Source organism: Zingiber officinale, chromosome 5B (genome assembly GCF_018446385.1).
Source record: "Zingiber officinale cultivar Zhangliang chromosome 5B, Zo_v1.1, whole genome shotgun sequence".
In the NCBI taxonomy this organism is placed as follows: domain Eukaryota; kingdom Viridiplantae; phylum Streptophyta; class Magnoliopsida; order Zingiberales; family Zingiberaceae; genus Zingiber; species Zingiber officinale.
The window spans coordinates 57,129,715-57,273,893 of NC_055995.1; the positions used below are offsets into that span (position 1 = coordinate 57,129,715).

The window sequence follows — 144,179 nt, forward strand, 5'->3', positions numbered from 1 at the left end:
GCTATTAAAATGCCCATTGTGGCATATAACTGTACTAGTCATTTTATCGAGTACTTGGTGTGCTCTAATTCTGCATATGACTGAACTAAGAATGTAGAAACATACGATTAGCTACTTATACTGCAGGTGAGGGGTTACTTACATCCTGCGCTAAGTTTTCTTACAATCCGATCGCTAGGTTTCCGGAGAAGAAGATCTCTTCGGTGATCCTCTTACGTCTAAGCGTTCTTCTCGCGGAGAGGAGCGTCCTCATATTGGAGACGTCGTCGGAAGGTGCTCCTACGACCCTAGGGATGGAACCCTAAGTCCCTTGGGGCTTGTGCGTCGAGAAGGTGAGGAGGAGAGAGGGCGACGTGTGAGGGTGAAAGTGAGGGAAAGTTGTCGATCAACATACTAAATCCCCACTTAAATTCCCTATTTATATTAAGTGATTAATTCGACCCAACTAAATCATAAATATAATTCCTCTCTTCTTCTTTCAGCACACCCCTGCTGGGGCTCCTTGGTTACTAGAGTCACCCTATAAGTCATAGAGTCGATAGGTTGCGGGTTCAATTCCCGCTTAGGCTGTTTTACGTTTGTATTTAATTTTGCTACTTCTGCTACTCCAAAAATTCTATAAAAATATTCTAAAATTTTAAAAAAAATAATAGAATATTTCTAAAATTTATTTTGAGAATTTTCAAGTGTTACAATCCCCCATACCTTATAAAAAGTTCATCCTCGAACTTAGAATAACTCTGGGTACTTCTGTCTAATACTAGCTTCTGTCTCCCAAGTTGCCTCTTCTGTTGTGTGATTTTGCCAAATGACTTTTACTAATGGTATCCCCTTGTTCCGCAATTTCCTAACTGCTCGGTCTACTATCTGAATAGGCTGACTGTCATAGCTGAGGTCTTCGCGGACTTGTACCGACTGAGGCTCAATCACTTGGGTGGCATCTGGGATATGCTTCTTCAGCATAGAGACATGAAATACGTTATGGATAACTGACATCTCCTGGCGTAGTTCTAGCTCATAAGCTACCTTGCCAACTCTTCTAGTGATAAGGTATGGTCCCACATATTTGGGACTTAATTTGCCCTTCTTCCCAAAACGCATTACTCCCTTCACGGGAGCCACTCGGAGATATACCGTATCCCCAACTAAAAATTCTAAGGGTCGGCGCCGTGTATCAGCATAGCTTTTCTGGTGGCTCTGAGCTGTCTCTATCCTCTGACGGATCTGCTGTATAGCTTTCGTGGTATCTGCTACTAGATCTGTCTGAAGTTCTAGTTCTTTCTGTTCACCACTTTCATACCAGCAGATTGGAGATCTACACTTCCGCCCGTAAAGAGCCTCGTAGGGTGTCATACCGATAGTGGCCTGATAGCTATTGTTGTATGTAAATTCTGCTAAGCACAGATATTTGCACCAACTTCCCTTGAAGTCTAGGGCACATGCTCGGAGCATATCCTCGAGTACCTAATTTACTCGCTCCATCTGACCATCTGTCTGAGGATGGAAAGCTGTGTTCAACTTTAACCTGGTGCCCAATGTTGACTGTACACACTCCCAGAAGTGTGTGACGTGAATCTACTGTCTCTGTTTGATATAATGGTCTGTGGGACTCTATGCAGTCTGACAATCTCCTTAAGATACAACTGAGCCAGCTGTTCCATGGAGTAGGATATCCTGATAGCTAAGAAGTGGGTTGATTTAGTCAATCTGTCGACTATTACCTAGATGGTATCAAAACCATTCGTGGTTCTGGGTAATCCCACTATGAAATCCATGAAAATATCTTTCCACTTCCATTCTGAAATCTGAATAGGCTGCAGAACTCCTCCTAGTCTCTGGTGTTCTACCTTGACCCTCTGACAGGTCAGACAGATACTGACATATCTAGCGATGTCCCTTTTCATCCCAGGCCACCAAAAACGTCTCTTTAGGTCTTGGTACATCTTGGTGGAACCAGGATGCATCGCATAAGGAGTCCTGTGGGCCTCGTCTAGGATCTTCCTCCGTAATTCCTCCTGATCTGGAACGCATAGTCTGTCACCAAAATACAATACCCCACTAGCGGATACTTTGAATTCTCTACTTTCTGATTCTGCTAACCCTTGCTTGATTTTCTGAATTTCAGGGTCCTGACCCTGAGCTGTCTGGATGTCACCAAGCAGGGTAGATGTTAAAGTCATAGTAGAGAGCTGCCCAACTATAACTTCGAGATCGAAATTTGTAATCTCCTTTTGTAGGGGCGGTGACATGGCTGCTATGGATAGTAAGGTGGCACTGGACTTCCTGCTAAGTGCGTCTGCCACCTTGTTGGCTTTTCCTAGGTGGTAACGATGTCTATATCATAGTCTTTGACCAGCTCGAGCCACCTGCGCTGTCGCATATTCAGATCCTTCTAGGTGAAGAAGTACTTCAGACTCTGATGATCTGTATATGCTCTACAATGAGCTCCATACAAGTAGTGTCTCCAAATTTTGAGGGTGAAGACAACTGTTGCAAGCTCAAGGTCATGAGTAGGGTAGTTCCTCTCATAGTACTTGAGTTATCTGGAGGCGTAGGCGATTACCTTGCCATTTTGCATCAGTACTGCTCCTAGTTCCAATTTAGAGGCATCGCTGTAAATATCAAAGCTGTCTATGTTTTCTGATAGAGTCAGAATGGGAGCACTAATCAATCTTCTTTTTAGCTCGATGAAACTGTTCTCACAGGCCTCTGTCCATTGAAATTTTCTGTTCTTCCTGGTGAGAGCTGTCAGTGGGGAGGATATCCTGGAGAAATCCTCTACAAATTTTCTGTAGTAGCTTGCTAGTCCCAGAAAACTTCTGATTTCACTGGCGTTCTTAGATCTTTTCCAGTTACTCACAGCCTCTATCTTACTGGGGTCTACCATAACACCATCCTTGGAGATGATGTGACCTAGAAAGGATACCTGATCAAGCCAGAATTCACATTTCGTGAACTTGGCGTACAGCTGGTTCTGCTGAAGGGTCTGCAGTACTATCTTCAGGTGTTCTACGTGTTCTTCCTGAGTTCTGGAATAGATAAGAATGTCGTCGATGAACATGATAACAAACTTATCTAAGTATTCTATGAATATTCTGTTCATGAGGTCCATGAAAGTAGCTGGAGCATTCGTCATGCCAAAGGGCATGACTACGAATTCATAATGTCCGTATCTGGTCCTGAAAGCCGTCTTGGGTATGTCACCTTATTTAACTTTCACCTGGTGATATCCCGATCTGAGGTCTATTTTAGAGAACACTGCTGTTCCCTTTAGCTGATCAAACAGGTCATCTATCCTGGGAAGAGGATACATGTTCTTAATCGTGACTTGGTTTAGTGTCCGGTAGTCTATACACAAGCGCATGCTCCCATCATTTTTCTTTACGAACAATACAGGAGCTCCCCATGGTGAGTGACTAGGGTGTACGAAACCCTTGTCAAGCAGCTCCTATAGTTTCTCCTGAAGTTCCTTCAGTTCTGCTGGAGCCATGCGGTAGGGTGCTTTGGAGATGGGATTCGTACCGGGGATGAGTTCTATCTCAAATTCAATCTCTCTGTCTGGTGTTAGGCCCGGTAACTCCTCAGGGAAGACTGCTAGGTAGTCACATACAACTCAGACCTCTTCTAGCTTTTGGTCCTTGTTCTGACTGGTACTGACTACATGGGCTAAGAATCATGTACATTCTGAATCCAGTAGTTTCTGTGCTTTCAGAGCTGAGAAAAACTTCTTGGCATTTCTCTTTGGTTCTCCGATGTACCCAAATTGCACTCCTACTTCGGGTTGGAATACAACTTTCTGTTTACGGCACTCTATGGAGGCACCGTACTTGATCAGAAAGTCCATTCCTAAGATGACATCGTAGTCAGTCATATCTAGCACTATCAGATCACCAAAAAGCTCTCTTTCTGCTATAATGACTGGCACTGCTCGGAGCCAGTGCGTGGATGCCATAATTTCTCCTGAAGGTAGTGTTGTCAAAAACTGACCACTGAGTACCTCTGGAGATATTGCTAACTTTTTGGCGAATGTCCTGGATATATAAGAATGGGTTGCCCCAGTATCGAATAAGACAGTTGCACTTTGCTGTCAAATACTGATATGACCTATAACAACTGTCGAGGCATTCACAACTTCCTCTCTGGTGAGTGAGTAGATCCTCGCATTCATTGTGGCTGAGGGGGCTTCTAGTCTGCCTTGGCTGATGTGTGGATCATCTAAAGCAGCCTGCATCTGGTGCAACTGGGTTGGTTTGTCTCCGTACTGAATCAGCTGCGGTGGGGGAAAACTGGTCTTGTTCGGGCACTGCTTAGCCATATGCCCTTCCTGGTCACATTCGAAGCAACCTCGTGTGCCCTTGCGACACACTCCGGGGTGGAATTTCCCACAAGTAGAACACTTGGGATAGCTAGGTTGTTTACTAGCTGGTCCTCCTTTTGGGTAACTCCCTGATTTACGTTTGTTGCTGGAGTTCCCTTTCCAGTTAGAGTTGTGGCCCTGGTGTTTCTGAGTACCTGAGCCTCCTTGGCCTTTGGACTCTGAGAAGGCTTGCTTCTGCTGCTTGATGTTGTTTTGGTAATGCTCGGTGATCAGAGCACTACTTATCAGTTCTTCTGTGGTTTGCTGCCTACGGATGCTGCTGGCCACATTCAGTGCTATTTCCGGCCTTAGCATTTTGAGCATCAACCGGACTCGTTCTCTTTCAGTGCTGACTAGTTCAGGGCATAGACGAGCCAGTCTGTTGAATTTCTTCACGGCCTCCTCAACTGAAAGGTTGCCCTGACGAAATTACGTGAACTCGTCATAGTGGCGGTTTGTGACCCGCATGTGAAAGAACTCCTCAAAGAATTCTCTCTCGAAGTCGGCCCATGTCATCTGGTTCACTGGGCGCTTCACCTTAATCCTCTCCCATCACATACGTGTGTCTCCTGCCAGGTAGAAGGAGGCGCATTTCACCTTTTTATACTCTGGCCAGTCCAGAAGCTCCATCGTACTCTCCAGTGTTTTGAACCATGCTTGGGCATCCCATGGTTCACTGGTGCCTGAGAAGTTCTCTGGTTTGATTTTCTACCACTGGATCAGATAGGCTTCTCTCCTTGCCCCTGCTGCTGGGGCTACAGGTGCTATAGGTTGGACTGGTGGAACCTCTATAACTACTGGGGTTGCCTTGTTAGATTCCGGGGTGGCAATGGGAGCGTTATGTTGATTAGCCCTTAAGGTGGTTATCTCCTGTTGCTGTTCAGCTAGTTGCTTCTGTAATTGAGTCACTACCTCTGTAAGGTCTGGGGGAGGCACTGAGCTGTCTGCCTCATGCTGGGGCTCAGTAGCTGGTGCTCTTCTAGCTGGGCGTCCTCGTGCCATTTTCTAGGGAAAAAGAGGGCATACATAACTAATACAATTATGTTTACATAACTACTATTATCTTGTTAGATGCTATCATATATAAACATGCTTTAGTTATCTATAAACATAAAAGCAAGAAACATAAATAAAGTGAGAGATATTCTTACTTGGAAGTTGCAGGTTCAATGCTGATGTGTGTGTGGAGGAAAGTATGGAACTCGCTCTGATACCACTCTGTAACGGCCCGCCTTCTACTGACTAGGCTGTAAGGTCGGGGGTTACATTACACTAAACTATTCGTGGGCTATCACTGAATAGTAAGGTGCGGAAAAGCAGAACTAATTAAAACTCCCTGCTATTTGCTATAAAATCTGGATTTTATATTCATAATACACTTCTGAAGTTGTACATATGCTAAAGAAGGAAACCTAAACTTTCTATTTGATCAAAAAGCTGAAATCAGACACTTCTAGCTGAAATCAGACTTTCCAATCGATCGGTTGATCGATTGGAGTTGTTTGATCGATCCACTGATCGATTCAACGTGCTACTGTGCACGGAGGTAAATTCGGAATCAATCATCTGATCGATCCAGTCTGGTCAATCGATCCAATAATCGATTCGGCAGCTCTCTGTACGCGGAAGTCGCATTTCAATCGATCGGTTGATCGATCGAGGATTTCTCAATCGATTAGCTGATCGACTCAGCTACTCTCTGTTCGCGGGGAATTACCTCCCAATCGATCAGCTGATCGATTGGGTTTCTGATTTCACTGAAATCCCTCACGAATTCATTCAGAACCTCTAGAATTCAACTAAAGCATGAACAATTTTACTAGTCATGTTATTACTCATACCTTACTAACTAATATCAAGACAATTAGCAGTCTAAGCATGGCATAATACATAGTTTCACAAATCATGATACTTAGCATCCTAAAAGTGCAGAAAAGCAACAACATAAGGAAGTACTAAGTTTTTAAATTTGCTAGCTTCCCAAAAATCTTTATTCCAGGTTCCTTCTCACACACATCTTGTCGCATTGCCCTCCAGCCTCCGCTAATCCATCTTCCCTTTACCTTTATCTACAGTATAAGGAAAATGAAACTATAAGCTTGGGAACTTAGTAAGAACCATCTACCTCACAAAAATATGCATTCAAAGAAATCATGCTTTCAAGGATGTTATTTGAAGTACATGCTGATGATCATGCTGAAAATGCTAAAACATGGCATATTGACATACAAGTCATGGCAATCAAGGACTGAACAGAAAGCTATTTGTTATATCAATAAGAAAACTAAACTGAAGCTGAGCTGTATCCACATATCTGTTTTGTGAAGTTTGAAAACTATTTTCATAATAGGTCAAAATAATAATCATGCTGCTGATGGACCCGGCAACTGTACTTGTTATGCGCGCATCCCTAACTAGACCCGAGGTAGCTAGTTCCAGGTTATCTAAACCTAGGGACGACTATGGGAGTCCAACTCAAGGACAACTAAGAGTCCAGTACAGTGCCATTGATAAAGTAAAATACTGATTCATAAGTTAATTTATCTTATCTTGCTCTTACTATGTTATCTGAACATAGAGCTAGGTTATCTGAACCTAGAGACGACTATGGGAGCCCACCCATTGGACCGTAGTCCCATACAAACTGAAGCAAGACTAAGTATGCTATTTAAAATGCTTCTATGGCATTTAACTGAGCTATTAAAATGCCCATTGTGGCATATAACTGTACTAGTCATTTTATCGAGCACTTGGTGTGCTCTAATTCTGCATATGGCTGAACTAAGAATGTAGAAACATACGATTAGCTACTTATACTGCAGGTGAGGGGTTACTTACATCCTGCACTAAGTTTTCTTACAATCCGATCGCTAGGTTTCCGGAGAAGAAGATCTCCTCGGCGATCCTCTTACGTCTAAGAGTTCTTCTCGCGGAGAGGAGCGTCCTCGTATTGGAGACGTCGCCGGAAGGTGCTCCTACGACCCTAGGGATGGAACCCTAAGTCCCTTGGGGCTTGTGCGTCGAGAAGGTGAGGAGGAGAGAGGGCGGCATGTGAGGGTGAAGGTGAGGGAAAGTTGTCGATCAACATACTAAATCCCCACTTAAATTCCCTATTTATATTAAGTGATTAATTTGACCCAACTCAATCATAAATATAATTCCTCTCCTCTTCTTTCAGCACACCCCTGCTAGGGCCCCTTGGTTACTAGAGTCACCCTATAAGTCATAGAGTACATAGATTGCGGGTTCAATTCCCGCTTAGGTTGTTTTACGTTTATATTTAATTTTGCTACTTCTGCTACTCCAAAAATTCTATAAAAATATTCTAAAATTCCAGAAAAATAATAGAATAATCCTTTAAAGAGCTCAATTTTTCAAAAGGCAATTATTTTCAAAAGCTTAACTAACTAGTACTGTATAAATTTTAACTAAGTATCTTTTCAAAAATTGCTTTTCAAAAATTTAACTAAGTGTTTTGATATCACAAAATTAGCTAAGTTATTTTTCAAAGTCAAAATAATTTTATCTTAGATGAAAGTATATCTCAAACTTAGATTTTAAAAGAAAAAGTTATGTTTCCAAATATATGACGAATTTTCTTCTCTAACTTAGCTAAAGGTTTACAAGAAAGTTAATTTTAAAAGCTAAGTGTTTACTTCTATACTCATTTTTCTCTCTTATTTATTTTGATATATGGCAAAGGAGGAGAGTACAAAGAAATTCAAAAGAAATTTTTTTAAGGGAGAGCTTCTATTAAGAGGGAGTTTTAATGTGCTTATGTTTTATTTATGCTTGTGCTCATTTATGTTTATCTTTATTGCATTTTTTACTTAACTTTGAATTTCGGTTGTCATAATCAAAAAGGGGGAGATTGTTGGTGCGGGAAGCATCCGACGATCGAACTCAAGTTTTGATAATGGCAAAGAGATTCAAAGTTAAGTTTAATTGTTACCTATGTGTATGATTGAGTGTTTCAGGAAAGTCCTAGCTGCGGTTAGGCAAGTGGAAAACCCTAGGGGGTGGTAACCCTAGGTCATAGGGGGTGGTAACCCTAGGTCATAGGGGGGTGTTAACCCTATGCGGAAAGTCTTGGCGGGTCGAAGCTTCGGGCAAAAATCCTAGGGGGCGGTAACCCTAGGTTGAAATCCTGGTGTCGCGAACCGGGTAGAAGTTTAGACGGGTCGTGGACCGGACGTCTAGCATGAAGACCGAAAGCATCGGACGCTGAGCAAAAGTCTAGTCGATCTAGAGGATCATATTAGCAACAGGTAACTCTCCTGAGAGGAGTAGGTGAGGACGCGTTCCCCGAAAGAGGGAACAGTAGGCGTCGGTTCGACCTAGAGTTTCCGGTTGGAAATTCGAAATCAGAACCGGACAGTCCGACGACAGCCAAATATTTGTAATTATGTATTTATATGTGTACTAACTTTGTCTTGCAGGGTATGTGTGTATTTTGTAGACTAACACATTTTGCAAGGACAAAAGAGTGCACTTGGCCTCGGATGAACAGTGTCTGAGGCGCCTCCATGGAGCTTGAAGGCGCCTTGGGTGCAAGCCAGAAGGAGTCTGTGAAGCAGACTTGGAGGCGCCTCAGACAGAGCTGGAGGCGCCTTGGACCAAGGCTTAGAGGCGCCTTGGACAGGCATGGAGGCGCCTCCAAGTGGATCAGAGAAGAATTCTTCAGCGCCAATCCACGCATCTAACTCGGGGTATTGGAGGCGCCTTGGATAGTGTTGGAGGCGCCTCCAGCACTGTATAAAAGAGGGATTCGAGCAGCAGCCAAGAACAATTCTAAAGCGAACCATCTCCAACATGCTGCTAACGAAAGCTTCTGATCAAGCTGCGACAAGTTCCCGACAACCCGACGCTCCGTTTTTTATAATTTAGTTGTCGGTATTACTTTAAAGTTCTTGTGTACTCATTCTATACTTGTACTGAATTTTACGAGATTATAGTTGTTGCCCAACGTAAACACTCAACGAGTGTGGGCCTTGAGTAGGAGTCGCCACAGGCTCCGAACCAAGTAAATCACTTGTGTTCGCTTGTTGATTGTTTTATTTCCACTGCGTTTATTGCTCGAGTTTTGCGATTTCGAAACAAGTGAAAGTCACGAGCGCTATTCACCCCCCCCCCCCTAGCATTTTCAATCCAACATATAAAACCTAGAGGGTCGCACGCATAGCACGTAGACATGAACAATGGTATCGGAAGCTAGTCGAGATCAAGATCAAATATGGATTTATTTGATACAAAGAAGATAGAATTCGAATAGTCATAATCATGATGATTAATGGAGAATTCGAAGAGTCAGCATAATGATAATTAATGAAGAATTTGAAGAGTCATCATAATGAAGGTTATAAATGAAGAATTTATGGAGCCTATAACTCTTCATCTTCCTAATTAATGAAGATAATAAATGATGAATTAATTGAGACTTTAACTCTTCGTATTCCTTGGAGGCTATAAGTAGTCATCCTCAGAAAGATTCAAGGGTAGAATTTGTGCTCTCCATTTCTACTTCGTCAACTTCTTCTTCGTCCGGAAGAGATCGGTAAAAAAGTTATTATATATTCTTCTAATTTTCTATCTCACCTATTCTAAGTTATCAAGCTTGTTTAGCTTATGAGTGAGCGTGAGACGGAGTCAACTTTATTTTAATTTTATCAATATTTAAAAATATTGAAATTAAAATTTAAAATATAAATTTGAATTCTCAATGAGTTTTTTTTTTGTTTTGAAAATTTAAGTTTGCGATTGTAGTATGATTTGAAAATTATAAATAATTAAGATTTTAGAAATCTAAGGATTGATAATTTAAAATCAAATAATTAAGATTTTTTATTTTTTTTCTATTATTAACATTTTGAAAATGAATTAAAAATTAAGTGAGATTTTGAAATTAATTATGATTTTAATTATAAAATTAATTAAGTGTGATTTTGAAAATAAATTAAAATTAATTATAAAATTAAGTGAGATTTTAAAATTAATTATGATTTTAAAATTAATTTTGTAAATAATGATTCATTAACATTTTGAAATTAAGATTAAATTATCTTAATTAAATTGATTAAGTATTTTAATCCTAGGTCCATCTCATCCTTTTCTATATTATTAATCAGGGAAGCTTAATAAGTTTGTGAAATGGTTAATTTTAATTGAATTAGACTCAGGTTTTAAAATAAGTTAATTAAATATTTATTTCGAAGATCTGTTTCCAAGATATGGCAAGGCACTAGACCTTCTTGAGTATAAGATCATCCATCACTTCTAGATAAAGTCTTTCAAAGAAATTGAATATTTAATTTCTTTATTTTAACTCCTAAGTCTAACTAGTCAAGTGTAAATCACACCTAGGTCCTTAATTATTCTAGTCTAAGCATGCATAGTTAAAAAGCAGTAAATCAAACATCAGACAATTCTATCTATTGATACAAATGGTTTTTCTATTTGCTCCCCCTGGATCATAACCTCGATAAAGTCTATCAAGGTAATGAACCTGATCCTTGGGGACCCAATATAGTCCAAGTCCAACTTGATTAACCAAATTTGACTTAGGGACCCATGCTTGGACTATGTTTCTATTTGATCTATTAACAAGTGATAAATATGACTTATATTTTCTTTTAACCTTGAATCCAAGTCTGGAACGGTTGTAAATGGCTCTTTGTTTTTCAAAAATCAGATTAAGATTCTTGGAACCCAACGTGAACCGTTCCAACGTGTCCTTAAGTTTTTTAACTTGAGTTTTCAAATTGAAATTTTCTTCCTCAAGTTGTTGGACTTGGGTTGAATTCCAAATTGAACTGTCTCAGTCAAAGGACTCGAGTTAGTCATTTTCTTAAGGGTTGTTACCTCCTTTTGAAGTGACTTGACCCGAACGTTGGATTTGGCCAATTTCTTTTGTAAATAAGAAACTAAATTTTCTAAATTATCTACATTAGTGCCAGAAAATAAAGAGCTTACAGTGGGGCTAGACCCTTCGAAAACGGATACAGATCCATGACTTTGCTCGGACTCGATTTCTGATTCGCTCTCGGTTTCTGAATCAGACTCGATTTTTGAATCGAACTCGGTTTCTAAATCGGACTCGATTTCGGCAACATGTGCTTATACTGGTAGAGCAAGGAAGTTTGTGTTGGAACCCCAAGGTGTTTTGATGTGATCAAACAAGTTAAGTTAGGTCATGTTTTGTTAACCGTTGTGTCTAAGTGTACAGGAGCTTAGGAACATAGGAAGTCGAACGGAAGACGCGGCTAGCGAGAAGGACGGCACGGGGAGAGAGCTGACGGGCTCGGTGCGTCCGAGGGACGAGGTGACCGCGGAAGAGTACACCGGTGGACGAGAAGAACGTGCGCGGCGTTCGAGGGACGAGAAACCGGGAAGGAAGACTGCTCGAGGAGAAGGCCGGAACTTGGGTTCGGGTGAGCCCTATTCCGGATGGCCGAGATCACCCAAGCTAGCGGAGCCGGAGCGAACAAGACCCGGACCGAGACGAGCTGAACCGGAGACGAAAAAGTCAACTTCTGTTGACTTTAAGGATCGGGGCGCCCGGAACCATTCCGGGCGCCCGGAGCAGCCCGGGGCGCTCGGAACCCTTCCGAGCGCCCGGAATGAAGATGTTAACCAGATCGATTCTAACGCGATCTGAACGTTGGGGGATAAAGTTTTATCCCCCAAGGCGCCCGGAACCCTTCGAGGCGCCCCCGACCAGTGCTATCAATATAGCACTGGTTTGCATAGATCTTTCAACCAACTTGTAATTCATTTTCTTTGTGCTTTCTATTCTTTTGTACTGTCAACGCTGTAAGAGGGTACTCCGCCCAGAGGAGAATCAGATAGTGCGTCATCTTTGCCTTGGATTAGCAATCCTCTGATTGCAAACCAAGTAAACCCTCTGTGTCTGAGTTTATTTCTAATTAGACTCTTTTGTTTATTATTACAAGTTATTTTAAATTAGTTGAATATCCGAAAAAAGTTTGTGGTTTATTTTTGTAGGGTAATTCACCCCTCTCCTCTTGTCGGCCTCCAAAGGGACCAACAGTTTGCTTGGTCTTCTTCATCAGATTCGGATTCGTCTGATGACTCAGACCATGTTGCCTTCAACACCTTCATTCTTCGTTGCTTCTGGTTTGGACAATCCGGCTTGTAGTGCCCCTTCCGATTACAGCCGTAGCAGGTAACTCCAGTCTTGACCTTCGAATTTGATTGAGTCGCCTTCTTCTTTTTGCACATTTTTCGTGCGAGTTTTACTAGTTTGGCAGTAATCTCATCGTCATCTTATGAGTCTGATTCGTCTTTGAACTCGGGTTTAATCTGATGTTTTTTTCTCACCTCCTTTCACTTGCTTGTACCTGCAACCAACGCAATATCTTTCTCGGTTTAATTAAAGACAAATTCTTAGAAACTTTGTAGACATCTACCATTGATGCCAACAATGTATTCCTTGGAAAAGCGTTGAGTGTGTACCTTATTACGTCTCGATTCTCCACTTTCTGTCCGATCGCGTGAAGTCCGTTTAGTAGATCTTGAATTCTCACGTGAAGTTGCCTAGCTGCCTCTCCTTCCTACATTTTGATATTATACAATTTATTAAAAAGTAAGACATGCTTACTTACCTTTATATCGGTCATGCCCTCGTGCAGCTCGATCAATTTCTCCCATAATTCTTTTGCGCTTGAGAATTTGACAACTCGGTTCAGCTCCTCCTTTGTAAGGTCACATTGAAGGATGCACGTTACTTTTGCGTTGGCTTCTACCTTCTTTATTATGCTAGGATCCCAGTCTTTCACATGATACGGATTTTCCTACACCGTCAAGTGGGAGCAAGATGCCGGTCTTGATGATCATCCATACCTCGAACTGAGTTTGGAAGTAGGACTCTATTCGGCCCTTCCAGTAGGTGAAGTCTTCCCCGGAGAAGAGCGGTGGTCGGGCTGTGTTATAGCCTTCTTGATGGGCCATTGAAATCTAGCACACAAAGAAAAACAAAAACTTGTTCCAAGACTTGGTCTTGGATTAGTTGTGTGGGATAAAAAAAATAAAACCCGAACTCGAGTGGTGTTGCACCAGCTTCGAGCAAAAACTTCGATTGCGAAAAAAACGGATCAGAAAGCGACAATTATACCGATTCTAATCGACTCCGAAAAATCAGAAAACTACCACGAAAAATATTGCTTGAATGGTGGTTGCACCAATTCAAAGCGACCAAGCTTTGATACCAATTGTTGGATCGAAAGCGCTAGAGAGGAGGGGGTGAATACCACTCGTGGCTTTCACTTTTCGTTTCAGAAAACTTAACGAGTAAATGCAGCGGATATAAGAACAAACAATGCAAACACCAAGATTTATTTGGTTCGGAGCTTTGGACGACTCCTACTCCAAGGTCCGCGATCGTTGATCGTTTTCGGTGGGCAATCACTATCAATTCGTAAATCTTTACAACTTTTGAAGTAAAATTCAAAGCAATAAAATATACCAACCACAAAAGAAAACAGTGAAGTTGAAGTGTTTAGTCGTCGGAGTTGAGTTGCGGGTTTGTCGGAACGTTCTTTAAGCAGCACACGGAAGATGGATTGTGTTTCAGATGATATCTTAAGCTGCTAGTCGAATCCTTCATATAAAGCTCATGGAGGGTGCCTCCAACACCATGGAGGGCACCCTCATCCTCACCAAATCCGCAACGTGGATGAGCTCTGACCACTTCGCAGCTTATCTGCCTGAGGGCGCCCTCAACCTCCATGTGGGCGCCCTCATGCCAAGGTCCAAGGTGCCCTCAAGCTCCATGAGGGGGCCCTCGTGCCAGTGTCTAGGGCACCCTCAAGCTCCATGAGGGTGCCCTCTGCTCAGCATCTTGGGCGCCCTCAAGCTCCATGAGGGCGCCCTCGCACTTTGTTGCGAGTGGATTTCTTCCTGCAAAATAGGTTAGTCCAGAATCCAAAAACATATCCTACAAAACAGAGTTAGCACAATTAAACATAATAAATATGATTATTTGATAGTACTGACTATCCGATTCTGACTTCTGATTCCCGACCGGAAACCCTAGGTCGAACTGACGCCTACTGTTCCCTCACCGGGGAATGCGTTCTCACTTACTCCACTCAGGAGAGTTTACCTGTTGCCAGTTGATCCTCCAGGCCAACTAAACTTTTGCTCAGCAGCCGAAGCTTCCGGTCTTCATGTTGGACGTCCGCTCCACGACCCGCCCAGACTTCCACCTGATTTGCGACATCAGGATTTCAACCTAGGGTTACCACCTCTTAAGATTTTATCCGAATCTCTCGACCTGCCAAGACTTTCTACCTAGAGTTACCATCTCCTAGAACCTAGGGTTACCGTCCCCTAAGGTTTTCCTTTCCCTAACCGCATTTAGGACTTTTCCTTACCTAGGGTTACCACCCCCTAGGGTTTTCCACATGTCTAACCACAACTAGGACTTTTGCCAAGTACACTTAGGACTTTCCTGCAAAACTCATTCAAACATATCAGATAACAAAACAACTTACTTTTGAACCCTTTGACATAATCAAAACACAAGTTCAATCGTCGGATGCTTCCCGCACCAACACTTATAACGCAAACTCTTGTATATTTATCATTATACCCAAGTTCTGAAGATGTAGTGGTCCTTACCGAAAGGTTACAATCGAACCTTGCAATATGTTCCTTTTAAAAAATAATATAGCATTAGCACAATAATTTAATAGATTTATTCATTAAATATTTGTTATAGTTTAATATTGACTGACAACATAACATAATCCTACTCTTTTATTCGGACTTCAGACGGACCATAATGACATAATTTATCATGGATAGAGTTCTTTATTTTATTTTTAATAACTAATTATAAAAAAAAATAAAGTGGATCAAAATTCATAATTTTTTAAATTGTTGAGTTTTCTAAATTAACAGTGATTTTTGAATAAAAATAATTAATAATTCTAAAGAAATTAGTTGACCAAATTATCTCGCTTATTCATTTTCCTGAGACTTACATATCCTACCATCTAAAAATCACTCAGTATGTGATTTAATTCTCTTCATCTCACTATGGAGTTAACGGCACTCAAGTGTGTGAAATCATCATTTTACTTCATTAATTCATTAAATTATCCATATTTTTATTTTTAATTTTAATTTTAAAACAAAGATAAAAAATATAAAAAAATTATAAATTATAAAAGAAGATTAATATAAGTAAAAAAATTATTTAAAAATTTATTATTATTATTATTATTTTATATTTTAAATAACTAATTACTAGAGAAAAAAAGGAAAAATAAAACTCAATTAATAAAAGGAATATATATATATATATATATATATAATAAAATATTAAAAAAAACACTTGGGAATTTTGATTAAAGCAAATCTAAAGGTTACAGAGAGGTTTAATCTAATAGGTTTTACCACTCCCCTAAGTCATGCACCAAAACACTTGACACATGACCTCTGTTAAAAACATTTAATTTTCTTTATTTTTGGTAAGTATCATCTAGAATTAAACATCTCTAACTTACCCTAGGATAATATCAATAGATTCCTAGCACTCTTTTATTTTGTCCATATTAAAATTTTAAAATTTTAAAAATATTTAAGTCATCAATAAATTTTGAAAACAACTTAATGTACCTAAATAATTAGATTCAATTCAAACTAAATCTAATAGATACCTATTGCTCATCTGACTCTCATCCTGCCTTCAAACTATTAGCTCAGGACCCTATTAGTCAGAATAAATAATAAATAAAAAAAATCAACCTTCTTTATTTTAATATAGATAGAATTATATCTAAACTTAGGCTTCTCTCATTCACTATAAGTTAATACTAATAGCTTCCTTGCACTCCCTTAGAACATCCAAATTATCATAATTAAAAAAATATATAACTATCCTATCTATTTTAAAAATTTTATATTTATAAATAATAATTCTCTAAATTTAGAAAATAAATTCCATTCTCTAAATAATATTATAGAAGAGATAAATATGATAGAAGAGAAAGGAAAAAAATTGATATATGATATAGTAAAAAATAAATATCTAAATTTAATAAAATAATTTTTTTATTCTAAATTATATATTTTAAATAAAAAAATTAATTTGAATACTCTTAATCCAAATTAGAGTTTTAAGATTCCAAAAGAACTTAAGTCATAAATGATTATTTTTTTTACTAAAACGCAATTAAAGCTAAACACGTTGATTTAATCTAAACCTAATTCAATAGGTTCCTTCCACTCTCGTCATGCCCAAAAATTTGACTGATAGGGTTATAAATTAAGAGTTTTGAGGCATGATTGAAACTCAAGACATCAACACTAGTTTGTTAAATTTTGTGGATTCGATTCACATGGTGGCCGAACCGAGGACTCAATCCACTTGTAGCCTATGCAGTGATTTAACGATGCATAACCTTGCTGCAGACTTGGTTTGCGCAGCTCTATATTTGACAAATCAACACCGATTAACATCACACATCATTTTGCTAACGAGCAAATGATTTTAGGGGACGCTGCGCAAACCAAGTAGATGAAAACAATACCAAGATTGAAAAGTAATAAACAAAAGTGGATGTAATTTTTTAAAAATTAACACTTTCTGAAGGTTATAAATCATACAGGACCAAGTATTCATTAATTCATGATCAAGAAACCAACATACTAAACATCATACCAATTTCTCTATTACTATATCTAAAATTTAAAATAAATACCTCACTTTATTAAATTTAAATAATCATTTTTCACTATATAATACATCAAATATCCTAAATTTCTACCATTCTTAATTTTTTATTATTTTTTCTCTTTTTTCTATATTTTATTATTATATTTATGGAATGAGTAGAAACAGAGAGATTAAATGAAAGAAGAAAGATTAAAAAAATATATTATTTTATTTTTAAGATAAAGATTTCAATCCTTAAATTTAAAAAATCACTATTCATCAAATCCAAATTTAAATAATGGATAGGATAACTAATGTAAAAGATTTTAAATTACCTTATCCAAAATTTAAAATAAAATTTTTAAATAGGATAACTAATATGGATGCTCTAATACACTTTGCAGTAATTAATGAGATATTGCTACACTAGAATTTCCCATTTTAATGGAAAAGCCAACGAAAATATGACTTACATACAAAGACCAACATCATTCCTCTAATTACGAAGTAAATGACCAGATCAATATCCCAACTAGTATTTACCGATATATAGATGCATGTCCTCACAAGCTGTTACAATTCAAATACCAAAGTGAAATCAGGTGCCCAAATATCCAGGCACAATTGTGACAGATAATAGACAATCAATGGGTACCCAAATATCCAAGCACAATTGTGACAGATAGATAATCATTTTCCCTCCAAATGATCAGCATGAAGAGCTACGTAAATGAGGATTAAATCAATAAGTGGGGGGACAGGACCATATTGATAATACCCCAGGAATTTAATCTCAAATGAACTCGGAAAACCGATGCTAGAGTACTAAAGTAACGTTTCAAGATGTGACGTTTAGCTTGGGGGTTGTACCTCCAACTCCCAAAGTGAGCTGAATATCATCAGGTCCAACATCATGAATCCTCTCTCCCTCCCATGGCTTTACCCATCTGTTTTCAAATTCAAACTCCATGCTTCGGCCCTTCTCTGGCACCCCTAATGATGTGCCTATTGCAGTCCCCTTTGCCGCAACAAAGGTCTTAACAAGGTTGAAAGTGGGCGACCCAGGGACCGCCATATGGGAACCAGCCCCCTCCTGGCCAGAGTCGACGGTTGAAGCATCAGACTCGTCACATTCAGGTATTGTCATGGGCTGCCCTTGTTGGTGGCCTCTGATAGGGCTAGAAGGAGCTGAAATAGCATAAAGAGAGTAGCAGAATGTGTTATCTAGATTCCTGAGCTTAGGTGGATGAGAAGCTGAAGGTGAAGATGGTGGCGGGGTCACTGGGGCACTATTAGAGATGCGAAGTGGAGGAAGGCTTGTAAGGTTCTGCAGAAAAGGAAGTAGAGAAGAGGGATTGACACTGGGGTTGTGGACGTTATCGTTGCGGCTAGGGCTTGGGAAAGATGATGTCAAGGGGCTTGTATGGTACGAAGGGACAGGACTAGGGAAAGATGACAAGATTGGGCTCAACAGCGGGGAGGAGCAAGGACTTATGCCTGAAGATGCACCGGCAAATTCTGGAGGCGGTGTTGGTGGCTTGCATCCCTGCTAATGTTGTAGCCCATCACGAATCAATATTATACATTGCAAGCTAAAAAGAAGTTAAGATTTGGTTAAAGAAATCGTTATTGTTCAGATGCTCTTCAATTCTCAATTAAAATCAAGTTTGATCTAGAGAAGTAATTACTATATCAACTATCGATTTGACTGTCCCTTCCATTTATTGCAGGCCTGTGCAAGGACTAAACCATATTCTTCTCTGTTTCTCTCGCTAAAATAAAAAGGACTCGTAGATCAGTGAATGCAAAACCCAAAATCAAGGGGAAAAAGACAACAGAAGTTCAGCAATGGATGTAGAGAAAGCAAACATTATAAGGGATGGCTAGCATCCAGATCCATATGAGATAAAATCTTTCAAAAAACAAAAAAACGACGACGACATATAACCTTAGTTAAGGATCGACAAGACGCACTAAAGTATCTGCTCAAACTCAAGAAGCGTATGATTAATTGGAATAAAAGATCATAGCTTGAAGAATAAGAAAACATCACATCCCAAGCAGTGAAAATAAGAGAGGGGGAAATTATTGGCTGAAACTAGCTAGGAATAATCCATGAAAACGAAGAAAATGATTAAAAGGGCTAGAAACACAGATCTACTTGATTGAGCTTGAGATCTGCTATAACAACAACATCTCGGTCAACAACCATCCAGTCGCAGCAAATATAGCAGCTATCCATATTTTATTAAACAATCAAGCGATACTATGAGAATAATACTAATAATGACAGAGAGAAGAACAAAGATGATACCTTCCGGTAGGTGGTGCCGTCCTCCTCGACGATCCACCCCGCCTCGCGGCACAAGGCCTTGAGTACCTCGTTGTTGTCGCAGTGCTTGGGAAGCTTGTAGTTCCCCATCGACCGCAACCCAGAGAAGATCTTGGCAGCCATCGCCCGCCGCCGCCGCTCCCGCCGCTTGTTGTTCTCCCTCTCCTTCAGGGTCGGCTGCCGCCCCTCTCCAGCCGTCATCCCTCCGGCTCCGGTGCTCAGATCCACCCAAGATAAGAGTCAGAAAAGGCAGATCAGGGAAGCCTCCCGCTCTACCTCATCTCATCGCCTAGTTTCATGTATGCAACTAATAAAAACAAAAATCATCTCGATCCAAACAAAATTAAAATATAATAATAATAATATTACGGTCAACGGTCAGGGGTAATAAGACTCCGCACGTGCTTGGGTCGCCGTCACGCGTGAGTAAATGGGATAAGGCGATAAGCATCCCTCGCATCACGTCGCCATCCGTCCGCTCTGGAATGCACGTGCGGTTGTTTCTCCGATGGGGTGCCTGGCAATGGCGCGGGCCCGCTTCCGCCCATCTCGTCGTACCCGATTCCTGGTCCAGCGTTGGTTCGAGTTGGTTTACTTCCGCCAACCCGAAAAGAAAAGTCGTTATCTGAGCATTAGTTTGGATAGCTGCCGTAACATCGTTGTTCTCAGCCCACCTCAGGGCCATTTACAGAGATGTAAACTTTACTATTAGATGTGTATAAAGTAAAATATATAATTTATTTTTATTTTATAGAAATTAAATTTTATATTTTTGGTTGATAATGTGATAAAAGGTGAAATCGTTCGTCCTCAGCATCCCCGTCGTACCCGACCCAAGGTCATCACGAGGGAGGTAAATCACAACATCCTGAGCGAGCATGTGGCAGGTGGGGTGAGTTGCACAGGGACCGAAGATTTACCCCCCGACTATCCTGAGTTTCGACTCCGCGACCTCATGTGGCAAGCATCCCACCACATACCAACTCGGATGACCTGTGGGGTCTATTTTTGGTTGATAATGCACTCATGGTCGATGTTGTGGTCGATGTTGTAAATCTTTAAAATTATCATGAACTATATTCACGAATTATTCGAAGTCGAGATAATAGTCACGTATCTCAAACTATCAATGTTATGTCACAATGCTTCAACCCTTAAGCTGATGATATGTGATGACACTCTTCTTTTGATCTTCTTAATAAGATAGAGACTATCACTCTCTACTTGCTTAGACTCTCCTTCTTTTCTTTTTTTCTCTCACTCACATACTTTACATAAAAAGTATGTATTTATAGGATAAGATAATAAATGGAGAGTTACTAACATTAGGGAGTTACTAACCTTCATAAATTAATGTCCCTTAGTGGGCATAGGTTACATGTAGTAATGCCCTTTAGTAGACATAGGTTATTTACATGTAGCAATGCCCCTTAATAGGCATAGGTTACATGTATTAATGCTCCTTAGTGGAAATATGTTACATGTATTAATATCCTTTAATAGACATAAGTTACTCACATCTCCCACTTGCACACAAGGGTATTAATTCATCACTAGATCACAACTCATGTGACCCATCATATCACCATATTAGGCTTCCATACAGGGTTGAACGTCGTGCGACTTGCGAGTACACCTGTATACAAAACTACTCATTACACCTGTTAGGATGATTGAGCAGTCATCATTGTATCATAAGATACAAAATCTTGTTGTACCCTAGATCCAAGACTTAATACATCCATCGAGCCACTTTCCTCATCGAAAGTAATTCCCAGATAACGCTCGATTTTATATTCACTAATATGTTTTAATCTCTACATAGATAAACATAAAAGACCAGTCGGTGAATATTATATGATGATGTATTGTCAATTGGTCTTTCTTTTCCCAAATTTGATTCTATCAATCTTAACTCAGCTGTTTTCCTAGACCTATCCCTCATACCTCAATTTATTTTCCGGATCATCGGTAAACAGACTAAAGTAGCAAACACTGAATCATGACATCAAGAAAAAAACTGAAAGTAATACAGGCACAAGAAATCCCACCTAGAGGATTTCGGATCTCACACAGTGGGGCTCGAGGATATAAAGTTATTATCTCTTATAATATGGCTCCTACTATCCCAATCATCATATCACACGTGGTATGAAACACATGCCACAATGTTAATCCCACATCTCTTTAAAGGGCATATGTCAGTTTTCTCTAACAATGTACAAGTATGAGACTCAGTCTACACATAAGACTCTACCTAGAGATCTCTGAAAGAGTACCTCAAAGACATCACAATTCGCATGTGATATCTAAAATCTCAAATTTGGCTTCTTACATGCAATATGGATGCGACTACACCCATATGAGTCATGTCACACATAACCTCATCTTGAACACATATCAAGGTGACTTAAGTTCTAGCAGGACTACTCTCAAAACTTCTTATAGATAGAAACCATCTTATCCCCACTTTTGGAGGTGGTCACTCGTGTGATAGAGTCGACCTAGCCTGCCTGACATATCCATTATATCATAGAACATATATATATAACAAGTGCATTACAAAGACATTATATATATAAGTGTGACCAATCAATGCACGAGAAGTTATATATACCATTAAGCATCATTATAGTCAAGTTAATATAAACTAAGACATGTTATAAAGAGCACAAACCCAATGACTCTCTATGTCCCATAAAAGAGTCTCTACTAATAGGTTTGGTTAAAGGATCGACAACCATGCTGTGTATTAAAATGTACTTGATAGTCAGTTCATTCTTCTCAATGATGTCTCTCACATAATGATATCTGGTATCTATGTGTTTGGTTCTACTATGAAACTTAAGATCTCATGTGTAAATGATAGCGGCCTGATTATCACAATAAATCATTACTGGCCTCTCACTCTCCGCTACAATCCCTAAGTCATCTAATAGTCTTCAAAGTCAAACACTCTCTTGAGCTGCTAATGAGCAAGTCACGAACTCAACCTTTATCATAGATAGAGCAACACATGTTTGCTTCTTACTACTCCAACAAATCGATCCGTCATTGAGCAAGAAAGCAAAACCTGATGTAGATTTGTGTTTATCCAAATCGCCTCCCTAATCGACGTCTGAGTATCCCATAAGTCGCAAATCACCTCCTTCATAACATAGAGAGTAGTTTGCAGTTCCTTTTAAATATCGAAAAATCCTTTTCACTGCTCTCCAGTGAGCCCTTCCAGGATTTATTTGATATCCACATACCAAACTGACTACATAAAATATATCCAGTCATGTGCATAACATTGCGTATAATAGACTTCCTACTGCACTAGAATAAGGTACTTTACTCATTTCCCTTATGTTTACTTGAGTTTTAGGACACATATCAAAGCTCAGACTTTCACCTTTAGCAATTGGAGTATCAATGGGATTACTATCACTCATTCCAAAGCGCTTGAGAATTTTCTTAATGTAGGTCTCTTGTGAAAGAGCCAACATTCTTCTCAAGCGATCCCTCTGGATCTTTACTCCAAGGATGAACTCAGCTTCACCCATGTCCTTCATGTCGAAGCTAGATGACAACCATGTTTTAATAGTTATAAAATACTCAATGTTGTTCCCAGCCAACATTATGTCATCCACATATAATGACAGAATCACAAAAGAGTTTTCTAACCTTTTTAAATAGACACAATGATCCTCCTCGACTATTGTAAAACCATAAGATCTTACCTCCTCGTGAAATCTTAGGTACCACCGCCTGGATGATTACTTGAGGTCATATATCGACTTTTGAAGTCGACCAAACCTTATCTTCTTGACTTACTAAAACGAACCCATAGGGTTGTTCCATGTAAATCTCCTCATCCAAACTTCCATTAAGGAAAACAGTCTTAACGCCCATTTGATGTAACTCTAGATCTAAACTAGCAACAATGGCTAAAAGTAAACGGATCGATGTAAACTTGACTACTGGGGATAAAGTCTTCTTGTAGTCAATGCCCTTTGTTTGTGTGTAACCCTTGGCTACTAGACGAGCTTTATATCTCTTGATCGATCCATCGACCTTCCTCTTGATTTTGAGAACTCATTTGTTCCCAATGACCTCACTACCCTCGGGTAAGTCAACTAAGTCCCAGACCTTATTGACTTTCATTAATTCTATTTCTTTTTACATAGCCATTAACCATTGGACTTTTTCAGAACCCTCGAGAGCCTCTCCAAAGGTCCTTGGTTTATCATCATCCTCTGGAGTCACAATGAGAATCTTATTTTCAATAGGGAAATGATGACGAGGTATATTTCCCCGACCACTCCTACAAGGAGAGAGAAGCTCCCCACCTTCAGATGGACCACTCCCACTAGAACCAAGATCCTTAACCAGGTCTTGAATCCCGCTACTAGGCTTGACTGTACCACTAGGCTCATCCATCTCATAGAAGGTGTAGTCTCGATCAATTTCTCCTCTCTTAGGAAAATCATTCTCAAGAAACATGGCATCACAAGATTCAATTTTAGTTATTGTGTCGTCCGTATGTTCTCCTAGAAACACATATCATTTGGAGTGTTCAGAGTATCTGATGAAGATACACTTCTTTCCTCGTGAGCTTATCTTGTCGTACTTGTGCGAGGAATCTCTAACATACGCAGCACAACCTCATGGCCTAAGATGGCTAAGGACAGGTCGCCTCCCTGTCCAAAGTTCGTATGGGGTGCTAACCACGGACTTTGTTGGAACACGATTAAGGACATAGACTGTAGTCAATGACGCATCCCCCTAATGAGAAATTGGTAAATTGACCTGTGCCATCATGGACCTCACCATTTTCAATAGAGTCATATTCCTTCTTTCGGCAACTTCATTCTACTGAGGAATAGCAGGAGTAGTCAACTATCTTGTAATGCCTTTTTCAAAAAAATAGAGCTCTCTAAACTGTTCAGACAGATACTCGCGCCCCCCATCAGTTCTGAGAGTTTTCACTCAGATACTCGCGCCCCCGATCAGTTCTCAAAAACGTCACACGCACCCTTCTCATCCGTCGGTGTACTCTTCCGCAGCTTTTCATCCCTCAGATGCATCAAGCCCATTGACTCACTTCTCGTGTCATCCTTCTCATTCGCTATATCTTCCGCTAGACTTTCTATGTTCTTAAGTCCCTACACACTTAGACACAATGTATCTGATAGGATCGAGTAGTGCGATAGAGGGGGGGTGAATATCGCTTCTTTTTAAAAACTATTCTTTTCTTATTTAAATCAAAGTCGTGCACAGCGGAAAGTAAATAGAGACACAAATGTTTTACTTCGTTCGGAGCCTAGCTCGACTCCTACTCGAAGGCCCGCGGTCCTTGATCGCACCGATGGGAAAAGCACTAAAACCCTTCTCTCCGAACTCCTCGGAGAGAAGCAGATCGTACAAGTACAATAGAATAAGATAGTAACAGATCTACTATCTTATTAGCAATTAAGTATAAAACAAAAAACAAGTATACCGACAAATGAATCGAAGATGTAGCGTAGGTCAGTTCTTCCAAATGACGTAGCTTTGCACTAAAGATGAGTCGCTTGTAGAGTAGTAACTTGTGATCAGGAAGTTGTCCTTTAGCCTCTGTCTTCGAGTCTGAATTTATAGGTGGACTGAGGTTCGGTCGACCGATCCCTCTGTTCGATCGACCGAACCAGCTCCGATCACCCACAGTTGGAGTCTGACGCTGGCTCGTAAATTCTGCATTAACTGGCCTTCAATTATTCGGTCGACCGAACCCTTCTATTGGTAGACCGAACAAGGTTTTTCCTTGTTCGCTAAAATCTACCGAGATCACCCTTTAATGCTGATTTAAATGCTGATTGGATCAGTCGACCGATGCCCAGGTTCGGTCGACCGATCAGCTTCTATTTCCTTTACTGCTAATCGGTGCTGATGATCTATCTTGTGCTGAGTCACTATGGTTCGGTCGACCGATCTTCTGGTTCGGTCGACCGATCAAGCTTTGACTGGACTCTGGCTCAGTTCTGATCTGGACTGACTTCTGTGCTGATCTTACTTGGTTCGGTCGACCGGTCCTTTGGTTCGGTCGACCGATCCACCTAGACCTGTAAAACAGTGTTAGAACAACAAAACACCCTGTAACACAGATGTTAGCATAACAGTATAATAATGCACGAGTAATAAAATAACAGTAGAACTGTTCTTGATCTCAACTTGGAAACCTTCCCGGTTTCTTCAGTTGGATCAGCGACCTAAGGTTGTTCCCTCCGGGAACCCGACCTCACTGTCGCTCCTCTAGTTTGCTTACCTCAACCTACCTGCCAAACTTTGATCCTCCAGATCTAGTTTGGACTTCTCACTCAGCCTTGATCAGCTCCCCAGGACTTTTCCTTTGATCTTCGGTCCTTCAGACCTCTCGATCACACTGCCAAGCTTCGTCTCCCCTTGACCTACTTGAACTTTCACCTGGGTTCCACGATCTGCTAAGACTTTTCTGCCTAGCCTCCAGCTAGGACTTTCCCGGTTGAGTAAACATCCTGCACACTTAGTCAACTTGTTAGATCATAACAAGACTTAACTTGAACCTTTGACAACATCAAAACTCAGGTTTGATTCTGGTGCAGTTTGCACCAATAATCTCCCCCTTTTTGATGTTTGGCAACCAAGGTTCAAAGTTAAGTTTAAAAATATGCAACAAGTAAATAAGCAAGCAATTTAAATTCTTATTTCTCCTCCTGAAATAAACCTCTCCCCCTGAATACATTATCTCTCCCCCTTTGACACACATCAAAAATAGGGGAAGACAAAACAAACAAAAATTTAGAAAACTAAATGTTAGAATAATTAAAAAAGAAAAACTCTTAGTAAAAATAACCATTCAAGAATTTACTAAGGTAAAATAATTTTACTAAGGTAAAAAATCTAAAAAAATTTACTAAGTTAGAAAGTTTGAAAAAGATTAAGTGAAAAATATTTTTTAAGGAAAAACAATTTTACTAAAGTGTTTTGTAAGTATATCTACTAAGTTAAATATATAATATATTTTTTTATAACAATTTTGAAATTACACTATATAAAAAAAAATGTTTTGAAATAAAATTTTGAAAAAGATGTTGAAGAAAACAATTTAGAAAATTAAATATACTAAATTGATAAATTTTGTAAAACAAACTAATAAAGTATAAAAATAATTTTTGTAAAGATAACTCCCCCTAAAAGTGATATTTATCCTAAAAGTCCAAGCATGGGTAATAAAACTAAGGAAAAGAGATCCTTATGATGAAATGTTCAACCTTTGTATAATGCTAACTACCATAGGATAGTAGCCATAGACTCAGGTTGGTCAATTTGAGCATTTATAACTAGCAAGGTTTTACTTACTAGTCAACTCAAATTGATCAATGTTTGTTATTTAAAGCCCAGATTTATAGCGATGCACTGACATAAGCATCTGAAATCTAGGGTTAGGACCTAAGCATCTCACCCATTCTAAGTTATCAAACAAGGGATCTTACTGTGCTTGTGAGATGCTAGCTCCTAGAACTATAGGATCAGGCAATTCTATGGTAAAACCTAGGCTATTCCATAAACTGAAAAATAGTTTCAAAGTATTTTTGAAACAAAAATTTGAAATGGGAATTTTTACAAAAATAATTTTGAAAAATAAACTACGTAGTAATTTTCAAAAACAAAGAACCTAATCTACAAAACATAACCCTAATTGTCTTCTTAGATTACTAAATTCTGCTTCAGGTAAAGGTTTAGTAAAAATGTCTGCCAAGTTAGATTTGGATTCAATATAATTAAGTTCAATATTCCCTTTAGACACATGATCTCTAATGAAGTGATGCTTAACCTCTATATGTTTAGTTCTAGAGTGATGTACTGGATTTTTAGTAAGATTTATAGAGCTAATATTATCAATGTAGGTTTTTACATTTTTATAATCTAGATTAAAATCTTTTAATGTATGAGACATCCACAACAATTGAGCTACACATTCACCCATTGCTATGTATTCGACTTCAGTGGTAGATAAGGCAACACATTGTTGCTTACGACTAAACCAACTAACCAAAGATGATCCTAACAACTGACAACCTCCACTTGTACTCTTTCTATCTAACTTACACCCAGCATAATCTGAATCCGAGTATCCGACTAAGTCAAAATGTGAGGTTCTTGGGTACCAAATTCCCACATTTATAGTGCTTTTTAAATATTTGATAATTCTTTTAACCAATGAAAGATGGGTTTCTTTTGCACAAGTTTGATATCGGGCACACATACTAACTGCAAATAAAATGTCAGGTCGGCTTGCAGTTAGATAAAGTAAACTTCCTATCATACTTCTGTAATATTTTAAATCAACAGGTATACCATTTTCATCATTATCAAGGGTTAGATTACTTGCCATTGGTGTTTTTATCCCTTTACAGTTTTCCATACCAAATTTTTTAAGAAGTTCTTTTGTATATTTAGTTTGATGTACATAATTACCATATTTAGTTTGTTTAATTTGGAGACCTAAAAAATAATTTAATTCACCAACTAAACTCATTTCAAATTCATTTTCCATTAAGGTGACAAATTCTTTTAAGAATTTTGAATTAGTTGAACCAAATACAATATCGTCTACATAAACCTGGGCTATAAAAATGCCTGAGTTAAAGGTTTTAATAAAAAGTGTAGGATCAATTTGGCCTTCTTTAAAACCCTTGGATTTTAGAAAACTAGATAAACGTTCATACCAAGCCCTAGGTGCTTGTTTTAATCTATATAAAGCTTTTTTAAGTCTAAAGACATAGGTTGGATTTTCTAGATCTTCAAAACCGGGTGGTTGACTAACGTAGACTTCCTCCTTAATAACGCCATTTAGAAAAGCGGATTTAACATCCATTTGGTACAACTTGAACCCCTTAAATACAGCATAGGCTAACAACATTCTAATTGATTCAAGTCTAGCTACCGGGACATAAGTCTCGTCGTAATCTAGTCCTTCGACTTGACTAAACCCTTTTGCTACTAAACGAGCTTTATTTCTTAAAATATTGCCTTGATCATCTAATTTGTTTCTAAACACCCATTTAGTATCAATGACCGTTTTATTTATTGGTGGAGGTACTAAGTCCCAAACCTGATTTCGTTCAAATTGGTTTAATTCTTCTTGCATTGCGATTACCCAGTCTGGTTCTATTAATGCATCATTTATATTTTTAGGTTCAATTTTAGATATCAATGTCATTTGGCTTAGATTTCTAAAAGCATATCTTGTTTGAACTCTTAATTCAGGGTTTCCTATGATTTGATTGATCGGATGGTGAGGGTTAGATTTTAATAATTTTGAATTTTCAGATTCTTTAAGGTTAGGTAATTCTTCATCATCTACTTGATTATCATTTGAATAAGGTTGAGTAGTAGAATCAGTATCAATTTCATTAAAAGTTACATTTGTTGTTTCCTCAATTTTTAAAGTAGATTTGTTATAAACCTTATATGCCCTACTTGTAGATGAATACCCTAGAAAAATTCCCAAGTTAGTTTTTGAAGTGAATTTGCCTAAGTGATCTTTAAAATTTAAAATATGAACATTACAACTAAAAACTTTAAAATATTTTATATTAGGAATTTTGTTGAAATAAATTTCATAGGATGTTTTATTTTTATCTTTATTAATTATGATCTGATTTTGAACATAACAAGCTGTGTTAACAGCCTCAGCCCAAAAGTATTTTGGTGTATTGTATTCATTTAACATGGTTCGGGCAGCTTCTTATAAGGTTCTATTCTTACGTTCTACTAAGCCATTTTGTTGTGGTGTTTTAGGGCATGAAAACTCATGGTGATAACCATTTTCTAAACAAAAATTATTAAAATTATGATTTCTGAATTCTCCTCCATTATCACTTCTTATCCTTTTTATTTTAATATTTCTATCATTTTCTACTTGTTTACAAAAATTCTTGAATGTTTCAAAGGTTTCATTTTTGTTAGATAAAAATTTTACCCAAGTATATCTAGAGTAGTCATCAATGATTACTAAACAATATAGATTTCCATTAAAAGATTTTATTCCATGAGAATCAAATAAATCCAAATGTATTAGTTCAAGTATTTTATTTGTTCTATTTTGATTTGTAAGTTTATGAGTTGATTTAATTTGTTTACCTTGTTGACAAGAATTACAAAATTTATTTAAAGGATTTCCTAATTTTGGCAAACCTTTAACTAAACCATTTTTGCTCAATTTTAATAAATTTCTAAGGTGAGTATGAGCTAATCTCCTATGCCATAACCAAGTTTCATCATTATTTGCTAGAAGACATTTAGATATTGTTTTAGGTAGATGAATGGAGTATATATTTTTGTCTCTAAAACCTTTTAGTAAAACATTAGTTGAGTCATTGTAACTTATTAAGCATTTAGAAGACAAAAATTGAACCTTAAAACCTGAATCACAAAGTTGACTTATACTAAGTAAATTATAATTAAAATGTTCAACAAGTAAAACCTTTTTAATTGAAATGTTTGACTGTAATTGAATTTCACCTGTACCGATTACCTTTAACTTGCCATTGTTTCCAAAAGCAACTGACCCTAAATTTTTGAATTCAATGTTGGTAAATTTGTGCTGATCCCCAGTCATGTGTCTGGAACACCCGCTATCCAAGATCCATTTATCCAGAGTTTTGGAATCCTACAAAATATAGGATGAGACCAAAGTGTGGTTAAAGGATTAAGTAAATAGTTTTGAAATCTAGTTTATTTATAATTTATTGTTTGAATCAAGTAAAGTGATTAAGTTTTAAATTTAAAGTAATTTTAAAAGTTTTAATTTTTTTAATTAAGTTTAAAATAATTTTAATTAAATTTACAATAATTTTAATTAAATTTAAAATAATTTAAATAAAATTTAAAATAATTTTAATTAAGTTTAAAATAGTTTTAATTAAGTTTAAAATAATTTAATTAATTTTAATTAAGTTTAAAATAATTTTTAATAAATTTAAAATAATTTAATTAAGTTTAAAATAATTTTTAATAAGTTTTTAAAAATAATTACGCTTTAAAATAATTTTAATTAAGTTTAAAATAATTTTAAAATAATTTTAAAATAATTTAAAATAAGTTTAAAATAATTTTAATTAAGTTTAAAATAATTTTAATTAAGATTAAAATAATTTTTAATAAGTTTAAAATAATTTAATTACGTTTAAAATAATTTTAATTACGTTTAAAATAATTTTAATTAAGTTTAAAATAATTTTAATTACGTTTAAAATAGTTTTAATTAAGTTTAAAATAATTTTTAATAAGTTTAAAATAATTTTTAATAAGTTTAATTAAGTTTAAAATAATTTTAATTAAGTTTAAAAATAATTTTAATTAAGTTTAAAATAATTTTTAATAAGTTTAAAATAATTTAATTAAGTTTAAAATAATTTAATTAAGTTTAAAATAATATTTAATAAGTTTAAAATAATTTTAATTAATAATTTAATTATGTTTAAAATAATTTTAATTAAGTTTTTAAAATAATTTAATTACGTTTAAAATAATTTTAATTAAGTTTTTAAAATAATTTAATTAAGTTTAAAATAATTTTTAATAAGTTTTTAAAATAATTTAATTAAGTTTAAAATAATTTTTAATAAGTTTTTAAAATAATTTAATTATGTTTAAGATAATTTTAATTAAGTTTTTAAAATAATTTAATTAAGTTTAAAATAATTTTTAATAAGTTTTTAAAATAATTTAATTAAGTTTAAAATAATTTTAATTAAGTTAAAAATAATTTTTAATAAGTTTAAAATAATTTTAATTAATAATTTAATTACGTTTAAAATAATTTTAATTAAGTTTTTAAAATAATTTAATTAAGTTTAAAATAATTTTTAATAAGTTTTTAAAATAATTTAATTAAGTTTAAAATAATTTTTAATAAATTTTTAAAATAATTTAATTACGTTTAAAATAATTTTAATTAAGTTTTTAAAATAATTTAATTAAGTTTAAAATAATTTTTAATTAAGTTTTTAAAATAATTTTTAATAGGTTTAAAATAATTTTAATTAATAATTTAATTACGTTTAAAATAATTTTAATTAAGTTTTTAAAATAATTTAATTAAGTTTAAAATAATTTTTTATAAGTTTGAATTAGATCAAAATTAATTTAGTTCAAATTAGAATTAATTTTATTGAAAGAGGTTATTGAACCCATGTTAGATTCAAACTTAGCTTTGGGTTAATCAAGCAGGCGTCCTAAGGATAAGTTTCAGTTCAGTGGCGAGGCATATGACCTACTTGAATATCATTAGACCACTTGCTGAAGACTTTCCAAACTGTTCCTGCCCAAAAAACTTAATACTAAATTTTGGTCTAACTAGCCCATGTTTGACTGAGGTAGCTTCGGTCAAATCCACTAAGTCTAGTGCACCAGGTAGAATTCCATATTCAACCTAGACATGTCTTTGACAGAGTTTCCTTGACGTACTATCATCCCCATCCATTCCGGTGCTATGTTATAGGGTTTGGTAAACCTTTTTCATCTAACCGTTCTAATAATCCTAATCCTAAGTGTTGAGTTTGGTTTAATTAAATTGGTTGGATTCTTTTTCTAGTTGCTCCCCCTGAGTCATAGCTTAGATAAGGTTTATCTAAGTAATGAATTTGACTCTTAGGGACCAAGTAGTGGTTTGGTTTGATTGGTTTGGTTAAGTGTTTTGTTTGAACCCATGCTTGGACTTGACTTCTAACATTTTGACTAATTAGAGACATGTAAGATTTGTTCGTTTTGTTCGGTTTATAGCCAAGCCCCGATTTGTTGTACACGACTCGTTGCGATCCAAGTACCATATTTAGACACTTGGATCCCATTTCGAACCTTTCAAAAGTTTTCTTGAGTCGCTCGACTTGACCTTTCAAATCGGAATTTTCTTCCTCGAGTTTTTCAACTTGAGTCGAAGTTCCGACTTGAACTTGATTAGTCGAGTCACTCAAGCTAACTTATTGCTTAAGGTGGTCTATTTCCTTAAGTAACAAGTTATTTTGTTTTTCCGAATTTGCTAATTTTTTAAACAAACATTTAACTACTTTAAGTAAATTTGACTTTGAATAAATCGTTACCATATTCGGATCTTTCAATCCGGGGCTTCTCTCGGAATCGAGGTCGATCTCGAACTCGTATTCTTCGTCTGACTCGGACTCGGAATCTTCATTCCTTGCCATAAATTCAAGGTGACTTGAGTGCTTCGCTTGTTCCGTGTCAGATTCGTCGGAAGAGGTTTCGTCCCAAGTCGCTTGAAGTGCCTTCTTCCGCCTTGTCGATTTGGGTCGTTCTTCTTTCCGATTTGGGCATTCGTTTTTGAAATGCCCCTTTTTGTTGCATCCATAACAAATCATTTCTGATTTGTTTTGGATCTGGTTCGGTGGAATCTTTTTGGTATTTCTTCTGAACTTTTTCTTAGTCAACAATCTTCGGACCATGTTGACTAGTTCTTCTTCGTTTGTTGAATCTGAGTCTGACTCGCTTTCAGACTCGATCTTCGTTTTTGATTTTGTCTCTTTGTTTGAACCTGCATACAAAGCAACTCCTTTCTCGACATGGCTCATGTTAGATTGCTCGTGTAATTCCAACTCGCAAAACAATTCGTCTAACTTAAGAATTGAAAGATCTTTGGAAACTTTGTATGCATCTACAATTGATGCCCACAAAGCATTCCTCGGAAAGGCGTTCAGAGTGTACCTTATCGTGTCGCGATTTTCGAGTTCGTGTCCGATCAAGTGAAGACCATTGAGGATGTCTTTTAGTCGGGCGTGTAGTTGCGAGGCTGTCTCTCCAGGAAACATTTTTATATTAAGTAAATTATTTAAAAGAAGATCTCGTTTGTTTACCTTTGAGTCGTCGGTTCCTTCGTGTAATTTGATTAGTGAGTCCCACAAATCTTTGGCGTTGTCGTAGGGACCAACTCGGTTCAATTCCTCCATTGTGAGTCCACACTGAATGGTGTTGATCGCCTTGTAATTTAGTTGTGCCTTTTTGACCATTTGTGGAGTCCATTCTTCCGGTTCTAGAGTTGTTCCGTCCTTCGTTGGAGGAGTATAACCTTTCAAGATTGTGAACCAGAGCTCGATGTCGGACTTCAGGAAACACTCCATCCTATTCTTCCAGTAGCTAAAGTTTTCTCCTTTGAATAGTGGAGGTCGGACTGTGCTATAGCCTTCTTGATATGAATTCGACATCCTTGCAAAGCACAGATTAAAAAAAATATTTCCAAGACTTTTGTCTTGGGATTAGTAGTGCTTGAAAAAGAAATAGAGATAATGAAAAGTATTAAAGAAATTTGAAGAAAAGAAAAGATTTTAAAGATGCTTAGAAAATCGGTTAAGAAATTTCAGAGCTAACCTTGCTCTGATACCAATTGATAGGATCGAGTAGCGCGATAGAGGGGGGGGGGGTGAATATTGCTTCTTTTTAAAAACTATTCTTTTCGTATTTAAATCAAAGTCGTGCACAGCGGAAAGTAAATAGAGACACAAATGTTTTACTTCGTTCGGAGCCTAGCTCGACTCCTACTCGAAGGCCCGCGGTCCTTGATCGCACCGATGGGCAAAGCACTAAAATCCTTCTCTCCAAACTCCTCGGAGAGAAGTAGATCGTACAAGTACAATAGAATAAGATAGTAACAGACCTACTATCTTATTAGCAATTAAGTATAAAACAAAAAACAAGTATACCAACAAATGAATCGAAGATGTAGCGTAGGTCGGTTCTTCCAAATGACGTAGCTTTGCACTGAAGATGAGTCGCTTGTAGAGTAGTAACTTGTGAGCAGGAAGTTGTCCTTTAGCCTCTGTCTTCGAGTCTGAATTTATAGGTGGACTGAGGTTCGGTCGACCGATCCCTCTGTTCGATCGACCGAACCAGCTCCGATCACCCACAGTTGGAGTCTGACGCTGGCTCGTAAATTCTGCATTAACTGGCCTTCAATTATTCGGTCGACCGAACCCTTTTATTGGTCGACCGAACAAGGTTTTTCCTTGTTCGCTGAAATCTGCCGAGATCACCCTTTAATGCTGATTTAAATGCTGATTGGATCGGTCGACCGATCCCCAGGTTCGGTCGACCGATCAACTTCTATTTCCTTTGCTGCTAATCGGTGCTGATGATCTGTCTTGTGCTGAGTCACTATGGTTCGGTCGACCGATCTTCTGGTTCGGTCGATCGATCAAGCTTTGACCAGACTCTGGCTCAGTTCTGATCTGGACTGACTTCTGTGCTGATCTTACTTGGTTCTGTCGACCGGTCCTCTGGTTCGGTCGACCGATCTGCCTAGACCTGCAAAACAGTGTTAGAACAACAAAACACCCTGCAACACAGATGTTAGCATAACAGTATAATAATGCACGAGTAATAAAAGAACAGTAGAACTGTTCTTGATCTCAACTTGGAAACCTTCCCGGTTTCTTCAGTTGGATCAGCGACCTAAGGTTGTTCCCTCCGGGAACCCGACCTCACTGTCGCTCCTCTAGTTTGCTTACCTCAACCTACCTGCCAAACTTTGATCCTCCAGATCTAGTTTGGACTTCTCACTTAGCCTTGATCGGTTCCCCAGGACTTTTCCTTTGATATTCGGTCCTTCAGACCTCTCGATCACACTGCCAAGCTTCGTCTCCCCTTGACCTACTTGGACTTTCACCTGGGTTCCACGATCTGCTAAGACTTTTCTGCCTAGCCTCCAGCTAGGACTTTCCCGGTTGAGTAAACATCCTGCACACTTAGTCAACTTGTTAGATCATAACAAGACTTAACTTGAACCTTTGACAACATTAAAACTCATGTTTGATTCTGGTGCAGTTTGCACCAACAGTATTAAATACGCAGAGCCTAACTTAACTTAGTTAATTACATCAAAACTAACTCGAAGTACTTACAGATTCTACCCAAGGATTGATATAAACTTATGTTTAGCAATATGAATGATTTGTAGAGATGGAGATGAATTTAGTTTTATTTTAAAAAATAAATTCACTTTGCATTTGCAAACTATGACTTAACCACCATACAGATCAAGGATAGTTGGTTATTGTTAAATGCAAGAAAATAGCCTATGCCTATTGAACCTCCAGCTCCAAGTAGCCATCTTCTTTCTAAGTTCAAATTTTCTAAATTTCACTCTATTTAGACACTCTTCATCATGACCATACTACACATAGAAATTTGTGAGAACAACATAGTACTATGTTAGATGAATAATTCTATTATTTGTGAAACCATTTTAAGAAGGAGGTGTTCGAGTGCATCACCAGCTTCATGGAAGTTCAAAAGAATGATTGGAAGGAAATGGAGGAATTTAGGGCAAATGTGGCAAATCCATTGGGACATCGACACTATGTATAAATACCACAGGCACTTAGATAGAACACATGATGTCATCATACCTAGATTTTCGGGCTTCTCTGATTATGACCCTCTACTGTCTTTTTGATTTCATTAAGGCAATGAAATATCAGGGGGAGTTGGATATAGGTACATACTTGTTTCTTGTTTTAGTTTAGTCTTAGTTTATTTTAGCTTGTTTGTATTTTATTTTAATTAGTTAGATTTGATCTAGCTTGTTTTCCAGTGTAGTTTAGTTTCATTTTATGGCATGTTAAGATCATTATCGATCATATTACTGTTGACTTGTTCTCAAGTAGAAATTCTATCATGCTTGTTTTTTTACTTATGTTGTTAATCTTTAGTGCTAGTATGTTTGATGAATGATTTTTCTCTATCTTTAGTAGCATGAAGTGAGAAATGTCTTTATTGAAAATATTTGAATGATGACCTAGTTTTAGGATCTCTTTTCACTTTACCTAGTTTGGATAGTAGATAACTTTATACAGTCATGATTCATTGAACTTGTTAGTACTTGTGTTCCCATGATGATCTCTCAAACTATATTTTGGTTACCGGATGAGGCTTAGATCAAGTCAACTCGCTTGGAAAAATCTTTATCCTGACACTTATATATGTATATATGCATTTGTGTTAATGCTACACTCTTAAAGCATAAAAAAATATTTGATTTGAATAAGGGATTAAAAAATAATTATCATGAGTGGAACATAGTAATTTACCCCTTTGAGACTGAGTTAGATCACTAGGAAAATAAATATTATGCTTCTCTTGAAGTCGAACACTCCTTTGAGACCTCGGGTAGTTTGAGAGGAATGAACTAAGAGTGTGACAGGTAAATGTCTATCACTATGAGTATGAGGAATTCTGTTAGATGACGATTTAACTAGGCATAAAGATTTAAACTTGAAGAACTTAAGTCACTCATCGCACTGATCATGGAGAACTTTTTCTTAGGCCACATTCAAATTACTTTGGTATCATGCTCACCAATAAAATCATTTGATAGAGTTAGATTGATTCACTAGAGATTATGATGCATTATACTGACACATAGGTTTAGATTGCAAGTTTTTGTTTGAGAACAAGGAAAGGTTCAAGTCTGGGGTGTGATGCGTGTAGATTATATATTATTTTATACATTGATTGAAGTATATTGACTTGCATTTCTTGATTATAGTTTACGTTATCATACTCCATTTTATCATTTTATAAGTATAATTATTCATTTTATTCGAAGATCTACTTTTGCCTTGTTTTTATTGATAGGATGTGATATGAAGTGAAAATGGATAAAGAATGCATGATGCAACCTCCTTCGGAAATCAGAATGGGCAGGTCGTGCCTCTCCCTACAACACTGCACACTGGTAGGTCATGCCTTGAGGCACGATCGTGTCCCTCCTTTTAGACCTCCACATGGTCGTGTCGTGCCCAGAAGCACGATCATGTCCCTTCAAGGCAGAGAGTCACACGACCTCGCTGTGCCTTAAGGCAAGGTCGTGCCGCATTTTTAAGCCACGGTCATGCCCTGAGGCACAATAGTGTTCGTGGATAGGTAGGGGGGCATGCCCCCTGCCAATAATAGGGGTCCTCCTCCTCTTTTCTTAGGGAGGGAGTTTCTGTTGGGACCTTGACATCGCTAAAGGGGGGGTGAATAGCGTCTCATCCAAATCGTCACTTCATATACTTGTTAGTACGCAATGGAAAACAAAATACAAACTAACAAGAAGAAAACTAAACCCTATAAACACTAAGGAAAGATAATAAACCAAAAACAAACCATAACACAAGGCATTTACGTGGTTCAGAGATTAGAGCTCCTACTCTACGGTTGTCCGTAAGGTGGACAATCCCAATCCGTCGGTGGATGACTCCCCAAAAACCTCGACTAGCTCAAACCTCCTTCTCGGTGGAGAAACCTCATCACAACCTTGATCTAAACACTCTTAGATCACAAGAAGAGATTGGAGGCTTTGGAAGACTACTAATAGGGGTTAACTACCTCTATTTCGTCAACCATGCCCAAGCACCCCGAGCTCTATTAAATAGAGCTTGAGAGAAAAACACTAAGCTATTTTCCCGCTACCAGTCGACTGGTGTATGCACTAGTCGACTGGTTCTTTAAGTAAAGCCGACCGTTACCCAACGGTCAGCCACCAGTCGACTGCTACAGTGTACCAGTCGACTACTATAGTATACCAGTCGACTGCTACAGTTCTGCTACAATATCACAACAGTACTGCTGTAGTGTTGCTACAGTACTGCTACAGTAGATTCTAAACACATAGGATTTTGCCCTGAGTATAATCACTCAGCACTTGTCCTCGCCTGACCAACCTAGACCTAGCCTTCTAGCCTCCTCCATCAGCTTCGCGTCCCTCAGATGTCTCCCCATCCTTCATGTCTTGTCTTCTGGAGCTTCATTCAGCCTTGTCCATATTGTCGGGTCTTCCTTTGCCAAGAGGCTCCTCACCTCCGGGACTTCATCCATTGCCAAGCCACACTTGGACTTACGTTGCCAAGACTACATACTTGGACTTACACCACCAAGACTCATCCTTGGACTTTCCTTCTTTGCCAAGATCATACTTGGACTTTCCTTGTTGTACCTATATCCTGCATACTCACAATGCATATCAAATACAACAATAAGCCTTTACCCAAACATCAAAGCCTAGGGTACTCAGATTGCTCCAACAATCTCCTCCTTTTTGATATTTGACAACCCGTTTAAATTAGGGAAGCAATATAGCAATACATATGCAAATAAATATGCAAATCAACTCATGCATAAATAATGGAACCTAAATCCCTAGGCTCCCCCTTCACCTAAGCTCCCCCTTGAGATAGGATTTCCCGCAAAGGTAAACTTCTCCCCCTTTGCCTAAACAATCGCTCCCCCTTCACCTAAGATCCCCTTAGGTAGGATTTCTTGCAAAGGTATGTAGGTTTTCCACTTAAAGCTAGATTTCTCCCCCTTTGCTATACATCAAAAAGAGCTCCAATAATATCCCAATTGTTGAAAATTTTTCACCTAAACTGACCCTAAACTCATGTATTTACCCCCCATGGATCTCATACGTTTAAACGAGTTGACACAGTCAAGAACAATGTTGAAAAAAACTTTCAGGCTGGTATCAGTCGATTGCACTAGGTACCAGTCGACTGCCCCCTTCGATTTCCACTCACAGAGTCCTCTGTGTTCGAAATACACTGTTACCAGTCGACTGGTATCGAAACCAGTTGACTACCCTCATCAAAATGAGTTTACAGAGATATTCTATGCTCAAAAATACTGTTACCAGTCGGCTGGTACCTTATTTCTGTAAAAAAATCAACCTTTTTGACCAACTTCAAAAATGCACCAGAAATTCCATAGACCTCCAAAAAATCCTAAATTTTATGGAGAGGTCTATTTTATCCATGTCTACTTGGAAAAAATATATATATAAATATATTTATTACAGATATCAAGATTGATATAAAATTCAAAACGATCTAAATGGTTCAATTGAATCTTGACCTAAAGTCCTAGTTTTGGCTTCCTCTTGATATATTTGCCCATACTAAACCACAATGTATCCCTAGCATTTGTTTATATGGCATATATACATCCAAAACTAATTTTCATGTAATATGAATCCTTTTTCATATTTTCATGCATGATACTCAATCCAATTGTGTTAATTTCTTAGATTTGAGACTCAAGTCTATCTCTAAACCACTTGACACATTTGATGATCCATTTTGAGTCCCAAGCATGATTCGCTTGAGATTCATTTACCATATATCCCAAAGATTCTTTGAACTCCCCCTAGAGCACTTAGTCTTAGCCACCTCTCTAGGTGACTCATCCACTATGGCTAGGGCACTTCGGTGCACCTCGGGTGACACTTGGCCTACAAAACTCACCTTCTTAACCTTAGTCACATTGTCTTTGGTAAATTTATTCTTGTCCTTAACCTTGGATACCTCATCCTTTCCATAATTATATGTCACCCTAGCATATTCCTTTTTATTGGCCTTGGATGACTTTCCTTTGTCCTTGGTCACTCCTCCCTTACCAATGTCATATGTCACCTTAGCACTTGACCTCCTTTTGGTTTTGAAGAGACCCAATTTGACATTTTTGGATCTTTGACCACCCAAATACATGTCAAGTCCTTTAGGTCCAATAATGAACCTCTCTAGGACTTTCTCCATTTCCTCAAGTTTTGCCTTCAAGACTTGATTTTTCAATTCTAGGGTTCTAACCCTAGAATCAACATGTTCATCATGGGCATTCCTAGGCCTACCCTTCTTAGGCACGTGTCTCCCTTTCTTGGGATTAATGCCTAGATTTTCAACCACCTTCTTCTTCTTAGGCAAGGTGGTTTGGATCTTATTAGGTCTACTCTTACTAGATTTAACATGAATAGGTCTCCTAGGATTATCTTCTATATTAACTCTATTCCTATCATTATATTTAAATCCATGATTATGCTTGGGTAAATAATGAAAATTATTTCTAGCATGCATGGAAGAATTTAAATTTGAACTTGAATTTAAATTAGGGTTTACTTATAATGCCCCGGCCAGGGCGAGCCCCACCCGGACCGAACCGGGAACGCCACCAGAATTGCCCATCGGGTTGACGACTAGCTCCACAGACCACCGGAGGTCCTTTCAGCGTGCTTTGTCCTCACTCACACGCACCCTAAAAAACTTCCCAGGAGGTCACCCATCCTCAAATTTCTCCAAGCCAAACACGCTTAACTTTGGAGTTATTAAGTTTGGGCTTCCCAAAAGAAAGATGCACCTTAGTGATATGGATAGTACTATCTAACATTTTAAGCCATACTTAACCAGAATCTCAGAACCGGGGTATTACAATCACTCCCACTTAAAGACACAATGTCCTCGTTGTGTAACCACGAATCACACCACAGACAAATCCCAGAATCTCCCTCGCTAGGTGGTGCCCTGGGTGCTCCTGCCACAGGTGCACTCACGCTCGCAAGGTCACTCTAATACCATCTGTATTGTCACGCCCTAGAGGAGTCCCTGCCAGACAAAAATCCGGCAGCATCTCCCCTGTACCGATGATAATTGGGACCAATATACATACACACAACATATAACATATTCAACAGCCCACACGACTGGATATAAACACAACCACGCAATTTATATAATACAACCTACTCAACTGGAACAAAACAACAACACCCATGCAGTTTAAAACACTAACAGCCTACACGACTGCACTGAAAACACAGTGGAATGATGGAAAGAAAACCCACAAACGCAAAGTCCACAAAACATCATAGATACAAAGTCCACAAGAAAAGTATCAAAACATAGTTAGTTCTCACAATACCAAATCCAACGAGTGAGAAATGCAAGTGAAGAGAAACAAAACCAAAAAGAAGACTATCCTCAAGTGTGACGTGGGACTGATAGCCGGGACTCTCCAAGCAATTTCTCAATCATCTACCTGTTACGTGACGAAAGAAAACCAGTTTGTGAGGTGGTGACTATTGGAACTCAGCGGGTAAAGGTAAGATAGTGCATGAACAAAATAAACAAATAGAGAATGTCAAAAGGAATACAGTCTCATAAAGGAAATAACATATACTAAAATAAAATCACAATAAATGTGCATACCTGAAACCATATCCTAGGCTAGTAATAGAAGGTCAGAAGCAATACTAATATGCTACCGTACTGCTCATAACTACAGAGGTAACATGTAAGGTATACAAACATTTCTAATAATTAAAACAAAGTATAAACACCTAATATGAGAACATATCTCAACATAAGGAAACATATCAGCATGAGTGAACCATAGTAAGTAAGCAATAATAGCATATGTAAACAGTAGCAGCTAAAGTAAGTATAATTACAGCGTATGCATGGATGGTCACTTCCGCCCACCTCTCTGCACCATGACCCCTGTATGGTCGAGAGGCTGGGTCAGTGACAGACTGTACACCACTCTAGCTGCCACTCTCTCGAGTGGCCGAGGGGACAGTTGCATAGTAAGTAACTAGCTACATCTGCGACGGGGGTCCCTGCTACTCGCAACTCTAGCTATCACTACCTATGAGTGACCGAGTGGAAGCATGACAGGACAAGCGGCATCAACTCCAGCTACCACTCTCTCGAGTGGCCGAGGATGCGGCCCTGGTCAACGACTCTCTCGACCGCAAGGGAGAATTTGTCGTTGACATGCATGCCATGATATGATGCGCCAAATGCAACAGTAATCATACAAATATAAGCAGAAATTAGGTATGCTACATGAAGCCAGCATACTCAATACGGTACATAAATAAACAACAGTCAACATACCAATATAAGCAAAAATTAGGTATGCTACATGAAGCCAGCATGCTCAATATAGTACATAATAAACAATAGTCAAAGCATACAACCATGGTATCTAGTATCTACTACCTATCATGAACAACAACGAGAGAATGTATAGATATGGAAACGAGTTTATCAAAGATTGAGTGGAAGTATCAAGCGCAGGAAAAATAAGAGTGGAGTCAAGGTAATCCAAAAATAGCTCATGCACCAAGTTCAAAGAACGAAAGAGACAAAGTAATAAGTACCCGCCTTTATACGTAGATCGTGCTAAATGTCCTCCAATCAAAGCTCTTGTCTCGGATCAGAATCCTGAAATAAGTACACAGTCAACACTTAGATCTAACATTGATCGGTTAACGCAAGCCAAGCCCTAATAAATCCAACCTAATTATCCCACAATTTCTTCCACAACCAATCTGATAATTAACCAAAATCATATCACCACTACATTGGATCTAAATAACACTAACCCTTTTATCATCATATAGGGTTAGGCTAAGCATGAACACATTCTAAAAACTCACCCGAGTCCGATGCCTCAAGCGTTGATCCAATACTGGAGAAAATCACTACTGGAATTGATGGTCGGACCTACAATAATTGTTCAAATAGCTAATCACATATCCTAAAACTGAACAAAATCAAACCTTTGCAAATCTAACACGCAGCATGTCTTATATCACAATACTTCATGAATCGATTAACCCCTTAATGATCACCACATCCACTAATCGCCTATTAAATCGAAGAACAAATCATCATTGAATTAGGTTTAACAAAAGAGGTTTGTTACCCGAATCAAACCTCTGGCTTCTTTCCCCTACTGCTGCAACTCACTATGGCCAGCAGGTCACCTATCCAGACTAGCTGCTGGTGAAGCTATGGTGGTCGGAGCAAAGCTAGTGCACTGCTCAGCCTATTGAAAAGGAAAGGGCAGCCCGAAGATCAACAGCGGCTGCATCTTAGGGCATCGACATCTCAAGATTGGTGGCTGGCTATTAGTGTTGGGGCTCGGTGATCAGCGACAACGAGCAATCGGAAGAGGGCGGCATCAGCTCGGGCAGTGGTGATCACTCTCCCAATCGACGACTAGTTTAGGGAAGGATGACACCGACTATGGGCTCATGGACGGTCGGCATGGCAGAGGCACCAGAGCGAAAATGCGAGGGAGAGGACTCAGGGAAGAGAGCAGGCGGTTGTGGCACTCGCGTGAGGGCGAGGGATCGACGGTTGTGCTTGCGGGAACTTGCGAGGAGAAGAGGGATCGCGAGGAGAAGAGGGATCGCAAGGCTCAGGATAGAGTTGGAGGAAAGGACGGAGAGACCGGCGGCTGTGGCTCGGGATAAAATAGAGGCCAACGGCGGATTTGGGGAGAAGAGTTTGGCGAAGGAGGGGCGGTGTCTATGGCTCGGAAGCGTGAGGGGGAGAGGTCGCGAGAGGGTGAGAGCTCAGGAAGAGAGGTCAGCGTGGGAAGGAAATTAGGGCACGATAATGTATTTTATAACTTAGGGATTTTAAAATTAAACCCTACATCCATTTCTCAATCAACTCCCACCTCCGGGTATTCCAGACATACTTTTCTCGAGCCCATAAGTGCATACCCTCTAAATACGTCATACGAACTCCGATTAATTCCAGAAAAATTTTAAAAATTCTAATAAGATTATTTTCTCAAATAACCTTATTATTTAATCATTATTTTGTTGTCGTATTTTACATTACCTCCCTTACCCTTGAAGCTCTCTTCTTCTCCCACTTCTTCAAGTGTGCCAATTTCTTGAACTCTCCTCTCCTTGGGAACTTTGTGTGGTAGTGCCCCCACTCACCACACGTGAACCACCTAATGTGCTTCTTCCCCTTCCTAAAACTCACATTAGTTAAATCAACCTTGTTGAGTTTAGGCTTTACCTCCCTTACCTTTTGGAGCATTGGACACCTACTCTTGTAGTGTCCCATCTTACCACACTCAAAACATTTGATGTAGTCCTTTGTGGTCTTCTTGGAAGTTGAGGTGGAGGATTGAGCTTCCAAGATCTCCTCTTCCTTGGATTGCTCTTCTTCCTCTTCACTTGAAGATGTGGACGGTTCCACTTCTTCCTCCCTTAATGATGTGGATGATATCTGTTAGAGTGTATACAAAAAATCTAGCTTTTTGTAAACATTTATTTTAAAATAAAGAATCACATTGGTCAAATGTCTACATTTATATGCTAAGTATAGTTGTTCAATTAATTTATATTGTAGATAACATGGTGTGTGGTGTCATACACAGGAGATCATGTTATCAATTCTTTATAAATTATAAACAGTAGCTCACGACCAAGATGGATAGGAACAAACCATTGGAATAGTCGTAGTGTAATTTGGTATTAGTTTATCTTGACTATAAAATTACACTAGTACACTCTGAGTGTATTGAGTAGGACCATTTAAGGTAAGTTCCTTTTATACTGACTGTATAAAAGAACAAGACCTTTGTTATTATGGAAGTGTGTGCTCTTAATCCTGATATAATAAAAAGCACATATATTTAGTATTTATTTATTTAATTTATCAAAGGGTGTGATTTAATTCGATAAATCAATAGGCCCGATAAGTTAAGAAATAATATTATTTATAGTGTGTGTTGTTGATTATAGAAGGAAAATGTGTCCTAGAATCTAAGTTGATGATGTCCCCAAGAGGAGCTCATAAGGATTGTCATGTAAACCCTGCAGGTGGACTTAGTCCGACATGACGATGAAGTTGAGTGGTACTACTCTTGGAGCAAGATATTAATTAAGTGAGTTGTCAGTAACTCATTTAATTAGTGGACATTCTATATCTTAAACACAGGAAGACTAACACACTCATGATAAGAAGGAGCTCATATAGTAATATGGGATTGGTGCGGTAGTTCAATAATAACTCTTTAGTGGTATGAGTTATTATTGATGAACTCGAGTTGGGTGTTTAGGGCGAACACGGGAAGCTCAAGTTTATCGGGAGACCAAAATCAATTCCTCCTCTCAGTCCCTGTCGTAGCCTCTTATTTATAAAGTCTTATACCCACCTATACCTACCTTCTTGCCCATCCTTAGGCGGCCGCCCAAGTCAAGCTTGGAGCCCAAGCAAGGGCCGACCAAGATAAGCCTTGGATGGACCAAGTGGTGGCCGACCCTAGCTTGGAGCCCAAGCTTAGGTGGTCGGCCACATAAAAAATAAAAGAAGTTTATTTTAAAATCTTTCCTTATGTGGAAGTCATGGTTTTAAAAGAGAGTTTAAAATTTAAATCTTTCCTTTTATAGCTTTCTATAAAAGATTAAGAGAAAGGTTTGATATCTTTCCTTATTTGTAGTTAAGAGGAAGATTTGAATTTTTATAAAACTTTCCTTTTTTGTAACCATCTTCATGGTTTTAAAAGAGAGTTTTAAAATTTAAATCTTTCCTTTTATAGCTTTCTACAAGAGATTAAGAGAAAGGTTTGATATCTTTCCTTTTTTGTAATTAAAAGGAAGATTTTAATTTTTGATAAAACTTTCCTTTTTTGTAACCATCCTCATGATTTTAAAAGAGAGTTTTAAAATTAAATTTTACCTTTTATAGTTTCTAAAAAGGATTAAGAGAAAGGTTTGATATCTTTCCTTATTTATAGATTAAAAGGAAGATTTTAATTTTGGAGAAAACTTTCCTTATTGTAATCATCCACATGTTTTAATAGAGAGATTTTAATTTATAAAAGTTTCCATTTATAACCAACCATGAAGGGAATTTTTAAAGGGAAATTTTTATTTTAAAAATTTCCGGAAACAAATTAAGAAGTTTTAATTTTGTGTTTAAAACCTTCCTTGTATGGAGGGGATGGTGGTGACCGACCATTAATAAGAAAAAAGGATTTTTTTTTTTATTTTCCTTTCAATGGCAAGGAAAATTAGGAAGTTTTTATTAAAACTTTCCTTATTTGCCAAGACCAAGGAATATAAAAAAGAGGATAGAGGTGTCTCACCTCACAACAACAATACATCTTCTATTATTCCTCTCTTCCTTGGTGGTGGCCGGCCCTCTCTTCCTCTTCCTCTCCTATTCTTCTTCCCTGTATGGCCGGCAACATCTTCATCTCAAGGAGCTTGGTGGTGGCCGGATCTTGTTAGAGAAAGAAGGAGAGATAGGAGGCTTTGTTTCTTAGCATCTCTTGGAGCTTGGTTGGTGGCCGAAAGTTCTTCATCTCTTGAAGATAGGTGGTGGCCGAAACTTGCTTGGAGAAGAAGGAAGCTTGGCCTGATTCTTGTCTCGGTAGATTATCATCCACACGACGTCCGAGATAAGAAGAGGAATACGATAGAAGATTGAGAGGTCTATAAGCTACAAAAGGTATAACTAGTTATTAGTTTCTGCATCATAACTAGTTTATCTTTTTGATTAGATCTTGAAATACCAAACACAAGAGGCTAACGTTTCTTGGTTTCGAATTTATGATTCGAGTTTATGTTTCTTTTATTTTTTCGATCTTGTGATTCGATTGCTCTTAATGGTTAAACCTAGGGTTACTATAAGGAGATTAAATATTGAATTTCGTTGAAAGGCTATGTCTAGGAAGTGGTGGATGCTCCCATAACCAAGAAGGTCTAATGCCTCGCCATCTTTAACCTAGAAGCCGATCTCTAAAATAAATATTTAATCAAATTTGTAACATAGGTGGATTTGGATTAATAATGTTAAGCATCGTTTGCAATCCAAGTATAAACCTCTAAGAATAGATAAGTTGAATTTGGAATTAATAATGTTAAGTTCTGTTTGCGATTCCAAATTTAATTTCTAAAGAACACAATAGCTTGTTAGGAATGGTTCAGGACTTATATAAAATTTTTGTACAAGGGAACCAGTACGATATTCTGAGTAGCAACCAACAATTGGTATCAGAGCTAGGGTTTGCCTCTGTGTGTTTGGTTTTCAGTTTAATTATGTACATGTCATACATATTTTAGGCAGGATAATAGTAGGATGTGCAAATAGATTTAACTCTGTGGTTGCAAGCATCCTAGATCTAACTATTATGGCCCTAATATGATTGTGTGTGATTGGACCCTCGAACATATCGAGGGCATTTTATGTGGGTACATGATTGTATGTATTAAATATAGCAGGAGCTTATAAGTTTTAGGATTTTACATTTTTGTTTCGATCTAGATTACATATACATTCCTTTGTGGAATATAGGATCGATATATGTAAAATTCTATTTTTGTCGCGGATCATATCCTTGCGAGGTGTGGTACTATTTGTGGACCAGAGGCGCAGCGGAAAAAGAAGCAAGATAGATGCGGCGACTAGACCCGAATGCGGTGGCTAAAGATGGTAACAGCTAGGGTTGGCAGCACACAGTGGATAGTGATGGAAAAGGCCATAATATTTAGAAAATTGTTTTTCCATATTTATTGCTTTATTTACTGTGATGTGTGTGTGCATGGTTAAAATTCCTCACCTTAAATAACTAAGTGGGAGAGGAATTAGTAAATAAATTTCATGGTCTCCATTACTGGTTTGTAAGTGATGCAACAAACTTGTGTGTTGGCTCTGAGTGCCTCCCTCCACACTGGATGAGTTTGTTTGCTGATCACTAGATCAAACTTATTTTATGGATGGTTATAAGAAATTATTTAGGAGCGTGTGATCTTCTCCAACTGAAGGGGCACAATCTTATTTAATGGACTAAGTATCAAGTAATGGTATATACTTAGGCACATTTAATAGTATCCTCCCCAACGGAGTCACTGCTATTATTTGTGTGACCAAAGGAATACCAACTATTAATTTTATTTATCATAAAGTTAGGATGACAAGATAATAAAATTAATGGGTAAGACCCTCCTCTTACAAATGTTTGATTTTGTATACGTCCACACTAACATGGCATGTAAAATTCACGGTGTTTTGAGGTGTTGGTGAATTTAAATAGTATTGTTTAAGGAATCAATATTATTCTAAATTTAGATTCTTGACCAAAAGTTTATTTTATGATTCTTAGGATGACTTTCAACCCACTGGCTATTATTCTGAAAGAGAACAAACTTACTAGTTCCAACTACATAGATTGGAAAAGAAACCTAGACATTGTCTTAACTGTTGAAAGCTATAAGTTTGTATTGTTAGAGGTCTGCCCTAATATGCCTAATAGTGATTCTAGTGAAGAGGAGATTGAGTATCATAAGAAATGGGTCAAGGCAGATGAGATGGCGCGGAGTTATATTTGGCTTTTATATCAAATGTGCTGCAACATCAGCATCAGACCATGCCTACTGGCTATGACATGATGTACAATCTCAAGGAACTCTTCGGACACTAGAATTGGGCTGACAGGCAAGACTGTATGATCTCTAGGTACTAGAATAAAAGCAGGAATGAAGAAGCTGAAAGGCAAGTGCTTCATTTACAAGCAGTCTGGACATTTGTAGGCGGACTGTCCTCGTAGGAAGAGAACAATATAGGTATATCTTATTCTCTAGTAGTTGGAACATGTTTAGTGGTGTTATCTACGGGTACCTGGTGTGTAGATATGATAGCCACTGATCATGTCTGCAAATCATTGCAGGGGTTCCAGGAAACTCGACAACTACACGAAGGAGAAATCACTGTTTACATGGACAATGCTACAGAAGTAGCAGCTGTTGCAGTGGGAGATGTATATAGGAATAAAATATTGGTTTTAAGAAATTGTCTTTACGTACCAAGTTTTAAAAAGAACTTGATTTTAGTTTCTAAACAATACAAGGATTGATATTCTGTTTATTTATGATAACAAAGGTGTTATCAAGATAAATTGGGAAGTTATCTATTCTGGTACGTTCGTTGGCAATTTATATACTCTAAATCCAATAACTCCCACGATGCAACATATGAAAATTAATAACACATCTTCTAAATGTAATAAGAGAAAGGAACCTTCGATAATGAACCAAACATATCTTTGGCATCTAAAGCTTGGTCATATTAACTTGAGTAGGATTCAAAAGGCTAATAGCCGATGCACTCTTGGGTTCATTAGTGTTGGAAAACTTTCCAACTTACGAATCTTGCTTGGAAGGTAAAATGACCAAGAGACCTTTTAAGGTCAAGGGGTATAGAGCCAAATATGTGTTAGAACTGTTCATTCTGATTTGTGTGGTCCTATGTCTATCCAGATGAGAGGTGGTTTCGAATACTTTATCTCTTTTATAGACAATTATTCGAGATATAGATACATTTACTTGATGCGCCGTAAGTCTAAATGTTTTGATAAGTTTAAAGAGTACAAGGCTGATGTGGAGAAACGTCATGGTAAAAGTATCAAGACACTACGGTCTGATCGTGGTGGTGAATACCTCTTTGGAGAGTTTAGGAATTACTTATCATAGGTCGGGATTCAATCCCAATTGTCTGCACCTGGTACACCCCAACAGAATAGTGTGGTAGAAAGAATGAATAGAACTCTTATGGAAATGGTTAGATCAATGATGAGTTATTCAGAATTACCAGATTCACACTACAACAAAATCGCTCATAGACATCGGTTTTCCACCGGTGTCTATTTGATTTTCGACCGATGTCTATGAAGCCGATGTTAAAAGTCTGCCATTTTAGACATCGGGTTAAAACCGGTGTAGTATCACTTAACGACACCGGTCTTCGAATCGGTTATTAACCGATGTAGTATCACTTAACGACACCGTTTCATCAACGGTGTAAAACCGATGTAATATTGTATGTTAATAACACCAGTTTTGGCAGCGGTAAATGACCGATGTAATATTACTTTATAACACCGGTTTTACATCGGTGGAAAATCGATGTAATATGTATATTTTTTAACAGCACAGATTTGATTTTAAAACCGACAATAACAAAAAAAAAAACACAAATATTCATAAATTGTACAAATATTCTTCATTCAATAATATCCATAAAATACACAAATATTCACAAATTATATAAATAATCTTCTTACAACAATATCCATAAAATACCCAAACATTCTTTTTACATCAAAAGCTAGCTAATAGATATCAAAATCAAAGTATAACATTCTGTTAACACATCAAGGTACAACTGTCTCAAATGTAATCTAGCATGCATTCAGCCCACTCGAACCGCACTTTATCAATTTCAACTCTGGAGTACTTGAGATTTGTAAACTGTAAAAATACATAAATAATATATTAGTAAATCAAGACCAAAAATCATAGTTGAAAAAGTAGTAAGAGCACCAGGTAACAAGATGACTAATTTGAATGCTTAAAAAGAGACCTATTCATCATTTATCTCAACCACATCAATGCTTACTTCAATGCTTGCAATAAGGATCTTCAGTGATTCACAAGGTATCAGAAAGTTGAATTTGCAGTTACAAATGAAGTAAAAGAATCATATTCAGCTGTCAAAAGATAACTAGGTCCATGCTCTTAGAGAGAACCATACAAAACAAAATGAAAGGTTTTGAACATAAAAAAAAAAATGTTAGTCATGCCAAGACTGAGATCACTCATCTATCTATCATTTCAACCTAATAAATTAGTTACTTTGGTTTTACAAAGTCTCCCAATTGTGTAGGAAGATCACAGAAGAATATTCCTGATAAAAGTTAACTTTCTTTAGTAGAAACAACCAATAGCGCTATAACAAATCCAGGAACAGCAACCAACCATTAGTCACTAATATATGAAGAGATTGCAAATGGAAGTGAACTTAAAGAAACAAAAAGAGCAAATAAAAATCAACTAGACAGCAATGGATCCAACATAAAAATTGTGCAAAAACTAATAAATAATAATAAGGGTTACAAATCACTCCTACACAATCAACACTACACTTGCTTCCAACTAAGAGAGCCTATAATTAAACAATCAAAAGTGTACCAATAATTCTCCTTTCTGATAAATAGCTGTAATAATAAATCAAAAGCATAGCATGTTGTGCTCATATAGCTAACAATAAAAGTGAAACAAAAAAATATAGCTCTTGGGAATTAACTGACACGTATGGTAAACATGACCACCAAATCAAAGATGAAGTGTGTGAAAAATACCTTTGGTTTCTCTTCCTCCTTTGGTTTCAGTAGCTCTTCCTTTGAAATAGCTTTCCCTGCAGAAAATAATTCAGTCACTCAGCAGTCAGAAACATGCAAATATAAAACTACAAAACCGGTAGAATCTGGGCTTCCAAATGTACATGAAAAAATTTCAAATTCAATGTTGTGTCAAAGAACTCAAACCTTTTGCATCACGATATACTGGTTCTGCACTTTTACCACTCAAACTAGGATCCAAGGATGCAAATCTGGGACAAAAAAACAAAGAATAGTGAACATATATATACCAGTCGTGAAGGCATACTCAGCCGATGTCGTATCCTTTTCCCAGTCCTTCCATCTGTGTATCTGCCCAAGAGAAGATTATTAATGCAAAGTGGATACTGCAACAGCTAAACTAAATCATCCTCAGGCAATGCTATGGAATTATTCAGAATGATACATAATGTAATCCACTACTCTGTCACTGCAGATTCACCTTTGCTCTTCCAAGGACCATTATAAGAGCACTATTTACCACATGAAACTCAGCCAAAAAGAAGATCAGAATGTGCAACTGGTGCAAGCCTGTGGCAGTAATCAGTTGCTCCTTTTCCTACAAGTGATCGCAACTGAACATTTTAGTGAAAGCTTCTTAGATTTTGTTTACAATAGATTATTTTCAACCAAACAATCAGAGAATTGGAAGTTGCTGTGCACTACTCACTGGGGGGCATTCAACCACTGAATCACCAGCAGCTAAAATCCTACGCTTCAGGTGTGACTCCGTCAGCACCAGCGTGAGCAGCCGCCTTTTATTTCTGCCAGTTGACTCTGCATCAGGGCGACATGGCAGCATAGAATCTGCAACTTCCTTTGGCACGCAGATTTTCACGATCTAGTCCTGACTAAATGTCAACAGCAAGGAGATGAAGCCGAGAATCATCAACTCTGCGAAAACCACAATGGATCACAGAGTTACAGTAATTCATCTATTCCGGATACCATGCACGTCGAAAGAGTGCTCCAATTTAGGTATGAACTTTCTGGTTTTACCGGCTTTCACCTTCTCAAGAACTTCAAAAAGAGTTCTCTTTTGCCTCTTGATAAACCACTAACAACGAAGTCAAAGCAGATGTAACTGTCAGCCATATGAGAAAATGATGCTAATGCAGGACAAGATGGAGTAGCATAATTCCAAGCTAGGAAAAAGATAAGCCATTCAAGGATCTGAAGTATGAAATTATCAGGACAATTTCTCACTTGCAGCCCCAGACATTCCAGAAACTGAAAAATGATTAATCTTTAAGATATAAACTGAGAATTTATAAAACCATGCTTCCTCGTGAAACATGACTGATAACTCGTAAAGAAACCGCTTTCGCTTCATTTAATTTCTTGATGTTACTGATAACTCCCAAAGAAACAACAAAGCAAAACAACTTTTTGTATTCGCAAACCAAGTTCATCCTGATCAAGATAGTTTAGATTTTTTTTTCCCAATACATACATACATAGATCAAGATTGAGACAAACGCCTCATAATTTTCCTTTAAAAATTATAGTAAAAAAAATAAATTCCTGAGCAACTTTCTTGTCAAGAAAAATACCCAAACACATATCAGACAAAGTGAAGCTCTGACTCACCTCCCGGACATGATGAAGTCCCTTCTCCAGCAACAGGGAGATGATGATGATGGCCAACTCAAAAATTGAGCAATCGACCTGCCTATCCGTGAGCTACGCCATAGGACTCAAAAATCGGCCCGGCGTCGAAGATAGAACCCTCAAACGCCATGCCTTTCTTAGGGTTAAATCGGCCGCCCATGTTCCTCGAGAGCAACAAGAAATGGAAATTCAAGCTAACATCTTTGCTTTTGGAGTAGTTTTACTGGAAATAATCAGTGGAAGACCTCCATATTGCAAGGAAAGAGGGTGTCTGATAAATTGGGTAAGATGCATATTTGAAAATATTTGATACTCAAAAACAACATCAGCTTCTTGTAACAGATACTGAGGGCATAAACCCAAATTTGTTCTTATTTCCTACAAACTTCCGATAATCATTTGTTCCATGTAGTTTAGAAGCTTAATTCTCAACAAGCCCTCTAATCAGTTCATACAATAGTCAGGGTAAGTTAAAGGTTGTATTACCTCTATTTAGCTACCTTATCACATCCCAACTGAGGAAACCATAGCCTCGCTGCAAATCACAAGTTTCTTTCAACATTATCTTCCCTTTGGAGATTCATTAGTTGGAAAAGACATAACATTGTTTGCCCTTTGGGTTCGCTAGTCTCAAGATATATCCTTCTTGATCCAACAGTTTGTGATTCATATTAGTAGATTCATGCTATATATCCACGGCTCATTGTTCTTCTATGTTATACAGGCCACAAAGTATCTTCAAAACCCAGAAGAGATAAGTAAACTAGTAGACCCTGAACTGAAAAACACAAAGTCAGAAGACCTCGCGGGTTACAGTTAGCCATGTGCATGAAGATGGGGGTCTAAAAGTGTATATCTGGTTAAGTAGGGTCATACTTGATGGTAGATGTACAAAAAAAAATTGGTTCTCAAAATTCAGAAAATACACTTAAACAATAAAAAAAACTTAGTTTAGAGTCACAAAATGAACCGGTTTGCTATGAAACAGGAGCCCAACATTTAAACAATCAAAATAAGGATTAGTATTGATTACCCATTTATCTTAATAGGTTAGGTTAAATTCGAGTATCAATCCTTTAATCCTAAGGTTACCATTTAAGATAGCTTATCCAGCCACTCTACCAACATTTAACAAAAGCATAGCATCCGGTTTGTATTAAAAAATCATAGCAAGCACGAGTTTGTAAATCACGAATAAGTATTGGCAACATAATAGGCAATGAATGAGCCATATTGGAATTCAAGCAGGACAAATTGAACTTGAGATTAAGTATTGCATAAAGAAAGAATTGGATTTACCATATCCTTCCATAGAGATAATTTGTAAATCACCACCAAAATAGCGAGCATAGAGACGACTAATTGGAAGCCCATAACCATAACCAGCCATAATTACTCCATCTGAGCTTCCTTCATCGTTTTCCTCGAGTGGATTTTTAGCAGTGCTATAGAGATATGTGAAAATCTTTGGAAGACCACTTCTTGGTATGCCACCCCCTTCATCTGATATCTGAAATAATTGATAGCATATCAAGATCAGTATTCCAAAGCTAGAAAAACTAGATGATTGATATGTAACAAGAAATTCCTCGAACCATGAGTATTAACAAACAGAGAAATGCCATAAGATATAATTTAATGATATTAAGAAGAAGATAAATTACAAAAATTAGAAAACTTTTGCATTTATCCGGGTGTTATACTTGTATCAACAGCAGATGCTGATATACATGTTGGCAGTAAAAGATTTTCAACAGGCTCTGATGTATTCTTGTATGCATATAGTCAGATATAGACAAAGTGGAAGACTCTTGGATTTCACATAATCATTGTCTGGTTTAAAAATAACCAGTAACAATGAGCCCCAAATTCATGAAATATTTGAGAATTTTCCAAACTTTCATTTGTAATAGTTTTCTGATAAATATGATTAACAACTTTAAAGAGTGAGGAGTTAGTCCAATTATGTTCTTCAATGTATAATTGTTCTCTGTCTTGCAAATCTACATCTGGTGGTTCTGCAGTATCAACACTTTTCAAGAAATAAAAAATGCCTGCAAGACATCAGTAACTATCAAGAATTCCCAAAGAAAATATAATTTAAATTCATATTTTTCATCTTCACTACATCTAGTTTCTATTTTCTAGAGTACCTAGTATTCTGTGTTAAATTCAAATTCTGCAACTTGCCAAGACAGCATGAATTTTTAACTAATCCTTTCTTATTCTTGAAGTATTGCAATCTTGCTTACCAAGCAGAATAACAGTAATTGAAGATTAAGTATTTATTGGTATCGTACCTTTATTGTAACATCTTCAATCCCATCAGCGACAATAATTCTGACAGGAGGGGCATTCTTATCAGAATTCATAAAACATTCTTGAACCGCACGCAGAGAGTTTTTTACCAACTCAAAGACCATAAGGTGCAAATGAGAAGGAACATACCTGGTCCACAGTAGCAAGTTGAAAGAAATAATCAGATAAGTCATAAATATACAATATCATCAAAAAATTATTTATACAGTAAGGATGTGAACCTCAAACAAAAAGAAAATTATAATCATATTACTCTGAAACGAGAGGATTGGTTATACTAATTCCTCCTCCTCGCGCTCTCCCCTGCCTTGTGTCTCTTGGGGAAGCACGAGTTTAGGATGAGGATCATGGCCTTCATGACCTTCTACGGGCTGAGGACGGGGGACCTGCGGCTGATCGCTAGGACTGTGCTGCCGAAAATTTTCTTGGAGAACCTCCATCTGCATGCATGCGAGGTGCTGAAAGGGAGGCGAGCTGTTGTGCTCACCACCTTGCCGAGGCTCATGGTGGAGGGATTCTTGAAGGAGTACTTAGAGGTGGGGGAGGTGGTGGGGGCGGAGCTGCAAGTGGTGAAGGGCTGCTACTTCACGGGGGTCATCTCTTGGCCTGACAAACAGAGAGCTCTCAGGGACATGGTCAAGGCCGGTGTAGCCATTGTGAACCTCTCCAACGTCCACCACCACCAACTCTCGGCTAAGGTTGGACCTGCATTTCTTTCGATTCCACGTTAGTCGATCAAAGATATGAGTTAAAAGTGATTGTTTTATTTTTCAGAAAATTTATGTCGTGAGAGAGGAGGAATCAAGGAGTGAGAGCAGCAAAATGCCGAGAAACAAGTACCTGAAGCCACTTGTGTTCCATGACGGAAGATTGGCTTTTCTCCTGATGCCATGCGAGATGATGGCGTTCTTCATGTGGATACCCGTGGCAATCCCTTTGGCCGTGTTCAGGATCGTGATGGGGATCGTTTTCCCTTATAAAATATCCATCTTCATCGCCGCCGTCACCGGAATCCGATTCCGGAGGGCCGGAGATGGGAAAGCGAACGGGGAGAAGAAGGGGGTGTTGTACGTGTGCACGCACCGGATGCTGTTGGACCCGGTGATGCTGTGCTCGGCGCTGGAGAGGACGGTGCCGGCCGTGACGTACAACCTGAGCCGGGTGTCGGAGGTGTTGGCGCCGATGCGGACTGTGCGGCTGACCCGGGACAGGGGACGAGACGCGGCGACGATGCGGCGGCTGCTGGCGGTGGAGGGGGGCCTGGCGGTGTGCCCGGAGGGGACGACGTGCCGGGAGCCGTACCTGCTGCGGTTCAGCCCGCTGTTCGCGGAGGTGGCGGAGGAGGTGGTGCCGGTGGCTCTGGACGCGCGGGTGGGAATGCTGTATGCTACCAAGGCCTCCTCTTCTCAACCAAATGGAGGAGTTGGAGGAGATGCGGTGTGGTTGGACGGAGAAGCAAGTTCGTCGTGTCTTGATCCTGATCGGGAGAGGATCTAGGAAGGGGGGAAGAGGGAGATGAGGTTGAGAGAGATGGTCGGAGGTTTAGGTTTAGGCTGAGAGAGATGGTCGGATGGTCGGATGGTCGGATGGTCGGATGGTCGGAGGTTTAGGTTATCGCGAGAGAGATGTCGCGCGGAGGAAGGGCGGGATAAAGATTTAGGTTTGGAGGGAATTCACAGTGTGCAGATTTTGGCTTGTGGGGAAAAATTAAAATATTATTTGGGTTCATTAACATCGGATTTTAAAAACTGATGTTAAAATCAGTGTCTATTAACCAAAAAAAGGGCGCTCATAGACATCGCCTAAAAAACCGATGTCTATGAGCTAAAATCTGCGCTCATAGACACCGGTTTTTAGAAAAACCGGTGTAAAATACTCAAAGACATCGGTTTTAGCCTAAAACCGTTGTTGTTCCACTGATGTCTATGAGCGATTTTGTTGTAGTGTCATTTTGGGGATATGCTCTGGAAACAGCAGTGTACATTCTGAATATGGTACCTTCTAAATCAGTACCCTCTACTCCCATGGAATTGTGGAATGGGCGTAAGCCTAGTCTGAGTCATATTCGGATATGGGGTAGTCCAACACATGTGCTAAAGGGAGATACTGACAAGTTAGAATCATGTACAGAAGTTTGTCTGTTTGTAGGATATCCTAAGGGAATGAAAGGTGGTTTGTTTTATATTTCTAAAAATCAGAAGATCATTGTTAGCACTAATGCTCGATTTTTTGAGGAAGATTATGTAATGAACCATAAGCCCATGAGTGAAATTGTTCTAGAAGAAATGAGAGAGGACACGTCTACTTTAGTACCAACAGTGCAAGATGAAATATCACAAGAAACTGCAACACATATCACAAATGATACACAACAACAGACAGTGCCTCGTCGTAGTAGGAGGGTTGTTAGGCAACCTGAAAGATTCATGTTTTTCGGAGAGTCGTCGGACTTAGTCCCAGATAAACATGAACCTGATTCCCGAACATATGACGAAGCACTCCAAGATATGGATGCAGCATCTTGGCAAAGAGCGATGAATTCTGAAATAGAATCTATGTATTCTAATAGGGTATGGGAGCTTGTAGAACCACCAAATGGTGTAAAATCCATTGGATGTAAATGGATCTACAAAAGGAAAAGAGGGGCAGATGGGAAGGTGGAAACCTTCAAAGCAAGGCTTGTTGCGAAGGGGTACACTCAGAAAGAGGGAATCGATTATGAGGAAACCTTTTCGCCCGTAGCTCTGATTAAATCTATCCAGATACTCTTATCTATTACCACTCATATGGATTATGAGGTTTGACAAATAGATGTCAAGACAGCTTTCCTTAACGGAAGTCTTGAAGAGAACATCCATATAAAGCAACCAGAGGGGTTCATAGCAAAGGGCAAAGAGCATCTAGTTTGTAAGCTCAATCAGTCGATTTATGGACTGAAGCAAGCTTCAAGATCTTGGAACATCCGGTTTAATGAAGTAATCCAGTCATATGGATTTATTCAATGTCCGGATGAGTCTTGTGCATACAAGAAGTGTGATGGAAATGTGGTGGTATTTCTTGTACTATACGTAGATGACATTTTTGATAGTTGGAAACAATATCAAAGTGTTGTCGGAAGTAAGGGTATGGTTGTCCAAGCAATTCAATATGAAGGATTTGGATGAATGCGCACATATTCTCGGGATCAAAGTAATAAAGGATCACAAGAAAAGAATGTTGCGCTTATCCCGAGCTTCATATATCGATACTATCCTAGCTCGTTTTAGCATGCAAGACTCAAAGAAAGGTTTTCTACCTTTTAGGCATGGAGTATCTTTATCTCAAGAGATGTCTCCGAAGACATCAAAAGAGATAGAAGAAATGAAGGCAGTTTCTTATGCTGTAGGAAGCCTAATGTATGCTATGCACGAGACCTGATATCTGTTTTGCCATGGGCATGGTTAGCATATATCAAAGTAACCCTAGACAAGGACATTGGACTATTGTAAAACATATATTGAAGTTGCTGAGAAGGACTAGAGATTATATGCTGGTTTACTAAGCAGATGATTTGCTCCCTGTGGGTTACATAGATTTTGACTTCCATTCAGATAGGGACAATAGTAAGTTGACCTCAAGGTTTTGTGTTTACTTTAGGAGGTAAAGCCATTACAATGGAGGAGTGATAAGCATAGATGCTTTTCGGACTCCACCATGGAAGCTGAGTATGTGGCAACCTTTGAGGCAGGCATAGAAATTGTATGGCTCAGAGACTTCATGATGGACTTAGATGTGATTCCTGGTTTGCCCAAAACTATTGCAATATATTGTAATAATAAGTGGTGTAGTAGCAAGGTTGAAGGAACCACGATCCCATAAGGCAAGTAAACACATAGAGCGCAAGTACCACCCAATACGAGACATCGTATAATGAGGAGAAGTTGTTGTCGCCTAGATTGCATCAGATGATAACCGGAAGATTCTTTCACTAAGCCCTTAAGGCAAGAGCTTTTGATGGGCATGATGAAGGAATGAGAATCAGATGTATGACAGCATTTATGGCAGCATAGTCTTTTAGTATAAGTGGGAGATTGTTAGAGTGTATACTAAAAATCTAGCTTTTTGTAAACATTTATTTTGAAATAAAGAATCACATTGGTCAAATGTCTACATTTATATGCTAAGTGTAGTTGTTCAATTAATTTATAGTGTAGATAACATGGTGTGTGGTGTCATACATAGAAGATCATGTTATCAATTCCTTATAAATTATAAACAGTAGCTCACGACTAAGATGGATAGGAACAAACAATTGGAATAGTCATAGTGTAATTTGGTATTAGTTTATCTTGACTATAAAATTACACTAGCATACTCTGAGTGTATTGAGCAAGACCATTTAAGGTAAGTTCTTTTTATACTGACTGCATAAAAGAACATGACCTTTGTTATTATGGAAGTGTGTGCTCATAATCATGATATAATAACAAGCACATATATTTAATATTTATTTCTTTAATTTATAAAAGGGTGCGATTTAGTTCGATAAATCAATAGGCCCGATAAGTTGGGACATAATATTATTCATAGTGTGTGCTGTTGATTATAGAAGGAAATTGTGTCCTAGGAATCTAGGTTGATGAAGTCCCCAAGAGGAGCTCATAAAGATTGTCATGTAAACCCTGCAGGTGGACTTAGTCCGACATGACGATGAAGTTGAGTGGTACTACTCTTGGAGCTAGATATTAATTAAGTGAGTTGTCAGTAACTCATTTAATTAGTGGACATTCTATATCTTAAACACAGGAAGACTAACACACTCATGATAAGAAGGAGCCCATATAGTAATATGGGATTGGTGCGGTAGTTCAATAATAACTCTTTAGTGGTATGAGTTATTATTGATGAACTCGAGTTAGGTGTTCAGGGCGAACACGGGAAGCTCAAGTTCATCAGAAGACCAAAACCAATTCCTCTTCACGGTCCCTGTCATAGCCTCTTATTTATAAAGTCTTATACCACCTATACCTACCTTCTTACCCATCCTTATGTGGTCGGCCAAGCCAAGTTTGGAGCCCAAGCAAGGGCCGACCAAGATAAGCCTTGGATGGACCAAGTGGTGGCCGACCCTAGCTTGGAGTCCAAGCTTAGGTGGTCGGCCACATAAAAAATAAAAGGAGTTTATTTTAAAATCTTTCCTTATGTGGAAGTTATGATTTTAAAAGAGAGTTTAAAATTTAAATCTTTCCTTTTATAACTTTCTACAAAAGATTAAGAGAAAGGTTTGATATCTTTCCTTATTTGTAGTTAAGAGGAAGATTTGAATTTTTGATAAAACTTTCCTTTTTTGTAACCATCCTCATGGTTTTAAAATAGAGTTTTAAAATTTAAATCTTTCCTTTTATAGTTTTGTACAAGAGATTAAGAGAAAGGTTTGATATCTTTCCTTATTTGTAGTTAAAAGGAAGATTTTAATTTTTGATAAAACTTTCCTTTTTTGTAACCATCCTCATGATTTTAAAAGAGAGTTTTAAAATTAAATTTTACCTTTTATAGTTTCTACAAAGGATTAAGAGAAAGGTTTGATATCTTTCCTTATTTGTAGATTGAAAGGAAGATTTTAATTTTGGAGAAAACTTTCCTTATTGTAATCATCCACATGTTTTAATAGAGAGATTTTAATTTATAAAAGTTTCCTTTTATAACTAACCATGAAGGGAATTTTTAAAGGGAAATTTTTATTTTAAAAATTTTCGGAAACAAATTAAGAAGTTTTAATTTTGTGTTTAAAACTTTCCTTGTGTGGAGGGGATGGTGGTGGCCGGCCATTAATAAGAGAAAAGGATTTCTTTTTTATTTTCCTTTCAATAGCAAGAAAAATAAGGAAGTTTTTATTAAAACTTTCATTATTTGCCAAGACTAAGGAATATAAAAGAAAGGGTAGAGGTGTCTCAACTCACAACAACAATACATCTTCTATTATTCCTCTTTTCCTTGGTGGTGGCCGGCCCTCTCTTCCTCTTCCACTTCCTCTCCTATTCTTCTTCCTTGTGTGGTCGGTGGCATCTTCATCTCAAGGAGCTTGGTGGTGGTCGAATCTTGTTAGAGGAAGAAGGAGAGATAGGAGGCTTTGTTTCTTAGCATCTCTTGGAGCTTGGTTGGTGGCCGAAAGTTCTTCATCTCTTGAAGATAGGTGGTGGCCGAAACTTGCTTGGAGAAGAAGGAAGCTTGGGTGGATTCTCGTCTCAGTAGATCGTCGCCCACACGACGTCCGAGATAAGAAGAGGAATACGACAGAAGATTGAGAGATCTATAAGCTACAAAAGGTATAACTAGTTATTAGTTTCCGCATCATAACTAGTTTATCTTTTTGTTTAGATCTTGAAATACCAAACACAAGAGGCTAACGTTTCTAGGTTTTGAATTTATGATTCGAGTTTGTGTTTCTTTTGTTTTTTCGATCTTGTGATTCAATTGTTCTTAATGGTTAAACCTAGGGTTACTATAAGGAGATTAAATATTGAATTTCATTGAAAGGCTTTGCCTACGAAGTGGTGGATGCTCCCATAACCAAGAAGGCCTAGTGCCTCACCATATTTAACCTGGAAGCCGATCTCTGAAATAAATATTTAATCAAATTTACAACATAGGTGGATTTGGATTAATAATGTTAAGCATCGTTTGTAATCCAAGTCTAAACCTCTAAGAACAGATAAGTTGAATTTGGAATCAATAATGTTAAGTTCTATTTGCGATTCCAAATTTAATTTCTAAAGAACATAATAGGTTGTTAGGAATGGTTCAGGACTTGTACAAAATTTTTGTACAGGGAAACCAGTACGATATTCTGAGTAGCAACCAACAATACCTCCTCATCTTCCTTCTCCTCCTCGGATGTTGAACCCGTGTCAACATCAGATTGATTCTTCTCTTCTTGGACCAATGGGCCCTTCTCCTTGGGCTCCTTGTCTTCTTGGATTTGTGTAGGACTATCATGAAGTGCAATTGTCTTTTTTCAAAGGTCACTTGCATTCTCATATTCACCTACATTCAATATCGCATTAGGAGGTAATAAATTAATTAAAATTCTACTTACCTCCTTGTCCGTCTCTGGTTGCTCCCTTTGCTCCTCGGTCTAATATCGACATCGGAGACGCTTTACCTTCTTGTCCGTTAGAGCTTTAAACGGTTCCTCTAACGCAATCCATTAGTTCCAATTCATTTGGAACCACATCTCCATGCGCTTCCTCCAATAGTCGAAGTCCTCGCGCTCGTATGGAGGTGGGCTTCGGATGCCCCATTTGAGAGGTCTCTCCGACTCCATCTTCTTCCTCTAGCTGCTCTCTTGGCGATTAGTCCAACAAGAGCTAACCTGACTCTGATACCACTTGTTGGAACCTTGACGCCGCTAGAGAGGGGTGAATAGTATCTCACCCAAATCATCACTTCCTACACTTGTTAGTACGCAACGGAAAACAAAATACAAACTAACAAGAAGAAAACTAAACCCTATAAACACTAAGGAAAGACAATAAACCAAAAACAAACCGTAACACAAAGTGTTTACGTGGTTCGGAGATTAGGGCTCCTACTCCACGGCTGCCCGTAAGGTGGACGATCCAAATTCATCGATGGATGACTCCCTAGAAACCTCCGGCTAGCTCAAACCTCCTTCTCGGTGGAGAAACCTCACCACAACCTTGATCTAAACACTCTTAGATCACAAGAAGAGCTTGGAGGCTTTGGAAGACTACTAATAGGGGTTAACCACCTCTATTTCGTCAACCAAGCCCAAACACCTCGAGCTCTATTAAATAGAGCTCTAGAGGAAAATACTATGCTATTTTCCCGCGAGCAGTCGACTGGTATATGCACCAGTTGACTGGTCCTTTAAGTGAAAGCCGACCATTACCCAAAGATCGGCCACCAGTCGACTGCTACAGTGTACCAGTCGATTGCTACAGTAACCAGTCAACTGCCACAGTGTCACAATAGTACTGCTGCAGTGTTGCTACAATACTGCTACAGTAGATCTTAAACACATAGGATTTTGCCCTGAGTACAATCACTCAGCACTCGTCCTCGCCCGACCAACCTAGACCTAGCCTTCTAGCCTCCTCTATCAGCCTCGCATCCCTTAGATGTCTCCCCATCCTTTACGTCTTGCCTTTGGAGCTTTCTTCGGCCTTGTCCATATTGTCAGGTCTTCCTTTGCTAAGAGGCTTCTCACCTCCGGGACTTCATCCATTGCTAAGTCACACTTGGACTTACGTTGCCAAGACTACATGCTTGGACTTACACCGCTAAGACTCATCCTTGGAGTTTCCTCCTTTGTCAAGATCACACTTGGACTTTCTTTGTTGTACGTATATCCTGCACACACACAATGTATATCAAATACAACAATAAATCTAACTTAAACCTTTTCCCAAACATTAAAACCTAGGGTACTCAGATTGCTCCAACAGTTTCCCCTTTGGGGAAGATGAATTTGGATCATTCCACTCCATTTTCAACATCTTCTCGACGATCCGTTGTGGTCTCCATCATTCGTCCACCTCCAACGTGAAGGATTGATTCTCGAAGACATTATTTTTATCTCAGGTACACTTTCTTCTCTCTTCTTTGTGTTTTGAGTTGTTGCTTGCCTCTATTCATGTCTTCAAGCTATATTTCTTTGCGCATGGAGTAGATTCTTTTTATTCTAGGACATAAGGAGTAGTTGTAACATGTATTTGATATAAACTATGTGGATATGCATGTTTCCTATTTCTATGATATGTTTATGCATTGTTCTTGTTCGATTAAATATGTGTGTGAACTTTATGTGCTTATATGTGTTGTTTAATTGAACAAATGTATAGATCGATCACCACATAGAGGGAATACTTGAGATTGTATGACCAGAGAACCCTTAGTGATAGAGGGTATTTCTTTAACTAAATATCTTGAGCATTCCCTTGAAATGGAGGCCAAACCTCTACAAGGAAGGTCCTAATTAACACTTAATGAGTTTTCCCCAATCCGTGCTAGGAAGTGACTTGTGTAATTTAGATTATATGACCAGGGGGGGCTCTTGGTGACAGAGGGTATCCCTTTAATCAGATTTTCTATATTGTCTCATCTACTTAATATCATTGAGTGCTAAAGGAGTAAACACTCAGGTGTGACCTGTTGGTTGCTACTCAGAATATCGTACCAGTTCCCTTGTACAAAAATTTTGTACAAGTCCTGAACCATTCCTAACAACCTATTGTGTTATTTAGAAATTAAATTTGGAATCACAAACGAAACTTAACATTATTGAGTCCAAATTCAAATTATCTGTTCTTAGTGGTTTAGACTTGGATCGCAAACGATGCTTAACATTATTGATCCAAATCCACCCATGTTACAAATTTAATTAAATATTAATTTTAGAGATCGGCTTCTAGGTTAAACATGGCAAGGCACTAGGCCTTCTTGGGTATGGGAGCATCCACCACTTCCTAGACAAAGCCTTTCAAAGAAATTTAATATTTAATTTCCTTATAGTAACCCTAGGTTTAACCAAAAAGAACAATCGAATCACAAGTTCGAAAAGTAAAAGAAACACAAAATCGAAAACATAAATTCGATTACCTAAATTCATAAGCATCTTGAGTTTGGTATTTCAAGATCTAAATAAAAGGATGAACTAGTTATGATGCAGAAACTAAAAACTAGTTATACCTTTTATAGCTTATAGACCTCACGATCTTCTGTCGTATTCCTCTTCTTATCTCGGACGTCGTGTGGGCGACGATCTACCGAGACGAGAATCCACCCAAGCTTCCTTCTTCTCCAAGCAAGTTTCGGCCACCACAAGAACTCCAAGAGAAGATGAGGTTCGACCACCACCACCAAGCTCCAAGGGATGCTAGAAACAAAGCCTTCTTTCTCTCATTCTTCTCTAAGCAAGATCTGGCCACCACAAGAACTCTAAGAAAAGATGAGGTTCGGCCACAAGAAGAAGAGAGGGGAAGAAAGAGGGCCGACCACACCAAGGAAGAAAAGAGAGAGGAATAGATGATAGGTTATTGTTATGAGGTGAGGCACCTCTACCCTCTCTTTTATATTCCTTGGTCTTGGCAAATAAGAAAAGTTTTAATAAAAACTTCCTTATTTTCCTTGCCATTGAAAAGGAAAATTTAACTAATTAAAAAAAAATTTCTCTATTAATGTGGCCGGTCATATCTAATCCTCCAAGGAAGGAAAGTTTTAAACACAAAATTAAAACTTCCTAATTTGTTTCCGGAAATTTTTAAATAAAAATTTTTCTTTTAAAAATTCCCTTCATGGTTGGTCATAAAAGAAAACTTTTATAAATTAAAATCTCTCTATTAACACATGTGGATGATTTACAAAAAGGAAAGTTTTTTTTAAAATTAAAATCTTCCTTTCAATCTACAAATAAGGAAAGATATCAAATCTTTTCTTAATCTTTTGTAAAAACTATAAAAGGAAAGATTTAAATTTTAAAACTCTCTTTTAAAATCATGAGGATGGTTAAAAAGGAAAGTTTTATCAAAAATTAAAATCTTCCTTTTAACTATAAATAAGGAAAGATATTAAACCTTTCTCTTAATCTTTTGTAGAAAACTATAAAAGGAAAGATTTAAATTTTAAACTCTCTTTTAAAACCATGGATTCCACATAAGAAAAGATTTTAAAAATAAAATCCTTTTAATTTATTTTGGCTGGCCACCTAAGCTTGAGTTCAAGCTAGGGTCGGCCACCAACTCACCTTGGTTTGGCCAGCCCTAGCTTGGGCTCCAAGCTAGGCTTGGCCAGCCACCTTAAGGTGGGTAAGAAGGTGGGTATGGGTGGGTATGGGTTGGTATAAGACTTTATAAATAAGAGGTTACGATAGGGACCGAGAGGAGGAATTGGTTTTGGTCTCCCGATGAACTTGATTTTCCTGTGTTCGCCCCGAACACCCAACTCGAGTTCATCAATAATAACTCATACCACTAAAGAGTTATTATTGAACTACCGCACAAATCCCATATTACTATATAAGCTCATTCTTATCATGAGTGTGTTAATCTCCCTGTGTTTAAGATATAGAATGCCCACTAATTAAATGAGTTACTGACAACTCACTTAATTAATATCTAGCTCCAAGAGTAGTACCACTCAACCTTATCGTCATGTCGGACTAAGTCCACCTGCAGGGTTTACATGACAATCCTTATGAGCTCCTCTTGGGGATATCATCAACCTAGATTACTAGGACACAGTTTCATTCTATAATCAACAACACACCATATAAATAATATCATTTCCTGACTTATCGGGCCTATTGATTTATCGAACTAAATCGCACCCTTTGATGAATTAAAGAAATGAATATTGAGTATATGTGCTTGTTATTATATCATGATTAAGAGCACACACTTCCATAATAGCAAAGGTCTTGTTCTTTTATGCAGTCAGTATAAAAAGAACTTACCTTAAATGATCCTGCTTAATACACTCAGAGTGTACTAGTGTAATTTTATAGTTAAGATAAACTAATATCAAATTACACTACGACTATTCCAATGGTTTATTCCTTTCCATCTTAGTCATGAGCTACTGTTTATAATTTATAAGGAATTGATAACATGATCTTTTGTATGTGACATCACACAGCATGTTATCTACAATATAAATTAATTGAACAGCTACACTTAGCATAAAAATGTAGACATTTGACCAATGTGATTTTTTATTTCAGAATAAATGTTTACAAAAAGCTAGACTTTTAGTATATACTCTAACAATCTCCCACTTATACTAAAAGACTATGCTGTCATAAACGCTGTCATACATCTGATTCTCATTCCTTCAACATGCCGATCAAAAGCTTTCGTCGGAAGGACTTTAGTGAAAGGATCTACCAAGTTATCTGCTGATGTAATCTTGGCGACATCAACTTCTCCTCACTTTACGATGTCTCGTATCAGGTGATACTTGCGCTCTATGTGTTTACTCTCCTTATGGGCTCGTGGTTCCTTTGAGTTTGCTACTGCACCACTATTATCACAATAAATTGTGATGATTTTGGGCAAACCAGGAATCGCATCTAAGTCCATTAGGAAGTTCCTAAGCCATACAACTTCTTTGGCTGTCTCAGAGGCTGCCACATACTTAGCTTCCATGGTTGAGTCTGAAACGCATTTCTGATTAACACTCCTCCATGCAATGACTCCACCTCCTAAAGTAAACACATAGCCTGATGTAGACTTATTATTGTACCTATCTGATTGGAAGTCAAAATCTGTGTATCCCACAGGGAGCAAATCATCTGCTTGGTAAACTAGCATATAATCTCTAGTCCTTCTCAATTACTTTAATATATGCTTTACAGCAGTCCAATGTCCTTGTCCAGAGTTACTTTGATATCTGCTAATCATGCCCACAGCAAAATAGATATCCGGTCTCATGCACAACATAACATACATTAGGCTTCCAACAGCCGAAGCATAAGGAACTGCCTTCATGTCCTCTATCTCCTTTGATGTCTTCGGAGACATCTCTTTAGTTAAAGCTACTCCATGCCTAAAAGTTAAAAAACCTTTCTTGGAGTCTTGCATGCTAAAACGAGGAAGGATTGTATCGATATATGAAGCTTGGGACAAGCATAGCATCCTTTTCTTGCGATCCCTTATTACTTTGATCCCAAGAATATGTGTGCATTCTCCTAAGTCCTTTATATTGAATTGCTTGGACAATCATACCCTTACTTCTGACAACACTTTGATATTGTTTCCAACTAACAAAATATCATCTATGCATAGTACAAGAAATACCACCACGTTTTCATCACACTTCTTGTATACACAAGACTCATCCGGACACTGAATAAATCCATATGATTAGATTACTTCATTAAATCGGATGTTCCAAGATCTTGAAGCTTGCTTCAGTCCATAAATCGACCGATTGAGCTTACACACTAGATGCTCTTTGTTTTTTTCAATAAATCCCTTTGTTAGCTTCATATGGATGTTTTATTTAAGACTTCCGTTAAGGAAAGTTGTCTTTACATCCATTTGCCAAACCGTATAATCCATATGAGTGGCAATGGATAAGAGTATCCGGATAGACTTAAGCATGGCCACTGGAGAAAAAGTTTCCTTATAATCGATTCCCTCTTTCTGAGTGTACCCTTTCGCAACAAGCCTTGTTTTGAAGGTTTCCACCTTCCCATATGTCCCTCTTTTCCTTTTGTAGATCCACTTACATCTAACGTCTTTTACTCCATTTGGTGGTTCTACAAGCTCCCAGACCTTATTAGAATACATAGATTCTATTTCTGAATTCATTACTTTTTTTCTAAGATGCTGCATCTATATCTTGGAGTGCTTCATCGTATGTTCGTGGATCAGGTTCATATTTACCTGGGACCAAGTCCGACGACTCTCCCAAAAAACATGAATCTACCAGGTTGCCTAACAACCCTCCCACTACGACAATGTACTGTCTATTGTTGTGTATCATTTGTGATACGTGTTACAATTTCTTGTGATATTTGATCTTGCACTGTTTGTACTAAAGTAGGCGTGCCCTCTCGCATTTCTTCTAGAACAATTTCACTCATGGGCTTATGGTTCATTACATAATCTTCCTCAAAAAATTAAGCATTAGTGCTAACAATGATCTTCTGATTTTTAGAAATATAAAACAAACCATCTTTCGTTCCCTTAGGATATCCTACAAACAGACAAACTTCTGTATGTGATTCCAACTTGTCAGTATCTCCCTTCAGCACATGTGCTGGACTACCCCATATCCGAATATGACTCAAACTAGGCTTACGCTCATTCCACAATTCCATGGGAGTAAAGGGTACTGATTTAGAAGGTACCATATTCAGAATGTACACTGCTATTTCCAGAGCATATCCCCAAAATGAATTTGGTAATTCTGAATAACTCATCATCGATCTAACAATTTCTATAAGAGTCCTATTTCTTCGTTTTGCCACACCATTCTGTTGAGGTATACTAGGTGCAGACAATTGGAATTGAATCCCAGCCTCTGATAAGTAATTCCTAAACTCTCCAAAGAGGTATCCGCCACCACTATCAGACCGTAGTGTCTTGATACTTTTACCATGACGTTTCTCCACATCAACCTTGTACTCTTTGAACTTATCAAAGCATTCAGACTTGCGGCGCATCAAGTAAATATACCCATATCTCGAATAGTCATTTATAAAAGAGACAAAATATTCGAAACCACCTCTTGCCTGGATAGACATAGGACCACACAAATCAGAATGAACCAGTTCCAACACATCTTTGGCTCTATACCCGTTGGCCTTAAAAAGTCTCTTGGTCATTTTACCTTCCAAGCAAGATTCATAAGTTGAAAAGTTTTTCAACACTAATGAATCCAAGAGTCCATCGGCTATAAGCCTTTGAATCCTACTCAAGTTAATATGACCAAGCCTTAGATGCCAAAGATATGTTTAATTCATTTGTGAAGGTTCCTTTCTCTTATTAGAATTAGAAGATGTGCTATTAATTTCCATTTATTGCTTTATGGGAGTTATTGGATTTAGAGTATACAAATTGCCTACTAATGTACCAGAACAGATAATAACCCTATTCTTCTTAATAATTACTTTGTCATCAAAAGAAACAGAATATCCATCCACAAACAGTTTATAAGCTGAAATTAAATTCTTTCTAAAAGTTTATACATAAATTTCTCAAAACCAAACTTCTATTTCTATCAAATGATAAGTAGATGTCTCCCACTACAACAACCGCCACTTTCTTAGCATTGCCCATGTAGACGGTTATCTCTCCCTCAAATAGTCATCGCGTTTCCTAGAACCCCTGCAATGTATTGCAGACATGATCAGTGACTTTTATATCTACACATTAGGTACTGGTAGATAACACCACTAAACATGTTTCAACTACAAGAGAATAAGATATACCTCTATTGTTCTGATTTCTACGAGGACAGTCCACCTTCCAATGTCCTGACTGCTTGCAGATGAAGCACTTGCCCTTTGGCTTCTTCACTCCAGCTTTAGGTCCAGTACCTAGAGACTTTTTCACCTTCTTTGCTGAGCCAGCCTGTTTCTTCTTCTTCTTGCCTTTCAACTTAAAAGTAGAAACATTTTCAGCAAAGTGAATCTAAGAACTATGACGAAATATTCCTTCTGCTGCTTGAAGTTTTATCAGAAGTTCCGCCAACGTATAATCCCTTTTGTTCATGTTATAGTTCAGGCGGAACTGCTCAAAACTTCTTGGTAGTGTTTGGAGAATAATATTGATCTGGGTTTCCCTATCGATTTCAGCTCCAAGGATCTGTATTTCGTTCAAATAAGTCATCATCTTTAGGATATGATCCCTTACGGGTGTCCCCTCTGACATGACGGCTGTCATTAATTTTCTCATCGCCTCTTGCCTAGCAGCCCAATTCTGGTGTCCGAAGAGTTCTTTGAGATTGTTCATCATATCATAAGCAGTTGGTAAGTCCTGATGCTGATGTTGCAGCACATTTGACATTGAAGCCAAAATGTAACACCGCACCATCTCATCTGCTTTTACCCATTTCTTATGATACTAAATCTCCTCTTCACTAGAATCACTATTAGGTGCATCAGGGTAGGTCTCTAACAGTACAAACTTATAGCCTTCAGCAGTTAGGATAATGTCCAAGTTTCTTTTCTAATCTATGTAGTTGGGACCAGTAAGTTTGTTCTCATTTAGAATAATAGCCAGTGGGTTGAAAGTCATCATAAGAATCACAAAATAAACTTTTGGTCAAAACTCTAAATTTAGAATAATATTGATTCCTCAAACAATATTATTTAAATTTACCAACACTTCAAAACACCATGAATTTTGCATGCCACGTTAGTGTGGACGTATACAAAATCAAACATTTGTAAGAGGAGGTTTTATCCATTAATTTTATTATCTTGTCACCCTAACTTTATGACAAATAAAATTAATAGTTGATATTCCTTTGGTCACATAAATAATAGCAGTGACTCTGTTAGGGAGGATACTATTAAATGTGCCTAAGTGTATACCATTACTTGATACTTAGTCCATTAAATAGGATTGTGCTCCTTCAGTTGGAGAAGATCACACGCTCTTAAATAATTTCCTATAACTATACATAAAGGAAGTTTGACCTAGTGATCAGCAAACAAACTCATCCGTTGTGGAGGGAGACACTCAGAGCCAACACGCAAGTTTGTTGCATCACTTACAAACTAGTAATGGAGGCCGTGAAATTTATTTACTAATCCCTCTCCCACTTAGTTATTTAAGGTGAGGAATTTTAACCTTGCACACACACATCACAGTAAATAAAGCAATAAATATGGAAAAATAATTTTCCAACTATTATGGCCTTTTTCCATCACTGTCCTCCGTGTGCTGCCAACCCTAGCTGCTGCCATCTTTAGCCACCGCAATCGGGTCTAGTCATTGCATATATCTTGCTTCCTTTTTCGCTACGCCTCTAGTCCACAAATAGTACCACGCCTCGCAAGGATATGATCTGCGATAAAATAGAATTTTACATATATCGATCCTATATTCCACAAAGGAATGTACATGTAATGTAAATCAAAACAAAAATGTAAAATCCTAAAACTAATACAACTCTTGTTGTATTTAATACATACAATCATGCACACACACATAAAATGCCCTTGACATGTCCAAGGGTCCAATCACATACAATGACTATAAGCCATAATAGTTGGAGCCTGCAACCATAGAGTTAGCACATCGTACTATTATCCTACCTAAATTATGTATGACATGTGCATAATTAAACTGAAAACCAAACACACAGAGGCAAACCCTAGCTCTGATACCAATTGTTGGTTGCTACTCGGAATATCGTACCGGTTCCCCTGTACAAAAATTTTGTGCAAGTCCTGAACTATTCCTGACAACCTATTGTGTTTTTAGAAATTAAATTTGGAATCACAAATAGAACTTAATATTATTGATTCCAAATTCAACTTATCTGTTCTTAGTGGTTTAGACTTGGATCGCAAACGATGCTTAACATTATTGATCCAAATCCACCCATGTTACAAATTTAATTAAATATTAATTTTAGAGATCAGCTTCTAGGTTAAACATGGCAAGGCACTAGGCCTTCTTGGGTATGGGAGCATCCACCACTTCCTAGACAAAGCCTTTCAAAGAAATTTAATATTTAATTTCCTTATAGTAACCCTAGGTTTAACCAAAAAGAACAATCGAATCACAAGTTCGAAAAACAAAAGAAACACAAAATCGAAAACATAAATTCAATTACCTATATTCATTAGCCTCTTGTGTTTGGTATTTCAAGATCTAAATAAAAGGATGAACTAGTTATGATGCAGAAACTAATAACTAGTTATACCTTTTATAGCTTGTATACCTCACGATCTTCTGTCGTATTCCTCTTCTTATCTCGGACGTCGTGTGGGTGACGATTTACCAAGACGAGAATCCACCCAAGCTTCCTTCTTCTCCAAGCAAGTTTCGGCCACCACAAGAACTCCAAGAGAAGATGAGGTTCGGCCACCACCACCAAGCTCCAAGGGATGCTAGAAACAAAGCCTCCTTTCTCTCCTTCTTCTCCAAGCAAGATCCGGCCACCACAAGAACTCCAAGAGAAGATGAGGTTGGGCCACAAGAAGAAGAGAGGGGAAGGAAGAGGGCTGGCCACTCCAAGGAAGAAAAGAGAGAGGAATAGATGATAGGTTATTGTTATGAGGTGAGACACCTCTACCCTCTCTTTTATATTCCTTGGTCTTGGCAAATAAGGAAAGTTTTAATAAAAACTTCCTTATTTTCCTTACCATTGAAAAGGAAAATTTAACTAATTAAAAATCCTTTTCAATATTAATGTGGCCGGCCATATCTAATCCTCCAAGGAAGGAAAGTTTTAAACACAAAATTAAAACTTCCTAATTTGTTTCCAGAAATTTTTAAATAAAAATTTCTCTTTTAAAAATTCCCTTCATGATTGGTCATAAAAGGAAACTTTTATAAATTAAAATCTCTCTATCAAAACATGTGGATGATTTACAAAAAGGAAAGTTTTCTCTAAAATTAAAATCTTCCTTTCAATCTACAAATAATAAAAGATATCAAATCTTTTCTTAATTTTTTGTAGAAACTATAAAAGGAAAGATTTAAATTTTAAAACTCTCTTTTAAAATCATGAGGATGGTTAAAAAAGGAAAGTTTTATCAAAAATTAAAATCTTCCTTTTAACTACAAATAAGGAAAGATATCAAATCTTTCTCTTAATCTCTTGTAGGAAACTATAAAAGGAAAGATTTAAATTTTAAACTATCTTTTAAAACCATGGCTTCCACATAAGAAAAGATTTTAAAAATAAAATACTTTTAATTTATTTTGGTCGGCCACCTAAGCTTGGGTTCAAGCTAGGGTCGGCCACCAACTCACATGGGTTTGGCCGACCCTAGCTTGGGCTCCAAGCTAGGCTTGGCCGGCCACCTTAAGGTGGGTATGGGTGGGTATACGACTTTATAAATAAGAGGCTACGACAGAGACCGAGAGGAGGAATTGGTTTTGGTCTCCCGATGACCTTGAGCTTCCCGTGTTCGCCCCGAACACCCAACTCAAGTTCATCAATAATAACTCATACCACTAAAGAGTTATTATTGAACTACCGCACCAATCTCATATTACTATATGGGCTCCTTCTTATCATGAGTGTATTAATCTCTCTGTGTTTAAGATATAGAATGCCCACTAATTAAATGAGTTACTGACAACTCACTTAATTAATATCTAGCTCTAAGAGTAGTACCACTCAACCTTATCGTCATGTCGGACTAAGTCCACTTGCAGGGTTTACATGACAATCCTTATAAGCTTATCTTGGGGACATTATCAACCTACATTACTAGGACACAGTTTCATTCTATAATCAACAACACACCATATAAATAATATCATTTCCCAACTTATCGGGCATATTGATTTATCGAACTAAATCACACACTTTGATAAATTAAAGAAATGAATATTGAGTATATGTGCTTGTTATTATATCATGATTAAGAGCAAACACTTCCATAATAACAAAGGTCCTATTCTTTTACGCAGTCAGTATAAAAAGAACTTACCTTAAATGATCCTGCTCAATACACTCAGAGTGTACTAGTGTAATTTTATAGTTAAAATAAACTAATACCAAATTACACTACGACTATTCCAATGGTTTGTTCCTTTCCATCTTAGTCATGAGCTACTGTTTATAATTTATAAAGAATTGATAACATAATCTTCTGTATGTGACACCACACACCATGTTATCTACAATATAAATTAATTGAACAACTACACTAGCATATAAATGTAGACATTTGACCAATGTGATTCTTTATTTCAAAATAAATGTTTACAAAAAGCTAGGTTTTTAGTATACACTCTAACATGACCATCACAGGGTAACTCTGTTACTTATTTAAACTTTTTACGAAGCATGTGTTGGTTGCTACTCGAAATGCCGTCCTAGTTCCCTTGTACAAAAATTTGTACAAGCATAGAACTATCCTAGCTACCCATGTGTTCTACTAAAGTTAATTTGGATTGAAAATGATGCTTAACATTATTAATCCAAATTTCCCTTTAGAAGTTAAACTTAGATTGGGAACGAAACTTAACATTTTTACTCCAAGTTCAACCGATGTGATCTTCCTAAGTTAAACCATATTACAAAAGTTATCAAATATCTATTTCTAAGATCGGCTTCCATGTTAAACATGGCGAGGCAATAGGCCTTATTGGGTATGAGATCATCCACCACTTCCTAGACAAAACCTCCCAGAGAAATTGGATATTTAACTTCTTACAGTAAACTAGGTTTAACTATAGAGACCTCAATAGAAACACATTATCGAAACATGAAATTGAAAAATAAAATCGATAACAAAAATGATAACTTAAATTGATAACCTCTTGTGTTTGGTTTTACAAGATCTATACAAAAGGATAAACTAGTCATGATGCGGAAACTAATAACTAGTTATACCTTTCGTAGCTTATAGACCTCTTGATCTTCTATTGTATTCCTCTCCTTCTCTTGAACGTCGTGTGGGCGACGACCTTCCAAGAGGTAGTCCACCCAAGCTTCTTCCAAAGCTTCCAAGATCCGACCACCAACTTTCCTCCAAGGGATGCTAGACAAGAGAGCTTCCTTCTCTTCTTCTTCTTCTTCAAGCAACCGACCACCAAGAGATCTCCACACCAAGATGTCGCTGGCCACCAAGAGGGAAAACAAAGGAGAAGAGAGAAAGAGCAAGGGTCGGCCACCAAGGAAGAATAGAGAGGAATAGAAGAAGTGTTATAAGGTGAGGTACCCCCTCCTTCTCTTTTATATTCCTTGGTCTTGTCAAAAAAAGGAAAGTTTTATAAAAAAATAAAACTTCCTTTTCTCCCATGACATGGTCGGCCACATGCTTATGCTCCAAGTAAGGAAAGATTTTAAACAAAAATTAAAATCTTTCTTTAAAATCCCTTTTGTGGATAGTTATAAAAAGAATGTTTTATAAATTAAAATCTCTCTCTTTTAAATCCTTTTAGGGATATCTATAAAAGATAAGATTTAAAATAAAACATGGTTACAAAAGGAAAGTTTTATCAAAAATTAAAATCTTTCTTTCACATTATAGATAACTACAAATAAGGAAAGATTTCAAATCTCTCTTTTATTATTTTGTAAACATGTATAAAAGGAAAGATTTTAAAATTTAAAACTCTCTTTTAAAATCAACATAAAAGGAAAGTTTTTAACAAAATAAAAACTCCTTTTTTATTTCCTTTTATGACCGATCTAAAAAAGAAAAGTTTTATATTAAAATCATCCTTTTAAATCCTTTTTATGGATCTCTATAAAAGAAAAGATTTTACAAAATAAAACTTCCTTCTCTTCATGATGTGGCCGACCACTTGCTTGGGCACCAAGCAAGGCTTGGCCAGCCCTAGCTTGGGCTCCAAGCTTAGCTTGGCCGACCCCTTGCTTGGTCTCCAAGCAAGGCTTGGCCGACCCTAACTTGGGCCTTAAGAAGCTAGCCTTTGGGGTGGATATAAGACTTTATATAAGAGGCTACAATAGGGACCTAGAGGAGGAATTGACTTTGGTCTCCCGATGAGCTTGAGCTTCCCGTGTTCGTCTCGAATACCCAACTCAAGTTCATTAATAATAACTCATATCACTAAAGAGTTATTATTGCACTATCGCACCAATCCCATATTAAAATATGGGGTCCTTCTTATTATGAGTCCGTTAGCTTCCCTGTGTTTAAGATATTGAATGTCCACTAATTAAATGAGTTACTGACAACTCACTTAATTAATATCTAGCTCCAAGAGTAGTACCACTCAACCTTATTGTCATGTCGGACTAAGTCCACCTGCAGGGTTTACATGACAATCCTTATGAGCTCCTCAAGGGGACATCATCAACCTAGATTACTAGGATACAATTTCATTCTATAATCAACAACACACCATATAAATAATATCATTTCCCAACTTATCGGGCCTATTGATTTAACGAGCTAAATCACACTCTTTGATAAATTAAAGAAATAAATATTAAATATATGTGTTTGCTATTATATCATGATTAAGAGTACACACTTCCATAATAACAGAGGTTTTGTTTTTTATATAGTCAGTATAAAAAGAAATTACCTCAAATGGTTCTGCTCAATACACTCATAGTGTACTAGTGTAATTTATTAGTCAAGATAAACTAATACCTAATTACACTACAACCACTCCAATGATTTGTCCTATTCCATCTTGGTTGTGAGCAACTGTTTATAATTTATAAGGAACTGATAACACGAACTTCTGTGTGTCTCCTCACACCATGTTATCTACAATATAAATTAAACGGACGACTACACTTAGCATAAATGTAGACATTTGACCAATGTGATTCTTATAAATGTTTATACAAAAGCTAGACTTTTAGAATACATCCTAACAGCATGAACATAAAGGATAGGAGATTAGTTATTCATATTACATCAATGAGCATTACAATAAAATCAAAATCCTAGAACAACCTTCCCAAGTTAGACTTCCTCATACAACTTTCCTTACTCTCTACTCTTCTCTCTCCAGCTCTCTCTCTCCTTCTAGTTCATGACACCAATCAACATTTTGACTTTTAGATAATTTACTTTACGAAGTCTCTAGTGGTTGCTTACTAGTCCCTATGGATCGATATCTTTTTATTACTTGACGACTTTTCCATGCACTTGCTGTTGAATAGATGTGAATGGAGAAGAGGTGGAAGAGGAAAGAGACTCCATTGTGAATGAGACTTTAGTCCCACATTGGGAGTTTTATGGCATGATGGTTGGTTTATATTGATTCACATACATTGAGGATGTGAACAAATACATGGGGAGAGACTCTCTCTCACACGTGGGTGCGCAGGGGGAGGGTGCAAATCCAGGGCCCGGATTTGCACTGAACCATGTTGACTCGTGTGCGGGCATGACCTGCGCGTGCCAAATGACGCGGATCGGTCGGGGTAAAATTTGCCCAAGGGGAACAACCAACATTTTTCCACGTAAATATTTTTCTTGTTGTGTAACGGATGTATTAATGCATAATCAAAAATGTCGAGTGATAATGAGTGAAACAGTCGGCGTTTCACTGCTCGACTAGTAATGGTCATTAATGGACCATTAATGCTGCTGTTGATCTGAGTTCCTATATAAGGAGGTTGCGATCACAGGTATAAGTAGACATAGAACGCAACAGAAGCTCTCCATCAGTGTTCCCTCCTCCTTTGTCGTGCAACTCCTGCTTGGCGGAGTGCCCGTGATAGCTATTGGGTGCCACTCAGTTCGTCGTGCCCGCCAGTGCTTGGTGGAACCACGGTCAACCGTTGTATTTTGGGAAACAAACAACCCAAGTAAGCCTCGAAGCACAACTAGAGGTGGGGCGAATCTATTTCAAGGAAACTGCGTCAGTCGCAGGCCTTGGTCAGTTTTCTCGGTCGGTCTCTTCATCCGCCCGGACGGTCTCTCCACTCGCCCGACCAGTCTTTGTCCGCTCGGCCTGTTTGACCGCCCGATCTGCCTCTCGCCAGACCTGTCTGTCCGCCCAGTCTGCATCTCGTTCGACCGACTTGCTTGTCTGCTCTCTCGATCTGCCTCTCGCCAGACCTGTCTGTCTGCCCGATCCGCCTCTTGCTCGGCCGGTCTGCCTCTCGCTCGGCCGGTCTGCCTCTCGCTCGGCCGGTCTGCCTCTCGCTCGGCCGGTCTGCCTCTCGCTCGGCCGGTCTGCCTCTCGCTCGGCCGGTCTGCCTCTCGCTCGGCCGGTCTGCCTGCTTTCGCCCAACCTGCCTATTTGTTCGCCCGACCGACACCAACTCGCCCGACCTGCCTTTCTATCCACCCGGTCGGCCTTTCTGATCCGCTGCGCCCGCTCGTGCTGGTTTGCTGCTCAATCGATCAACCCGCCCTGTCAACACTATGTAGACTACCTTCATCACTTGGCAGAAATCATCCCCTGCTAGCCGTATGAGATTATCAGCTCAGGTCATTTGAATTGTAAGTTGAATTTAATTCGAGTATTTAAATTCAACTAATACCTCGTATATCTCCGATATCAGATTATTTTTCCAACACTTGCAGAAACGACAACAAGGTTCGGTGGTGACAACAATTGTGAATCTTGCTGAGGCCAAGCTCGCGCAAGAGGGAGTCAAGGCTCCCAGTCATGTGATCCTGAGTGTCTATAAGTCCCTTGTAGTTGAAGGTGTGGCGGGAGGAGTGTAATTTTTTTATTTTCGAGCATATGTAAGTCCCTTTTCCTTTTTCTCCCCCTGCAGATTATTTTCTCTTCTCTCCTTCCCTTTTTCTTTTATCTTCTTCAGTTCAAAGGATTTATTTTCGACATAGAATTCTTTCCCTCGTCAGTGTTATCCCGACAAATTAGATAAGATTAAATCTTTTATATTTAATAATTTAAAATTCTATAATTTTTATTATCTCCAACAGAAATTATAATATACAATTAAATAAATTACATATATGAATGAATTTGTATATTTATATATCACGGTTCATTATAATTATAATTTTAATATATTAAACATTTAAAATGTTCCTCGAAGAGATATTTTAGTATTAATATTTTATTGTGATTATTTTTAAAAGCTGTATCACTAATACATGATTGAAAAATTGGACGCCTTTATCCGGACAATGGTGCAGCGACAACCCATCATTTTAATTTTTTAAATATTTACAGATAGAGTTCATCCTCGATAATTAATAATAATTTTTTTAATAAAAGATTGATCTAAAAATAATAAATAAAAATTTTAATTTATTTTAATATTTTATTTTAATACTGATTGTCGATGAAAGTTTTTTTTTTTTTATCAAACCAGATGGATCATTTTTTTAATTAGTTCAGAAATTTTTATGAGTTGAGGTTTCCATTTCCGAGATTAATCAGCAGGCACGGTATCAATTTAAAAAAAATAAATAATTAGAAAAAAAACAGGCCGCCCTAGATTTTCTTTGCTCAATAAGATTAAACTCAGTCGTTCAACGTTCTCTGGTGACTGGAACCGGAATGGAAGAGGAAGATGGGAAATATGAGAAGGGGCTTGACATTGGCGTTCACATCGTCGGCTCGCTTCCCACGATCATCTACATCCCTGATTTCATCTACCAATCCGAGCAATCGCAGCTTCTCCACGACGTATTACTATAATCAAACTCGCCACTTCTCTTTCAGAACGATCTTTTGTGTCTCTTCCTCAGATTCATACTGGTATGCATTTCCTTTTCCTTTCTGAGAAATTTATGTTCCTGCAGATCTACGAGGCACCAGCCTCCAGATGGAAATCGTTGAAGAACCGGAGACTGCAGAACTGGGGTGAGTCATTGCTCGTGTGTTAGACTCTCCTTTGCTTCGTCTGTATACAAATTCAGTGTATTTTGCTATGATGCTGTCATATTCTGTTGTTTGTTTTTTGACGGTGGTAGGTGGCGTTGTCCACGAGAAAGGATTGCTGCCACAACCAAGTATGTTGCGCGAATTTTGTTTCCCTCCTGCATCCATGGTTTTGTTTATAATCCCTTGCATTGGAAATTTGTGGTTATTTTAATTTCTTCCCTTGTTCTGGATCAATTAATTTTTGAGTGGTTTATTTCTCTAAACTCGTTTGGAGTAATATGGCTATTGGTACATAAGGTGTTCGTTAAATTCTCCCAGTAAGAGGAGACTGTGCTTGATGACTTTCTTAGTTATTTAGCTTAGAAATATAAGATGAAGTAACCCACATGTTCATTAACATATAATGCAATTTTGTCACTATCCACAAGTACTCTACTAATCTTACCTTTATTTTGTGTCACAAAGATGTGCTTGGTTAGTATACAATTGTGTCAAAGTCAGTTGTAGTGTGGATGCCTATCGTCATCTAGTTGTTGGAATAAAATGGGAAACACTTTGATGCAAGGCCACGAGAAACAAGACTATCTCATAATTTTCATGCTCATACTATTCAATTGGTCATTGATTAATATCTTTCTTTGGACTATTGCCTCTCACTTCTAAAACAAGGATATATTTTCTAAATTGAACACATTCTTATGTTTATCATTTTAACATAGGTGTAGATTGTCATGTCAAAGGGTAGTGCTTGGGTGGGGAATGACCTGGTCACATTGAGGCCTCCACTAAAATTTTAAAATAATTGTAAAATAAAAATATAAAAATAAAAATAAAAAGAAAGTAATTTTTTTATTTTTTTAACTTTTGAATTAAAGTAATGTAAATTGTTTGGTTGCCTACGTCTAATTCTATTTAGCATATTTACCTCATTTACACGTGTAGTATCCAAATCTCTGCTTAGTCCAGTTACATCTTGTCGATTCGGATAGCATGAAATACAACCAAAACGTAAACTGTAAATGACTTACATGGATCTTCCGATGAATTCGCTGAAGATATCGTCGAAGACGTCGCTGTTGCTGTCGCCGAGAAGATCACCACTCGGAATCTCCTCAAACTTTTTCACGAACCAAATCCCAGCGTCTGGACGTTCTCTAACGCTCGTTGATCACCTCACAACTTCGCTGCGCTCTCTGATCACCTCCGCTTCATCCGCTGTCACTTTCTCATTGCTTGGACGCTCCTTTTATAGGAAGGTCGAGGAAGACGAAGGGAAAAGGATGCCCCTTCGTCTCCTTGACGTTTGAAGCAACGAGACGTTTGTAGCAACGAAAGAGACGACCCCCCTTCGTCTCCTGTAATGCCCAACATCTCCCACTCGTCCAAGTCAATCCATAAGGTTATATGGTCACATAGACTATGCCAGTCACATAGACTACAAGGTGATCATATCACGAAGACCAGAGCAAAATTAGTCACAAAGACCAAATAGGTCACGTAGACTTTATGAGGATCAAGTCACGAAGACCTAAGCAAAATTAATTAGTCACAAAGACCAAATAAGAACATCCATTCCATACATTAGGGAAAATGGTTCGTGCGACAGCAATCCCATTGAGCATTCAACTGCTAAGAAGATTGTCACACCTTACTTAGTTGCTCCATAGAACGAATCAGAGACATAAATGCCCATAGAACGAATCAGAGACATAAATGACTTGTCTTTACCCAGATTAAATTATTTACATCATTATGAACATCTCTAATCCCTCATATTGACTATATGTCAAGAACATGTTCAACATCTCCAATCAAACAAATTATTCACAATTACATTTTATGTACTGAACTAAAAATGTAACTGGTACCAGTGAATAAATGTAAATCAATCTTAATCTTCCTTTTTAGCTAGAATCTATTCATTCTAATCAGTCGCTCTCCTAGTTAGGCTCCATAGACCGAATCATTCATAGCCAATAGGAAACATGCTAAAGTAGCAGACACTGATCAAATCTTCAAGTAGACAGCTAAATAGTCACTTAGGGTAAGATTGAGATTAACTTATAATCTCAAGGGTCTCATATAGTAGAGAAGCAGAGATCCATTCTCCTACTACCCTTCTTGTCACCATAACACATGTGGTATGAATCACATGCTATGATGTTATTCTCTTTACTAAAAAGAGCGCATGTTTTTCCCAAATTTAATATTGTACAGATTTCGATCTAGACATATCTAATGTCTAATCCTGAATTCAACATATGAATTCTAATCTGGCCTTTAAGCAGATTCAGTAAATGGTGGGTGCATTTACTCCAATCATTACACAAATGATCTCATCTTGACATAATTATCATGGCGACCTTAACTTATGGGTATGTCTCTATTCACAGCTACATAAGCTGTCCTATAAACAACGGTCTTACCTCTATTTGTACTTAACAAATAGAGATGATTGTCCATATGAGTGGACCAATCTCAATCTGCCAACATGCTTATTGAGACTTTTATTCGAATGTAACAAAGACATATACACTAAATAAATCATGACATTTTTCATTTATCAAAATATCTTTACAATTAGTTACATTCTTCGAAGTCCCAAAGACTTCATATGCCCATGAAATGACTCTTTAGTCAATGACTTAGTAAAAGGATTAGCAAACATATTTCGTGTAGGGATATACTCAAGAATCACCTTTTTCTTGTCAACAATATCCCTTACAAAATTATACTTAATTTTTATATGCTTGCCTTTGCTGTGATATTTGGGATCCTTGGAGAAACCTATTGCAGCTTGACTGTCACAGTACATTGTAACAGGACTCCCACTGTCATCAGCAATCTTCAGATGCTTCAGGAACTTTCTTAGCCAGACAACCTCTTGCACAGCCGCTGCACAAGCCACATACTCAGCTTCCATTGTCGACAAGGCTACACAAGCCTACTTCTTGCTGTTCCATGATATGACACCATCTGCATCTGTGTAGCCACTTAGGCTCATATCTGATCCTTGGAAGCAGAGGCAATAATCCGCTGTTCCTTTGAGATATCTGAATATCCTCTTCACCGCTTTCTAGTGTCTCGATCCTGGGTTTGATTGGAAACGACTAACTAAGCCAACAGCATAGCTTATATCAGGACGAGTACACAACATAGTGTTCATCAAACTACTAATAGCACTAGCATATGGTTTTTTCTTCATTTCGGCTATTTCCTCAAGAGTCTTGGGATACATACTTTTGCTCAAAACAGTACCTTTCGCTATAGGCGTCTGTTCAATGTTACAATATGACATATTGAAGTGTTGCAGCATCTTAGTGATATAAGCTTCTTAAGACAAACCCAAAAGCTTTTTTGATCGGTCTCTAACGATCTTCACTCCTAAGATGTACTCTGCTTCTCCCATATCTATTATGTCAAATTGTGATGAAAGCCAACTTTTGACTTCTATCACACACTTTATGTCGCTTCCAGCTATTAACATATCATCAACATATAATGATAAAATGACAAACTTTCCTTTCTCCTTTCTTAGGTAAACACAATGATCCTCATTGACCATTTCGAAACCATAAGACAATATTACTTCATTAAATCTTATGTTCCATTGTCTTGACGCTTGCTTTAGCCCATATATAGACTTCCTAAGTCTACATATTCTTTTCTCTTGGCCTTCAGCAACATAACCTTCTGGTTGTACCATATAGATTTCTTCGTCAAGATTACCATTAAGGAAAGTCGTTTTTACATCCATCTGATGTAATTTCATGTCATATTGTGCTATTATAGCTAGGATAACACGTATTGACACAAACTTCACAACTGGGGAGAATGTCTCTTTAAAGTCAATACCCTCCATTTTGGTATATCTTTTTGCAACTAATCGAGCTTTGTATCGATTAATCGATCCATCTGCTTTTCTCTTTACTTTGAGAATCCACTTATTCCTAATAGTCCTTCGGCCTGGAGGAACATTGACTAAATCCCAAACTTGATTCTTTCTCACTGACTCCATTTTTTCATCCATTGCAATTTTCCATTCTTTTCTAACTGAGCTTCTCAAAGCTTTCTCAACTGTTCGAGGTTCCTCATCATCAACCGGGAGAATCATCAATGCCTCATTCTCAATATCAAACATTCTCCGAGGAGTAATCTGACGACTACTTCTTCGAAGGTTAGACTGTTGAGAAACTGACTCATTCAATGCCAAATTACTCCCATTAGGTTGACTAGATTCAGGCATCTCCTGATTTGTTGATAAAAGAATACTATCCTCCTCCTCTATCTCATATAGAGAAATTGTCTTATCAACTTCACCTTGTGTTGGGAACTCAGTTTCAAGAAAAGTAGCATCTCTTGACTCTATTTCAGATATGGTTCCATCTTGTCGCTCACCAATAAAAACATAACCCTTAGAAGTCTCAGAGTACCTTATAAAGATACACTTCTTACCTCTGGGTCATAATTTTCCATGTTCGTGAGTCTTATCATTGGTTCAGCGGGGACCGGTAAGATTTTCTACCTGTCATGGGGTAGATGGAACTGACTTTGAAGGCACTTTGTTAAGTATATAGGCCGCAACTAATAATGTATCTCCCCAATAGGAGATTGACAAATTAGCCCGCGCTATCATAGAGCTAACCATTTCAAGAAGAGTCCTATTTTTTCTTTCAGCAACCCTATTTTGCTGTGGAGTTCTAAGGATAGTTAGCTGTCTAATAATCCCTTTCTCATTACACATTGTCTTGAACTGATCAGACAAATATTCACCTCTACGGTCAGTGCGCAAGGTTTTAACCTCACGTTCCAATTGATTCTCAACTTCGTTCAAGTAACGAATAAAGCAATCCAATGCTTCAGATTTGTGAGAAATCAAATACACATGATCAAAACGTGTGAAGTCATCAATAAATATAATGAAATAAGAACTCCCATTTCTAGCCTTCATATTCATTGAACCACAAATATCCGAATAAATTAATTGCAATGGTGATTCGGCCCTAATAGCCTTACCAAATGGTTTCCTAGTCGTCTTTCCAGCAAGACAATGCTCACATATAGACAAGTTAATCTTAGCATGAGTGCCTAAAAGACTCTCCTTAGCTAATCTATTCATTCGTTCTTGTCCTATATGTCCTAGCCTATCATGTCAAATTTCATCATTAACATCAGCATTACTAGTAAGAGCAATGTTTGGAAAACAACCATCATTATTATTCGGTTCTACATCAAGAACCATAAAACCATTTGTTACATAACCATACCCAATTAACACAGAGTTAATTCGAAGTTCCACACAATGACTATAAAAATTTATATTGTAACCTAAATCAAGAAGACAAATGATAGAAATCAGATTCCGTCGAATCTCAGGAGAATATAGGACATCATGTAGAAACAAGGTACGCCCACTACGTAGGTTGAGCTTACAAGTGTCAGTGCTTTTGACTTCAATTCTTGCATTATTTCCTACATATATCCATTTGTTGCCGGTTGGTACCCGATGGTACTCCACATATGTAGCTCGATCACGTGCTACGTGGTTCGTTGCTCCTGAATCTACAATCCACAAAGGATACGAATCAGCTAAAAACACTGTACTTGCAACATATTGCTCGTGGAAAGAAGATAACAATGGACCTACCTTTTTAGGCTCAGTACAATCCCGAGCAAAATGACCCTTTTTGCCACAGTTGAAGCAGGTCAACTTGCTCATAGGTCTTTGTCCATATCTCTTTCCTTTCTTCTTGATTTGGTTTTTAACAACAACAACACTAGCCTCCTTTCCTTTTCCCTTTCCTTTCTTAAACCATCTTTTCTTATTCTTGGAATAGAACCTTCAGCTACAAAAACTTGATCAGAAATCCTTACGGATTCAATCCTCTCCGCCTCAAGTTCAACATGGCGTGAGACATCGATGAAAGTCTTGATACTCTCACTGTGGGTCAGATTCTGTTTTATCGTTTCCCAAAAATCAGGAAGGGAACGGATAACTGCTTGAACCTATTGTTCATCAGTCAACGCATGACCAGCAGTCTTAAGCTCTCGAATCATTTTACCCATCTTCCTGAGATGTTGGGCCATGGTAACATTCGAGTGCTTTTTACAATTATCAAACTTGATAGTTAGCTGACGGAGTTTACTCAAACTTACTCCACTGTACTTCTCTCTAAGGGTTGCCCAGATAGCATGAGCAGATGGTAATGGCTCATACTCAAATACTAGGTCATCCACCATTGAACTAATCAATATACCCTTAGCAATGGAGTCCTTCCTTTTCTATGCCTTATAGGCATCAATATCACGTCCGTGCTGTGCTGTAGAACCATCAACCGGTTCCTCAATGAATCGATTTACAACCTCTAGAACTTCTTGTTCCTCAAGAACGTATTGTATCTTGAGGTGCCAGATTTTGTAGCTATCCCCATATAATTTCTCACCCTTATTGAGTTCAGCTATGATATTTTTAGTTGCCATGATCTACATAAATAAACACATTATTTATTATTTCAGTGTAATTCATATATGTGCAATTATTTATTGACTCAGTGTAAATTAGAGTTAGTTTATAAAATCAAGTGATAACATTGTTTCCACTCATCATTTGTATGTTCTAATCTAATCAACATCGATCAATCATATTACACACATCTCATATAATGAACGAATCATTATTAAAATGAACTAATCATTTTTCATATGAATTAATCATATCATGAAATGAACTAATCATTTCTAAGTTTGTTAACATATAACATAACTTTTCATTATATAATTCTGTTCGTGCATAACGACAAAAATTATTACATGACTCAAACACTAAATGAGCTAACACTGCTCGTACATAACGAAAGTAAACAGAACACTAATAAACTAGATAGGTCAATACTGCTCCCAGTAGGACAAATACTAGTGTAGCGACCAACATTATCCTTGTTAACCTGGACTCATTTGGGATAATCTCAGACGGGGCAACTTCAGGATTCTTTATCAGATCCATTTCTGGATCTTCCTCGAATATTTCCTAGTCCTCTTCAGACTCTTTAGGCTCTTCTTCACCCATATAGTGAAGTAGTTCCTCGTACAATTCTGAATATGTGACCCGTCCTTCATGACGTCCCCATACATAGTCTGCTATTACCCTAGGATACTCTGGCAATGATTGCATAAATGCCCAGATCCTATAACTGTCCAAGACTAGAAACTCTTCTTGTTCAAGTTTCCAGAACAGTCTATCAAGTCTTCTAACATGTCCGTCGACTCCATAAACAGACTTATACTCTATCTCCTAAATCTCCTCCCGGAGCTGGTTTCGTCGCACTTCGCGACGAGTCAATGTGGTAATTGTCCGAGCTATCTGAAAAATTGAATTTAAATAAGTCAGTACAAAACTGATTAACCAGTACAAAACCAGTTTGATTCAATTTATACAGATATACAACCATCATTATAAATCAAGAAAAACAAATCTTCTCGATTTTCAGGAGTTTAAGTAGACTGACCCATTGGACTGGTCAATCAGGAATCTGGATCTTAAGCTTAGTCTATTGTCCTCATTAGAACTAATCTAATTGGACAACGATTTCTTACCTATCTTCTGTTATTGTTTTAGTCCATTTGAGTCAATATCAGACTTATTGATCAAACTAAGGTCCGTTTTATTCGTCCAATTTCTCATTGGATTAAGTCTGACCCATTAGAACAAATCTAATCTCTTTTTGATCAAATCTGACACAACAGAACTAATTTGGTCATATTTGATCAACCCAACTTTTGTAATCAAGATCACCCCAATTAATTCAATAATAATCCGAACTGGTTAAATCAACAAATAATTTGAACCAGATCTAGGTATTATTGAATCAAATTGGTCTGTTTAAATCAACTAATAATTTAAACCAGACCTGGGTTTGATTGGACATGTTGATCTGGTTCAATTTTCAGTAAATTGAACCATAAATTAATTAAATATTTATTTATTAATTAATAATACATTTCCTTATGTATTTAATTAATTAATAAATATATTTAATTAAATTTTAGGCCACTGTTCATGTACATGGAGAAGGAAGGAAAAAAAAATTAAAAACATGCATGCACCCTTTTTTTTTTTTTTTCTTCTTCAATGTGCTTCGTCAAAAACACTGTGCATCGCGTTTTTTTTTCAATCGATTCATGAATCGATTCAATACTGTGCTTCGTAAAAAAAAAACGGAAGCACTGTACGCTACAATTTTGAATCGATTGAAATTCATTTCAATTGATTCAATTGAATCGAGTTGATTCATTAATCGATTCACTTGATAGACGAACAGTAGGTACTGTTCATCTTCTCGACGAGAAAAGAAAAACGCGAGCATTCTCGCGATAAACATGAGGCGTCCCGCAGCCAACTTCCATCGATATTTTAACGTGATCGCCGGCACTCCTCTGCCGTCATATGTCCGGGAGGAAATCGCGAATCGATCTCATTGATGATTATTGCGAAATCGCAATGTCGCCATTTCACAGTTTTATTTCATGCTTTCAGAACCATAAACATAGCTCTGATAGCATTGTCGATTCGGATAGCATGAAATACAACCAAAATGTGAACTGTAAATGACTTGCATGGATCTCCCGATGAACTCGCTAAAGATATCGTCGAAGACGTCGCTGCTGCTGTCGCCGAGAAGATCACCACTCGGAACCTCCTCGAACTTTTTCACGAACCAAATCCCAGCCTCTGGACGTTCTCTAACGCTCGCTGATCACCTCACAACTTCGTTGCGCTCTCTGATCACCTCCGCTTCATCCGCTGTCCCTTTCTTATTGCTTGGACGCTCCTTTTATTGGAGGGTCGAGGAAGACGAAGGGGAAAGGACACCCCTTCGTCTCCTTGGCGTTTGCAGCAACGAGACGTTTGCAGCAACGAAAGAGACGACCCCGTTCGTCTCCTGTAACGCCCAACACATCTAACATGTAATTGCAATGTTGTTAAAACTTCATTGTTGAGTTCGGCCTTAAGTGTGCTCACTTGTCTTGTAGATGATGTTCTCTATCTAGCCAATGCTTCACATAGATTCACATCTCTAAGCCTTTCTTGTTCAATTAACTGCTCCTTGTTCCTTGTTCGACACTTAATTACTTGCATTGAAAAAAGACTCCCACTACTACACATATGGAAATTCTTCGCTAATCATGTGCCATAGTTGATAGGACGGGATATATTGCTACCTTTATTTTTCCCTAATCTAAAATATCTAAGTACTGATGCATAACCTCACATGCATCCCTCATTGTATTGATTTAGATGAGTACAAGTCAACCAGCTATGCGTGAGGAGATTCTGTGATCCTTCTCTTTGTTGAGAGAGGCTATGACGCTCTTGAGAAGTTGATGGTGGCGCATGTCTTTGACCTGCTTGTTTACTACTGCGACATCAAATGTACATTTCATTTAATTAATTTTTTATATCTAATTTTTCTAATGACACTCGGTAGTCTCATATTCTCATAATATTCATTAATAATACCATAAAAATATTGAAAATTTGACTTTATGATCTAAAACTACAATTATGCAATATATATATATATATATATATATATAACAAATACAATTACTTTAATATTTTTCTAATTTTTAATTTCTTTTCTGTAATAATCTCAAATAATTCAACATCAATTTTGTATTCATTAAATAAATCATTATTATTATTTAATTATTAAGTAGCAAATGAGAAGTAGAAGAATAAATGGTAGAAAAGTAATTGTAATAGAATAAAAAAGATCTAAAAAGTTATATGCTTTTTTAGCATAAGGCTAATCAAATTCATCAATAAGATGTTAAATATATTTATCAATCACAAAAAGTAATAATATTCTAAGTATATTTTGAAGATTAAATAAGTTCTATCTATGGGATTATATTAGAAGGGATTTTGTTATATCTTTTATTCACATTACTATAAAAGGGCAGTCCGGTGCACGAAGCTCCCGTCATGCGGGGTCCCGGGGAAGGATCCATTGTACTCAGCCTTACCCTGCTTTTTGCAAGAGGTTGTTTCCAGGATTCGAACCCGTAACCTTTTGGTCACATGACAACAACTATACCGTTGCGCCAAGGCTCCCCTTCTTATTCACGTCACTATAAAACATTTTAATATCTTGCTGCTAGAATGAGAAGAATAAATGAACAACTAGCATTTCTTACACATAAATTTAAGATGTGACAAGCACAATGAACAACATAGGACTAAATATATATTTTAAACTCGTTATGGCAACGTCACTGTTTGATGTATTATCAAATGAAATAGAAAAAAAAAACATCAGTTGTTGTATGCATATGCTACACTATAAGTATTTACAAATTTTATAACTATATTATGAGGTTATGTTAATCATTTAAAGTAATAATTGTTTTACAGTAAAAGTTATCATCTATTCCATTCCATGTTCAAAGTAACAAATATAAGAAAGAATTATGACTGTTACCCTAAACATCAAATGTACTCTCATATCTAAAGTTTTCAAAAGCATGTATGCGATTTTTGTTTAAAAATCCTTAAAACTTGTGTTTCTGGATGTTTTCTTAGATTGAGGTTGTAAATATATCTTAACAAAATATTCAAATTGTGGTTCAAACTTTATTATATATTTTGTGACTCCTTATCGAGTATTTTCATTTGAAAAAAAATAAAAGAAACCAAACTATTAGGAGTAAAAGATAGTGTTGATTTAGCTTTAGAGATTCTTTTATCATAAGATTTGGCATGGAGAGAAAGTTGGCTTGTCCAATGTGTAGAATCATGTGCAGTGCTTAGAGAGGAGGGGGTGAATAGTCAAAATTTAACATAGGACAAAATAAAAACTCAAGCAAAGCTTAATTAAAAGGATTAGTTGCACAATGAAATGTAAAATGAATGTAAAATGGAAATAATAAAGTAAGCATGGCTAACTCAATTTTTTTAATGTAATTTAGAACCTCCAAATTTGTACTCCATAGCCTATGCACTTGTAAGGTGAGTCATCCCTCGAAAAACCACTATACTTTCTTCTTCTTGGAGGTGGGGAAATGTTGTACAAAATCTTTTATAGTAAGATCGTATAGTAAGGTAAAGGGAAAACTTGTGTAAAAAAAATAAATGTTAATGGTAAAGACCTCTAGCTTAAACAAAATAACAAACTATAAACTAAATTAAAGACAATTTGAGAGTAATAGAATGATGGTTTTCTTGTTCTAGAATGAGCTCCCCTTGCTCTTCTATAGTCTTCTAAATGGCTTGGATAAACTTCTTTGTTTAATTTCGATTAACTCAAGCTATGGCTAGTCAACTGAAATGTTGATTATGGAGGCCCTTTCTTCTAGCTACGGCCTTCGTTCATGTTACACCCCGAGGGTGAGGTTGTTTGACGAAAATCGGACAATACCTCCCCTGTAATAGTGACAATTGAAACCTGGGTACATAGCCACATGGCTAAACAAAAATAATAATATCAGCCCACACGGCTGGAAACAACCACAATTACACAAGATAGATAGCAATCCACATGGCTAGATTAAAAACACAGCAGAAAGTATAAAGTAAACATATAAACCCAAAATAATTGGTCGCGAGCTTCCCGACTTGACACAATAACATCAAAATAATTACAAGAAGCCACAAGGTTAAAATCCATACAAAAGATACATTGATATATTACACGTACAAGTCCAAAACTAATAATGCGAGTGGAAGTAATAACGAAAGAAGTCGCTCGATGTGACATGGGATTGGCGGACAAGATCTCCAAATGACTCCATAAATCCTCTACCTGCTCCCTGGCAAAAGAAAAACCAGTACAAGGGGTGGTAAGTGCGGTTTACTCAGCGGGTAATAGATAGATAGATAGTGTATGAACATAATATATCTAGAGATTCAAAGGTATATAGTCTCATGAAAATACTTACTACCAAAGTAAGTGTGCCACTATAATCGTCTGCTAACTAAAGCATAACCGACAATAATAATCCTCCACTAACCTGCTCAACTAGGTGTGACCAATAAATCGAGAGTACATACGGTACCTCCCAACTTGTACGAATAAATACATGACTGACATATAGCAAATATATAACAAGCAATGACTGCAGGAGAACGTTCTACCTTAGATGGTCCCGTAGGTAGTCAGGGTAAACAAATAGTCACTGTCTACAGGTGAACTTGCTACTACGAATGGTTTCGTGGGCAGACAAGGTAAGTAAACAGTTACTATCTACGGGTGAACTCGCTATAACGAATGATCTCGTAGGCAGACAAGGTATATATGTAGTTGTCTAGTTATGGACAGTACGCAAACTCGCTACTACGAATGGTCTCATGGGCAATCGTATATATATATCATGATCGCTAATGACTCTCTCTTAACCAAGAGTGGAAGACAATAGTCAATAGGATATAATAACGATTGTTGACAACTCTCTCAACCATGAATAGGAGATAATGGTTGACGGGATATAACAATGTAACAATATGTAGAAGGGTCAACCTCACTAGTGGTTAGGCATGAGACTGAATAACAGATAAGTTCACGTAGGATCCTCGATATCCTACACTACAGTATGATATGGTAACTTAGTTCAATGTTCTACAACTATGCTACGGTATAGTATCGCTAGCATAATAGTACAAGCATTAATGGTTATAAATAGCATGGATAACAATGAGACTGGATCAACATACAAGATCAAGCATAGAAATAAGAACGAATAGAGTCAAGGTAAATATAACAACTATCTAAACATAGATTATGCACTAAGGTTAAAGTACTAAAGGAACAAGGCAGGAAGAATATGATTTTATCTATCGATCGTGCCAAACAATCTCACGTTGAGACGCTCATCTCGAATCAAAGTCCAAAATTCGATGATGGTCGTTGGTGACTCACAATCAGAGGAATTCACGACCGAAAACCAGTGGCCCGATTTGTGGATCACTCACAACAAGGTCACAAATTCAATGGCAAATTTCTTCTCCAACGATGGCTCATAGTGGCAAACAACGAGTGTGGCATGCAATCGGCGATTGAAGCTAGGGCACCGACCCAAAGGGACAGCGCCTCGAGTACACGACTGTGGCTCTCACATGGCTAACGGTTGGATCGGGTGAAGAGGGCTCTACATAATCGGAGTGACGCGAAAGTGGATCGATTGGGGAGGAGAGAAGGATCGGGTGACCCTCCTAATGGCCAGCGGTGGTCGGCCGACAACAATGGATCGGGTGAAGGCTCGCGGAGGAGAGGAGGAGGTGTTGGCGAGATGTAGGGCACGGGATTTGGGGGGTGTCGAATGGGGGAGGAGAGAAAATATAATTGGGGATTATCTACTTAGGTTTAAATTAATTAAACTCTAAGTTAACTTCTCAATCAACTCTCACTTAATTGGATATTCCAAATAGACTTTCTTTAAGCCTAATAAATTCATCCTCTTATACTTGTCATACGGGCTCTAATTAAATCCAGAAAAATTTCTAAAAATTCTCAAAAAATTCTATAAGGCTATTTCTCCAATAACACTTATTATTAAATTGTCATAGCTTACAGTTCAACACAACAAATGTTCAGTCAATTCAAATTCATTTCGATGCCTATCACTTGAATTATGGTTTATCATCTAGGTGATAACGATTCTAGTCGATTTAAAGACAACCAAGTCACCTCTAAGCCTTTCAATCAACTCGAGTGGATTATTTTTTCTTACTCAACTAGATCAAATCTACTCAAATGCTATTTTATTTTTTGAATTCAAATAATATTTTTTTAGTTGATTGCCTAATCGACTCAAAATAGATAGATAGCAAGATAATTAGTATTTTAGTCAATTGATTGTCTTGGTTGACTCGATAAAATGTTTCCTTTTAGTCGACTAAGTTGAAATCAAAAAAATAATAATCTCAGTTAGTCTCATTGACTATCTCTGGGGTGACCGGCCCGGCCCCACGGAATTTTCCCACCGGTCACCAGGGTAAATCGGGAAGCGCACGCGACAGCCAACCCAGAAGCCCAACATCCTATGGTTACGCCCTCCATTTGGAGGAAATTTTTTTGTAAATACGCCATAGCTGGGGTTCGAACCGCGGGTGCCTGGGTGACAACCTAGATGTCCTACCGCGACACCATGGCCCCGGGGACCGACTAAGTTGAAACAAAGAGCTAGTGATGGTGGACTTAAAGTTTTCAATTGACTTGACTATTTTGTTGATTGAACTAAACCTTTAGGTGACTGAATCTATTTAGTAGCATCAATTACAACTTAGGAATCATTAAAAGTTAATTTTGAGAATTAATGCACATGCATGCATAGAATTAATGCGCATGCATGTATAGAAATAAAACAGATGTTTGCATTGTGAGATTTCATGAATCTAGTAGATGATGATCAAATTAATTAAGCAATAACTAATGTAATTCTAGAACTAGCCATGATGTCTATATAAGATTGTAGTGGCTATGACACAAAGATGTTCGATATCAAATAATCCATCATATTTTGATTTTCTGTATTTTTATATTGTTCTCTATTTCAATATCTATCACTGGTATCCAAAGCATCTACATACTTTCCTTTCCTTTCTTGATGGCAAATACCCTCTTCCAATACTCTCCAAGTCAAGTTCCAATTTTTGATGGAGATCACTATGATTATTGGAGTAGTTAGATGGAAACTTTTTTCATCTCATAGAATCTCTAGGAAGTAATTGAACAAAGGTACGAAGAACCGTCAACGGATCCTCCAGCATGGACAAATGCCCAACAACGACAATATAAAGAAAATATCAAAAAGGATGCAAATGCACTATGATACATCCGGTGAGGATTTAGAAAGTCAATTTTTCCTCGCATTTTCGGCATAAAACGTCTAAGGATGTTGAGTAGTTATGAACAAAAAATTTCAAGATTTAGAGAAAATCACTATCATCAAATTACGGACTCTATGGACTAATTTTGATAATTTTTCCATGCAAGAACCTGAAAGGGTATCTGATCTTTTTTCAAAAGTTATTTAGATAGTTAACTTGATTATAAGTTGTGGTGACACTATTGTAGAAAAAAAATAGTTGACAAAATTTTAAGGATTTTCCTGCAAAAATTTCAACATGTTGTTACTGTAGGAATCTAAAGACTTGTCTACACTCACTATGTATGAACTAATGAGTTCTCTTGAAGCTCATGAGAATAGACTAGATATATTAGAGGAACCATTAGAGTAGACTTTTTAATCCAAAATGAATTTGACAGGCAGAAAGAATAAAGATCAGACGACCAAAGTATCAACATTGGAATTCTAATTCAAGAGGCGAATCAAAAGGCAAGGAGTGGAAGAAAAATCAGTCTAGCAACAAAAATTTATGATGATGCCACGTACAAAAAGAGCAATCATGAAAGCAAAGATTGTTGGTTTCGACAATGCAACGATTGTGAAGACTCTAACTATCTTTACATCAATTGCTTGAAGAAGCAAAATAATAAGCCAACTTGACTGAAGATGATGAATCCTCAGGACAATCATTCTACTCTTGCATAAGTACGCAAGAAGATCGAAATACATGGTACCTCGATAGCGGGTGTAGTTGTCATATGACAAGTATAAAGTCCAGTTTTATCCACCTGGATGATTCATTTAAATCCATGGCTTCGCTCGGACTCGGCTTCCGATTCGTTCTCGGACACGGTTTCGACAACTCGTTCTCAGGTCAGAAGCGTGAGGAAGCTTGCTTGCTTGTGTTCTTCGTCGGAGTCTTCTGATGAAGACTTGTCCCACGTAGCTTGTAGCGTTTCCGTTGCTTGTGAGCTTTCTTCAGATTCGGACAGTTTGACTTGATGTGTCCTTGTTGCATCTGTAATAGGTGACTTTTGACTTGACCTTCTGCTCGAATTTGAACTCAATGACTTTTCTTTGTTTGAATCACCTTCTTTATCTCTCATTTGATGAACCCCTTCTACTTTTTGTACAATTTTCAAACCAGGTTCACAAGCTCGGCAGTGATTTCATCGTCGTCTTCTAAATTTGATTCACCTTCAAGCTCGGGTTTGGTTCGGTACTTGTTCTTTGATTCCTTCATCTTGCTTGTACCTACAACTAAAGCAATATCTTTTTCGACCGAAAGTGCATTAGTCTGTTTGTGTAATTCAAACTAAAAAAATAATTCATCTAGTCTAATTAATGATAGATTGTTGGAAACTTTGTACGCATCTACTATCGATGCATATAAAGTATTCCTCGAAAAAGCATTTAATGCGTACCTTATAATGTCGCGGTTCTCCATCTTTTGTCTGATCGCGTGAAGATCGTTGAGCAAATTTTAGATCCAAGCGTGTAATTGGCTCGCCGGTCACCATCCTGTCTTTAAATATTATATAATTTATTTAAAATTAAGTAGCGTTTACTTACCATCCCGTCTTTCATTCAATTCAATTTGTTTTCCCATAGGCCCTTTGCACTTGTGAACGGACTAACTCGGTTTAACTCTTTGGTCAGGTCGCATTGGAGAGTTTGAGTTGCCTTGGCATCGGACTCGATCTTTTTCCTTCTCGGTGCCTCCCACTTGTCGCAGGGGATGAATACTCCGTCTTCATTGGGGAATGTGAATCTGGTTTGAATGATGATTCATATCTCCACCTGCGTCTTGAGGTGGTACTCCATCTGGCGCTTCAGTAGTTGAAATCCTTACCGAAGAAGAGGGGCGGGAGTGTGGTACTGTAGCCTTCTTGATTGGTCATTCAAAATCTCGCACACAAAGAAACGAAAAAAACTTGTTCCAAGAGTTGGACTTGAATTAGTGGTACTGTATAAAAAGTAATAAACTCGAGTGGTGTTACACCAACTTTGAGAAATGTAAAACTCGATTAAAAAATTTTTTTGATCGAGAGGGGTGATAGCACCGATTTTGATCAACTCAGAAAATCTCAAATATACCACAGAAAAAACTTGGTCGAACGGTGGTTGCACCGATTCAAAGCGACCCCGCTCTAATACCAATTGTAGGATCGAAAAGCATAGGGGTGAATTACTCTTGTGGCTTTTTCACGTTTTTCGCAAGCACTCGGAGAGAATAACGCAGAGCAATAAATGCAGCAAAATAAAATAAAACTTGACACAGGTTGGTTTTACTTGGTTCAGAGTCAACTCATACTTCAAGTCCCGCAATCGTCAATTGCTTTTGTTGGGCAATTCACTATAAGCTTGAAGAATTACACCGAATATAGAATTTAACTTGTATGAAAATAAAACAATATACCTATAACTTAATGAAGAAATTTGAGTGTAGTTGTCGGAGAAGCGTTTCGACATTGTAGAGTAGTTTCTGGAGAAGCCCGCAAGTATGAAAGTCATATGGAAGTGTTGTTGTTTTTTCTTATCTTTCATGTCTGAAGTACTATACGACACTGTGATTATATATAGGCGAATTAAGGTGCCTCCAAGCAATTGGAGGCGCCTTTAGCTCAATTTGGATCAACATCGAAAATCCCAAGGTTCTTATCTGACTAAGGCGCCTTGAGTCCTCCACACGATAGACGTTGAAGCAGTGTCTATCCTCGAATCTGATCTCCGCGGAGGTGCCTCCTCGAACTGAGGTGCCTTCTGCACCGAGGTACCTCCATCACATAGGAGGTGCCTTTGCGCCTTAAACGCAAAAGGCTTCGGCCAACTTAACCGAAGCCAACTTTTTCAATTTTGCTCCTACAACCAATGTTAGTCTAACACATAATATTTTCTGCATCAAAGAGTTAGCACAGTCAAAATAAAGATAATTTGACAGTTTAGGGACTGTCTGGTTCTGACTTTTGGATTTTCCGTGAAACCGTAGGTCGAACCGATGCCTTCTGTTCCCTTAACAGGGAATGCGCCCTCACCTACTACTCTCAGGAGAGTTTATCTGATGCCAAACTGATCGTTCAGACCGTTTGGATTTTTGCTCAACATCCAAGATTTCAAGACTTTTTGTTGGACGTTCGATTCCCTACCCGTTCAGTCTTCCGCTTGGTTTCTGTGACCTCCAGGACTTTCACCTACTGCCCTCGACTAGTAGGATTTTCTGCTCGATGTCCTCGACTTGCTAAGACTTCCGCTCAGTCCTTTGGACCAGGACTTTCTTGCCTAGCCGTAACTAGGGTTTTTCACTTGCCTAGTATTCATTATTATTTTTACCTTACTTAAGCTCACTTGGAACTTTCCTGCACACTCAGTTAGACTTATTAGAACTACAATGATCCTTAACTTTGAACCCTTCGTTATTATTAAAACTTAAGTTCGATCATCTGGTGCTTCAGGCACCAACAACTATATGCCAAGATAAAAAATTATCCAAAAATTCAAGGTTGCATGTTTTCTCGTAGTTTCTCACCTCTTATGCCAGTATTACCCCTTAATATTTTTTCATCTACTAGGAGTCTTGCCTTCAAGACTTCTTGTTTACTGGGCAGGTATATGGTTAATCTTAACTGACCTACCAGGACTTCTCCCCTTAATTTTTATTGAACTTAACCAGCCAAGTATCCTACTTGGACTTTCCTATGTACCAATTCCTATTGGACATCCTTTTTTGCTAATGTCTATTGGATTTCTCTATCTACCAGTACCTAGTCATCTTGACTTATTGATTTCTCTAACTCACTTGTGAAGATTTTTGTACCTGCACATTTGATAAATAGAAATCTACATCTCCATTCTAGATGCAATTCTTGTACTTGAAATAAAAGTAATAAAAGTAGTAGATTAATCTGAGAAAGAAGTTGAATCGTGATCTTTGCAAACAAAGTGATTAAGATTTGAACTTTTTTAGATGATATTATATCCAATAATAAAAATATATGTTTCAAATTTATACCTTATTGATATACCCTACCGAAAATTCAATAGGCACAAAACATTTCATAAGGTAGTGTTGAAACAAGAAATGAATAATTAACATCTAGCATCTGTTACAACTTGACAGTCAAATATTCTTTTTTAATTAGTATACACTTATATTTGAAAGTAAATCTATACTAGTACCATTTTGGTTAGACACTGAGACTTCGGTCACTCAAGATTTAAAATCTTGATATGGACCATTTGGACAAAGAGAAACAATCAACTCTTCGCAAGGAAGGTGGAGCTTGCAAACCTCTTTAAAACCAGGAGCATTTAATCAGATGTTGGACCCTGAAATTATTTGATAGTGCTATGCCGGTCATATACTATGGTTACTGCCTACGTGAAAGCTCTAATCGAAGCGTCCTTTCAGCCACTCTGAATGTATGTACTCATGATTTCAATCAAGATTTCTTTTAATTATGATAGCAGCTTAGTAGTCTCTATTCACATGGGCATTTTGTGCAACTTTGCTCTTCTCAAACCAGGTGTATTTCATGTAAGTGAACTTTTAATTACTTTGTTAGCTGTATATGTGCGATAGAAGGCATCCTTATTCTTTTACCTCCTCATCTCTTTTACATACTAAACAAGCAGAGAGAGAGAGAGAGAGAGAAATGAATATTAGAATTCTGTTCCTGGGATGATGTATAATTGGTATAATTGTAAGAGATGTTTAGAAAAAAATTAATTGTGGAGTGGGAGAATATTTATAGGGTAATTTTATAGTGTTTTTTTAGTTTTTGTGGATATTTTGATAAATTCATAGGGCCCATTTCTACATCTAGGTATACCTGGCTGTGTGGCTCGGGTCCATTGCTTACATCTAGGTATAGAGCACTGTTGGGATTGTGTTATTTGGGAATTCTTTCATTTGTTTGTTTTCCGTGCATTTTGTCATTTGCCGGTTGATTTTGCAGTGCCATCTTGGCTCACAAAGACAACTCAGAGAATATGCCAAAAGACAGGCTTGTTTCCATCTGCAATTAACCATGTGCTCATTAATGAATATCTACCAGATCAAGGAATTATGGTTGGTTTCTATGCCAAAAAAATCTCTTACTATTGCATTGTTTTTCTTTATTCGTAAAGCTTGTAAGGAGAACAACTAATCATTGTCTCAGCCACACCAAGATGGTCCTGCCTACTTTCCTGTGGTTGCAATTTTATCACTCGAGTCACCTATTACAATTGAGTTCACACCCCATCCAAGATCAAAGGACAAAGATTTGAGTGTTAGTGAAACAGCTATTGGTCAACAGGATAGTCCATCAATCAATTCAGATGAGCATGACAGTTTCTCTATTCTTTTGATGCCTCGAAGTTTATTAATATTCAAAGATCATGCCTATACAGGTGAAACTTATTTGTTTCTTGAGATTGTGTTCTGTTTACTGCAAGTTCTTTCTGCTGATTGATAATTATTTTTTTTTCTTGGTTTTCATTTGATTGTTCAGATTATCTTCATGGAATACAAGACTCTGTATCACTCAATTTGGACAAGGCGAGAATTGTGTCATCCTGATTGTTTCGTACCATAATTACTAGGATTATGTTCTTGTTAATTATTGTTCATTTACATTCTTTAAAGTGGCTGACGCTTACCCAAAGTATTAGTTGAAGCTTACTGGTTGACTTCCCTTTTGGTTTCAGGTTGTTAACACTGCACAAGTCATGGAACTAAAGGAGACAGAGTTGCTGCATGGTGACGTTAACATGAGCCAAAGTATCATGTTTCGCAGAACTTCAAAGAGAGTGTCGTTAACTTGCCGCTTGGTACTAAAAGTTCACAAGAACCTGTTCAAGTTTTAGCAACATCTCTTGCAAACAGAGTTGATCAATCATGTTTTTTGGTGTAGCCATATTGAATGCATGTTGATAAGGTTATTATTTTGTTAAGGGCTGTTCTATAACTTGAAGTGCTTTGTTTAGTTTCAAAGGGATAGAAAGGAGAAAGTAGAGTTTTGGGATTTTGGTACTGCTCCATCTATTCCATTTTTCACTTGCATTTTTCTTCATTGTTAGTTGCAACCTATTCTCTGCATGCCATTCTCTCCTTTACGGTACTGCTCTCTTCTCCAGTTTGTCCCTTCTTTTCCCTACATGTCTCCTACTCTTCCTCATCCTCTGACAGCCAGAGGTTGTTGATCACTGAACCTCCTCCATTTCTTTCTCCATAGTCCACGCCCACTCTAGATCTCTTTCATGTAATCAGCCACACTAGTCTCCCGTCCTCAGATTGAAAATTATCTATAATCAGACATTAGTTGAATGGTGTTCATTTTAAACACTAAGGATGACTTAGAAATATTTTCTTCCAAAATAGATTGAGAAAATTTTGATAAGATATTCAAACAAACTCCAGGCTTTAAGTTCAGCATTTCATGCGCTAACTACTATACCATCATTAGGAAACATATTAAGTTTACAACAAGAGAACACAAAGTTGATGAATCAGGCGGTGTAGTATTTGACGAAAATGAACCTTCTAAAATAACATCACCAAATAACGAAATTGAAATTGAATTTAATAAATTAACTCTAAATGAGGGCAAGGTTCGAGAGAGTCAAAAATGACTCTGAAGATTACAAGCGTTAGAATTGAAGGTCATCACTTGAGGATATGTCAAACATTACTCAAGACCAAGATAAATTAGGACAAACGCCAATCATCCTATAGATCACATCTTAGGACACATGACCCATGGAGTAAGAACAAGATCACAATTGAGTGGAGAAAAGAGTCAATTGGCTCTAATCTCTCAATTAAAACCCAAAACAATAGAGGATGCATTGTAAGATCCAGATTGGATTCTAGTAATGTAGGATGAGCTAAATCAATTTGAGAGAAATGAGGTTTGGGTTCTAGTTTTTTAACTTGAAGAGAATTCAATTGTTGATATAAAATGAGTTTTTGGAAACAAATTTAATGATAATAGAGTAATTGTAAGAAATAAGGTTAGGTTGATAGCTAGGGGTTTTACTCAAGTAGAGGGATTGGATTACTATGAGACCTACGTTCTTATATTTCGTCTAGAATCCACATGTCTACTTCTAACTTATGTTTCTCACAAAGACTTTAAACTTTATCAAATGGATATGAAATCAACATTTTTAAATGACTTTATCAAAGAGAAAGTCTATGTAGCACAACCATCAAATGTTAAAGACTATCATAATCACATGTACAGATGGAAAAATATATTATTTGGTTGAAATAGGCCCCAAGGGTCTAGTACAAAAGACTATTCACCTTTTTAATATCAAAAGGATTTAGAAGAGGTCAAATAGATCTCACATTATTTCTGAAAACTAGCGTGATTAACATATTTGTGGTTCAAGTATACATAGATAATATCATCTTTGGAATGACAAATAAGACTTCCTAAAAGAATTCACTACCCACATGGAGCATGTTTGAGATCAATCTTGTGGAAGAACTTACCTTCTTCCTTGGACTTTAGATTAGACAAACTAGGGAAAAATATACGTACATCAAACCAAATACATTAAGAAAATAATTAAGAAGTTTGAGATTGAAAATGCAAAGGAGTTAACCACTCCTATGTCTATAAATACTAAATTAGACAGTAATCCTGAAAGAAAGAAGACTTATCCTAAACTATATAGGAATATCATAGGAAGCTTGCTTTGCCTTACTATTAGTCGACGGATATATTCTTCGTTGTACAAATGTGTGTGAGGTACTAATCATTTGTGAAGGAATCACATATTATAGGTGTCAAAAAAAATAGAAGTCATCTCAAAGACACATTAAATGTCAAATTACTGTATCTTAGGACTGAGACCTTAGACCTTATAGACTACACCCAATTTAATTGTAAATTAGATCATAAGAGCACTAATGGTGATATCAATTTCTGAGTTCTTCTCTAGTGAGTTGATATAATAAAAAATAACATTATGTAACACTCTCCTCCACTAATGTTGAATACGCTACCATGGGAGAGTGTGTTGTTATGGATAATGCACATCCTATTAGACTATGGTCTTGATTTAAGAAGGTTTAGTCTTGTGCTAGAATATAAGTTCAATAAAACTTGATTAAAAACTCAATGCATCATTCCATAAACAAACGCATTGAAGTAAAGCATTACTTCATTAGAGATCATGTAACTAGAGGTGATATTAAACTCAACCATGTTGGTTCAAGTTTAATCTAGTTAATGTTTTCACTAAGCCACTCTAAGAAAGTGGATTCAACTACTTAAGGAGGAAACTTGACATGTATTGTTTAAATTGACCAACAAGATAGAACTTGCATGCTCGCATAGAAGTAGGTCGATTTTTCCTTCACGTATCTCATAAGAATTTTAGGATATAACCTTGTTACAAATAGGTGTAAGATGCTAGGTATATGGCTCTTGATTCATTATTCTTGTTATGATATATTATTTTGGATTAAGAAGTCATGCAAGAAATTGATCATTGAGTTAACTAATCACAGGAAGACGTGTGTGTAATCAATGTGCACCAGAAGATCATGGTTGGACATTCCCAAAAGTTCTCAAAACGTTCGGGCACCAAAAAAATTAAAAATTTATAAAACTCAGTTGATTGTTAGAGTCAAATGATTAATTTTTAGCCAATATAGAATGTTCCTCAATCCACTCCATGAGTCAACTGATACAAATTCAACCACATAAAATGCTTGTCAGTCGATTAGTGGAATCGACTATTTATTTTTGGCTAACACAGAATGTCCTTTAGTTGACTCCATGAGTCGATTGATCAATATTTAACTACACAAAAAACCTATAAGTCGATTCATGGAATCGATTGTTCAATGTTAGCAATCAATTGACTACTAAGATTCACTAAGTTGACTGCTTAAATTAGTTAACATCTCAAGTTTTTTTACTTGCCACGACTAATGCAGGAGTCGACTGTAGCATAATCATCAATTGATTGCTAAATTCATTTATTACAATAGTACAGATTTGACAATCGATATACTAATCGAGTGTTTTTAATAAAAATAAATAAATAATAATTTCAGTTAACTCATTGATTATCTCTGAATAATCGATTTAGTTTTTTGAAAATTTTTCATGGGCCACTAGAATAAATTGGAAAGTGCACATGGTGGCTAGCCCAAAAATCCAACATCCTTTAGTTACGCCCCTATTTAAAGAAAAAATTACTACAAATATGTCATAGTTGGGGTTCAGATCTCTGAGTGATAACTTAAATATCCTACTACAACACCATAGCTCCGAAGACACTAATCATCTTGCACAAATAATTAAATGTTTGAAATTTGAATTCTACGATTAATTACGTAGCTAATTCTACCAATGAACTGTTCAACCACCGAGATTTCAAAAAATGAACAATCGACTGCTCTATTTGTGGGAGTCGACCGCTCTACTCATCCTAGTTACAAAATACAAAATAATTGACTATTGGAGTTAACTATTAATACGGATTATAACGAATGGATCTTAAAAATAATATGATAATCAAAGTCAAGATAAGATGGAAGTTAGAGTCAAGATGAGGGAGTACTTCCCATATGACGCTGTCGATCACCCTACATTAAAATTCTAGGATCGAGTGGTATAAAGTAGGACGCTCGAATAAGCTGGCCGGCCATAAAGCCGGTCGGATATAAAGGCTATAGTATTTTACTATAGAAGTCAAAAAATAATGTGCATGATCAGTCGAGTAGCCGACTGAGTGTAAGGGAGCTTGACCAGGGGAAAACTTGACCAAATTCTAAGCACTTAGGCCTTTTGAAAATCCCTTAGTATGAGATCGGTCGAACAGAGGCCGATCGAATATAAGACTTTCCGTGTACGTCCGGCCGCGTAAAGATCAGACGGACTTAAAGATACTTGGCCTTATAAAATCCTTAGTATAAGATCGGTCGGACAAAGGTCGATTGAATATAAGGTTCTTCATGTATGCTCAGTCGGGTAAAGATTGAGCGGGCTTAAGGACACGTGACCTTATAAATCTTTTAGTATAAGATCGGTCAGACAAAGGCCGATCGAATATAAGGCTCTTCGTGTACGCCTGGCCGCGTAAAAATCAGGCGGGCTTAAGGACATGTGACCTTATAAATCTCTAAGTATAAGATTGACCGGACAAAAGCCGATCGAATATAAGTCTCTCCGTGTATGCTGGGCCGGGTAAAGATCGAGCGGGCTTAAGGACAAGTGCCCTTATAAATGCCCTAGTATAAGATCGACCGGACAAAGGCTGATCGAACATAAAGCTCTCCATGTACACCCGACCGGGTAAAAACTGGACAGGTTTAAGGACACTTAGCCTTATAAATCTTTTAATATAAGATCAGTCGAATAAAGACCGATCGAACATAAGGTTCTTCGTGCACGACCAGCCGATTAATGACAGGGTGGGCTTAAAGACACTTATCCTTAAGAAATTCTACACGTCCGCTCGATCGAACACAGGTCGACCGAGTTTAAGCTACCCAATGTCACATTGTCACATTGGCCTTATAAATCATATGATTTCTTGAATAGAGTTTTGGCAAATTGTGAGCATTATATTAATCTCTGAACATATAATATAAACAGGGCAGATTGATATAATGACAAACAATATGACTGACCTTATGGACCGGTGGAAATATATTCAGTAGATAAGTAGCAGACAACATTATGACAACCTGTCAGAACTTGTCAGGGATATTCTTTTGGGGCCTTCTTTGAAGGTTATTATGTTTCTCATATTAATTGTAACAGCATATTCTCTTAACCGTCTCAATAAGGGCACGAAGCATAAACGATAAAAGAGTTACATATGTAGATAGGAAAAAGATTCTTTGGACTATATGAAACACCCAGGTTGTACTTTCTTTCATCTTATAACAAAAAAGGTAGATCCGCTACCTTAGCGGCCCCCCTAGTGCCGGCCCCACGGATATGGAGGGAGGTTCATGCAGGTACACAGGCCATAGGCGCATGGCGGGGTAAACCCCAGGTCGTCAGTTCCTGAGAATCGACCCCTGGCCATTACGCCAGAGATACCATGCACCCACCGTCTGTGCTACGCCCTGGGGGCTCTTTCATCTTATAACAAACTTTGATGTACTGGGGATCACCTCATGACCGCAGAGGTTATGCGAGATGGTATAAAAAGGGGGCATCTCTGTTAGCAAGGTACGCAAACATCTGTATCTAAACCTTATCTTCTTGTAAGTATTTTCCTTGCTGTTCTGAATCCACCTTCTTGAGATCGAACTGACTTGAACGTCAGAGGACCAAGATAGAGATCTCCACCCCGGTCCTGGGTCATTAACGCTTTGTTGGATTATCTGATTATGCGTAGGATCGTTGAGGAGCTTCATCACAAATCGAAAAATCTATTCGTCAACCAACTATCCACTTAAATTAACACGTCATCTCTTCAGTCATCAGACAGGATCAACTATTTTAAATATGCACGAATAAAATGATCAAGAATTGACTTGTGATTACTCATGTTTTTTAGGCATAGAACTTTGAGCAATCGACTGTTGGAATCGACTGTTTGATTTTATTTTTTCAAAATAGAATGCTCTATGATCTGTTGGTGCAACATCCCTCAGGTCAAGGTTGACCTGGTTGACCAAGCTGAGTCTTGGTTTGAGTTTAGATGTTTGACAATAAGAAATTGATTGAAGAAGAGTCAAGTAGGTCAAGGTTGACCGGATACTTGACTGGGAAGTCCTAACTGGGATGTTAGGCAGAAGGAAAGTCCTAGTGAGTGAAGCTAGGCAGATTGAAAACCCTAGTGAGTGAAGCTAGGTGAAAGTCCTGGTGAGTGAAGCCAGGTGAAAGCCATAGTGAGTGAAGCTAGGCAGATGGAAAACCCTAGTGAGTGAAGCTAGGTGAGAGTCCTGGTGAGTGAAGCCAGGCAAGGAAAAATCCAGATGGATCAAGGACGATCGGACATCTGGTGTTGGGAAGTCCAAGTAGGTCAAAGGATTGACTGGATATTTGGCACGAGGAAATACAGATAGGTCAAAGGGATTGACCGGACATCTGGTGGAAGTCCAAGTAGGTCAAGGGAGTGACCAGATACTTGGCATGAATAGAAAAGTCCAAGTGGGTCAAAGGGATTGACCAGACACTTGGTGGGAAGTCCTAGCAGGTCAAAGGAATGACTAGATGCTAGGCATGATGTACCAACAGGTCAAGGTTGACCGGATGTTGGTTTGAGAGGCTTGGGACTTGGTTTTGGGAAAAAACCAAGTACTGGATCGATCAGTGGATCGATCCAAGCCTTTCCTAGCGAACAGAGAGCCTCTGGATCGATCCAGATGTCCCAATCGATCAGTGGATCGATTGGGACGCAGCTGCTTCGCGCGATAAGCGCTGGATCGATCCATGGATCGATCCAGGCGTTTTTCCCAGAGCACAGAGGCGCTCTGGATCGATCCGTGGATCGATCCAAAGCCTCCCCGATCGATTGGGAACATTCGAATCGATCGGGATCCGACCGTTGGCGTCGATAAAGGCCGCAGGCGCACGATTCCTTCGGCACCTCTTCTCCGATTCACTCCAGATCTCTCGCCAGCCCCTCCACAGCACTCACAAAGCTCAGATCGCCAGTTCTTGAAAGATCTTGGAAGTTCTCCAAGTCAAGAGGTGGATCAAAGCCAAGAAGAGAAGCTAGGGTTAGGGTTTATACTCATTGTAAGCTTGTATTTCTTGTATCCTTTCCCTCTCTTCTTGTATTGAGTCTTGTAGGGCTTCTCCGCCCTTGGTAGTTACCATAAAGGAGAGTTTTATTTAGTGGAGGGTGTGTGTGTTGGTGTGGATCCTTGGATTAGTCACCTCTTGTGAGGTGGATACCAAGTAAACCAACCGTGTTAGCATTGTGTGATTGTTTCTTTGTATTTCCGCTGCACATCTTTGAAGAAACAAGCAACGCCGAGCAACGAGCGAACGCGACGAGCTATTCACCCCCCCCCCCTAGCTACTTTTGGTCCTAACAAGTGGTATCAGAGCAAGGCCGCTCTTCACCGGAATCATTGCCGGAAGGGTCAAGCATAACAAGAAAAGCTAGAGGGTGAAGAAGTTGAAGCAAATTCATCAAAAGTCAAAGATTTCAACAAGCTCAACTTCAAGATGCAATTCCAAGATGGACTTGGATTTGACACAAGGGTGGCTCCACCGTACACATCCACAAGCTTCGATTCTTGGAAATCAAGAATCGAAAACTTTCTTATGATGGAGATAGAGCAATGGTTTGCTCTAATGGAAGGCTTCAAGGCTCCAAGAAATTCAAAGGGCAAAGTTCTCAAGAGGAGCAAGTGGAGCCAAGAGCAAGTTCAAAGGTGCGATGCAAATGACAAAGTGACCAAGCTTTTGGTCAATTTATTGCCAAGCACCATCCTTTGCAAAATTGGAGAATTTGAAGATGCAAAGGAATTATGGAGCGAATTGGCCAAGCTTCATGAAGAGATCCCCTCCACTGTACAAGAGCAAGAAGTATCCATAGAGGGTGACTCTTTGGAGCAAGACCAAAAGGAGGACTCCGAGGTTGAGAGATGCTCAACCTCCGAAGAAGAGGAAATCCAAGAAGCTTCATCCTCAAAGAAATGCAACGAAGGGAACAAGGAGGGAGCATACTCCTTGTTTCATATTCAAGAAGATGAAGCCTCCACCTCTAGGATTGAGGGGGAGCAATCCTTGGTGACGCCGGATCAAGAAGAAGGAGAAGCTTCTACATCCGAGTCAAGAGACGAAGAGGAGGAAGAAGATTCTACCTCCACAAGTCAAGAAAAATCAAATGGAGGAGAATCAAGGTCCGATCAAGAGGAAGCTTCAACCTCCGGATCCAAAGGAAAAGATGCCATCCCTACACAAGAAGGTAAAAATAGTTCAATTAATAATAAAAATCATATTATATGTTTTGAGTGTAGGGAACATGGGCACTACAAGAGCAAGTGCCCTAAATTGGCCAAGAAGAAGGGCCAAGTGGCACAAAAAGGTAAGGTGAAGCCCAAGGAGATCATCCCCAACACAAAGAAGAGCAAGGAGCATATTATATGTTTCTCTTGCAATCAAAAGGGGCATTACCGAAGTCAATGCCCCAAGGGAAAGAAGGTGGTCAAGGCTCAAGGAGGCACTAGTCAAGGGGGAGCCTCCAAGGTAAAGAAGAAGGTATCTTTTATTGAGCCTACCCCTTTACATTATGGTAAAAAGCATGATAGTTCTACCTTTTATCATTTTAATGCGATTTACCATAAGAATAGGAAGCATGAGGGCTTTAAGGAAAAGCATGTGGCCCTACATGGCAAAACTACCCAACCTAAGGTTAGGAAGGTAGATGGACACTTGGGCAAGAACACTAAGGATAATAGATACAAGCCCAAAAACAAAAATGCTCATGGGTGTAATGAAAAATCAAAATCTAAGGATTTAATGATAGAAAATCAAGTCTTGAGATCAAGACTTGATAAAATGGAAAAGACCCTAAAAAGAATGGAAAATATCCTAAAAGGGCAAAATGAGCATAACCTAGGTTTAGGGGTACAAAAGCCATCCAATGGCCATAGAGGTTTGGGATACAAACCCAAAGCTAAAAGGGATGTGCCTAGTTATCATAGGGTTCCATATAGCTATGGAACAAACCCTAAGTCTAGAGGTCAAGTCAAAGATACAAGGGAAGATATCCCTAGAAGTATCTTTGCAACCAAAGTGACTAAGACTTCTAAGAAGTCTAAGAAAGTCACTAACAAGGTCACAAGGGAGGCTATCCCTAGAGTTGACCTAGAAAATGTGACCAAGGCTTCTAAGAAGCCCAACAAGGTCACTAGGAAGGTATCTAGGGAAGTTATCCCTAGTGAGTACCTAGAGCATCCAAGGAGCACCAATAGGTGTTGGGTTCCTAGGAGCATTTTCTCTACCCCATAAATGGGTTAGAGAGTGTCAACTCCGATTAGAAGGGTAGTTAACCCAACTTTGAGGAAATTGACACTCAAGGGGCATTTTCAAGGTTTTGTTAACCTTTGAAAATGAAATGGAATTATTATTTACTCCTTGAAAGAGTAAAATGTGCCTAATGATGGAAGAATTGATTTTAATCTTAAATGGCACATATTGGGAAATTTATAAGGAATACCAAGTTGGGATTTTGGTATGTTCTTAGGAAATTTAAGGCAATCCGGGCCTTAATTTAAAAGTGCTACTCTTGTGAAAAATGAAATATGCCAACATTTGAGGATATGCTTAATTTCGACTGGTATAAATTAATCAAGGGAATTAGAAATGCAAATTTAGGCGTTGGCATTTTCATGAAGCACTTTAGGGCAATCTAGGTTTAAGTTGTAAGTTTAGCTAAGATTTTAAGGATACTTAGATAGTTAATCTAGGTATATTTTAGTTATGCTAAATCTTGCCATGATTGTTTGTCCATCCTATGCCATGACATCATGTCTATTTTTGCATTCATGTTTTATTATGCAAAATCCAAAAATACCATGTCATGACATTCATACATCATGTAGTAATAGGATATTTTCTTTTGAAAATTATTTTCTTTTGATGTATGCCATAACATAATCATGCATTAAGTTTAATTTCTTGTAATTAAGGACGAATGACATTTAACAACAATTATTGACAAGTGATATCCTAGGTGGATGTCTAATCTCTCTAGAATGCCTAGATAGATATGCATGATCCCTAGATTAGGGCAAAATCAAAATCTCACATCTCACAAGGACTATAAGGTGACTTGTACGTGTTTTAGTGTACATTAGATACAAGTGAGATGTTAGGAAGATGAACAAAGCTCAAGATGTTGATTTAGTGCATTCTTTTGAGTTTTAGGTTTATCAAAACACATAGTTATGTGTTTTCCCATCATTGGGAAAGCTAATGTACAAGACATGTGAATTATGCCCAAGGAACATGATGGGATATTGGTTTTGAAAATGTTTTCAAAGTGATTTTGGAAAACCTTGGTGAAGGCTATCTTTTGATAGTAATCACCATTGAGTAGTTAGACACAAACTTGAAGAAAACGCTAAAGTTTTGGCAAGTTGTCAAGCTTGTGTCAATCTTTGAAAATATGATGTATTTTCATAGAAAACTATTTTTCCATGAATAAGTATGCCCTAAATAATGTCTACACGAAATTTCATGATTTTTGGATTTTTGTAGAATTTTCTAGGGGTTTCTGAAGTTGACTGAAATGGAATTTCAGCAACTATCAGAGCTCCGATCGATCCATGGATCGATTGGAGTGCCTGAATCGATCCGTGGATCGATTCGGAAGGCAAGTCTCCCGCGAGCAGAAGCTCGCTGGATCGATCAGCCGATCGATCCAGGGAGACTGAATCGATCAGTGGATCGATTCAGAAAGGTTCAATCGATTGGAACCCAACTCCAATCGATCCAAGTTGCTGATTTTGGCTGGGAAGGCCTGATTTCAGCATCTTTGAACCCCTTTTGAGTCTAGGTAACCATTCCGAACCCCCCAAAATACATTTGTATACATACAAAGGGTGTTTTCATGTGAAAACAAGGATGGATTGGTTAAGGAAGGCTTCATTGAAGTTTAGGTTGAGGTTTGTTTCAAATTTTGAGTATTTGAACCTCAAAACTTTTAAATTTGGGTTTCCTAAAGGTTTAGGGATTCCAAGTCATTGTTGGTGTAATGACAGAAGTTACCACCATGTCTTTAGGGGGAGGGACTCTTTAAAGACATGAAAAATTATTTTTCATGAACCTTGGAAGGTGGTTAACCTTCTTTAAAGAAAATGCTCATGTATGAGCTTTTGAACTTGAAATGGGGAGTGGATATCCTCATTATTTCAAGTGGGAACTCAAGTGGTTAGAAAATGCTCAAGGTTGGGTATTTGTCTACATTGAGGGAGAAGTTAAGGATAAATGAAGGGTATGGGACCTTCATTATCGTGTTGACCACAACGAGTGATGTTGTGAACAACGAGGAGCAACTCTTCAGGGGGAGAGTTGTCAACAAATGGATTTGTTGATGTGTACCCAAAGATGGGTTGATGTGTGCCAATAGGGGGAGAATGAAAGGACCTGTGAATGGGTGTAAGTTAGGCTTTCATTACCTAGAGGGAGTGTGCCCTCTTAGGGGGAGAATGAAGAGCTTAATTTATGTGTTCATTACCTAGTGGCATGAAGATTGAGGCTATAGGATTAGCCTAACTTACATGTGGTATTGTAAGTGTTATTGTGGTATTGTCAAACATCAAAAAGGGGGAGATTGTTGGTGCAACATCCCTCAGGTCAAGGTTGACCTGGTTGACCAAGCTGAGTCTTGGTTTGAGTTTAGATGTTTGACAATAAGAAATTGATTGAAGAAGAGTCAAGTAGGTCAAGGTTGACCGGATACTTGACTGGGAAGTCCTAACTGAGATGTTAGGCAGAAGGAAAGTCCTAGTGAGTGAAGCTAGGCAGATTGAAAATCCTAGTGAGTGAAGCTAGGCAGATGGAAAACCCTAGTGAGTGAAGCTAGGTGAGAGTCCTGGTGAGTGAAGCCAGGAAAGGGAAAATCCAGATGGATCAAGGACGATCGGACATCTGGTGTTGGGAAGTCCAAGTAGGTAAAAGGATTGACTGGATACTTGGCACGAGGAAATACAGATAGGTCAAAGGGATTGACCGGACATCTGGTGGAAGTCCAAGTAGGTCAAGGGAGTGACCAGATACTTGGCATGAATAGAAAAGTCCAAGTGGGTCAAAGGGATTGACCAGATACTTGGTGGGAAGTCCTAGCAGGTCAAAGGAGTGACCAGATGCTAGGCATGATGTACCAACAGGTCAAGGTTGACCGGATGTTGGTTTGAGAGGCTTGGGACTTAGTTTTGGGCAAAAACCAAGTACTGGATCGATCAGTGGATCGATCCAGGAGCTGGATCGATCAGTGGATCGATCCAAGCCTTTCCTAGCGAACAGAGAGCCTCTGGATCGATCCGTGGATCGATCCAGATGTCCCAATCGATCAGTGGATCGATTGGGACGCAGCTGCTTCGCGCGATAAGCGCTGGATCGATCGAGCACAGAGGTGCTCTGGATCGATCCGTGGATCGATCCAAAGCCTCCCCGATCGATTGGGAACATTCGAATCGATCGGGATCCGACCGTTGGCGTCGATAAAGGCCGCAGGCGCACGATTCCTTCGGCACCTCTTCTCCGATTCACTCCAGATCTCTCGCCAGCCCCTCCACAGCACTCACAAAGCTCAGATCGCCAGTTCTTGAAGGATCTTGGAAGTTCTCCAAGTCAAGAGGCGGATCAAAGCCAAGAAGAGAAGCTAGGGTTAGGGTTTATACTCATTGTAAGCTTGTAAGCTTGTATTTCTTGTATCCTTTCCCTCTCTTCTTGTATTGAGTCTTGTAGGGCTTCTCTGCCCTTGGTAGTTACCATAAAGGAGAGTTTTATTTAGTGGAGGGTGTGTGTGTTGGTGTGGATCCTTGGATTAGTTACCTCTTGTGAGGTGGATACCAAGTAAACCAACCGTGTTAGCATTGTGTGATTGTTTCTTTGTATTTCCGCTGCACATCTTTGAAGAAACAAGCAACGCCGAGCAACGAGCGAACGCGACGAGCTATTCACCCCCCCTCTAGCTACTTTTGGTCCTAACATGATCGACTATCAAAGTTGATTATAGTATATCAGTTGACTTCTAGTGATCAATCTATTGATGTCCAAAAATCTAATGTGTGGGATAAATGTCAGCCGTGCATCTCACACTTTCACTTGCCAGTGCTCCGTCCTCCCGCTCGTGTCTAAATCTTTGACTATTCTAAGTCCCATAAAATCCTAAATTCTACTTTCCATCGTATCATTTTCTTCGTCTTGGTTAATGGGAAAGGGATTCTACTAGTTTGTCTTGCATCATGCTCCTAAATAATCTTATGTCATCCTATCTTTAGATTCTTTAATGTTTTGAATATTGTCCCTAGAGTATAGTGCAGACGATGGACGTATGGTATCTCTGATGTAATAATCAGGAGTCGATTTTCAGGAACTGACGATCTGAGGTTTATCCTACCATGTGTCTATGACCTGTGTATCTGCATGAATCTCTCTCTATATCCGTGGGGCCGACACTAAGGGGACTGCTAAGATAGCAGATCTATTTGTTTTTAATGTTTTGAATATTTCTCATTAATTGAGTATTTGCTTGTTTCATTTTGGTTTTATTGCATCATTTTTATTATTAAATAAAAGAATAAGGGTTGTGCATCCGAGTAGGAATCCTGGTATAGAAATGTCCTATTCAGTGGTCGACAATTTCCTTATGAGGGATTACATCAACTATTTGATACTTGTGTTTTCCATATCATAAGCTTATGCCTTTTAAATGTCAATTTCATTAGGATGTTTGTATTAGTATAGTTGGTACCAACGATCAAATTTAAATTTCGACGAATGACAAATTGATTAAAATTAGATATGTTGTCATCTAATCTTTCTACTAAATATGCAAGATTTGACAGGTCTGACACTAAGCTGAAATCCAGCTAGGTCTGGAGAACGTGATAGCTGGTGTAGAAGTTTATATAGGTCAAGGGGTGATTCGATATCTAGCAGGAAGTTCGGATAGGTTCGCGGGACCTGACAGTTGGCCGAAGTCCAATTGGGTCTATGGACCTGACAACTGGCGGAAAGACCTGGTGGACTGAGGTAGAGTCAAGCGATTCTGCAAGGTAAGTAAGGTAAATCAGTGGAGGAGAGTATTCCAATGAGGATGAGTCGTAATTTGGAACTTTAGGCGTATGTCTAATTTTGGTGTAGGATCAAAAAGCGCTAGAGGGGGGGGTGTGAATAGCGCTCGTGACTTTCACTTTCGTTTTAAGTAAATTCAAAGTAATATGCAGCGGAAATAAAAACAATACAAACGCAAACACCAATATTTACTTGGTTCGGAGCCTGTGGCGACTCATACTCCAAGGCCCGCATGTAAGAGTGCTTTCGATGGGCAATCACTATAAATTCAAAATATTATAAGAGAGTACAGTTGATTAGATGTAGTAATCAAAATTACACCAACAACAAAATATCTGAAATTCGAGCTCTTGGTTGTCGAAGCAATGTTAGGACTTCACTGGATTGTCTTTTGAGCAGCGCATAGAAAGAAGGATTGCGATTTCTTGTTATCCCTAGGCATCTACTCGGACCAGCCTTATATAGGCTCTTGAAGGCGCCTTCCAACTCCATGGAAGGCGCCTTCCAACTCCATGGAAGGCGCCTCCAACTCGGATCCTATCCCTTCCGTATCGAAGACGATGGCTTCCGCGATCTACGCTGCTTATCCACCCGAAGGCGCCTTCAAGCTCCATAGAAGGCGCATTCAAGCCCCTTCGAAGGTGCCTTCATCCTTGCTTCCTGTGCAGCTACAGCCAAGGTGCCTGAGGCACCTCCAATAGCCCGGAGGCGCCTCAGACACTGTTCATCCGAGCATTCTCTTGTGCAACTCCATTCCTGCAAGGCATATTAGTCTACAAACAAAGTATACCCTGTAAAACAAAGTTAGCACAATAAAATACAAATAATATAAATATTTGACAGTCATCACACTGTCCGGTTCTAACTTCAGATTTCCTAGAAACTCTAGGTTGAATTGATGCCTACTGTTCCCTCATCGAAGAACGCGTTCTCACCTACTCCTCTCAGGAGAGTTTACTTGTTGCCAGATTGATCCTCCAGATCAACTAGACTTTCTGCCTAGGGTTACCACCCCCTAGGATCTAGGGTTACCACCCCCTAGGATCTAGGGTTACCACCCCCTAGGGTTTTCCTCAGCCTAGGGTTACCACCCCCTAGGGTTTTCTTCAGCCTAGGGTTACCATCCCCTAGGACTAGGGTTATCACCCCTAGGGTTTTCCACCTGCCTAACCGCAGCTAAGACTTTCCACCACCTAGGGTTACCATCCCCTAGGACCTAGGGTTACCACCCCTTAGGATTTTCCACTTGCCTAGAATCCACTATGACTTTTGCCTAAGACAACTTAAGACTTTCCTGCAAGCTCAATGAACCTTGTTAGATAACAAATAACTTTAACTTTGAGCCCCTTGCCAATATCAAAACTCAGGTTCGATCGTTGGATTCTTCCCGCACCAACAATCTCCCCGTTTTTGATTATGACAACAAGATTCAAAGTTAAGTAAAACATAATTTGATTATGTAACACCCCTAGAAAGCCTAGATAAAGTAAGGGCAATGAGAGTACGAATGTAATGAAAAGAATGTGTAGATAGTCTACGTTGAATGTTACGATGGGAAGGATTTAGATGATTAAAAACTTTATGAAAGAAAATAAAGTTGAGAATATAAAGTTCTATACATGATTTATAATGCAAGGAATTAATGTAAACAAAAGAAATATGAGATATTATATATGCATGTATGAAATATTTATGCATAATGCATATACATGAATTATTTTGTACAAAAATATGTTAGGAGAAGGATTTGATCCTTGGTTCTCTTGTGGATGCATGCATGTGTTAACCAAGTGTGATAGGAGTGAATATTGTAAGAGGAGAGATGGGAATTATAATTAAAGGAAAGAAAGGAGAGAAATTAAGAGAAAGAAAAGAGAGAAACTCAAGAAGCATTTCTCTAGCATATTCTTTCTCATTAAGAGGAGAAGTAAATGAGGAGGATGAATCAAGTCAAGTTTTCCTCCCCTCACTTTAGTATAAATAGGCATGGAGGGGGGGGGCTTCATCCTCAACTCACTCTCCTCCTCTCCTCCATTTGTGCCGAGCACTCTCCCTCCCTCTTTCCTCTTGTTGCCGAGAGCAACAACTCTCCCCCTTCTTTCTTTCTTTTTGTTGCCGAGCAACACAAGAGGAAGAAGCCTCCTCTTCTTCCTCCTCCTCTCCACCAAAAGACCTAGCCACTTCTTCCTCCATTGGTGCCGAGCAAAGCAAGCAAGGAAGAAAGGTCCACAAGCAAGTTCTCAACCTAGGAAACTTAAGCAAAGAAGGTAAGCTTCCCCTCACCTGCGGTACAAGGCTTTCATGTGATTTTCGGATTCTTTTTCTATGCCTTGAAAGAAAGTTTTCCCCTATGTTTTTATACATATATGATGCATGATCAGAGGTGTATGTAACCCTAGAATTTTAATCAAAAATATTGTAAATAGGTTAGGAAAATTATTGTCTAACCAAACTAGTGCAAGGTTCCCTCTATGAAATGCTAAGGACCTTCCTATGGTTTTCTTGCTTGGAAGTTGATTGGAACCAAAAGAACCCCACTCTCATGTTTCGGCCAAGAAAGAATTTAGGGTTAGGAGGACCTTGAATTTAAAATAACTATGCTTATATGACATGATATAAAGTTCTTAAGAGTTGTATACTTGTATGTTGAAAGAAACTCATGAACCTTACTCTTAATATTTCGGCCATGGTAAGGTGATGGTTTAGAGAAGCTTAAACAAAATTCTAATATGCTCAATGACCTCTGTGATATTATGTTATGAAAGATGATTAACGCTCTCATATTTAATTGGAATGTAGAAAATTAGTTACATGATTTATGACGTGTAAGATCACAAGAGTCCTAGCTTGTTTATGATCCAACTTTGTGTATGATGTTCTTAGTAAATCTTGCTATGAAATTTACTTAGGTTTCCCATGCTTTAGGCCACTTAAAGGAAGTTTATATTCTATGAATTTCGGCCAAGTAAGGTTTAAAGGACCTAGAGGCCTTGGAAATGAAACCTAAGGGGTTAAAAGTACTTCTTATGAAAACTTGATAATGTGTGAATGTGATAGATGTTTGTATGACCTAAATGAATCATTATGTGTTCGGCCATGAAGGGATAGATGCCCTAGAAACCCTAGAACAAAAATTAAATATGTCTATGCCATGCTGTATGAAAATGATATGATAATAAGTTAGAATGCATGATTGCTTTAGTTACGAAATGATATGCATAATGAAGTTATATTATGAAATATGCCATGATGTGTTATAGCATAGAAAATGCTATACATAATGAAAAGAAATGAAGTTATGTTATGATATGTGATAGCATAGAAAATGCTATACATAATGAAAAGAAATGAAGTTATGTTATGATATGTGATAGCATAGAATGATATGTCTATGCCAAGAATGATATGTGATAGCATAGAATGAAAAGAAATGATATTTCTTTTCATGATGTGTTATAGCATAGAAAATGCTATACATAATGAAAAGAAATGAAGTTATGTTATGATATGTGATAGCATAGAAAATGCTATACATAATGAAAAGAAATGAAAAGAATAAATGCATGAAAGATTGTTAAGGACATGATATGATAGTTATGCATGATAAGTTATTTTTATGGTTTGTACCAAGGGTGGGCTCCGTAAACGCCCCGGGGTCGATGGAGTAAGACTCGGGCCTCGTCAGTAATGGGCCTTTGAGTGCCCTAGGTCGATGGAGTAAGACTCGGGCCTAGTATGTATGCATGGTAGGGCTCAAGACTTGCTACCTTGGACCTACGCATTAAGTATGTGGTACAAACCGGGATCCCAAATGATGATGATATTAATTTCAAGTACTATTAAGTATAAGTTTTCAAATTCACGATGCATTGCCTACATTCATATGTGCTTGAATTATATGATGATATGATATAATGTCATGTGATATTATGATATGAATATGATGCCCTTGTATGTCTTATGCTTGTGATTTATTTGTTTTATGATATGATATTCATGCTTCTATGAAATGATATGTGAATAAGAAATATGCATGATATGTTTGAATAGAATGATATGTTATGTTATGATTAGTTGAGACGATGATATGTTGATCCAGTCTTGATATACGATGATTCTCGGTTTTAGTGAGTAGGAAAGGAACTTACTGAGCCATGAGTGCTCATAGCTTACTTTCCTTGTACCCCAGATAAAAGAGAAAGCTGGATGAACAACGGAGCAGCAGGAGGAGCAGATAGTGATGTGTGTGGTGGTGGCTCGGCTAGGACGATTCGGACAAATTAATATTTTTAGTTATAAGTTCAATATATGCACATTTGAACAAATCAGAATATGTGATATTATTCTTAATAAATTAAATTCTTTAAAGTTTTTATTCTTCCGCTGTTATAGTAAAACATGTACGTAAGTAGTATAAGAACGTAGCGCCGCCCTTAGGTAAGAAGGGTGGGCGTTACAGGTGGTATCAGAGCCAAGGTTAGCCAGCTCACTACACACACATTAAGCTCCTTCCTGCCGCTCCAAGTAAGTACAGTTGCATAATTTATTTGTATGCAAAATAGTATGATACTCTAAGATACATGAATGGTAGCCTAGGAAGGATACCTTAAGCTATACCCTAGAGAATGGTGCATGATGATAAGTAGGATGCATGAATGGTAGCCTAGATACAAGAACCTTAGGCTATAACATAAGAGGAATAATGAATCGTTAAAATCTTGTAGAAATGGACTATATCCCATTCGAATACGATCCCGAGGATGTAGAATATTTTGGCAAATACCTCGAGTTCGCGGATGAACCCGATATGCTGGAATACTTCGACAACTATGTGAGCGACTCGGAATCTCCGGAACACGGCGAGTTCGGAGAGGAAGATCTCGAGGAAATCGAGGAAGGGAATTCGGACGATAATGAAGATGAAGATTCAGAAATTGTTATTCTAAGTTCGGGGACGAACTTTCAATAAGTAGGGGAGTTTGTAACACCCCTAGAAAGCCTAGATAAAGTAAGGGCAATGAGAGTACGAATGTAATGAAAAGAATGTGTAGATAGTCTACGTTGAATGTTACGATGGGAAGGATTTAGATGATTAAAAACTTTATGAAAGAAAATAAAGTTGAGAATATAAAGTTCTATACATGATTTATAATGCAAGGAATTAATGTAAACAAAAGAAATATGAGATATTATATATGCATGTATGAAATATTTATGCATAATGCATATACATGAATTATTTTGTACAAAAATATGTTAGGAGAAGGATTTGATCCTTGGTTCTCTTGTGGATGCATGCATGTGTTAACCAAGTGTGATAGGAGTGAATATTGTAAGAGGAGAGATGGGAATTATAATTAAAGGAAAGAAAGGAGAGAAATTAAGAGAAAGAAAAGAGAGAAACTCAAGAAGCATTTCTCTAGCATATTCTTTCTCATTAAGAGGAGAAGTAAATGAGGAGGATGAATCAAGTCAAGTTTTCCTCCCCTCACTTTAGTATAAATAGGCATGGAGGGGGGGGGGCTTCATCCTCAACTCACTCTCCTCCTCTCCTCCATTTGTGCCGAGCCCTCTCCCTCCCTCTTTCCTCTTGTTGCCGAGAGCAACAACTCTCCCCCTTCTTTCTTTCTTTTGTTGCCGAGCAACACAAGAGGAAGAAGCCTCCTCTTCTTCCTCCTCCTCTCCACCAAAAGACCTAGCCACTTCTTCCTCCATTGGTGCCGAGCAAAGCAAGCAAGGAAGAAAGGTCCACAAGCAAGTTCTCAACCTAGGAAACTTAAGCAAAGAAGGTAAGCTTCCCCTCACCTGCGGTACAAGGCTTTCATGTGATTTTCGGATTCTTTTTCTATGCCTTGAAAGAAAGTTTTCCCCTATGTTTTTATACATATATGATGCATGATCAGAGGTGTATGTAACCCTAGAATTTTAATCAAAAATATTGTAAATAGGTTAGGAAAATTATTGTCTAACCAAACTAGTGCAAGGTTCCCTCTATGAAATGCTAAGGACCTTCCTATGGTTTTCTTGCTTGGAAGTTGATTGGAACCAAAAGAACCCCACTCTCATGTTTCGGCCAAGAAAGAATTTAGGGTTAGGAGGACCTTGAATTTAAAATAACTATGCTTATATGACATGATATAAAGTTCTTAAGAGTTGTATACTTGTATGTTGAAAGAAACTCATGAACCTTACTCTTAATATTTCGGCCATGGTAAGGTGATGGTTTAGAGAAGCTTAAACAAAATTCTAATATGCTCAATGACCTCTGTGATATTATGTTATGAAAGATGATTAACGCTCTCATATTTAATTGGAATGTAGAAAATTAGTTACATGATTTATGACGTGTAAGATCACAAGAGTCCTAGCTTGTTTATGATCCAACTTTGTGTATGATGTTCTTAGTAAATCTTGCTATGAAATTTACTTAGGTTTCCCATGCTTTAGGCCACTTAAAGGAAGTTTATATTCTATGAATTTCGGCCAAGTAAGGTTTAAAGGACCTAGAGGCCTTGGAAATGAAACCTAAGGGGTTAAAAGTACTTCTTATGAAAACTTGATAATGTGTGAATGTGATACATGTTTGTATGACCTAAATGAATCATTATGTGTTCGGCCATGAAGGGATAGATGCCCTAGAAACCCTAGAACAAAAATTAAATATGTCTATGCCATGCTGTATGAAAATGATATGATAATAAGTTAGAATGCATGATTGCTTTAGTTACGAAATGATATGCATAATGAAGTTATATTATGAAATATGCCATGATGTGTTATAGCATAGAAAATGCTATACATAATGAAAAGAAATGAAGTTATGTTATGATATGTGATAGCATAGAAAATGCTATACATAATGAAAAGAAATGAAGTTATGTTATGATATGTGATAGCATAGAATGATATGTCTATGCCAAGAATGATATGTGATAGCATAGAATGAAAAGAAATGATATTTCTTTTCATGATGTGTTATAGCATAGAAAATGCTATACATAATGAAAAGAAATGAAGTTATGTTATGATATGTGATAGCATAGAAAATGCTATACATAATGAAAAGAAATGAAAAGAATAAATGCATGAAAGATTGTTAAGGACATGATATGATAGTTATGCATGATAAGTTATTTTTATGGTTTGTACCAAGGGTGGGCTCCGTAAACGCCCCGGGGTCGATGGAGTAAGACTCGGGCCTCGTCAGTAATGGGCCTTTGAGTGCCCTAGGTCGATGGAGTAAGACTCGGGCCTAGTATGTATGCATGGTAGGGCTCAAGACTTGCTACCTTGGACCTACGCATTAAGTATGTGGTACAAACCGGGATCCCAAATGATGATGATATTAATTTCAAGTACTATTAAGTATAAGTTTTCAAATTCACGATGCATTGCCTACATTCATATGTGCTTGAATTATATGATGATATGATATAATGTCATGTGATATTATGATATGAATATGATGCCCTTGTATGTCTTATGCTTGTGATTTATTTGTTTTATGATATGATATTCATGCTTCTATGAAATGATATGTGAATAAGAAATATGCATGATATGTTTGAATAGAATGATATGTTATGTTATGATTAGTTGAGACGATGATATGTTGATCCATTCTTGATATACGATGATTCTCGGTTTTAGTGAGTAGGAAAGGAACTTACTGAGCCATGAGTGCTCATAGCTTACTTTCCTTGTACCGCAGATAAAAGAGAAAGCTGGATGAACAACGGAGCAGCAGGAGCAGATAGTGATGTGTGTGGTGGTGGCTCGGCTAGGACGATTCGGACAAATTAATATTTTTAGTTATAAGTTCAATATATGCACATTTGAACAAATCAGAATATGTGATATTATGCTTAATAAATTAAATTCTTTAAAGTTTTTATTCTTCCGCTGTTATAGTAAAACATGTACGTAAGTAGTATAAGAACGTAGCGCCGCCCTTAGGTAAGAAGGGTGGGCGTTACAGGTGGTATCAGAGCCAAGGTTAGCCAGCTCACTACACACACATCAAGCTCCTTCCTGGCGCTCCAAGTAAGTACAGTTGCATAATTTATTTGTATGCAAAATAGTATGATACTCTAAGATACATGAATGGTAGCCTAGGAAGGATACCTTAAGCTATACCCTAGAGAATGGTGCATGATGATAAGTAGGATGCATGAATGGTAGCCTAGATACAAGAACCTTAGGCTATAACATAAGAGGAATAATGAATCGTTAAAATCTTGTAGAAATGGACTATATCCCATTCGAATACGATCCCGAGGATGTAGAATATTTTGGCAAATACCTCGAGTTCGCGGATGAACCCGATATGCTGGAATACTTCGACAACTATGTGAGCGACTCGGAATCTCCGGAACACGGCGAGTTCGGAGAGGAAGATCTCGAGGAAATCGAGGAAGGGAATTCGGACGATAATGAAGATGAAGATTCAGAAATTGTTATTCTAAGTTCGGGGACGAACTTTCAATAAGTAGGGGAGTTTGTAACACCCCTAGAAAGCCTAGATAAAGTAAGGGCAATGAGAGTACGAATGTAATGAAAAGAATGTGTAGATAGTCTACGTTGAATGTTACGATGGGAAGGATTTAGATGATTAAAAACTTTATGAAAGAAAATAAAGTTGAGAATATAAAGTTCTATACATGATTTATAATGCAAGGAATTAATGTAAACAAAAGAAATATGAGATATTATATATGCATGTATGAAATATTTATGCATAATGCATATACATGAATTATTTTGTACAAAAATATGTTAGGAGAAGGATTTGATCCTTGGTTCTCTTGTGGATGCATGCATGTGTTAACCAAGTGTGATAGGAGTGAATATTGTAAGAGGAGAGATGGGAATTATAATTAAAGGAAAGAAAGGAGAGAAATTAAGAGAAAGAAAAGAGAGAAACTCAAGAAGCATTTCTCTAGCATATTCTTTCTCATTAAGAGGAGAAGTAAATGAGGAGGATGAATCAAGTCAAGTTTTCCTCCCCTCACTTTAGTATAAATAGGCAAGGAGGGGGGGGGGGGGCTTCATCCTCAACTCACTCTCCTCCTCTCCTCCATTTGTGCCCAGCACTCTCCCTCCCTCTTTCCTCTTGTTGCCGAGAGCAACAACTCTCCCCCTTCTTTCTTTCTTTTTGTTGCCGAGCAACACAAGAGGAAGAAGCCTCCTCTTCTTCCTCCTCCTCTCCACCAAAAGGCCTAGCCACTTCTTCCTCCATTGGTGCCAAGCAAAGCAAGCAAGGAAGAAAGGTCCACAAGCAAGTTCTCAACCTAGGAAACTTAAGCAAAGAAGGTAAGCTTCCCCTCACCTGCGGTACAAGGCTTTCATGTGATCTTCGGATTCTTTTTCTATGCCTTGAAAGAAAGTTTTCCCCTATGTTTTTATACATATATGATGCATGATCAGAGGTGTATGTAACCCTAGAATTTTAATCAAAAATATTGTAAATAGGTTAGGAAAATTATTGTCTAACCAAACTAGTGCAAGGTTCCCTCTATGAAATGCTAAGGACCTTCCTATGGTTTTCTTGCTTGGAAGTTGATTGGAACCAAAAGAACCCCACTCTCATGTTTCGGCCAAGAAAGAATTTAGGGTTAGGAGGACCTTGAATTTAAAATAACTATGCTTATATGACATGATATAAAGTTCTTAAGAGTTGTATACTTGTATGTTGAAAGAAACTCATGAACCTTACTCTTAATATTTCGGCCATGGTAAGGTGATGGTTTAGAGAAGCTTAAACAAAATTCTAATATGCTCAATGACCTCTGTGATATTATGTTATGAAAGATGATTAACGCTCTCATGTTTAATTGGAATGTAGAAAATTAGTTACATGATTTATGACATGTAAGATCACAAGAGTCCTAGCTTGTTTATGATCCAACTTTGTGTATGATGTTCTTAGTAAATCTTGCTATGAAATTTACTTAGGTTTCCCATGCTTTAGGCCACTTAAAGGAAGTTTATATTCTATGAATTTCGGCCAAGTAAGGTTTAAAGGACCTAGAGGCCTTGGAAATGAAACCTAAGGGGTTAAAAATACATCTTATGAAAACTTGATAATGTGTGAATGTGATACATGTTTGTATGACCTAAATGAATCATTATGTGTTCGGCCATGAAGGGATAGATGCCCTAGAAACCCTAGAACAAAAATTAAATATGTCTATGCCATGCTGTATGAAAATGATATGATAATAGGTTAGAATGCATGATTGCTTTAGTTACGAAATGATATGCATAATGAAGTTATATTATGAAATATGCCATGATGTGTTATAGCATAGAAAATGCTATACATAATGAAAAGAAATGAAGTTATGTTATGATATGTGATAGCATAGAAAATGCTATACATAATGAAAAGAAATGAAGTTATGTTATGATATGTGATAGCATAGAATGATATGTCTATGCCAAGAATGATATGTGATAGCATAGAATGAAAAGAAATGATATTTCTTTTCATGATGTGTTATAGCATAGAAAATGCTATACATAATGAAAAGAAATGAAGTTATGTTATGATATGTGATAGCATAGAAAATGCTATACATAATGAAAAGGAATGAAAAGAATAAATGCATGAAAGATTGTTAAGGACATGATATGATAGTTATGCATGATAAGTTATTTTTATGGTTTGTACCAAGGGTGGGCTCCGTAAACGCCCAGGGTAAGACTCGGGCCTCGTCAAGAATGGGCCTTTGAGTGCCCTAGGTCGATGGAGTAAGACTCGGGCCTAGTATGTATGCATGGTAGGGCTCAAGACTTGCTACCTTGGACCTACGCATTAAGTATGTGGTACAAACCGGGATCCCAAATGATGATGATATTAATTTCAAGTACTATTAAGTATAAGTTTTCAAATTCACGATGCATTGCCTACATTCATATGTGCTTGAATTATATGATGATATGATATAATGTCATGTGATATTATGATATGAATATGATGCCCTTGTATGTCTTATGCTTGTGATTTATTTGTTTTATGATATGATATTCATGCTTCTATGAAATGATATGTGAATAAGAAATATGCATGATATGTTTGAATAGAATGATATGTTATGTTATGATTAGTTGAGACGATGATATGTTGATCCAGTCTTGATATACGATGATTCTCGGTTTTAGTGAGTAGGAAAGGAACTTACTGAGCCATGAGTGCTCATAGCTTACTTTCCTTGTACCGCAGATAAAAGAGAAAGCTGGATGAACAACGGAGCAGCAGGAGGAGCAGATAGTGATGTGTGTGGTGGTGGCTCAGCTAGGACGATTCGGACAAATTAATATTTTTAGTTATAATTTCAATATATGCACATTTGAACAAATCAGAATATGTGATATTATGCTTAATAAATTAAATTCTTTAAAGTTTTTATTCTTCCGCTGTTATAGTAAAACATGTACGTAAGTAGTATAAGAACGTAGCGCCGCCCTTAGGTAAGAAGGGTGGGCGTTACAGATTATAAGAACATGAATGCATACAAGTTAAAAAGATGTAATATCAAGTGCAATGTTTAGAATAATTTAGAACAACTTGCTGTAGCTCCCCCTTAATCACTTATTCGCTTTTTAATTACTTAACTTTCACTTTTATCTTCCCCTTTGCCATATATCAAAAATAATAAATAGAAATAAGAAAATTTTTAGCTCCCCCTGAAAGGTAGTTCTTGAAAATATTTGCAAGGTTGTAGTTTTTGAAAGTAGACTTTAATTAAGAAGAGGGGAAAACTTAGCAAATTTTTAAGCTTTGAAAGTGATTTAGGGTTTACAAAAAACTTAGCTATATTTAAGCTTTGAAAATAACTCAGCTTTTAAAAAAAACTTAGAATTTTAAAAGAAAAAACATTTAGCTAAATTAGAAAAGTTTTCAAAAATACTTAGCTTTTTTTTAAAAAAATTGTGTCAAGTACTTAGTTATAAGATGTGGATAAATGCTCAGTTAAGTACTTAGATTTAAAAGGATTTTTATAAAAAATTTAGTCAAGTACTTAAAAAAAACTTAGTTAATTACTTAGCCAAAAAAAACTTTTGATGACACTTAGCTAAGAATAATTTGATAATAACTTAGTAAATGAATTCTTTAAAAAATACTTAAAGACACTTTATCAGCTACTTAGCTTCTATCTTTTCAAAAATACTTTGTTTTTCAAAAATATTTTTAAAATTAAACTTCCTCTTCCACTCCCCCTTAATTAATGTCAAAAAAATTTAATTAAGTAATTTTAGTTTGGGAATCATACAGTCCAAGCATGAGTAACAACATATTTTCAAGCATAAATATCTACTTTTAAATAAATATCTAACCGATAGCTACTAGCTGTTTACCATGAGGTAGTAGCTTTTACTTGGTTAGTCAAATTAAGTAAGTGTTCCAGTTAGTTTGACTAAGCATAGATAACTTAATTTGATTAATTTGAATTTGATATTTATTGTCCAGACTTATGTTGATGCATAGACATAAGCATTCTGAAGTCCAGGCAGTACCCTATGCATCTCACACCATTCTAAGTATTTTTCATACACAAGTAGGGCAATCCTAGTGTGCTTGTGAGATGCTCTGGCTGAGACCTAGGGGAATATGCTTTCTAGGGGGTAAATACCTAGGCTAAGTCCAAATTTTTGAAAAACTAATAAAATTAGAATTCTAAAAATATTTTTCCTAGAGTTTTTAAAACCAAGCTGTTAAAAAAACAATAATGAGAAATATTTTCAAAAAATAAGCTCTATTATACTAAGTGCATTCCTATTTGTCTTCTAAGTGCACTGAACTCAAGTTCAAGTAAGGGTTTTGTAAAAATGTCAGCCAGGTTTGACTTGGACTTAACATAGTTAAGTACAATGTCACCCTTAGCTACATGATCTCTTACAAAGTGATGTTTTACCTATATGTGTTTAGTCCTTGAGTGTTGAATAGGATTTTTGGTTAGGTTAATAGAAATTACATTATCAATTGAATTTTTTGTATTTTTATATTCTAATTGATAGTCCTTTAAGGTATGGATCATCCATAATAGTTGAGATGCACATTCCCCCATGGATATGTTCTCTGCTTCAATAGTGGATAAAACAACACATTGTTGTTTTCTGCTTGACCAACTTACTAGACACTGACCTAGAAATTGACAACTTCCACTTGTACTTTTTCTATCTAGCTTGCATCTGGTATAGTCTGAGTCAGAATAACCAATTAGGTCAAAGGTGCTGGTCCTAGGGTACCAAAGTCTTACATTTAGGATTCCCTTAATGTATTTAAGTATTCTTTTAACATTTGTTAGATGTGATTCTTTTGCACAGGATTGGTACCTATCACATATACCTACTATAAACAGAATATCATGTCGACTTATAGTTAGGTATAGTAGACTTCCTATAACACTTCGGTAATATTTTAAATCTATTGATTTTCCTTCTAAATCAGAGTCAATTTTAACATTAGTTGTCATTGGAGTATTTATATTTTTAGAATTTTCCATGCCAAATTTTTTAATTAGTTCCTTAGCATAGTTTGTTTGAAAAAAATATATTCCTTCTTTGGTTTGTTTGATTTGTAGGCCTAAGAAAAAGTTAAGTTCCCCAACTAAACTTATTTCAAATTTATTTTCCATTAATTTGGTAAATTCTTTTAGAAATTTAATATTGGTTGAGTCAAAAATTATATCATCTACATAAATTTGGACTATAAAGATGTCTTTTTCTAAGATTTTTACAAATAAGGTTTGATTTATTTGACCTTGTTTAAATCCTTTAGATATTAGATAAGTTGATAGGCATTCATACCAAGCCCTAGGTGCTTGTTTTAACTTAAATCCTGGGAGTTGACTTACATATACCTCTTCCTTGATGAACCCATTTAAGAATATAGATTTTACATGAATTTGGTATAACTTGAATCCTTTATGTGCTACATAGGCTAGCAGCATCATTATGGATTCAAGTCTGGCTACGGGTGTATAGGTTTTATCATAGTCTAACCCTTCTATTTGGCTGAACCCTTTTGCTACTAGTCTAATTTTATTTCTTACTATTTCACTCTTATCATCCAATTTATTTCTAAATACCCATTTAGTATCTAACTATGGTTTTACCTATGGGTTTAGGAACAAGTTCCTAGACTTGGTTTCTTTCAAATTGGGCTAACTCTTCTTGTATTGCTAGTATCTAGTCTGGGTCAGGTAAGGCTTCTTCTATAGTTTTGGGTTCAATTTTGGAAATAAGGGCTATCTGACTTAGTTTTTTTATAAGATGATCTAGTTCGAACTCCTAGGGTTGGGTCACCTATAATTTGGTCAGATGGGTGATTGATACTTATTCTTGATGGTCTTATATTAGGGTCAATAACTATTTCTTGTGATTCACTATATTTAATTTGAAAATTTTCATCATCATCTATGTTTCTTGTATTAACCTTTTCTGTATTGATATTTTCATTTGTTAAATTAGTTATATTTTTTTCTTCATAAAAAATCACATTAGTTGTTTCTTCAACTTTTAGGGTATTTTTGTTATAGACTCTATAAGCCCTACTGGTTGTGGAGTACCCTAAACAGATTCCTTGGGTTGATTTTGATGTAAATTTTTCTAAGTAGTCCTTAGTATTTAGAATGTTGACTTTACATCCAAACACCTTTAAATAATTTAAGTTGGAAATTTTATTATAATATATTTTATATGGAGTTTTATTCTAAAATTTATTGATTAAAATTCTATTTTGAATGTAACAAGTCATATTTATTGCCTCAGCCTAGAATTGATTGTTTAGGTTATATTTATTTAACATGGTTCTAGCGGCTTCTTATAGGGTTCTATTTTTTTGTTCTACTAGACCATTTTGTTGAGACATTCTAGGGCATGAGCACTCATGTTTCTATCCATTAATTTCATAAAATTTAGTAAATTTATGGTTTTCAAATTCCCCTTCATGATCACTTCTAATTCTTTTAGTTTTAATATCTTTTTCATTTTATATCAACTTGCAAAAGGTTTTAAAGATTTTGTAAGTTTCATCTCTAGTTTTTAGAAATTTTACCCAAGTAAATTTTGAGTAATCATCAATTATAACTAAGCAATATTGGTTTTTGCTTAGTAACTTGGCTCCGTGTGAATCAAACAGGTCTAAGTGTAGGAGCTCAAGTATTGAGTTAGTTCTATTTAAGTAGGTTAACTTGTGGGTTGACTTGGTTTGTTTATCCTGTTGACAAGCATTACAGATTGTATTTTCAATAATTCTTAATTTGGATAAACCTCTAACTAAGTCATTTTGACTCATTTTTGAAATAAGTCTGGTATGAGTGTGACCCAGTCTTCCGCGCCACAACTTAGTTTCCTCTTATTGTGTCAAGAGACACCTTTGAGGAGGTTGATAGGTTAATTGTGTAGATGTTTTGTTTCCTAATTTCCTTAAATGAAATTTCAAGATTTTTAACATTTTTAATTAAACACTTAGATTTTAAAAATGTGACTAAGTACTCAGAGTCACATAACTGACTAATGCTAAGTAAGTTAAAATTTAATTTATCAACCAATAGTACTTTTCGAATAATAAAATTGGAACTCAGTTCGATATTACCTGTTCTGATTACCTTAAGTTTTTCGTCGTTGCCGAACGCAACTGACCCTAAGTTCTTGAGTTGTAGCTTAGTGAATTTCAATCCATCTTCAGTCATGCGTTTGGAGCATCTATTATCTAACATTTATTGATCCAAATCTTTATGTTCCTACACATACAGTATTTAATTTGGTTCAATTTGATAGATCAAAAGATAGTTTGATTGAAATTAGCTCCTTACTATTTCATCTCACCCAGTCTAGATTGTCAGACATGTTATACCTATGGGTGACTGTGAGATGGTTTTGTGTTTAATTGAATTTATTAAATTAAGTTAAGTTATGTGTTGATTAGTCTTAATAAATGAATAAGATTTAATAATAATGTAACGTCCACCCTTCTTACTACTCTCTAAAAGGGTGACCGTTACTTAACTATAACCTCTACTTAACTGGTTTTACTTATGCTAACAACATAAATTCTTAAAATTTCAGAAAAGAATTTAGAATATGCACTTTGGTAGCAACTACTAAAGGAAATTTCAGATTTGATGCAAATCTTTCTTACTGACTTGGTTCTCAAGGTAAGCAACAACAGAGCGTACAGTTTAAACCTTTCTAACTGTAATCACATGCTATAGTTCATCATGAAATGCTAAGAATAATCACATGCCATGGTTTTCATAAATTTCTGAATTTAGAGCAACTGAGGTAGATCCAATCACAAACACAGGCTATAATTCATCAAAGACTTCTCCAGTAAAAGAATTAATTCTAATAGCGGAACTAGCATGCATGACATACATATTAGAGGAAGTTCTAGGAATGATTAAAAATCCCAGCTTACAACAATTGTAATAACAGAACTCATCTTAGCATGCAATTAAAGCCACATGACACCAGTTAGGGTAAGTGTATGTCCTACAAGGGCAGAGGAAAGCAGAATTCTGATAGAAACATTTCCAGCAAAACAGAGGTAAACTATTCTAACAATACCATCTACATTTCCAGCAATAACTAGAAGAAACCATTCAAGAAGAAATCTATATAAGAAATTCCAGCATCACCGAGATTATATCAGCAACATCAAAAAGCAACAATTCATGTAACACAAGGTAAACCAAATCCAACAACACAAGAAGGAATCTATTAACTATATCTCTACTAACAAGGAAAGGATCTAAATAACTTCTTAGCAAGTCCCAAGGCTTCCATGAATCCGACATCACACACCATCACCACCATCTTGTCACCTTCCTCCTTATACTTTAGCTTTTCTTTATCTGCAGTAGGAGGAGAATAAATCTATAAGCGAAAATGCTTAGTAAGTACTAAACTATCTCACAAAAACTCGAAAGTGAAAAAGATACAAAGGATGCTAAAACTGAAATGCTAAAAGAAAAGCTACTCATGCTCCTCTAATAGCAAAGCACTAAAATAATCTGCATACTCATGATATACAAGAATAAATCTGCATGCTGGAAATAAAGCTAATCATGCTCGATAAACTCATAAGGAAAGCAAATAAAAACTAATACGGTATGCTTAGAATTAAAAGAGCTAAACTTTGCTGGTTCTAAACATATGTGATACTTGTCTCATTTACTTATAGCCTTATACTTGAAATTAATATTTAACTTTCTTCTTCTCTTTCTTGTGCCCAGGCTTAGTACCAAATGTGCGCTCTCTAATAGAGACTGAGGTAGCGAGCCTCCAGTCCTATGAGAGTAAAGATCTTGGTCTTACTAGGGCTAAGACCTTGGAATTGGTCACCTGGATTTGTTTAACGACAACCTTGGAAGTCGGGTACTAGCCTCTTACTTTAAATTACTTGTTATCTTTTCTAACTAGACCTTGGTCTTTTCTCTACTCATAACTTCTCATAATCCCCTAATAGAGCTTACTAGAATACTGTAAGTATATCTAACAAGTAGAGAATTGCAACTAACTAAGCATGCTATAAAAATAAAGCAAAGCCAATCAAACTACAAGATAAGCTTAATAGCTATTCATTTTCAAGAAAACCAAGAAACTAACACTACATACTTTAAATAAAGGTTGTTCTTGCCTTTTTGAGTAGCAAGGAAAATGCTAAACCCATTTTAACTAAATAAAGGATTGTTCTTGCCCTTTGAGTATCAAGGAAAATGCTATTCATGCTTACGGTAGTGCAAGAAGATTACAAAACTACAAGGAACTAAATACTGGGATGCTAGATAATGTAGCAGAACCAACAAATCCCGAATCCTTATAATATGGTTGTTCATGCTAACTAAAATAAGCAAAGAATTCAGAATTGTAATGCTGGAAAAATATGGTCGTTCGTACTTGTTAAAATAGCAAGTAAAGGTCTAAAATCTGAGATGCTAAAATGAAAGTTTTTTTTTGTTTTGTTCAGTGAGAAACACTACATGCTACGGTTTAACTAAACTTACCTATAATTGAAACTACCGTTTCATCATGGAACTTTCCAGCATAAAGAATCTAACATCACTAATAGGCAATTCATACAAATGAAATGGAAAGGAAAACCGTAGCACAGCAATTTGGCATAGCAAACCTAACCTTAGCAATTCGGCTAGATAAATAGAGCCTGGAAAGAAAAGCCCTAGCATATAATTCTACTCGGCACAGCAAAATACGAAAGCAAAGAAACGAAAACCCTAAGTTCAGAGCAACTCCTACCACAGGTGAGTAGTACTTACTGCGGTTTGCTTGGACTTACAACCGAGAGAGAGATCTAGGGTTCGGATGAGTTCCCAACCTCGGCGTTTCCTCTGTGTCTGCGTGCCCTCCTTGACGGGATGACCTTGCTTCTTCGCTGTCGTCGCCCGAGAGGAGGAGCCCTAGCCTTGGCTGCGCTTTCGCCCGAGAAGAATCGTTCGAAGAAGGGGAACAGCGCCGTCACGGGAGGAAGAAAGGGAAGAAGGACAGATAGGTTTTTCGGGAGAAAGAAAAACCTAATCCTTTTATAACTAGGTTTAACTTTGGGTTCTCATTATACCTTAACTATATTTCGATATAGGTTTAATTAAGAAAGGTTTGGCTGATCTGTTGGTTAAGCGAATCTCTGCTTAACCCGAGGTTTCCGGTTCAAACCTCTGCTTGGACATTTTTGTCAAAATTTCTTTCGTTTTGTAAAAATATCAAACGACCTCCAAAAATTACGTAAAGATACTCTAAAAATTTCTAAAAATCTCTAGAATATTTCTAAAGTATTTTCAAATATTTTTAAGAACTTTTGGAACTTAAAACAAGGAAATTTGGGTTGTTACAATCCCCCATACCTTATGATCCGACGGTAAGAATGGGGGATCCACTTCCTGAAGGGTCCCAGCTTGAGGACAGATGGAGGGCTGACTAAGTGGTTAATGGCCACGCCGAGCAGTTGAGTAGGTCCGAGCGGAGCCAAAGATAACCCAGCCATGGGCTTGGGTTTCCGACGCAAGGCGGGAAGACTGAATGGCCGAGCGGGTGTCCGCCCGGCTGGGACCGAAGGGCCGAGCGGGTGGTCCGCTCGGCCAGGATAAGGGCGAGGATACAAAGATTAGCCGAGCGGCCTATTCGGAGCGGGTGGTCCGCTCGGCCAGGATAAGGGCGAGGATACAAAGATTAGCCGAGCGGCCTATTCGTTCGACTCAGGATATGGGATGTCAGCAAAGGCATGTCTAATGATTACGCCGTACACAAGAGTGCACGATGGAGGATCTCGCCGTCACATCATGGAGAGGTTGATAGATCTCGCCGTCACATCATAGAGAGGTTGATACAATAGCGGTATGGCCTTATGAATGCCCTTCTGACAAACCCATACCTGAGCATGGTCGAAAGTAGGTGATTGCTTTGATTGGCGTGCCCAGGCTCCTTCGAGAGGTCTATATAAGGCCTCCATTTCTTCATCGGAGGTACGCGGGTCTTAATCTCTGAAGCCACCTCTTTGTTATTCCTCGCCTGACTTGAGCGTCGGAGGGTCGTCGCCGGGACACCCCTCCCGGCTCGGTTTGTTGCAGGTTCGCCGGAGCACTCGAGGGTCCAGTAGGGAGCGCCACGTCCCCAGCGTCCGTTGACTTCTGATTCGGACAGGATCAATTTGGCGCCGTCTGTGGGAACGCACCTGCATCCGAACGGGAACGATGGACGAGGCTGGACGACAACACACGGTGGCGCTTTCAACAGAAGAACTCAACGCTCTGGTTAAGATGAGGGCCGCCAAACTTGTGGAGCAAAAGCAGAAAGTAGTAGCCGAGCGGCCGGAGCAGCAAGCAACATCTGCATCGGGTGGCCGAGCGGAAGCACCTCCAGCCACCGTCGCATTCCATCGAGCCTTATTTCGTACCCTTGAAGCCGCACCAGCTCGAAGAGATTGAGGATCTTCTTCAGACGAGATGCCTAGGCGAGATGACAGAAAGGGGAAAACCCCCCGAGCGGACTCATCTCCCGAGCGGATCAATCGCCAATTCTCGGAGGCTATTCTACGAGACCCTCTGGCCAAGCACTACATGCCTCCGACGATCGGCGAGTACAATGGAACAACAGACCCGGATGATCATCTGGGTAAGTTTGATAATACGGCTACACTCCATCAATACACAGATGGAGTAAAATGCCGAGTTTTTCTTACCACTCTCTCGGGATCGGCTCAACGGTGGTTTCGGAGGCTGCCGGACGGATCCATCACAAACTTCAAGGACTTCCGAACGGCCTTCCTCCACCACTTCGCCAGCAGTCGGCGTTATCAGAAGACAAGTGTCAGCCTGTTCGCCATCAAGCAAGAGCCGAGAGAATCGCTTCGAACTTACATCCAGCGGTTCAACAAGGTGGCAATGGATATTCCAACGGCCACATCGGAGACCATGATGAATGCCTTCACACAAGGCCTAGTGGATGGGGACTTCTTCCGGTCGCTCATCCGAAAGCCGCCCCGAGATTATGATCACATGCTACATCGGGCCAACGAATACATAAACGTGGAAGAAGTGCAAGCCGCCCGGAAAAAGGAAACCCCAACCGAGAGGGCGCCTATTCATGCCGAACGGAGACAGCATGCCGCTCATCATCCGCCTAGAGGACCAAGGGCCGAAGCAATCCGCTCCCCTCGTGTGAGCTCCCAAGTGCAAGAAGTAGCTGCCGCTCGGATCAAGACAAAGAAGAGATGGACCCCTATGTTCTGCTCCTTCCACCGGACGGATACACACAACACGAGGGATTGTCGAAGTCTTCCCTTCGTGGCTAATCCCGTTCCCAGGAAGGCCGAACGACGGTCTCCTTCCATCGACCGGAGACAAAGGACCCATGAAACCGACCGGACCCGCACCGAGAGGCGACATCAACAGACGCCCGATCGGCACCGATCTCCAAGACAGGAGAATCGCCGAGCGTCCAGAGAACGATCCCGACCGTCCACTTGGGAAGAGGAAAATAGGAGCAATACTTCCCGGGGCGAGATCAACGTTATTGCTGGTGGGCCGACCGGAGGAGACTCCAACCGAGCCAGAAAGGCAGGCGTCCGGCAGCTCCAGATCCACGCAGTCGGTTGTAGCCAAGAGCGGGCAAGTGGACCGGAAGTCATTTTCGGACCCGGGGACTTAGAAGGAGTTGAAGTGCCCCACGACGACGCTCTGCTCATTAAAGCAGTAATAGCAAATTACACTATTCACCGCATATTTGTTGACACAGGGAGCTCTGTCAACATCATATTCAAGAAGGCGTTCGATCAGCTGCAAATTGATCGAGCCGAGCTGCTGCCCATGACGACCCCACTTTACGGGTTTACGGGCAACGAAGTCCAACCGGTTGGACAGATTCGGCTGGCTACCTCGCTAGGAGAAGAGCCGCTCAGGAGGACAAGAACAATAAACTTCGTGGTGGTTGATTCTCCCTCGTCCTACAACGTCATTTTGGGACGACCGGCGCTCAGCGAATTCCGAGCGGTCGTCTCAACCTTCCACCAGAAGATGAAGTTCCCCGTCGAAGACGAGGTGGGAGAAGTACGGGGAGATCAGTTAGCGGCTCGGCGATGCTACATCGAGATGATCCGAGCAGAATCCAACTCCGCTCGGAAGGCGCCTCGAATCGAGGTAAACGCCATCACCGAAAAGCCACCCACTTTAATTTATGAGGAAAAAGAGGAAGTGCAGATTCATCCAATCCGATCGGAGGCCACCACCTTTATTGCGTCCGATCTGGAGGAGAAGCAGAAGGAGGAGCTGATCCAATGCCTCCGACGAAATCATGATGTATTCGTCTGGTCGACACATGAGTTGCCCGGAATTTCGCCGAGCATAGCGCAGCATGAGTTGCATGTCCGACCGGACGCTCGTCCGATAAAGCAGAGAAAAAGATATTTCAGTGCCGAGCAGAACTCCATCATCCGGGAGGAAGTCGAGAAGCTTCTGGAGGCCGGCCATATACGCGAGGTGCAGTTCCCGAGCTGGCTGGCTAACGTAGTATTAGTCTCCAAGCCGGGCGGCAAGTGGAGAGTCTGCATCGACTTTCGGGACTTAAACAAAGCATGCCCCAAAGATTTTTATCCCCTGCCCCGGATAGATCAGCTGGTGGACTCTACGGCCGGCTGCGAATTAATTTGTATGCTCGACGCCTACCAAGGATATCATCAAGTGCCGCCCGCCCGGGAAGAAAGGCCGACGGCACTTATTGCTATAATGTGATGCCGTTCGGACTGAAGAATGCGGGAGCCACCTATCGGCGCTTGATGAACAAAGTGTTCAGGGAGCAGATCGGGCGGAATCTGAAAGTCTATGTGGACGACATTCTTATCAAATCCGTCCGATCGGCCGATCTCTTCAAGGACATGAAAGAAACCTTCCGAACGCTATGCAAATATGGAGTCAAGCTAAATCCCCAGAAGTGCCTGTTCGGAGCAAAAGGAGGGTGTTTCTTGGGGTACATAGTGACCGAGCGGGGAATCGAAGCAAATCCCAGCAAGGTGAAAGCTCTACAAGACATGCCGCCTCCAAGAAATACGAGGGAAGTGCAGCGGTTGACCGGTCGGATAACCGCATTGTCCAGATTCATCTCCAAAACGGCCGACCGGAGCCTCCCTTTCTTCAAAATTTTGCGCAAGGCCACTAAATTTCACTGGGACGAGGAATGCGACCGAGCATTCGAAGAATTGAAGACATATCTTAATTCCCTGCCTGTACTAGCCAAGCCGCTCGGGGGTGAGTCACTTTATATTTATCTGTCTTCAACTGAGCATGCTGTAGGCTCAGCACTTGTAAGGTCCAGCGGCGAGGAGCAGCCGGTGTATTTTCTGAGCCACATTTTAAAAGATGCTGAATCTCGTTACACCGGGCTCGAGAAGTTGGCCTTTGCTTTGGTTCTAGCCGCTCGGCGCCTTCGACCGTATTTCTTGGCTCACACCATCATTGTCCGGACGAACAGTCCACTAGGAAGAGTACTGTTGAATCCAGAAGCGTCCGGACGGCTCATCAAGTGGACGACAGAATTAAGTGAATTTGACATCCAATACCAGCCCCGCTCGGCGATCAAAGCGCAATCCTTGGCTGATTTTGTGACCAAAGTGCAAAGGCCAGAGCCGGAAGCTACGTGGAGAATATATGTGGATGGGTCTTCCACTCGGCTCGGAAGTGGGATTGGAATATTGCTGCTCTCACCTCAAGAAGAAAAGATGCACCTATCCGTCCGGCTAGATTACAAAGCTACCAACAATGAAGCAGAGTATGAGGCCCTCATAGCCGGATTGCAGGCAGCACGACATGTGGGAGCCGGTCGGGTGACACTTTATTCTGATTCACAGTTGGTCGCTCAGCAACTTTCTGGCACCTTTGAAATCAACAGCGTTCGGCTTAAACTCTACGCTGAGGCATTTGAAAAACTCAAAGCTACTTTTCGAGAGGTGCTTATTCAGAAGATTCCCCGAACGGAGAACCAGGCAGCCGATGAGTTAGCCAAACTCGCAAGCTCAATAACGCCGGTCGCCATTCAGCAACCAATTGAAAAAGTACTGCTGGTGGCGCACGTCGACCGGATGCAAGGCCTCACGTTTCCAAGCGACTGGAGGACACCCATCATAGAGTTCCTCCGCTCGGGAGCCACACCGGCCGATCGGGATGAAGCCCAGTTGCTCAGGAGGAGGGCCGGTCGGTTCACACTCATTGGCGATCAGCTCTACAAGAAGGCTTTCTCTCGCCCGCTGTTGAAATGCATGAGCTCGGAGGACTCGGCTTACATCCTCCAAGAGGTACATCAAGGATCATGCGGAGGACATCCGGGCGGACGATCACTAGCTAAGAAGATCCTGCTAGCTGGATACTTTTGGCCGACCTTACAAATAGACGCCGCTCGGACAGTAGCTACGTGCCTTTCGTGCCAGAAGTATCACAACTTCTCCCACCGACCGGCAGAGGAGATGAAGTCATCAACCATCTCATGTCCGTTCGATCAATGGGGAATGGATATTGTGGGTCCATTTCCGATGGCGACCGGGCAGAGGAAATTTTTGCTGGTGGCGGTCGATTATTTTTCCAAGTGGGTGGAGGCCGAGCCACTAGCCAAGATCACCGAACAGATGGTCAAAAAATTCATCTGGCAACACATCATCTGTAGGTTCGGTATCCCTCGCCGATTGGTTTCCGACAATGGGCGGCAATTCACAGGGAAGGTGCTAGAAGATTGGTGCAAAAGCTACGGCATCGAGCAACACTTCACGTCCGTGGCTTACCCCCAAAGCAACGGTCAAGCCGAGGTGGCCAATCGGGAAATTCTCCGTATTCTGCGCGCTCGGCTCGACCACTTGGGAGGAAGTTGGTCGGATGAAGTACCGGGCTTTTTATGGGCCATCCGAATGACTCCTAAGGAAGGAACGGGCGTCACACCTTTTCATCTGGTGTACGGCGGCGAAGCGGTCATTCCGGTTGAAATCGGCGTCGAGTCCGTCCGGGTCCAATGTTACGATGAAGGCAACGCCGAGCGAAGGAACATGGAGCTGGATTTGGTTGACGAGGAGCGAGCCAAGGCATCCGTTCGGCTGATGGCATACCGTCAATGAATGAAGCAAAACTACAACCGGCGCGTCATTCCCAGATCATTCCAGGTCGGCGACCTGGTCTGGAAGAAAGTCAAGCCGGTCGGCGACGTCGGCAAGCTTGAAGCTCCTTGGGCAGGTCCCTTCAAAATCATCGAGAAGCTCCGCTCGGGCGCGTATTATTTGGAGGATGAGGAAGGTCGGCAGCTAGATAGGCCGTGGAGCGCGAACCACTTCCAGCCTTACCGGGCGGGGTGAAAGGTGTGCCTATGTAAACCATCCTGTGTACTTTTTTCGACTGAATACTTGAAATGCAGAAATGAAAAATCAAGAGAACAAATAAGGCATCGCCAACAAAGGAACGAAGGCCCCGTACCGTTCGGACGGAGGTAAATTATCCGAGCCAAAATGCTCAATGCTGAAGACCCCGTGCCATTCGGCCGGGCGTACGATACCCAAGCATTGACACAAAAACCGAAGGCCATGTGCGGGAAGCAAAGTGGTGTAATATGGCGCTAATTCTTCGTATATTTTCTGTTAGCCTATAGCCTTATAACGTCGGAAGCAAAAGTGATAAAAAAGAGGGCAAAAAGCTTCGCCGAACGGAAGAATCAAAATTAGCCTGAGGCCGTCTAGCCCATACGTTAAACCGTAGAGCCGCGCCGATCGGCTATAAATATCCGCGCCGACGAGCTCCGTCGTTAAAGATCGAGAGCCGCGCCGATCGGCTATAAATATCCGCGCCGACGAGCTCTGTCGTTAAAGATCGAGAGCCGCGCCGATCGGCTATAAATATCCGCGCCGACGAGCTCCGTCGTTAAAGATCAAGAGCCGCACCGATCGGCTATAAATATTCGCGCCGACGAGCTCCGTCGTTAAAGATCGAGAGCCGCGCCGATCGGCTATAAATATTCGCGCCGACGAGCTCCGTCGTTAAAGATCGAGAGCCGCGCCGATCGGCTATAAATATTCGCGCCGACGAGCTCCGTCGTTAAAGATCGAGAGCCGCGCCGATCGGCTATAAATATTTGCGCCGACGAGCTCCGTCGTTAAAGATCGAGAGCCGTGCCGATCGGCTATAAATATCCGCGCCGACGAGCTCCGTCGTTAAAGATCGAGAGCCGCGCCGATCGGCTATAAATATTCGCGCCGACGAGCTCCGTCGTTAAAGATCGAGAGCCGTGCCGATCGGCTATAAATATTCGCGCCAGCCCAGTCGTTAAAGATCGAGAGCCGTGCCGATCGGCTATAAATATCCGCGCCGACGAGCTCCGTCGTTAAAGATCGAGAGCCGCGCCGATCGGCTATAAATATCCGCGCCGACGAGCTCCGTCGTTAAAGATCGAGAGCCGCGCCGATCGGCTATAAATATTCGCGCCGACGAGCTCCGTCGTTAAAGATCGAGAGCCGCGCCGATCGGCTATAAATATTCGCGCCGACGAGCTCCGTCGTTAAAGATCGAGAGCCGCGCCGATCGGCTATAAATATTCGCGCCGACGAGCTCCGTCGTTAAAGATCGAGAGCCGCGCCGATCGGCTATAAATATCCGCGCCGACGAGCTCCGTCGTTAAAGATCGAGAGCCGCGCCGATCGGCTATAAATATCCGCGCCGACGAGCTCCGTCGTTAAAGATCGAGAGCCGCGCCGATCGGCTATAAATATTCGAGCTGGGAGCTCGAGAGCGAAGGCCCCCGACTGTGAACTTACTGGGCGGAACTAATGACGCCAGATAACGAGCGTTCGCAAGTACTAAATTGATTAAGTCCGATCGGCCATCGGTTTGCCAATACTTCGCATTCACTGAATACAAATAGTGCAGCCAATCGTTAAACGATTTCGAGGAAAACAAGCCAATTGATTAACCTGATCGGTCGTCCAGTGGGAAACACGTGGAGCTTAACTGATTCTACGAATAAGCACCAAACAGACTAAAAAAGGGCAATGAAGGGCAAGCAAAAATACAGGCAAAGGAACACAATTTGGCCGATCGGCACATGCAAAAAGTTACATCAGCAGAGCGGATGAAATACAAGTACTTGGAAGAACTCGCCTCACTCCGGGTCCCCAAAATTAAAAAAGGCGTCCGGGATATCATCTATCATGGCCGCCAGGTCGGAGGCAGGAATGTGCATTCCCGCAGGAAGGTGGCCACCCTTCTTCAAGTACGCCATGGTGACCTTGACCGCCTCGGCGAAAGTTGAGGAGACGTTGCCACCGAATTTTATGCCGAACCGCTCCGAGCGAAGGTATTCTTGGCGCGCTGCTGCTAGGCGACTCGGCTCTCCCTCCTTATATTTTCTGAGCGCCGCCCGGGAGGCAATAAGTGAATCTTAGAGAACTTTCTGGTCTACCTCTGCTTTAGTACGTTCAGCCGAGCGCCCCTCCCGTTCAGCAGTTAGTTGGGCTTCCAGCTTCTTAGATTGCTGATCTAGGGCTCGGACTTCAACTTTCATCTTGTCCAGATCCGCAATCGCCCGCCTCTTCCGGCTACTGGCGCGCTTCACGTCTTCGTCGCGCTTCTTCACCAAGTCTTCGAGTCGAGCCACCTCTGTAGCCAGGTCGGCGGCCTTCTTCTGTTCGGCCTCGAGGGCTTGTTTCTCCCGCTCGGCTGATGGACCCCCCGAGACTTGGAGTTTTTCCATGAGATCCTCCAGCTCGGCTAGCCGATGGCTAGTGGCGATTTGCTCGGCCCAATGCTGTAAGGAAAATAATAAAATCAGGAACCGAACAGTAGCAGGGCACAAGAAGAAAAATGAACCTACCTGAGTGGCCTGCTGCATGTTGTTATCGCCTAGCTGCTTAGGCGTCATGAGGGCCACCCGAATCTGGGCGTCCTCGAAAAGCTTGGCGAGCGGACCCGTCAAGGTTATTTCATGAACGGGGCTTGATGGCCGATCGGCGGACAATAAATATTCCTCTGAGGGGAATCGAAGGGTAGTCTTAATGGTAGGGTGGTCGGCCGGCACTTCCTCAGACGCAGTCGCCTGGCGCGAGGACTCCCCTATGGTTGAAGTTTCGCCCAACCGTCGTAAGCGACGACGAGTCCGTGGAGGAGAGCCAGAGGGCTGTGCGGTGGGCGAGGCCACTGGGGTCCCGATCTGCGATGGCGTGCGATCTGGCGAAGCGACCCCGATGGACGCTTGTGGATCGCCCTCTTGGGTCGGCGGAAGGCTGGAGCCTCTTCGACGTTTTCGCCGAACTTCCAGTGGTGAATCCCCGGCCCGGGGGACTCCCAGCTTGGCTAGAGCGGAGGAAACAGGATCCGCCTCAACCTCCGTTGAAGCGGACGGGGCAACCTCTGTTTCAGGGGCGGACTGCGCCCCCCCCCCCTCTCCTGCATCTGCCGGGCGGCTGGGGATGAGACCCCGCTCGGCGAGTTCTTTTTTGGTAGCCGCCTCGATTTCCACGGCCTTCAGTTTCAGATGATCGGTAGCCTTGGAGCGCCACATGACTTCAGCTGCAGTGGAAAAAATTAAAATCAGTTAGATAAAAAAGGCGAAGGGAGTAAAGAGTCCTTACTCATGCGGTAGAGGAGATTGGCGAGGGAGATAGTCCAAAATGTACAACACCTTGAGAAGCAATGGTCGATTTTGTATGGACCGGACAACCAGTTTGCATGAAGGTAGGTGGATTGTTCGAATTTGCCGAGCTCATTTGGGTGATGATCCGCCATTTGGTTACGAATCTGCCGCTCGAAGTCGTATATAGAAGAAGAACTCCTTCCAGTGCTTGTTGGAGGTCGGCATATTATCAAAAACTTTGAAGCCTATTCTACTTTGGAAAATAAAAGTGCCCAACTCAGATTGTTTGGGGTAGAAGAAATAGTGGAATATCTTGGGGTCGAGTGGGATACTGTGCAGCTTAAAGACGCTCAGCAGCCTAAAGGAATTCGGCACAAGTTGGCCGAGCGGGATGCGGAAATAATTACAAACCTCCAAAATAAAGGGATGGGTAGGAAATCTAAGGCCGCCCTGGAATTGGTCTAGAAAAAAACAAACGGTGCCGATCGGAGGGTCATGGGGCCGGTCGGTCGGGTCGGCTATAACTATTTCATGGTCATCAGGAATCCCGTACGTCCGAACAAGGCGCCGAGCGCCCTCTTCATCAAATCGACTCTCCATGGTCAGATACCAAGGGCCATGAACATCAACAGTGGGTACGGAAGTGCTTGCCATGACTAAAGTACCAAGAAAAAGAAAGAAGGAATCCGAAAGAAACTCGGAAACGGAGGACAGATAAAAGTTCGCAAGCAAGGGAACGAAAGGAGTCCCACGCGAAAGGGAAAGGCCGAAAGAAAGGAAGGGAGAAGCTTACTGAGGGAAGATGAACGGAGAGGATCACCAGAAAGCCGAAAACCACCAAGAGGCAAGAACTAGGACAGCCGCGGGCACCTTCGACGGAGGAAGCGGAATGAAACAGAGAATGCAGCGTAAAGGCGAAGACGAAGGCTTTATGCGAACGAGGCTGGTCGGCCTCGTCCGTCGGATGCAGGTCACGAGAGACGAGGTCATCATCTAACCGTCCATTTCAAAGTAATCGGCGTCCCATCGTACGGATCATCACCGCCACGCAAGAAGAGCCACGTGGCGCTCTATCACCAGGCGCAATTAATGCGCCCATACCACGCATGCTTTGACTTAATGGAAAGGATTTGCGTGATTTTCGAGAAGATTTAGACAAGCAAACATCCACGTTGAGCGACAAGACATCCAAAACGAAGAGCCGAGCGGTTGAATTTGGCATACGGGCCGAACGGCGCGAGGGATATTATAAGCGATGGTAAGGCGACGACCGCCCGCTCGGACACATAGTCCAGTCAGTCGGACTCACTGCCTCCTTCGACTAGACTTGAAGGGAAGACAAGTGATCCGGCGGTAAGAATGGGGGATCCACTTCCTGAAGGGTCCCAGCTTGAGGACAGATGGAGGGCTGACTAAGCGGTTAATGGCCGCGCCGAGCAGTTGAGTAGGTTCGAGC

The 144,179-nt window shown here is 38.7% G+C and overlaps 4 protein-coding genes and 2 long non-coding RNA genes across 8 annotated transcripts; 3 read left to right on the forward strand and 3 right to left on the reverse strand.

Moving 5' to 3' along the window:
• Positions 1–17,560: 17,560 nt before the first annotated feature.
• LOC121984420 (protein BZR1 homolog 1-like) lies at positions 17,561–19,680 on the reverse strand. 2 transcript variants are annotated; one of them, XM_042537343.1, is made up of 2 exons: positions 19,351–19,680; positions 17,561–18,585 (listed from the first exon to the last, which is right to left on the reverse strand). In XM_042537343.1, exons 1-2 carry the CDS (start codon positions 19,567–19,569, stop codon positions 17,875–17,877), a joined length of 930 nt encoding a protein of 309 aa, XP_042393277.1. In that variant the 5' UTR covers positions 19,570–19,680; the 3' UTR covers positions 17,561–17,874. The 2 variants fall into 2 exon arrangements, with proteins under 2 accessions (XP_042393277.1, XP_042393278.1); XM_042537344.1 differs by having other exon boundaries at positions 17,561–18,582; positions 19,351–19,675.
• A 30,535-nt stretch (positions 19,681–50,215) lies between these two features.
• Positions 50,216–51,887, reverse strand: LOC121987420. Its single transcript, XR_006113576.1, has 5 exons — positions 51,854–51,887; positions 51,626–51,742; positions 51,331–51,495; positions 51,145–51,200; positions 50,216–50,254 (listed from the first exon to the last, which is right to left on the reverse strand). It is a non-coding gene; the product is annotated as an uncharacterized LOC121987420 (long non-coding RNA).
• Positions 51,888–52,952: 1,065 nt separating this feature from the next.
• LOC121987421 lies at positions 52,953–53,565 on the forward strand. The gene is made up of 2 exons (XR_006113577.1): positions 52,953–53,077; positions 53,519–53,565. It is a non-coding gene; the product is annotated as an uncharacterized LOC121987421 (long non-coding RNA).
• Positions 53,566–53,966: 401 nt separating this feature from the next.
• LOC121987422 (pyruvate dehydrogenase (acetyl-transferring) kinase, mitochondrial-like) lies at positions 53,967–55,261 on the reverse strand. The gene is made up of 2 exons (XM_042541218.1): positions 55,095–55,261; positions 53,967–54,304 (listed from the first exon to the last, which is right to left on the reverse strand). The coding sequence occupies exons 1-2, from the start codon at positions 55,215–55,217 to the stop codon at positions 54,035–54,037; spliced, it is 393 nt and encodes a 130-aa protein (XP_042397152.1). The 5' UTR covers positions 55,218–55,261; the 3' UTR covers positions 53,967–54,034.
• Positions 55,262–55,894: 633 nt separating this feature from the next.
• Positions 55,895–78,916, forward strand: LOC121986653 (glycerol-3-phosphate acyltransferase 1-like). The gene is made up of 2 exons (XM_042540606.1): positions 55,895–56,495; positions 78,751–78,916. The coding sequence occupies exons 1-2, from the start codon at positions 55,936–55,938 to the stop codon at positions 78,914–78,916; spliced, it is 726 nt and encodes a 241-aa protein (XP_042396540.1). The 5' UTR covers positions 55,895–55,935.
• Positions 78,917–79,619: 703 nt separating this feature from the next.
• LOC121984421 (alpha-ketoglutarate-dependent dioxygenase alkB homolog 6-like) lies at positions 79,620–100,945 on the forward strand. Of its 2 annotated transcripts, XM_042537345.1 has the most exons (8): positions 79,620–79,850; positions 79,967–80,027; positions 80,138–80,176; positions 99,716–99,757; positions 99,848–99,960; positions 100,052–100,283; positions 100,385–100,431; positions 100,581–100,945. In XM_042537345.1, exons 1-8 carry the CDS (start codon positions 79,722–79,724, stop codon positions 100,737–100,739), a joined length of 822 nt encoding a protein of 273 aa, XP_042393279.1. In that variant the 5' UTR covers positions 79,620–79,721; the 3' UTR covers positions 100,740–100,945. The 2 variants fall into 2 exon arrangements, with proteins under 2 accessions (XP_042393279.1, XP_042393280.1); XM_042537346.1 differs by lacking the exon at positions 99,716–99,757 and having other exon boundaries at positions 79,632–79,850.
• The last annotated feature ends 43,234 nt before the right edge of the window (positions 100,946–144,179 follow it).

What these genes read in the sequence shown, in the direction of transcription:
- LOC121984420 (XM_042537343.1), bottom strand. Translation starts at nt 19,569, where the DNA reads ATGACGGCTGGAGAGGGGCGGCAGCCGACCCTGAAGGAGAGGGAGAAC. An exon ending in ACGGCACCACCTACCGGAAG is followed by an intron (nt 18,586 to 19,350) that starts GTATCATCTTTG and finishes CTACAACATTAG; the next exon opens with CAGGGATGCAAGCCACCAAC.
- LOC121987422 (XM_042541218.1), bottom strand. Translation starts at nt 55,217, where the DNA reads ATGGTCTTTGAGTTGGTAAAAAACTCTCTGCGTGCGGTTCAAGAATGT. An exon ending in TTGAAGATGTTACAATAAAG is followed by an intron (nt 54,305 to 55,094) that starts GTACGATACCAA and finishes CAATTATTTCAG; the next exon opens with ATATCAGATGAAGGGGGTGG.
- LOC121986653 (XM_042540606.1), top strand. Translation starts at nt 55,936, where the DNA reads ATGCCGAGAAACAAGTACCTGAAGCCACTTGTGTTCCATGACGGAAGA. An exon ending in GACGCGCGGGTGGGAATGCT is followed by an intron (nt 56,496 to 78,750) that starts GTATGCTACCAA and finishes CTCCGATATCAG; the next exon opens with ATTATTTTTCCAACACTTGC.
- LOC121984421 (XM_042537345.1), top strand. Translation starts at nt 79,722, where the DNA reads ATGGAAGAGGAAGATGGGAAATATGAGAAGGGGCTTGACATTGGCGTT. An exon ending in CCGGAGACTGCAGAACTGGG is followed by an intron (nt 80,028 to 80,137) that starts GTGAGTCATTGC and finishes TGACGGTGGTAG; the next exon opens with GTGGCGTTGTCCACGAGAAA. An exon ending in TACCAGATCAAGGAATTATG is followed by an intron (nt 99,961 to 100,051) that starts GTTGGTTTCTAT and finishes TCATTGTCTCAG; the next exon opens with CCACACCAAGATGGTCCTGC.